Below are 144,179 nucleotides of genomic sequence, written 5' to 3'. Positions count from 1 at the left end.
CGCAGCCCGGGCTCAGAGAGGTTACTATTCAGAAATGATACCAGTAGTCATGATACAACCAATACAGGATGATATCTGTAGTAGACTTGCGATAGCATTTGAAGTTGAGTCCGAGAAATCTATCCAGATAGGTGGCATGGTTTTCAACACTATCAACGCTAATTCACAAGCCTGTAGCTTGTCAATAAACACCCGGCCACACCTAGTCCTGCTTACTGTTTTCTGGATCGACAGCACTGCCTTTGCTGCTGAAACCTTTCCACTGTGAGCCTCTTCAGTACATGTCAAATTATTACCTTCCATAAATATATATGACCTTTGGAAGCTTTTCAAAGCCAGCTTTTGGCCATGGGTTGTCATTGGTTATGTCCAGTATTGCTTCCATAAAATCATTTAATGTGTGAAAAGAGGTAAAAAAATCTGAATTGCAGGAAAAATTAATTCCTCTTTCCAAATTAAACGATTGGTAACAACAAAAATCTGAAAAAGCTGAATCTACCATTTTTGACTATTATATACGTCATTAAGACGTTCAAGGCCACAGGGAGAGTCGCTGCCATGCCAGAAAGAAGATACAGAGTCATTTTTCCACCACACGCTTTGAGGAAAATGGTTCCTGAGGAAACCACAAATCCAGTGCTAAAAGTTGAGATCACCAAGTCAGTCCTGTGTCATCAGAGCACATTTCCTTGAAAGCTTTAGCGCTTGAAAACAGGAGAAAATCATTTATAACAACTGCAGCAAATAAAACGTGACTATTGACTGTGCCAAGGTTGCCATGCTTTCTACAGTACAGGTTAGAGGATGAAAACAAATGGAGATTGATGTGCATGGCTAAGAGCACATTTTGTCTTCGCTTTTAAAAACCAGCGCAGTTACTTTGAATTTCCATGTATTACTGGAGGTAACAGGATAAATGTATGATGTCCTTGTTTAAAAATGTCAAAAAACCTCAAGACTCGAACATATATCGCCATTTATAATGAATATGACAAGGTGTACACCCAAAACAATGAGTTCGTCTAACACTGGGTTTCTCAACATTTTTACCTTGGAGGAACCCTTGGCCAAAAATGTGAGATCTCAGGAGAACCCCTGGAATAACGTTCACATCTACAGCTCATAGAACATTTGTGTGATCAACAAACTGTTAATATAAAAGCAATTATTTTTAGAAATAGCATTAAATAATATAATCAATATTAAAATGTATCCATTTAATGTGAAAATTGCTTTTGTTCTGCACAGATGCTCAATTCTGGGTTTAAATTGTGATAAGCATTGTACAGGAGGGAAGCAGGGCAGGTTTTAGGGGGTCCGCAGGGCAGAGCACAGGGGGTCAGGCATAATACACAGGGGCAGTAGGGCACACTACATGGGGGTCAGCAGGGAACATTGCATGGGGGTCAGCAAGGCACATTACATGGGGGTCATCAGGGCACAATACATGGGGGTCAGCAGGGAACATTACAAGGGGGCAGGGTATATTACCTTACAGGACGGCACATTACATGGGGGCAAGGCACATTAAATGGGAGCATAAAGGAAAAGTAGTAGCTGGCACAAAAAGTGCACTTCATGACATATACTAAATTTTTGGTGCTGCAGTTAATGTGATGTATCACCCTCATAGGTAGGTGCTGGGAAAACGCATTAAGTGGCTCTTTCTGCTTATCAGGAAAGCCAGATCTGTTAGTTTTGCCTGTCACATGTTTCCAGGTGTAATTTATTGGATCTAAGGGAGTCTCCCCACTGTATCCAATGAGGGAGCTTGTTGGACAGTGGAGGAAACCTAACCAGTAGCACACCAGGGTTTATGGCTGTCTCAGTGGGTGGGCATTCTCCCAATGCATCCTGGGATTGGCAATAAATCCTGAGGGAGCATGTGACAGGGCATCTTTTGGCGGGAGCAAAGTCCCAGGAGGAGGTGGACGGTGTGAGGAAGGTGGTTCAGGCGGTTGGCCTATTGAACCAGGTGTGGAGCTGGGCTGCAGAGGATCCAGAGAGCTAAAAAGTGGAGCTGCTGGCAGAAGTCTTTCGGAAAAACAGTATCATGAGTACCAAGGGGCCTGCTTAAGGGTCAGCATATGAGAGGGGACCAATCCAGAGAAGTCAGGGGATCAAGGAGCTAGCTCACACAGGAAGTTAACAGTAAAGGGGGTGCCGTGTAGTTGACCCTGAAGATTAGGAGAAAAGGGGGTGTCAGGAAGGACCCTGAAGTTGTTCTGCAGTACAGTACAGATTACCTCAGGATACACAGTATCCCACTCATTCCCTTCTCCTATCCAACTTCCAAATAAAAACACAAAAACCAAAGCTACTGGACTGTTTCCTGACTGAGCTAAAACACTTGGGAAAATGTCAAACTGTCATGTTGTTGCTAATGGTAACCCAGGGGAACCCGTAACCAATAGCTCCCAAGGGAGTAGTGCTACAGTAATTTTGTATTGTGAGTTCAGTTCTCTACCATTGGACCAAGAAACAATAGTTTTATGGCTCTTGCTGTGTTTATTGCAATAATTGCATGAATTAAGGGCACAACAAAAAGAACCATTCGTTTCCAGCCATGAATTTTGGTAAAATGATGATGGAAAAAGACTGGGTGACAATATGTGCCCAGAGTTTTAGCACGTCTAGTGGAAAATCTGCAGCCACTGGAGAGAACTGGGACAAGATCTTTATCTTCTAACACAAGAAGATTTTTGCTAATTATATTTCTAACTTGATTAAATTCTCTAGAAAATGTAGTGACAAAATTAATAGAATTATCTAAAGTGGATAAATCCCCCCGTGTGTGATGTCCATCTTGATTTCTATTTTTGTCTTTGCTTTTGTTTTTGGCAGTGCTCCTATGGCTGATAAGGCTCGGTTTCCACTAGTGCGGCTACGAAGTCGTGCTACTTCTAGCACGACTTCGTAGCGAAAGTAAACTGCGGCTTCAGTGAGACTTGTCCCTCATATATAGAGGGAAGTCGCACTGAAGGCGGCTCAAAAGTAGTGCACGATCTACTTTTGAAGTCGCCGCAACTGAAGCCGCGGCAGTGGAAACGGGCCCCATTGAAAACAATGGCTTTTGACTTGCTGTGCGACTTGACATGTGTCAAGTCGCACCGCAAGTCGCACTAGTGGAAACCGAGCCTAAAGGACAGTCTATAGTCTACCAGAAACTATATGACCTGCTCTATTAATATACCAATTCAAATAGCCATGGTTATTTAATCTGGAGGTGATTGTATTGCATTCCCTAGAGAAGCTGCCTGTATTAGAGCATTTTCTTCTAGCTCTGATGTATTCCCCCATGTGTATAGACATTCTTTATGGAAAGTGCAGGAATTAACATGACCAGAGGTGGGATCACCAGTAAGGGTAATGTCCAAATAGTTAATATTTCTGAAACCTATCTCGTGGGAAAATTCCAAACTCAATTGATTATTATTGAGGTAGGCAAGTCTTTGTTATTGACATCTAGTTGCCATGCTAAACATGCCATTCAGTCTATACCCATGGGGGAATATATCAGAACTATAAGAAAATGCTTTAATACAGGGAGCTTCTGTAGGGAATGCAACTATACTTAAAGATCAACTTTAGGAAACCTAAAATAAGGCCCCTTTCACAAAGGGTTTCTGATCAGGTCCACCTGTCAGTTTTTTCAGGCGGACCTGATGGGATGCTCCATGTAGCCATATGGAGCAGTGGATGTCAGCAGCGACATGTCCGCTGACACCCGCTGCTATCCGATCTGATGTGGTCCATGAAATCCAAATGGATGGAAACCCTATTTTTCATCCGTCTGGAGCAGGGATCCTCAAACTACGGCCCTCCAGCTGTTGCAGAACTACACATCCCATTAGGCATTGTAAAGCTCTGATATTCACAGACATGACTAGGCATGATGGGAATTGTAGTTCCTGAACAGCTGGAGGGCCATAGTTTGAAGACCCTTGGTCTGGAGGATTGGATCGGATGAAAATGGACAGGCGGTCCATTTTCATCTGATCTCCCATAGAAGAGAGCAGGGATCTGACAGCTCCATCTCTGCAAAGTAAGCAGAGATGGAGCTGTCATCCGCCTGCTCAGTGGGAATTGGCGGATCGATCCCCGCCGAGCAAAATGGAGTCTGCCGGGCGAAAAGCCCTTTTGAAAGGACCAATATCCTTTGCAGTGGGGCTGCACTCACACTGCAAGGGTGAATTGCTCTTTTAGGTCTAGGAACCCACAGTGTCTTTTTCCCCATACTCAAGTGGTCTAAGGTCCTGGAATCACCAAGACCAATGCAGAGGCTATAATCCAGCATTGGATGTGATGATGCAGAGGGATGGAGCTAGAAGAAATGCTTTAATACAGGCAGCTTTTTGGTAATATAGTGTTATGTAGACCTGCATATATTGTGATATATATGTAGCACTACCCCCGAAGGAGCGACTTGATAGTTTGGGTTCTCTGTTCTGCGCCTAAACTCCAAGAACAACCTCAGCCCCTTTGACACACCTGGTTAAATGAAAGTTACTGCAAACACTTTTAGGAACTCAAGTATAGATATCTTTAACTTGGTTGTGAATTAATACCAGGAAATGACACAAGGCCATTTAGTTGTAAATAAACTAATTTTATTGGTAAAGGTTTGAAAAAATGATGGATTGAGCATAAATGAACATTCAGAAGGTAGGTTCAGACACAGTCTACTAGACAGTATAATCACTATACCAAAGTAACTAAGTATAGATTTCTGTATTACTAGAATGGAATCAACACATAAGTTAGCAAAGCTAGCAAAAAACAGTGCGTATAAGCATTAACTGCATTGTGAATAATAATACTATTATTTGTCTAGAGTGCACTTTAGGAGAATAGATTGGATATGGTGCATTGTTCCCTAAGAGGTACCTCTTAGCATAGGCAATAGGCAAAGGACTCTGTGTAGTAGCTGTAAAGGGGCAGGCTTTAGTTCTAACTCTTCAGCCCAGTTGTACCACTGGTGCACATGAGAATAGTCCCTGTCAAGCGTCGGGCATCAATAAAGCTAATAGATGGCTGTATGGTTCATTTCTAAAGTGCTTAGTTTCTCTTGCAGCAGATAGTAAATCCCCACAGCAACAGCTTACCAATCTCAGTGATATTGCAGGCTACCATCTGGTCACACACAGAGATTAGTTTACCCAGGTGACTGCGGCTGTCAGCACACCTGGACTCAGCACTCCAAATCCCACTCAGGCCGCCATTATGTAGCAGTGGTGGTGTATACGAGACATCGATGTGCACTCTCAGGGCTCCCTCATGGCAAGAGGAAACTGTCCTGTACAGCTTGAGAAAATGAAACTCTTTCCTCTCCTCCTGCTAGAAGAGAGAGCAGCTGCAATTAATGTTTCTCTTACTCTGCACTCTTGGCCAAGCATCTGGTTACATATAGTATATAATATTGATGAATAAATCTGTTGGTTTAAAGTAGTCCATATTAATGCAAGGAAGGTTTTAGGTTATTCCTACTGACAATGCAAAAATTTTGTGAACAATAACTATACAGGGAAAAGCTTTTACTTTTCCTTTGCCACCTAAAGGCACTGGCCTACTGTGCCTTCTTTTAAATCCAGCCCTCGGCAGAGGGAGACATGCAGATGCACATGTGAGAAAAACTGCCTTGACTTATACTTTAGGTAACATTTTGGAAATTGCAACAGAAAGATTACAACTTATTGGCAGAGAGGAAACCCAACAGGGAGATCATACCACTGAAATGCCTTAGGCAATCTAACTTTCAACTCCACTAACATCTACATCAACATCATAACCAAACTAAAAGGCTTTTCTAGGCCCTGAAAGCTTATATTCCCAACAAGACGTGGGGTAATGTAATTTATATTACTGCCTTTTGGGCAGTGTTATTGGTACAGTCTAATTCATGCATGTCAAAATCAGAAAATTTTCAAATTGAGATGACTAAATGTCAAGGGGGGCATATTATTCATGAAATTAAACCTATCTAATTCCAGAAAAAGATTACGGCACTTTAGAAAATAACATGAACCTGTACCCAAACGATTCACAATTAGATATTTCCACATTCTTAACAAGCTGTAAAACAATTAAAAACAAGGGAGTTTACACTCTCTGGATGTACACTTGCTCTCTGCTCACCCACATGGAACTACCTGTCCACATAAGAATCTATATTGGATGGTTAGCTGAGGCTATGGGTATCCCTCCATGGAGATGGCACCTGTCTCATATCTCTATTTTTCTATCCTACACGCACATGGTATTGCTCCCTCAGTTCCCGGGTTTGAGGGCTTCAGAGGACCCTCCATTAGTAGCCCCATGTGGCAACAATTTTAACTAATTTATAACCGATTCTATCTGCTCCTGAAGAAGTGTAGAAACACGAAATGCATAGAGCACATTAGGATGCAATGTTCAAAGAAATCTGTTACATGATTTTAAATGTGTTTGTCTTCACAATTTTCCAATTTTATCTTGGAACCCTACTATCCAGGTGATTGTTATACTGTAAACCTTCTTTATGTCTCGGTCATATTGGACCATCCATGTATGCTATCTTTTTGTCTTAAAAAATGAAACAAAAAACTGCGCTTGAGTCTATTAAATAAAAAAACAGCTGCTGCACATATGCTGGATAAAGCATGAAAACAGTATAAAATTGAAAAGCAGCGCTATATAAAAAGTCCAGGTATAGGTAGGGTCCAGCTGATTGGTCTTCTTGAAGTGCCACCACCACCAGAGAGAGAGAGAGCAACCCCAATCACACTGCCGCTTACCGTAACACTAATAAAAGAAGGCTCAAAGGTTCCACCAAACTGCTCCTCCAGAAATCTTCAGTGATTCCAGGATCAAGCCAATTAGGTGCGACTCCATACAGATGGTACAAGGCAGACTGATCACTCATATATACCAGAAAAAAGCAAAAAAGAAAACCATAGTGCAACACCTAATGAACCACCATTTAATTTCCGTATGCCAAATAAATGCTTACAGGTAATAAGAGTAAAAAGAGCTTATCTGCCAGAAATGTTTGACCACCAATGAGATGACCGCTGCTTCACTCCGTAGTGACGTCCTGCGTCACAGGTCCTGCCCGACGTGGCGTTTCGTCCAATTATAGACTTCTTCCGGGGCGTGGTCAGCGGGTGCCACCATACTCATTATATAGTTGAGACAAGCGGTATGTCACTTCCGGCGGAAGGGTCACACCACACCAGAAGCAAAACAAAGAAATGCCATCTTTGACCAATAAAGGAGATGACGATCTGATATGGATCTAGTAGCGGTCTACAGTAGTCAAAAAACAAATCAGAAATCTTAAACAAAAAAGACCTCTGATAATATGGAAAAAAAGAGCAATTTCCCTATGCCTTTAAAAATTTGCATAATAGGCAAACCTATGTAAATACCCGATCTGTAGTGTTAATCACCATAGAAATCGGGAAACAGCGGCATCTTGTGGACAATCAAGCAAATAACACAGAGCAGCTCATAATACATATAAAATAACACATATAAAATGCAAATAAAACAACAATAAAAATGTACAGCTCACATGAAACATACATGCAGAAATGTGAACTTGACCGCTAAAAAGACAGGAAAAAAAAGGGAGGGGGAGGGGAATATGAATACCTATCCATTTGCTATAAAGGCATTCACATCCCACTCCACATTTAAACCATGTGGAGCATAAGGCTAAGCCCTATAAATCCCACGTACTTCTAGTCTGGAGATCTCCCTAAAGATATGGCTGCCACAGTCCCCTTGGGATCTTTATTGTGGCAGAGGGCATAATGCTTCGAAAGGCTATGGCCCGGAAAGCCCTCACAGATGTTAGCCACATGCTCGGTCAGTCTGGTCACCAACATCCTCTTGGTATGGCCGATACATTGTAAGCCACAAGGGCAAACAATAATATAAACCATGTACCTAGTTGAACAAGTAATGAACTGTTTGATCACAAATTGTTTATGTGTAGAGGAGGACTCAAAACTTTGAAATCTCCTAGGACAATGTGCATTAAGTAAACAGATAAAGCGCCTATGACATGGAACAAAACCTACCATATTTTGAAAGAAAAAGGAAGGTTTTTTGGGTGGATTGATGACATTTGGGGCTATTTGAAGCCTCAAAGGAGGCACTCCTTTATAAATGACCAAAGATTCTTTTTATTGCAAAATGCTGATTGGAGAAGGTGGTGGTTTTGTTTAAGATTTCTGATTTGTTTTTTGACTACTGTAGACCGCTACTAGATCCATATCAGATCGTCATCTCCTTTATTGGTCAAAGATGGCGTTTCTTTGTTTTGCTTCCGGTGTGGTGTGACGCTTCTGCCGGAAGTGACATACCGCTTGTCTCAACTATATAATGAGTATGGTGGCACCCGCTGACCACGCACCGGAAGAAGTCTAACATTGGACGAAACACCGCGTCAGGCGGGACCTGTGACGCGGGACGTCACTACGGAGTGAAGCAGCGGTCATCTCATTGGTGGTCAAACATTTCTGGCAGATAAGCTCTTTTTACTCTTATTACCTGTAAGCATTTATTTGGCATAAGGAAATTAAATGGTGGTTCATTAGGTGTTGCACTATGGTTTTCTTTTTTGCTTTTTTCTGGTATATATGAGTGATCAGTCTGGCTTGTACCATCTATATGGAGTCGCACCTAATTGGCTTGATCCTGGAATCGCTGAGGATTTCTGGAGGAGCAGTTTGGTGGAACCTTTGAGCCTTCTTTTATTAGTGGGACGGTAAGCGGCAGTGTGATTGGTTGCTCTCTCTCTCTCTGGTGGTGGCACTTCAAGGAGACCAATCAGCTGGACCCTACCTATACCTGGACTTTTTATATAGTGCTGATTTTCAATTTTATACTATCTTTTTGTCTTAACATGATTCAACATTGTTACCATCTATTATATTCAATAAAATTGATACCCATTTTATTCAATTTTTTATATTCATCAATTTTGCATATGTCATTTTTTACTCTTTCTGAGTTTCATAATCAGGTCTGGTCACATGCCTCACTCAAAGTCCCAAACCCCTTCCCATTGCTTATGTATAATGTAAAAGACAGCCTAAGTAACTATAACCAAAAATGTCTCTCTGCGCAATGTCACACAAAATAAAAAGATAAATGAACATCCAGGCATGCGGGGGCGGGGGGGGGGGGAGCTATGGGTGCCATAACAGTATAATAGCCAGAGAAGAAAGATAGAAAAGAGGAGAGGGGGAGAGGGGAATAGAGAGAAAAAAAGGTGGGGGGGGGGGCGATTTAGAAATGCCATGACGTGTAATGTGAACCAATCTAAGTTATAAGATTCCTGTACTCCCTCACAGGGCACAAATTCATGCCAGTAAACCACAGATCGAGAAACTGGTCCCTCCTGCCCTTTTGCGTGGCAACAAGATCTTCCATTTCATTGATGTAGGCTACCTTTTTCAGCCAGACAGCCATTGAGGGGGGCTGAGTCTGCTTCCAGAATAGGGGGACACAGCTCTTAGCCGCTGTAATCAGTATCGGCAAGATGGATTTCTTGTAGGACGCCCTCGGAAAGCGGTGATGATGCAGCAAAAAGAATGCAGGGTCCAAAGTGAGCTTATGGTCGGTAAATGTCTAAATGAGCTTTAATACCGCGGACCAATATGATTGCATAAGGCGGCATGACTAGAAGACGTGGAGGAGGGAACCAGGCTCCTCCCCACATCTCCAGCAAAGGTCTGAACAGAGTGGGAACATCTTACAAATCTTTGTCGGGGTATAATACCACCTAGTCAAGAGTTTGTATCCTGCTTCCTGGTGTTTAGAGCACATGGAGGTTTTGTAAGAGAAGAACCTGAGTCTCTCCACCTGTGAGTCCGTAAAGGACAATCCCAGATCTCGTTCCCAACGCGCGATATATGGGGGCCGGTACATACGTATGGGGTTTATCAGTATTGGTATAGCAATGAGACCGCATGTCGCAAAGGGGAGCGCTCTGTTCATAAGGTCTCGAAAGGCATGAGGCGCCTAACATAAGAAGCCACCGGGGGCAGCGGTCGCAAGAAATTTGCTACTTGCACCTTCTGCCAAAAGGAGATAGACTCAAAGACTTGGTCAGTATGAAGTTGTTGCCTGGAAATCCATTGGCCATTGACGATAAAGTGTCGAACTTGGTAAACCCCTTTAGATTTAAGTTCCCGAAAGCAAGGGTCTTTTACCCCTGGCATAAAGTCCGCCACCTGGAGGAGGGGGAATGGTGAAGGGGCAATCTGAAAATCCTGACACGCTTTCGGACATATACGCAGGGTGGTGCCAATCATAGGATGTGACGACACTGGCATGGGCGCCTGGGACTGGCACCACAGAAGCGATTCCAGAAGAGTGTCCTCCAAGGGCTGTGCAATCTGCACCCATTGTTTAAAGGCACCGTGTCTGCACCAATCCAGAGCTCTGGACAGGTGGCAGGCTACATGATAGAGCATAGCGTCAGGAAGGGCCATTCCGGCACTTAGCTTCGGCATTCTCAAGATGTTCAGCGCCAAGCGAGGGGGGCTTTGCGCCCAAAGGAACTCCCAAAAGGTCCTATTGATTTTTTTAAAATGGCGGGTGGGACAGAGATAGGATGAGCTTTAAACACATAAAGCAGGCGAGGCATAATGTTCATCTTAATTATGCTGCAGCGGCCAAACCAGGAGAATAGTCCCCACTGCCATTCCCCAAGATCCCTCTTGATCTGGGCAAGAAGATGGGGGAAGTTACAGTCGAAGATACCATCAACACTATTCGGGAGGTGAATACCCAGATATTTGATGTGGAATGCCAGGGCAAATTGCAGAGGTCTTAAAAAAGAAGGATCAACACTACAAATTTTGACTCTTTGCCACCTGCGCCACCATTGCCTCTAGATCTGCCTTAGCTGGAAGCATCCGCAGCAGGGCTTTTATGTCCAGGTCATCTGCAATGGTGTTGGTGAGAGAGCCCTGGGAGGCAGACGTGCATCCCATCGAGGCCATGGTGGCCAGAGTAGACTAGAGTAGAGGGAAGTCGAACTGCGTCCCGGGGAGGAGAAGGTTGAAGGCCCCAGCCTGCCACGTGGGGTCGGCAGCAGTCCCAACTGTTGATGGGTGTCGCAGCAGACACCTTAGATGAGCCTTTGGTTTTCCTCTGTTTATGAACACTCGTGGCAGCTAGGAGATCATGTAAAAAGGCCGATTGGGGTGGCTAGGAAGCAGGAGTACCTGAAGAAATCGTTTTTACACCGCCATGACCAAGCCACGCCCCCCTGTATTTTTTTTTACATTTCTTCAGTTACTTCCTGGTTTCTTGCCTAGGCAAATGATGTGATACATTCCAGGACTCTTCAGGAGGGGAGGAGAGAAGAAGAGGTGAGTTTTTTTCATCTAAACACAGTCTCCTGCATGCATACTTGAGCTTAGTGGAGATGGCTACTACATGAATAGTTTGCCCTTACTCAAGATGGCCACAGCCAGAAATATTAGGGGGTTGTTTTTCAAAGTGATTTAGAAACAAAATAAAGCATGGAGACATTGATGGAGGAGTTTTCTTTGACTATTATAAACAAATTAAATTGTGTTTTTAGTTTGTGGTGCACAGATGCAGTGAAGATTTGCTTTAACTGGAGAACGGCTAAGGATGCATTTGATGTTTTTCCCCAAAACTACTGATAATTTGTTAGTGCGTCACATGGCACCAGTTTGACATACCTGATTTATTTTCATTTTGTTATCAGTGGAGATGAGTAGAAAAGTGGTAAAATGCTTCAACCTTACAGACTAAATGTCCATGTGTCATTTACAGTGATACTGAGCCAAAGTTGTGGGACCATCTCATTTCTATGTACAGCCATGGCCAAAAGTTTTGAGAATGACAAAAATATTAATTTTAATAAAGTCTGCTGCCTCAATTTCTATGAAGGCAATTTGTATATATTCCAGAATGTCATGAAGAGTAATCAGATGAATTGCTATTAATTGCCAAGTTGCTCTTTCCCATGAAAATGAACTTAATCCCATAAAAATCAATTCCACTGCATTTGTGAAGAAGGCTTCAGGACGGCCAAGAAAGTCCAGCAAGCGCCAGGACCGTCTCCTACAGTTGATTCAGCTGTGGGATCAGGCAGCAACAGTGCAGAGCTTGCTCAGGAATGGTAGCAGGCAGGTGTGAGTGCATCTGCAACTACAGTGAGGAGAAGACTTTTGGAGGATGTCCTGGTGTCAAGAAGGGCAGTAAAGAAGCCACTTCTCTCCAAGAAAAATATCAGGGACAGACTGATATTCTGCAAAAGGACTGCTGAGTACTGGTGTAAAGTCATTTTCTCTGATAAATCCCCTTTCCGATTGTTTGGGGCATTCAGAGAAAACCTTGTCTGGAGAAGAAAAGGTGAGCGCTACCATCAGTCCTGTGTCAAGCCAACAGTAAATTATCCTGAGACTATTCATGTGTGGGGTTGCTTCTCAGCCAAGGGAGTGGGCTCACGCACAATTTTGCCTTAGAACACAGCCATGAAAAAAAAATGATACAAAAACATCCTCCAAGAGCAACTTCTCCCAACCATCCGAGAACAGTTTGGTGACAAGCAATGCCTTTTCCAGCATGATGGAGCACCTTGCCATAAGGCAAAAGTGATAATTAAGTGGCTTGGGTCCATGACCAGGAAACTCTACAGACCTTAATCTCATTAAGAACCTGTGGTCAATCCTCAAAAGGTGGGTGAAAAAAAAAAAAACACAAATTCTGACAAACTCTAAGCATTGATTATGCAAGAATGGGCTGCCATCAGTCAGGATGTGGCCGAGAAGTTGATTGACAGCATGCCAGGGCAAATTGCAGAGGTCTTAAAAAAGAAGGGTCAACACTGCAAATTTTGACTCTTTGCTAAACTTAAAGTGATTGTTAAGTCAGAAGGTTTTTTTTTTTTAATCTTAATGCATTCTATGCATTAAGATAAAAAGCTTTTTGTGTACAACAGCCCCCCCCCCCTTCAGCACCCCTCCAATACTTACCCTAGCCCCATCTCTATCCAGTGATGTCCATGACTGCCTTGGCCATCTGGGGCTCTCCCTCCTGAGTGGCTGAGACACAGCAGTGGTGCCATTGTTGTCAATCAAACTCAGTTAGCCAATCAGGAGAGGGAGGGACAGGGCAAAACTGCAACTTCTTTGTCTGAATGGATACACGGAGCTGCGGCTCGAGTGCCCCCATAGCAAGTTGCTTTCTGTGGGGGCACTCGACAGGAGGGAGGGGCCAAGAGCATCAGCCAGGGACCCGAGAAGAGGAGAATCCGGGCTGTCCTGTGCAAAACCAACTGCACAGAGGAGGTAAGTATAACATGTTTGTTATTTTAACCACTTCTGGACCGGAAGATTTTCCCCCTTAATGACCAGGCCATATTTTGCGATTCCGCTCTGCGTTACTTTAACAGACAATTGCGCGGTCATGCAACGCTGTACCTAAATAAAATTGATTTCCTTTTTTCCCACAAATACAGCTTTCTTTTGGTGGTATTTGATCATCTGTACGTTTTTTTTTTTTTTTATAAACAAAAAAGTACGACAATTCTGAAAAAAATATATATATTTTTCACATTCTGCTATATAACATTCTCAAAAAAAAAAATTAAAAATCTAAATTTTTAAACATTTTAGGCCAATTTGTTTTCTGCTACATATTTTTACCGGCGTAGGTCTACGTCAGTTCGCGCAGGAGAGCTACCCTGCCGCAGTAAAAAGGTGGCGGGTGGTCAAGAAGCGGTTAATAGAAAAGAAAATCTAGATTTTACAATCACTTGAATGTAATTGTCAATAAAAACCTTTGACACTTATGAAATGCTTGTAATTTTACTTCAGTATACCATAGTGACATCTGACAAAAAGATCTAAAACCACTGAGGCAGTGGAGAAAATTAATATTTGTGTCAATTTTAAAACTTTTAGCCACGGCTGTACATTTTGTCTCTACTTTAGTGCAGATGGATCTTACACAAATCAAAGCTCGCTATTACTGATCTATTGTTGTATTACAAGTTGAAAGAAGTATATAAAATATTTTGGATTATTGCTATTCAGTGGAAAATGGGAGAAAGTGGCAGAATACAATCCTTTGAACAAAGTACTGCATATTATATTTGTTACGACTATCTATTGTTTTCTAGAATAACCATAGCCTGGGGGTCCCACTAATGGGGCAGTAGGCAGGACTGTTCCCCTTAAAACTTACTAACTATAAGAAAAGAGACCACCCATTTGTATAATTTTGGAATGAAAGAGGCCGCGGCCGTTTATTATTTAAATAATCATAAAATCAGAAACACTTTAAACTTTAATAACATCGTAAAAACCACAAAAACAACCCGGTCAGCACGACCCAGGTTGTCATATCAGAATTCAATATTGAAATAAATCATCCAAACTCATAAACATAAACGTCCCCCTTCAGAAGAAGGGGACCCTAAAATAACAAACTGACCGCGACAATAACATGGGAGGGGGGGGGGGGAGTTGAGAAGTCTTCTTTTCTTCTTCTGTAGGTGAAGTGTGAAGATCTGTTCCTGAGGAGATTCCTTAAATGACCTGGCTGGAGACCCACGGCCAATCGAAATCCTGGCCTCCCGGCGGGAAAAACCGGTTTAGGCAAGTAAAAGAGTTATTCTCCCCAGATACAGTGACCTATAATGTTATGATAACAGCCAATCATTTTAAATTCATCTTTATTATTGAAACTGCCTGACAACAAGCTCCAGCTAGGAGCCATGACTGTTTTAACACTACGCCTGCCACAGCCCCATAAACAAAATGGGCTATTGAGCCCATTTTATTTTTATGGGGCAGTAGGCAGGACTGTTCCCCTTAAAACTTACTAACTATAAGAAAAGAGACCACCCATTTGTATAATTTTGGAATGAAAGAGGCCGCGGCCGTTTATTATTTAAATAATCATAAAATCAGAAACACTTTAAACTTTAATAACATCGTAAAAACCACAAAAACAACCCGGTCAGCACGACCCAGGTTGTCATATCAGAATTCAATATTGAAATAAATCATCCAAAAGGCAGGCGGCTCACGCCCGCCTGGCACAACCCCAACGCGCGGCCTCTTCCACACAGGTCCCCAGATTAACATTGAAAATGTCCAGACCAATGTCGGACAAATGGGTGTCATCAAAACGGTACAAACCGCTGGTACCACCTTCCAATTCTCTATGCCGAAAAGAGAGAACACCCGCCGATCGCAAGAGTTTCGCCAGAGCCCTGTTAACTCGTTTACGGATTCTTTCCAACGGTTTTAAAAAACAGTGCTTGAACCAGGCAAGCCTGGGAATTATTTCCGAAAAAACCACTATCATATTTGGATAGGATAACTTCAACAGCTGCAAATCGTCCCTAATCGCGAAAATGAGGTCGAGCGTTTTCGCCCTGCCCACATCGTTCCCCCCGAGATGGACGACTAGTACATCTGGGGGGGGAAGAAACTGCAACAACCTAAATACCTCTGGTCTGAACTCGGACCAGAGCATCCCTCTTTTGCTGAACCACTGGACACTAAAATGAGCAGGATTCAGGCCAACATGTTCGCCATAAGGTCTTCTCCTGGCGCGTGCACGAGCCCAGTGCACGAAGGAATGCCCGATGATCCAAGTGTCCAGTTTTCGCCCTAAAACATCAACAAACAAAATGAGGACGAATATAGGACTGGAAAGCCCCTGACTTCCACCTACCAATTCTTTTGAGCACCTGGTCATTCAAACCCAACCTCGCCGCTTCAGTAGCGGCGCCGATCCGAAATGAATGAGACGTAAACTTTTCATCAGCAAGGCCCAAACTAGACAGGCACTTTTTAAACACAGCAGTAAACTGATAGCCAGTCAATGGCCTACCATCGGTGTGAACAAACAAAAAATCGGAGCCAGCTGAGCGAATGGACAAGAAATCGTTCAACAGGCGAACTGGACAAACCGCCGAGCTCCGGAACCTGCATAAACGAAGACGCTTCCCTGCGCCCAACTGGTCCGTTTTAGAAAAACGAATCAGCACACTGCAGCTCTCAGCCGATAAAATGACGTCCGAAAAAAGTAAACCCGATGTCGACGATCTACTCGAGGGAACTAACTCGGAAATGCGCAACGCCGCAAAAAACATTAGCGAAAAAGCTGCTTGAAAAAGAACGGACTCGTAAACCGAAAAACAAACGGAAACTGTAATAGCACATAACCTGGTCAAAAGAGAAATCGTAATTGGTTTCCTTGAATCGGTGCGGAAGGTGGATTTTCGGTAGCCCTTCAAGGCTTGGCGTACCGCAAAAAATGACAGGCAGGAAGGGAAATTCTTTAATTTGACGAAAAAGGACACACCCGCCAGAATCTTATTTACGTGCGTCCAAGCATACCTCCTTTGAAATAAATAATTCAAAAAAGACAATACTAAATCTTCGGAAAAATTATCTGCATGTTCGTTCAAAAATCGCAAGTGTGCTAACCAAAGCGACCATGCCGATTGGTATCCTGCCATGGTCGAAGGAGCTAAAGAATTAACGATATTTCTCGCGACTAAGTCTAAGCAATGGTCCACAGATGGGCCGGATACGGCCAGCTCGACTCGTCTGCCTCCGGGAACAACGCGAAAAAGGGCTCCATCTGCAAGCGAGACAAAGCATCGGCCAATACATTATCTCTGCCAGGGACGAAAGACGCCTTTATCCAAATGTTCAGTGACAAACACTTAGACACTAAGTATCTCAGCAAAGCGATAACAGGGGGGGACTTTGACGACAGACAATTTATCGCAAAAAGCACCCCTTTGTTATCCGTTCTAACCATTAAACGCTTGTTCCGGAAGCAGTCCCCCCAGATCTCCAGAGCCAGAACTACGGGAAACAGTTCCAGCAACACGCTATTGCGCGTGTAGCCCAACTCCACCCAACGCTGGCACCAACGATCAGCACACCAATGTGTGCGCCAGATAGCTGCGAAGCCGACTGAACCAGCCGAATCCGTAAAAAGACAGAAATCCTTGTCCAGGATGAACTCCTCCTGCCAAATACTTTTCCCATTGAAATCAAGTAAGAATTGGTACCACACCAACATATCCTCCCTGATTTCGGCATTCAAACGGACATGGGAAGAGGGAGACTTAAGGCCTGAAATCGCTGCATACAGTTTCCTGGAAAATAACTTTCCCAGAGGTATGACCCTGGAAGCAAATGCCAGCAAACCCAGCAGCGATTGCATCTCCCGCAAGGTAACCTTACGTTTACGGATCAAGTTCAGAAGACATACCTTGAGCTTGACAATCTTCTCCAAGGGGAGCCTGAACTCCATTGCTGCAGAGTCAATCGTGATACCTAAAAATTGGACGCAAGTTGACGGAAAAACCGTCTTTTCTTGAGCTAAAGGGATACCAAACTCTTTGCACATCGTGAGAAAACTTTCCAAAAGGCGCAAACAGTTTGGAGAATTGGCCGTCCCTAGGAATAAAAAGTCGTCCAAATAATGGACAACGTCATGAGAGGCACAAAAATCGGAGATGACCCATTCTAAAAAAGTGGCAAAGCACTCAAAATAAAAACATGACAGAGAGCAGCCCATAGGGAGGCATCTGTCAAAGTAAAACTTACCTGCGAATACAAACCCGAGGGAATTGAAGGCGTCCGGATGCACTGGCAACAAACGGAAAGCAGATTTAATGTCCGTCTTGGCCATCAGGGCTCCTCTCCCGAGCTTCCGCAACTTACCCAAAGCATCATCGAACGACGAATACTGTACGGTGGCCAAATCGTGACTTATCTCATCATTCAGCGACTCCCCAAAAGGGAATGACAAATGATGGATGAGTCTATAAGTATTAGGCTCCCTCTTTTGGACAATGCCCAAAGGAGAGATCCTAAAATCCCAAAAAGGTGGAAAATCAAAAGGGCCTGCAAACCTTCCCAATTCCAACTCCTTACTTACCTTATCCGCCACAACCGATTCAAGGCCAGAAACCGATTTCAAATTATCAACCAATGTGCAACCCTGGCCGCCAAATCTAGGCAAGGGGAAGCCATCCCGAAAACCCTCAATTAGGAGGGTGGCCCTCCCCCTGTCTGGATAACGCTGGAGCCACGGGAGCATGGCGGTGAGCTTCACTGGGGTTACCGCTTTTTGGCACAGTACCCGCGGGCAAGTTCCCATGCCTTTTGAAGCATTTTGCAATGGGGTGAAACCCAGAGCAAAAGGCGCATTCGTGCCTGTACTTGCACGATCCAGGCCACCTACACACAGATTCGTTGTAGTTGAAACAGACGCCTTTGCGCAGTTGGAGGCCTGTGGCGGATGACTGTTGGGTCTGCTGATTTGTAAAGGGCTGTTTGGAGAATATCGACCTTTGAGGAAGAAAAAGATCCAACCAAAGGCCGACATCCTTTACTCCCCATTTTAACGCTGGCTGAACCGCCAGTTTCTGGCGGAAGGCCACGTCATATTGAAACCAAGCAGATCCCCCAAAGTTCTTATAAGCCTCCAGAATCATATCTGCATGTCTAAAAAGCCCGATGCTTCTCTCGGGGAATTTCTCACACAGCACAGAAGCAAAAATAAAGAATCCCTGAAGCCAATTGTTAATTGATCTGGAGATGGGGCGTTTCCTCTCATCCTCATCCTTTTTGTCTGACTTAGCCATAAAGTCTCTGGCAGATGGCAATAGCGACAATAGGTCAACAAAGTTGCCCTGCCAGATCCTCTCCTTGACGGACTCAGACAAATGAAACCCCAAAGGGGAGACTTCACAAGCAATTGCCTCCCGCAGAGAAGTTTCAGGCAGATTCTGCGACTTCGCCAACAGGTATGCATTGGACCCCTCAGAATGCAAGCTCTGAGGTCTAGTGGGGTTCTGAATTTCCAGAACATCTACAGAGGGGGCCCACACATCCCTTGGGGAAGGAGAAAGATGGATAGGAGTAGTGGGAACATCAGGAGGAGGAGCAGGCTGAGAGGAAACAGCATGTCTATCAAACAAGGATTTAAACTCATGAATGAAGCCATGGAGCAATCCAGCTAATGGCTGGAGTGCAGCCTCGGCGACAGCTGTAGCTAACATAGGGGGCTCAGTGGGTTGGGCAGTAAACAAAACATCCCCCCTTCGGGAGCTCCCAGCTGGCTGCCCACCCTCCAAATTTAAATCCCTGGCAAGAGGGGGGGCTCCCAGGGAGGGTACAGATGGTTGAAAGACAAATGAAGGGGCCGGGACAGGGTGACATACATCCCTCTCACCTGTCCCCTGGTCCCTCTGGTCCGGGATCCTTCGGTCACTCCGCTCGGTCGCCGCCTGCGACCCGGGTACTGCTGCAGATGCCGGCCTCCTGGCCGCACGATGTGTTGTGGGGGGAACCTGAGCACCCCCGGTGCGCCCGGTGTCAACCGGCGGGGAGTATCGATGGCGCGGAGTGCGCCTCCTCTTCGCCGGTCTCGCGTCCGTACCGGCTCTTCCGGGTATGGCGCGCGTGCGCACACCCCGTCCGCTGACGTTCTCCGGTCCCGCAGCCGATGACGAACTTCCTGCTGCAGCCGTTGCGTCACCCGATCCGCGTCCTCCGCTTCCGCCGGCTTCTTCGTGCGAAGAGATCCCGGTCCGGTCTCCGCCCGACGATCCTCCGTCCTCTGCGGCGAGCGGCAGCTCGAGGCACCTCCGGAGCCACTCATCGCTTCCCGCTTCCCCGGCGCGCTCGATTAATCTCCTGAGGAGGCTCATCTTCGCAGGTAAGGACTGCAGTCTTCCCAAGAACTCCGAGGCTTGACCGATGCCGCAGATCCCCCGACTCCAGTTGCCGGACCGATGACCCGATTCCAAAGGAGGCTTGACCGACACCGCTGACCCGACTGTGGGGACTAGATGGCTTGACCGACACCGCTGAACAGGATGGCTTGACCGATATCGTAGCAGCTGCAGACCGGGGTCCCTCAGTTTTGACCGCACCGACGTCCTCTCTGGGGAAGTTGAGAAGTCTTCTTTTCTTCTTCTGTAGGTGAAGTGTGAAGATCTGTTCCTGAGGAGATTCCTTAAATGACCTGGCTGGAGACCCACGGCCAATCGAAATCCTGGCCTCCCGGCGGGAAAAACCGGTTTAGGCAAGTAAAAGAGTTATTCTCCCCAGATACAGTGACCTATAATGTTATGATAACAGCCAATCATTTTAAATTCATCTTTATTATTGAAACTGCCTGACAACAAGCTCCAGCTAGGAGCCATGACTGTTTTAACACTACGCCTGCCACAGCCCCATAAACAACATGGGCTATTGAGCCCATTTTATTTTTATTCTTTTGAAGCCACATACATAACTGACATTCCAGACAGGCATATTCATGGTGGATCAGTAAAACATAACTGCTTTATATCCGCATGCTGTATTTGTGCATTGTTCCACATAAGAGCTTTATCTGTGCCAGTTATCAACCTCTTCACTGCTAATAATGAATAGAATCCGTAATTATTTCATGCATATAGATTGTAAACATTGAAGCAAATTTCACGAGGAGACTTTGGAAAGCTTAAAATACAATGGTTTAGTATCCATGGTTTCATAACACATTCTGTTTAGTGTAGTTCCTCAGTTATGGTTATCTAACTGCCATTACATAATGTAAAGCAGCGTTGTATTGCTAATCTGTCAAGATTATTTCACGGTGTTTGTGGTTACTGAGAAATTCACCTTGCATGTGATTACCATCAGTCTACTAAAACATCTTTTCATATCTGTGCTTTATATTCCAATGAGAATGGAATATATACGACCCATGTATTACAAATTGGACTGCATTAATAATAGCTTTAACCACTTCTCGCCCGTCATATAGCAAAATAACGGCCGCAACGTGGTTGCTCTATCCTGACTGGGCATCCTATGACGTCCAGCAGGATAGGCCACTCTGCGTGCAACGATCGTTGGTGTGGTGTGTCACTCTGACATAACTGCATCTCCAACCCTATGACGTAGGCTCTTTACCATGTGACCAGCTGTGTCCAATCACAGCTGGTCACATAGTAAATAGGAAGGGTCATTGATCAACTTTCCTCAGTTCGCACCTAACGGGCATGAGCAGAGGAGAGCCAATCGGCGGTTCTCCTGATGGGGGGGGGGGTCTATGCTGGTAATCAGAGCATTGATTACCAGTGCAGACCCTTGGGGGATGCCACTAGAGCCACCAGGGATTGCCCACCCATGGCCACCAGGGACGCCAACCCATGCCACCAGGGATGTCAATCAGTGCTCAGGGAGCCTGTCAGTGCCCTTCTCATCAGTGCTGCCCATCATTGCCATCTATCAGTGCCGCCCACCAGTGCCCATCATTGCCATCTATTAATGCCGCCCACCAGTGCCCATCATTGCCCATCAGTGCCGCCTATCAGTGTCCATCAGTGCTGCCTATCAGTGCCCCCTATCAGTGCCGCCAATCAGAGCCGCCTATCAGTGCGCATCAGTGCTTCATATGAGTGCCACCTATCAGTGCCACATATCAGTGCCCATCAGTGCTGCATATTAGTGCCTCATCATCAGTGTCACCCCATCAGTACCTCCCCATCAGTGCTTGTCAGTTTGGCCTCATCAGTGCTCGTCAGTGCAGGAAAAAACATATTTATATACAAAATTTTATAACAAAAACAAAAAACTTTTTTTTTTTCCATACTTTTCGGTCTTCTTTTATTTGTTTAGCAAAAAAGAAAAAACCTTGCGGTGATCAAATACCACCAAAAGAAAGCTCTATTTGTGGGAAAAAAATTACATAAATTTGGTTTAGGTACATTGTTGCAATTGTCATTCAAAATGCAAAAGCGCTAAAAGCTGAAAATTGGCCTGGGCAGGAAGGGGGTGAAAGTGCCCTGTATTGAAGTGGTTAAAGGGTAACTCCACTTTAGTGGGGAAAAAAATAGCAAATAAAGAAAAACAATATAGCGTATACACTTGTGACACAAATCATGTTGTAGTTGAATGTTATTAAAAATTACCTTTCCTTTTCAATCTGCAGCTGTTGTAATTTTCTGAAAATGCAATACAATACGGCTACCTGGGACTGTTCTGTACACAGAATGTATACTGACCACACCTCAGAAACATCATTTCCTGCTTGTGTGATTGTCTTACCAATTTTCCCAGAAGTATGCACTAAGATACAAGTCAGATTTCTGGAATCCCATGCAACAAAAAAAAAATCATTTTTGGTGAGATACTCCAAATAGAAACACGTCTAAAGGGATGCAGGCTCAGCTGTTTTCCTCATTAGAGCTCTGCAGCTGCCTCAGCTGATAGATAATTATGAAACCACTCCCATTTGACCCACTCAGCACAGAGGAACAAACAATGATTTCTTCAGAATAACAAAAGATAGGAATCTGCAAGAAAGATTGTTATAATCCTTGTAATGTACAGAGATCACCCAGAGGGAAATGTTTTTTTCTCAACAAAAGTGGAGTTACGCTTTAAATAAAACATTTTTTTCTTTGGAAACTGACCTAAAGTGTATCTAAACCTAAAAATTACATTTCTTATTTGTTCCCTTTTGGTTTGTTAAATATACAATTGAAATTGTTTTTTTTTTTAATTTGTTTATTAAGTAGAAAAACATTTAAGTACACTTGAAGGGGAAGTACAGCCGAAGTTTGGCTGTACTTCTCCTGTGGATCACAGGAGTGCAGTGCATTCTGCACTCCTGTGAACCGTTTTCAGCAGACAGTGGGCTGAAGCCCGCTGTCAGCTTTCGTCACAGAGCCAGTCTAGGCTCGGGAAAGTTTGGTCAGGATCCACCCACATGCCCGGGCCAGCACCTGGCTCAACCTCTCATTGAGCGGCTAAAAGCCTGACATTACCGTTCCCACCCCCTCCGGAGCTTGAACTCCAGTGAGCATGGACTGGCATAGAGCTGGAATGGAACCCATGCTGCATCCACCTAGGTAGATATGATTCTTAAAAAAAAACATATTTCTCTTTTAAGGCTGAGTTCATACTGCTGGAGCCCTTTATTGCTCTGGCAGCTCTCCATTGCCAGCTGCAGTAGGGGTCGATGTCGTGCATGATTCAGTGCATCACATAGCACCCTTTTTTGTACAAACTTTATTTGAAATGTACAAAACGTAGAATTCATTCATGACACTGTACATCAGAGCGATGCGCTGCGCTGCCGTAAAGTGCCATGCGATTCTGTACGGTATGCTGAAATAAAATGCAACATGTCTGCAATTTATTGCAGTACAGCCGTCAGCTGCATTGCAGTGTGAATGTGATACATAGTAAACAATTGTTTCCTCTGTATCCTTGCAGTGACAGATGTTTTACAATTCAGTAAAACCTCTGTCACCGCACACTGTGTGAATTAGCTTTTAAAGCAGCCCTGTTGCTACCAAAAAATACATTAGGTGCAGGCTATAATAGAAGAATTGTTACCTGTCTTCTACAGCTACAATCAACACTTCTGGGTGTGCAAAATGCTGTATCTCATATTAGGCATCATCCTGCCATCCCCTACACCCAGGGCTTCTTTTCTCAGAGAATCAGTGCAGGTACTCCTACCTTCCTAGTCACCCTTTTTCTCTACCCCTACCCAGCTCCCAGTACTACCCATTTTAGAGAATCAAGTATAATTTTTGCTGTGCTAAGTAATTTGTATGGGATTTGTTAATGTTAACAAGAAAGACAGTACAATAAATCCCACAGTTCTCCCCCCAGTAACAATAGTTCCCCCCCAGCAACACCCCCAGCAACAATAGATCTTCTCCAGCAACAATAGATCTTTCCCCCTTAGCAACAATGGACACCCCAGCAACAATAAATCTGCTTGCAGCCAGCATTAGTAGACTCTTCCTTCAGCAGTAGTTTCCTTACAGCAACAATCGAACCCCCAGAAACATCAGACCCCCCTGCAACAATAGATCTCCCCCAAGGGCAATAAATTCCCCAGCAGCCAGCATCAGTAGACCCTCCAGCACACCCCACCACCCCTTGCCATTACATACTGTACATTCAGTGCTGGAGGTGCAGGAAATGCATTCTCCCGTGTTCCTACTGAAAAAAAAGCCCTGTCTACTTCATTACTGCTTTCTGTAGGAGCTGTTAGGTGGAACTATGAGCACATGGCATCCAGCACACCTGGAAGTGTCAAGAAGTATTTAGGTCATTAGAAGGTTAGGTGGGGGAGCTTGTACAATCCCCAAAAGGTCAATAGTGGAAATAGCAAGGTGTCCCCGAACCTTCCACTAAGGGGGATAGGGATATATAGGGGATTTTCATGTCCCTAACAGAAAAATGTGTGGCGTGCATTTGTAGTCAGCCCCTCTGAGTCAATACTTTGTAGAACCACCTTTTGCTGCAATTACAGCTTCAAGTCTTTTTGGGTATATCTCTACAAGCTTTCCATATTTAAAGAGTGACATTTTTGCCTATTTTTCTTTGCAAAATAACTCGAGCTATGTCAGATTGGGTGGAGAGCGTCTGTGAACAGCAATTTTCAAGTCTTGCCACAGATTCTCAACTAGGTTTAGCTCTGGACTTTGACCAGGCCATTCTAACACATGAAAATGCTTTGATCTGAACTATTCCATTGTAGCTCTGGCTGGATGTTTAGGGGTGTTGTCCTGTTGGAAGATGCCAAGTCTTTTGCAGACTCTAACAGGTTTTCTTCTAAGATTGCCCTGTATTTGGCTCCATCCATCTTTCCATCAACTCTGACCAGGTTTCCTGTCCCTGCTGAAGAAAAGCATCTCCACAACATGATGCTGCCACCACCATGTTTTATGGTGGGGTTGGTGTGTTCAGCATGATGTCCAGTGTTACTTTTCTGACGCACATAAAATTTTGTTTTTGGGCTAAAAAGTTCAATTTTGGTCTCATCTGACCAGAGCACATACTTCCACATGTTTGCTGTGTCCCCCACATGGCTTCTCGCAAACTGCAAATGGGACTTCCTATGGCTATCTTTTAACAATGGCTTTCTTCTTGTCACTCTTCCATAAAGGCCAGATTTGTGGAGTGCACGACTAATAGTTGTCCTGTGGACAGATTCTCCCACCTGAGCTGTGGATCTCTGCAGCTACTCCAGTGTTACCATGGGCCTCTTGGCTGCTTCTCTGATTAATGCTCTCCTTGCCCAACCTGTCAGTTTAGGTAGACAGCCATGTCTTGGTAGGTTTGCAGTTATGCCATACTCTTTCCATTTTCAGATGATGAATTGAACAGCGCTCCCTGAGATGTTCGAAGCTTGGGATATTTTTATATAACCAAACCCTGCTTTAAACTTCTCCACGACTTTATCCCTGACCTGTCTGGTGTGTTCCATGGCCTTCATGATGCTGTTGGTTCGCGAAGGTTCTCGAACAAACCTCTGAGGGCCTCACAAAACAGCTGTATTTGTACTGAGATTAAATTACACACAGGTGGACTCTATTTACTGACTTCTGAAGGCAAATAGTTCCACTATATTTTAGCTAGGGTTATCAGAGTAAGGGGGGCTGAATACATGTGCATACCAGACTTTTCAGATATTAATTTGTTAAATATTTTGGAAACCATTTATCATTTTCCTTCCACTTCACAATTTTGTGCCACTGTTGAAATATCACATAAAATCCCAATAAAATACATTTACGCTTTTAGTTGTAACATGACAAAATGTGGAAAAATTCAAGGGGTATAAATACTTTTTCAAGGCACTGTATCCCCCCCTTTTTTTTCTGTTTTTTTGTTTTGTTTTGTTGTGGACCAATTCTGATCTTGGTATTTGGCTTGGTTGACTGTCTCCTATATTAGTTTGTTGATTTGTGTTTTTTTGGAGTTTCTGGTTTTCTCCCTGGGTGTGTGTGTATGTTGTGTCCCCATTTTGCTCTCTGCTGTTTTCATAGGCTGAGGGCTCTTTTGGCAGCATCATTGTTGTCATGCACCCACCACTTCCACCCACTTCTTCCCTTCTTAATCTCTAGGCTGGATGCTTTTATGTATAGGGACGCCACTTACGGTAAAGACTGGAAGTGCGTCATAAACATAGGGGAATGCCCAGCGCCATTTCAGCTGTGGCTTGTTGCAGAGCCACCTTATGGGACACATATATAACCCCATGTATGACGTTTTATTTAGTGGCACCATTTTTTTTAATTCAGGCGATCCGGCGATACTGGTTGCTAGTCTGACTACTTGCAGCAGTAAGTACTATAATGCACTGTATGCGTCTTACACTCTTTTGAGATTGCTAATATACACGATCCAGGTGGTTTGTACTTTACTTATACAATTTTAGATTCTGGTCAGTCTATTTTCTTCCTTTAATATAGCTGGTGGTTTTCTTTTGCTGACTCATGCTGATGGGAGGTGAGGCTTCGATCTAAGAACGTGACCTCTGTCTTTTTTCTTCGTACTATCCCAGTCAATGAGGCCTAAATTGGCTCATCCCCCTGTGCAAGGCAAATTGTTTTTTTTTTCCTGGTAAGTCGGTTTTTATGTATGCATAACCTTTTCCCTTTTGTTTGAGTTATTATATCATACATATTTTGTCCCTCCTATCATTTGGATATATATCATCTGGTTGGCATGACTTTTTGAACTAGCCCCCCATCTATTCCTTTGTATTATGTGCTATTTTGGGGGTGAATGTTTCATGAGAGTGTGAGCTCTGCTCTTTTCTGTGATTGCCCCCCCCAATCTGCTGATCCTGCTATTTTTATTTTTGTTTTTCATATGAAATGTAATCATTTCTATGGATATCATGTAAAAGAATGCACTGTTTGTATTATTTATCAGTTGATACATTGTGAATATCAAGTGGATCCTAAAGAAACCGGATTCTGGTGAAATGCGTAGATCCAGCCATCTGTTTGTGCGTTGTTGGTTGTACAAACAAACTTGGCAGCATTTTTTCACATTTTTAGATTGTACTTCCAGATTTCAAACTTTGTATAAGAAATGTGCTAGTTTTTAAATGTATTGTTTTTTTCTGTATACTATTTCCGTTAGGCACGTGAAAATACCCCATATATACCTGTATCTCCCCTAGTGGGAGATTCACGGACACCTTGCTATTTCCACTGTTTAAGCCATCAGGTTAACATGATAGCCAGGCAGCAAGCATCATTAGGAAAGGTACGTAAGCAAGAGTCTGTTTTTCTTTCAGTACAGGTGTTCTTTAATTCAATGCACTGTACCCAATCTTCAGTCTGCTATATTACTCAAAATCACTTTTTGCTGAAAGAATGTTATCATTCCAAAGAAAAGAAAAACTTCAAAATGCTACGAGTATGATCTATCTGTGCCATTAAAGTGATTGTAAATGATCACCTTGTAAAACAGCCCATTCAGTATAAAACTGAAATGAAAGGCAAAATATTTGTGTATAGATAAAAAAAAAAAAAAAAATATATATATATATATATATACACACAGTATCTCACAAAAGTGGGTACACCTCTCAAATTTTTGTAAATATTTTATTATATCTTTTCATGTGACAACACTAAAGAAATGACACTTTGCTACAATGTAAAGTAGTGAGTGTATAGCTTGTATAACAGTGTAAATTTGCTGTCCCCATTAATGTCTAAACCGCTGACAACAAAAGTGAATACACCCCTAGGTGGAAATGTCCAAATAGGACAAAAGTGTTAATATTTTTTGTGGCCACCAACCATTATTTTCCAGCACTGCCTTAATCCTCTTGGGCATGGAGCTCACCAGAGCTTCACAGGTTGCCACTGGAGTCCTCTTCCACTCCTCCATGACGACATCATGAAGCTGGTGGATGTTAGAGACCTTGTGCTTCTCCACCTTCTGTTTGAGGATGCCTCACAGATGCTCAATGGGTTTTAGGTCTGGAGACATGCTTGGCCAGTCAATCATCTTTACCCTCAGCTTCTTTAGCAAGGCAATGGTCGTCTTGGTGGTGAATTTGGGGTCGTTATCATGTTGGAATATTGTTCTGCGGTCCAGTCTCTGAAGGGAGGGGATCATGCTCTGCTTCAGTATGTCACAATACATGTTGGCATTCATGGTTCCCTCAATGAACTATAGCTCCCCAGTGTCTGCAGCACTCATGAAGCCCCAGACCACCACCATGCTTGACTGTAGGCAAGACACACTTGTCTTTGTACTCCTCTCCTGGTTGCTGCCACACACACTTGACACCATCTGAACCAAATAAGTTTATCTTGGTCTCATCAGACCCCAGGACATGGTTCCAGTAATCCATGCCCTTAGTCTGCTTGTCTTCAGCAAACTGTTTGCAGGCTTTCTTGTGCATCATATTTAGAAGAGGCTTCCTTCTGGGATGACAGCCATGCAGACCAATTTAATGCAGTGTGCGGTGTATGGTCTGAGAACTGACAGGCTGAACCCCCTACCCCTTCAACCTCTGCAGCAATGATGGCAGCACTGATACATCTATTTCCCAAAGACAACCTCTGGATATGATGCTGAGCACGTGCACTCAACTTCTTTGGTCGACCATGGTGAGGGCGGTTCTGAGTTTAACTCATCCTGTTAAATCGCTGTATGGTCTTGGCCACCATGCTGTAGCTCAGTTTCAGGGTCTTGGCAGTCTTCTTACAGCCTAGGCCATCTATATGTAGAGCAACAATTCTTTTTTTCAGATCCTCAGAGAGTTCTTTGCCATGTCACTTCATGTCACAATACTTTCATGCGTTTAATGGGGGATCGTAATCCCTTTACAAGGAGATTATCTTCATGTTAATAGACTGGTAAGTAGGAGACATGTTAGGGACGTAAGCACATCAGAACAAAGGGGATGACCGATGAATATCACATCAGTGAGAGTCCGTATCAGCAAGGTGTATGGGGTAATGACGTCAAAGTCAGCTGAGTGAAGAGAGAAAGAAAAGTTAGTAAGAAGTAGGGAGACAGGAATAGAGAAGGGGAAAAATTTAAATCAACAAAGAAACCACATCAATAACTTCACTTTTATCCGCATGGGGTCACTTCTGAGATAATCTCCCACTAAATGGCCCTCACAGTTACACAATAGCCACCCGCCCGCAGGTCTTACTGGGAGAGACAATAGGGGGACCATTGTAATTTCTGGAGGGAGGCGGAAGTATGAAGGCTGTGAACCCAGGGGGAAAAAGGAAGTGCAACAGAAGAAGAAAAGGTTTTGCCAGGGCAAACCATGCAGAAAACACATGACTACATAGCTATCAGAGAGCCTGTCAGTTAATTGGGCACCAAAATGTACGTGGATATGACTGGTGACAAGTAACGAAAGGCGCTACTCGAGCCACTAATTAGTGTCAAACACTAAGAGATTATGCATACCAAGATGACAAAAACAGAACAATTTGGAGGGTCGGAGAATCTCAGACGTTTGGGAGAGTCCTTGCGGGGGCTCCGTTAGTCCAAGGGTCTAGGCAGTGGAGGCGCCCTCACCAAGTTATTATGTGGGTGGCCTGAGTGAAGGGTGCGCAGATAAGATTCAGCCTCAGAAGGGTCTTGGAAGGAGAGTTGATCTCCATTAGGTGCTTTAAAAGGAGTGGCGGGGTATGCTAGAGTGAACTTGATTTGCTGCTGAAACAGCTGTGAGCACATCTGCTGGAATGCTTTCCGCTTCTTGGATGCCTCAATGGAAAAGTCAGCAAAAATTAGAACTTTAAACCCATCAATTTGTAAATATTTAGATTGCCTGTACTTCTGTAGAATCAGATTTTTGTCTGCATAGTTTAAGTATTTAGCGATGATAGGTCGAAGAGAGGTGCATTCGCTTGAATAGACAGACCCCTATGCTGTGGTCCCTTTCTACTACATAGGGCCAGGTAGGCCCAAGGCCTCTGGGATGCGCCAGGCGCAAAAGTCCGCCATGTCTGCCGCCTGTAGAGATTCTGGGACCACCACAAAACGTAAGTTAGTGCACCTGGAGCGGTTCTCCAGAACCTCAAGTTTTTGCAGAATAAACTGGTTGGTCCTGTTCTGTACTTGTTCTGAGGAATGCATCTGGTATATTTCATCTTCTATGCTAGAGATTCTCTGCTCGGCCTCATCCAGCCTCGTGGTGTGCTCTCCCAGCTCCCGTTTGATTTGCCTGCCTGCTTGCACAGCCTTCTTGACTGTGGCTTCGATGGTAGGGGAGAGGGGGGCAGCCACCGCTTGAGCGATTTGCTCCATAGCCCCTGGTTCTAACTGCTGGGGTGAAGAAACCTACCTCCATCGTGGGCTTCGAGGCCTCGGCGGCTGCCGGTGGAGAGGTTGCGGGTTCCAGAGTGGGCTGACCAATAGACTGCTGCGGGCTGCTTTTTTTCAAGAATCGATCCATGGGGGTCAGGAAGCACTGGGTGGAGGGATGGTCCCCGGAGAGGTGTCGGGCGGGTGAGAAGAGCAGATTTTAGGGCCGGGGCCCGGGAGCTAGAAAGGAGTGTGACTACTCCATGTGGCGCCGGAACCGAAAGTGTGCGCAAATTTTGAAACAAGACAATTTACTCAATTTACGCAATGCCCTCAGTTGAAGTCCGTGATGACGAAACGCGTCAGGGCGTGAGCACGCAGCTACCAAGGCAACCCTGCATAGCGTCCTACGTCACGCTGTCGATACGGCCGTAGAACCAGGAAGTCAGCTACAGAGGCACCCGGTCCTTGCGGCGCGGTGGAGGCAGCGTTCGTGGTGGGATAAGCAGGGGAAATTCCTTCGGTACACCTATATGCTTGAAACTTCTTATCCCATGTGAGTGTAAATCATTTTAATCAATAAATATTTTGTGTGGTACATGTTACGCTACGGGTCCCCTTGTTTTCATTGCATGTGATCATAATATGAGGATATGAGGAATCATTGATCCATATTGACAAGCTTATACCAGGACCTGGCGGTGGATCGCCATTTGATAGTGGAGGATCACTTGATTTGGTCAAAAAGCGCTTGATCCTTGTAATAAGGGTACGTTTTTAATACCTAGGGGAGCACGTCGGTGTGGTGAAGGCTCTTGGTGGTGTTTGGATGAATAGAGGAAGATTTGTCTTGGGACTATTCCACACTATTCTAATCATTCCATTGCTTTGAATAAGAGACTTGCATGACATATTGTTGCATGCCGATTTGCCAACAGGACGTTTATATTGATTGATTAAGAATATACCTGATCACATTCATTAATTTGAATTATTGACATATTCGCCTCTCTTGTCAGTAAGAGTATATCAGCGCTGCTAGTGCATATATGGGCTTGGTTTATATACGCACCTTTTGGATATTATTTGACGGTATAGCAGCAGCTATTTTTTAGTGATTAATCAACATTTTTGCTCATCCTCAATTGATAATTACCATTTGTGTGGGATTGCATAATACCTAAGTGCTGAGTGGGTGGGACAGGGATTAAGTCCTGATTTTGCTCCTTTATCTTATGACAATTTACTCGGCATAACATTATCTTTCACATTATAGAAAAGAATTAGGCTAACTTTACTGTTTTATTTATTTTTTTAATTCAAAGAAGTGTATTTTTTCCAAAAAAATTGCGTTTGTAAGACAGCTGAGCAAATACTGTGTGAGATAAAGTATTACAATGATCTCCATTTTATTTTCTAGGGTCCCTGCTAAAAAAAATATATATATATATAAAATGTTTGGGGGTTCTAAGTAATTTTCTAGCAAAAAATACTGATTTTAACTTAAACAACAAGTGTCAGAAAAAGACTTGGTCTTTAACCACATCAGCCCCGCCCACCGTACATTTACTGCGGCATGGTGCAGCTGGACATAGTCCAATCCCTCCATTTTTTAGGGGATTTTCACACAATGCAGTACAGGCAGCAACATTGCTCTGGTAAGTGTATGGTAGTAAATCACTGTTCCTGACTATCAGAAGTGCCAGCCTTTTTGTTTAAAGAGAGCTCAATTCAGAAGAGGATTTGTCAGGGGTGTATATGGACAGAGCCCTGTCCCACCCCGCCCAAAGGAGCCTCAACTATCTCCAGGGGATAAGCTTGTAGGTCACAGCCTTGCTCTGACCATTAAGTGCATTCATATCCCTTCTTCCAGGGGCAAAGATGTAGTCCTCACACTGGGGCGGATGATCCTCCCTGTAGCAACCCAGGTTGCTACCTGGAGGGATTGGACTATGTCCAGCTGCACCATACCTGAATTCCGTTATATGGTCTATACAGTATATACAGTGTCCTCTTCCTCATACTGGATTTTGGTGTGAAGAGTCAGTTTATCTTAGATCATCTCCCCGCCTCCACTTGTTTGTGAGCGTCGAGATCCCCTATCCACCGCTGCAGCTGCTTATTTGATGTTATTTTTGGATTATTTAATGTATCACGCAACTTATTGTTCATTGATTCTATGACCTATTATCATAATTAAACGACACTCCCCAGAAGAAGTGCTAGAGCGCGAAACATGTAGAGAATCTTGTCGTTTCTAAGTGAATACACCGCCACCACTGGAACTACACCACCAAAAGCCTGTATTACCATATGACTCTAATCAGAGCGAATGGTTTCTATTTGTTTTCAGCAAATTGATAATGTGTGGTATGGTGGGGTTCACTAATTATTCCATGAGTCAATACTGTTGCATAACATTTTTTTTAACAATGTTCATTTTTGTATGTGTTTGTGAACAAGAATTTTTAGATGTTTTGAAATAAAATGTATTTATTTTTTTACGACATAGTGTCATGATGTTGTGCCGATAAAGTCCATTTTTTAAAATGTTTTTTCTAGTCTCTCTATATGATAGGACGTGGCACGGGTATATCTGGGTGTCCATAATGCCATATTATGGTGACACCTAATAAATATTCTCCTCTCTATGTAACCCTGGAAACCATGAGCAACGAGGTCTGATCGGCTATATGGGTGGCCAAAGGAGAGATTTGGGGTCTAATAGACCCCAAATCTATCCATAAAGAGGACCTGGCATGGCCCATGTTGTCACAAGGGATGTTGTTCATCCCTTGTGATAGCAATAAAGTTAATACAAAAAAAAGGTGAAAAAAAACAAAACAAAACTTTTTTATATAAAATAATAAAAAAGAATTTAAAGCACCTCCGCACCACCTTGCTTACGTGCAAATGCGAATGCATACGTTACTCCCATACGCATATGTAAACTGTGATCGCACCTGACATGTGAGCTATTGTCACGAGCATCAGAGTGAGAGCAACAATTCTACCACCACACCTCCTGTGCAACTCTAAACTGGTAACCTGTAAAGGTGTTTAAAGCGTCAACTGGGCGGCACAGTGGTGTAGTGGTTAGCACTTTCACCTAGCAGCAAAAGGGTTGCTGGTTCAAATCCCAACCACAACACTACCTGCCTGGAGTTTGCATGTTTTCCCTGTGCCTGTGTGGGTTTCCTCCGGGTACTCCGATTTCCTCCCACACTCCAAAGACATGCTGGTAGGTTAATTGGATCCTGTATAAAAATTGGTCCTACTATGTATGTATGTATGAATGTGAGTTAGGGACCTTAGATTGTATGCTCCTTGAGGGCAGGGACTGATGTGAATGTGTAATGTATATGTAAAGCGCTGTGTAAATTGACAGCGCTATATAAGTACCTGAAATAAATAATAATAAATAAACTATGGAGAATTTTAAGCTCTATAGTTTGCTGCCATTCCACAGGCAGATGCAATTTTATTTTAACATATTTTATTGAGATTTTAGTAAACATACAGTCTATATCAAAGTTGAACAATGATTGTTAACAATAAGAAAGTTAAATAGCATTAACAAAATTAACGAGTATAAATATTTTATGTTACAATTACAAAGGTGAGCCATCTTTTAGGAGATCGTAAGTCGACCATAAGACTGTGCAAGACATCATAGTAACAGTTGAGTTGGGATGTATCATGGTGTACACTATCATCCCTCGGTTACTTGTGATGTGCTGAAAGGTGTTTGGACGACGTGTCTCCCTAACGGTCACCCCCATGGGATCTAACTGTGTTTGGAAACTGAGGTAGTCTATGCCCACCTCTACGGTGTTTAGGTCAGATGAGGGGTACATAACCTCTGCCTTATGTGTTATAGTGATTTGCAGGGTTTATCCACCATACTTTTATGAGGAACAATGAAGTAAAGTGATGTACGTATGGGTAGCGAGAAAAGAATAGAGAAAAAGAAAGAAAAAAAAAGAAAAAGGGAAAGATAATGTATGAATAAGAAGAGGTTTGTCTGGTATAAGCAGGAAGGGGGGAGGGGAATAAGGAAAAGGTGGGGTCTACCCTCTCCTCCGTCAAATGCTGGAAGTTAGGGGGTATGCTGAGTTAAATCATACTTCTGTTGTACTCATCTGTTGTGGCCCAAGTTAAGTTACATTTATGGGGAGTTTCTCTGGTTTGGTGAATGAGTTCTTCCATTTCAGCGATTCTTTTAATCTTGTTGAGTCATTCTTTTATAGATGGTGGGTGAGGTGATCGCCAATGACAGGGGATACAAAGCTTAGCCGCATACACCATATGCATGGGTAAGGATCTGAGATATGGTTGTCCTGGTGATGTTGAGAGGTGTAGAAGGAGTTGAGATGGTAAGTAGTCTAGGGAGTAGGTTGCGGTTTGTTGAATGAGGCAGTGTACCTCTTTCCAGAACGGTTGAATTTTATGGCAGGACCACCAGATGTGTAAGAGTGATCCTGCATGGTCATCACACCTCCAACATTTAGGAGGTGTGGAGGGAATCATTTTTGGAGTTTCAGAGGAGTCATTTGCTGGCAAAAAAAATTAGATTTTTACATATAGGAGCGAAGTGTCAGAATAGGCTTGGGAAGGAGGTGGTTTAAGAATATATATGTAGCGCTACCCTCTTAGGAGCAGCTTAAGTAAAATGGGACCTGCACTCTGCCTTTCAGCCCCAAGAACAAGCTCTGCCCCACTAGCACACCTGGTAATTTGAGAGTGTATACACCTTTAAGAACACAATGACACAATATAAATGAGTCTTACCCTTTTATTTAGTGAATAGACAGATATAATTATGTCAGTCAGCTGAATCCCACCTTAACCAGCAGGATTCAGCAGGACTGACGCAAGACAACAAAAACAATGAGTTGCAATATGAAAGTACAATGTTAAAGCAACAGAAAACAACCAAAAAAGTCCTGGCGCTGAACCTCTGGACAACCTCCTATAGGAGTACTGGAGCCATACCCTCAATAGTAAATTGATAGAGGTAATGAAAGAAATTGTAGTTAATGGTTGCCACACACAGCGCTGCCAAATCCCTTAGGATGGATTGCATAGGGTAAAGGAACTGGAAGGAGGGATGGTGCATAGCAGTGATGTGGGACTAATACTTCTGGATGGAGCACAACCAGTACATAATAATGATTAAAAAGTTTATTGAAAAAACCAACAAAATCCCCAAACCAGGCACCGATCTTATGGTCCTCGGCATCACATGAGGCTGCTGAGGGGGTCCTGCATGGTCTGTGGGGATAACACTTGGCCAAATCCTAGGAGGGATTGGGAGTGGAATCCAGATGGATACATAGACAGGGAAGGAGGTCCGCCCGGCGTGTGTGTCGGCTGGTATACACAGACACCGGACCTCGTGTCAATTCCGGGATCCTCATGCAGCGCTCGTCACAGGACACGGTGAGCAATGCGTGGAGCGGAGGGCGGGTCGGCGTGGAACTCCAAGCTTCTGGTTGCCAGAAGCTATTTTAAGCTAACGAGGAGGGCAGGGAGTGGCAGAGCAGAAAAAGAAAATCATGGAGACAAAAAGGGGCCAAAAAGAAAGGAAAAACAAAAGAAAGGAGCCGCACAATAACTTCACGGATGGTAAACCGCAAACAATAATGAGGCAATGCAATTGCAATTGTGAAATAGTACAGCTATTGCGTAATAGTAATACTGATAAATAGATATCATACATATAAAACATGAAAAAATGCACATATATAAATAAAAAAAAAAAAAAGACCAATGTATATTCAAAAGTAGAGCAATATAATATGCAAAATAATGGTGTCAAATGACTGTAAACTTGTGCTGAAAATTAAATGAGCACCCATGTATGTACTTGTAGAACACACAAAGATGCACATATGTAAAGAAAAATGTACAATATATATCCACACATATACTAATAAAAAAAAATATATATAGATATGCCCACAAAAAAATCCAATTAATTGAAACATACCCAGAATGTTATATATAAAAGACTGATTAAAAATTGAATCTTGACTAAAAATATTTACTACTAAAAAATACCAAAAACTTCATACTACATTATGTACCTCCAGGTCTTCATTCAAGCCATTTGGTGTTAATGAGCTAAATTTATAGATCCAAAAAACCTCCCACCTACAAAGGAGGGAGAAACGCTCATTATCTGTGAGTGTTCCTTTTGGTATTGTTTCAATCGCCATTACCTCAAGACACCTAAAATCTTTGTTATGTGCCTTGAGGAAGTGATGAGGAACACTGTGTTTGACACAGCCTTTGTGTATCAGCCTACGGTGCTCCCCTATGCCCTTGCACAATGTGCGCGTAGTCAGTCCAACATAAAGTAGGCCGCAAGGGCACCTCAAGATATAGATAACAAATTCTGTGGAGCAAGCGATGAATTGCCTGATGGTAAAAGTATCACCCCTATTGTCATCAATGATCATACGTGCACGTGGAATAGACTGACAGGTTAAAGAACCCCGTTTCTTGCACTGAAGGATGCCAGTCCTATTATCAAAATAGGATCTGATATCTAATAGAGAATAATTCTTATGGCTCAGGACCTTACTAGGAGCCAAAATATTTTTAATTGTACGGGCCCTCTTAAAAGTAACCTGTGGGATAGGAGGCAGAACTGGAGCCAATTTTTGATCCAACCGAAGGATGTTGAAATGCTTTTTTATGATGTGAGATATGGCTCTATACTGATCATTGAAATTGGTGGTAAATCTCACGATGTTGTTATTCCCTACTATTTCCTTCTTCCTAACGGAAACTGTATCTGTATGTTCTTTGAAGGCGCCTTCTACAAGGGATGAGGGATAACCCTTATCCATAAAACGCCTCATCATAAGGGGACCCTAGGTTAGATAATCGGTTTGTTTAGTGCAATTCCTACATAGTCTATGAAACTGACAACTGGGAATGTTCCGCTTCCAAGCTCGATGGTAACAGCTGGAGAAGTGAAGGTAGGAATTGCCACTGGTGGGTTTAATATGGTTCTTACTAATGATATGAGGACCATCATGGGACAGAACTAGATCCAAAAACACTATTTCCTCAGGATCAATCACATGGGTAAAAGAGAGACTCAGAGAATTGGAGTTGCAATGGATGACAAAAGCATTGACGGCCTCAAGGCCCCCCACTCCAAATAAAAGGGACATCATCTATGTAACGCCCATAAAAGACGATGTACAGGGCGAAGGGGTTGTTAGTCCATATTGACCTCTCTTCCCAAAAACCCATGATGAGGTTTGCATATGCAGGGGCAAAATTAGCCCCCATAGCAGGGCCTTCGACCTGCAAAAAGAACTGATCTAAGAAAGAAAAATAATTATGCAAATAAACAGAATTCTGTACCTTCCACTATAAAGATCTATTGTTCTGAATTGAAATTGCCCGATTGGATCAAAAAGTATTGGAGGGCGCTAGTCCTACCTCATGAGGTATGGACATATACAAACAGGAGACGTCCAATGAAGCCCACCTATAATCGTCCTCCCACGAATAAGACCCTAAGATGTCCAGAACATGGCCAGAATTTCTGATGTAGGAGGGTAATTGGCATACCAGCAGTTGAAGAAAGTGATCTATATATTTCGAAATACCGCTGGTAAAACTGTTGGTACTGACAACTATGGGCCTCCCGGGAGGGGTTTCCAAAGATTTGTGTACCTTGGGTAGATGGTAAAAATATAGGGTACTACATTCCACAGGAAGTAAACATTTTTTCTCTTTGTCACTAACCACACCACAGCGCCATGCTCTCTCTACCAAATTCTTCAAATCTAGTTGGAAACCCGGAAGTGGATCTGCAGCCAATTTCATATAGGTGTTTGTACCCCCTAAATATTATATTTTCATTTTTTTTAAGCAGAGGCCCTAGAGAATAATGTGGTGGATGCTGCAATTTTATGTCACACGGTATTTGCACAGCAGTTTTTCAAACACACTTAATAATTATTTTTTTATTTTTACACTGTTGCTTGAAATTTTTTTTGATCACTTTCATTGCTGTCACAAGGAATGTAAACATCCTTTGTGACATCCTTAGGCATGTGACAGGGACTCTTTATGGAGAGACCTGGGGTCTATAAGACCCCAGATCCCTTGAATTCCCATGAAAGCATTTGATCACACTAAGATTGGTGTGATCGGGACTTCCAGTGGGATGGGAGATCCCAGTGAAGCCGTGGAAGGCAGCAGGAGGGGGGGGTGCCCCCCCCTGCTGGTTGTAAAAGCACTCCATCAGCTACTTAGCTGCTAGGATTGCTTTTACAAGAAAGCCGACCGTCGGCTGTAAAAAATGATACTGTATTATCCCATAGGCATCATCCCGTTATATTAACTTGAAGTCCAGTGACGTACCAGGTACATGACTGGTCAGCAAGTGGGTAAGGAAAGAGAAACTGTGTTCACTTTACATAGTTACATAGTTAGTCAGGTTGAAAAAAGACACAGGTCCATCTAGTTAAACCAATAAAAAACAAAAAGAAAACACAACCATACAATCCCATTTGCACAATCCTATACCCACAGTTCCAGAGGAAGCAAAAAACCCCAGCAAAGCATGGTTCAGTTTGCTACAGCAGGGGGAAAAAATCTCTCCTGATCCCCTGAGAGGCAACTGATATTCCCTGGATCAACTTTGAAGAAGAAGAAGAAGAAAAAAAAATGAGATTTCTGCTTGCAAATAGTTGGATGACTGATATAAACATGGCTTCACCATTTTTACTAAGCTCAACAAATGGTGTTTTAGTTAACTGTCTCTACGTTTTTTAATAAATCACCCCCATTAAATCATTTAGCTCCCCACAGAATCTACTTTGTATTAATTTTAGATGACATTACCCTTTCATTTTTCTTTTCCAAAAAAATTACAGTATGTCCATTAAAAGCATCATTTGCCACATTTTAGCTCAATGTTATCCCGAAATATAGTTTCTTGTGACCAATCGTTGAAAGTAATGTATTTTACCCAAAGCCTAGCAAATAATGGAAGGAAAGCTTCCGCAATTTACTGCATCTGTTTCTCTTTGTTAATATTAATTTTTTCTTGGCATTTGTTAGCTAAGGATTAGTTGGTTTTATGAGGCTTATTAGTTCTAAGTTATGAATCAAGAAACCCAAGTCTGGTGAATCACGTTCTATGTAACATAGGAACACCTGAGCACAACATAAAAATAATAAAATAATGTAAAACTGGGTTATGTATTGAAGCTTTAATAGTCAGACATAAGGCTGACAGTCATTACCCCTACTGGATGTGGAAAGAGTTAAGCACATGACGTTGAATTTTCCCTTGCTACGCAAATACAAGTCTGGTTTGTGCTTGTCTGTAGTCCATTAGAGGAAGTGTTGACTATAGTATAAAGTCATCTTTGATGGTCATTTGCCCCTAAACCAATTTTCAGCCTTTGCATTTCCAAGTATCATGAAATTGAGAATTTGCGAACAAGGGAACAGAACATAACTTCTGCTATCTGTATCTACTCACAGAAGGCTGACCTTTCCTGCCCTCAGCAAATTCCTCTCTTTCAAATGCAAACAACCCAGTACATGTAGGTATGGAATGGTGTCTGTTTCCAGCCAATGAATTGTACTCCATCTGCAGGGAAACAATAGCATGTATACCTTGGACGTGATGTCAGTTCCACAAGGATTTACTTTAACTAAACATTGTGGCTTCTAGATTCCATTCATTTTTCCAGCTCCATTTACTCTTTTTCTTCTGCTTCTCCTAAAGGATAAGAGAGTTAAGAAATAATAACTATACCTATAATGACTACATTCTAGGAAGAGTGAATAGAGTTTACATAAAAAGATAACTTTAAAATAGATTTCCATTTACCAAGATGCCTATTGCAGTTATTTCCTACAGCGTAAAAGGTGTAACTCTTTTATTAGGTGTTAAATAGTTTGTCTTCATTCTAAATAATTAAAGAAGGCCGTTTTAGTGCAAGAAACTTATGTTGACTATTGCTATCATCCACTGGCATAATGGAATAAATTAATACACTTAGGGGAGCATCTATTTTTATTTGTAGTTTTTTCTCTATGGCCTGGTGATACCAAATGGTGGGCGTCGTGTTTTTCTGAAAATGTTCCCTCTTTGTAATGTTAAGGACTAAATATTTAAATGTTTAACTTATGTTAATGTTTTTTTAGTAGGATGAAATATATAGAATGATTAAACTTTATTAGGTTGATTTGCTTCTATGTTGTTAATGACCTTGGTGGATAATGTTGGGAATAGATCTGAATAGCAGGAGGTAAGAATACACACAGATACAGCTGTATTAGGAATCGACCGATATCGGTTTTCATTGCCGATACTGATACCAATATTTTGGCCATTGCATATCGGTATCGGCCGATATGGGCCGATATTTTGAACATTTAAAGTTTTGCAAAATAAACACAATTTTCAACACAAATCTGTTACTGAACCCTTTGGTGGGTGGCTGGCTGGTACCCTGTGGTGGGTGGCTGACTGGCACCCTTTGGTGGGTAGCTGGCTGGCACCTTGTGTGGTGGGTGGCTGGCTGGTACAGGCCCAGGGCCTGTGGCTGGATAGCTGGTACAGGCAGGGCCTGTGGCTTGCTGGCTGGTACAGGCCTGTAGGTGTGTGGGTGACTGGCTTGCACTGGGCAGCTGTGGATGGGTGTATGTATGTGGCAGGTGTGTTAAACACACTATGAGCACTGTACACTCACTGTCCCGAGACTCCCCAACTCTAGACGAAGCTGAGGGAGGCAGCCTAAGAAGGCAGAAGCTGTCCCAGTGGTGCAACATACACAATGACGTCACGACAATATTGGCAATATCGTTAACCTCTGGGGCCGATTCTGTTATAAAGGGGAAAGTGCATATCGGCCATCGATATATCGGCCTTGCCGATAATCAGTCGATTCCTAAGCTGTATAGCTCAGAGAAGGGAAACAACCCAATCCAATTCTCCAATCAGAATAGAGTGAAAATTAATTAAGTTGTTGCTCTAGCATCTCTTTCACAGGGACGTGTGAAAACAGGTGAAACACACTGACAGTCTAGTTTCTCCTGTTGTACTGCAGTGTCTGCATGGATATTAAATTGGAAAAGGAAAGATCGATTTTTCAGGTGTCAGGACACAATCAATAATTAAAAAAAAACATTTTATTGTAATCATCAAAAAGTTAAAAACAGTATAAAACTCGTATACAGGATATTCTATTTGACAATTCCTCCCTTAATGAGTTACCCACAAATTCAACAAACCCCCAAATTCAAAGTTTGTCAGTTGCACTGAGTCTGATGACTTCCATTATCTGCTTGGAGAGTCTTCAACATGGGTCGAAAGCCTCAACGTATTTCACAGGAGACCCCGCTTCTTCAGGAGGTGTAGGGGAGTACTAATAAAAACTAAAGCTCACAAAAAAGAAAAAAGTTTAATATGTATATGAAAAACCATAATCATCCAAACACAAATTGCTCATAACAAAGCTCACCAGACCATCTGAAGGTCCACAGACTCAGTGGGAGGATGAAGCAGCTGGAACATGCCATGTCTCCCCCTGAGGCAGGTGTGAGAGTGAGAAAGGGGGAACCTTAAAAATTATAGAATGCAATAGTAACATTTACACATGTGCTAAGGTATAACAATAGTACCCTCATAAAGTACACACAAGATACACTTACTATGCACCTGGGGCAGGCAGAGACTAGTCTATTGGGCCTATTCACATAAATGCACATCCGTGGGGCAGTAAGATGTATGAAAAACAGCTTGGGTGTTAGTATGTCTCAAGGCTTGCTAACCATACGTTGCTGACAAACAAGTGATACTATTAAATCAAGATATAAAAATATAAAAAAACTGACAAACATGGAACATATAACCTGTAGAAAGATACACCTCAACCCGCCATACACAGAGGCGCATTCAACAACTTGGTCTGTAATACCACACCAAAGCCACCAGGGTGACAAAGGGTGTCGAGCAGTAACAGTGTCACAATATTACTGGAAATATACAAAGCAAAAGTTCCATTTCAAAACCACCATGTGGACCAACCAACACCCCCTCCCCCCCAAACAGCAATACATCAGCAACCATCAGCACATACCTGCCATTAAGGACCAAAAATGCTTCCACACCATGTGGGTGCCACCAGCACTCTGGTGCACCCCAAACCTCTGCCTTAAATCACTACTCCCAGGGGCAAAAACCGTCCCAATGCTGGTCTCCATTCCGGCATGTGATGTCACCCCGGTTAGAGACTCTTGACAGTGAGGGTTAGTCGCTGTCATCCACTTTGCCATCGTTCAAGATGGTGGTCATGCGTTGTGTTGGCACCGCACAGGTGCGAGTGGTCATCTTCCATATGACTGGCTACCACGAGTCCCAGACCGGTTTGGAATTTGCACTTTTGTTTTGAAAATTCTCAGTAATTTTGTGGCATTGTTAGTGCTTGGGACCCATTGAGACCCTGGTGGCCTTGGAGTGGTATTACAGACCGTGAGTGATACGGGTGAGTGTGTTTCTGTGTATGTAGCCAATTTTTGCATTTCATTTGCAAAATAACAATTCTGCCTAAATGAATATTTCAGGCTTTGTACATCCCAAAACAAAAAATTGTTAACTGAATGATTTGAAGGAACCTGCAAATGGTTTGCGTAAAGAAAAAGCATGAATAGAAAAGCCTGTCCCTTACAGCTGCTGCAGAATGGGACCTTTCGCTCTGTGGGAAAGCAGTGCACTTTTTACAGTGGTCTAACATGCCTCTTGAAGAGTCAGACCCAGAGCTCTCCAATATACAGGAAGCATGAGCTTTGATTTTGAGCACAAGCTTTTCTGATTACAGAAATATTGGTCATGTCAGATGTCTGCAATGAGACAAAAGAGAGCAAGAGTCTGTGCTGTATTGAACTGTAAAAACCCTGAACACCTTTTTATGCTCTTGGAATGGATTTAGTTCATTTAAACTGAGGGTTATTTTGGGCTTTAAGTCAACAATGTCCACTCTGTACCTATAAATACATTTTTTTTTTTTTAGCAGTGCTAGTGTTATTTTCCACTTTTTGATTTTATAATTTTTATCATCTACAGTATATATGAATTTTTTCCACATATTTTTCAACAATTTTTGCATCTATTTTATTTTTAAACTGCTCACTTTTATTTGTGTATGAATTTGCCTAATTTCTTTATGGTTGTAAACAAATCTTTCTTTCTTCTTGTTATATTATTCATACTATCTCAATTAACTTTAACTCGTAGGTTGCCAAAACCATTTTTTTAATTTGTGCCCCCATACTAATATGTACATTTTATACATGAAAGCACACTTAAAGCCCCAAAACCTTATATATTTTAGGAAAACTGAGACCCTGTAGAATAGAATGGTGGTAGTAACTTTTTTTAATGTCACACAATATTTGGGATAAAGTTTATCAAATCTATATTTTCAGTAAAAAATACACACAAATTGTTTAATGTGCACAAACACGGTATACCAAAAGAGTGTTTTGGTAAAATATTAAAGATTAGGTTGTGCCAAGTAAATAGCTAGACCAAATATGTCAAGCATAAAAATTATGAATGTCCCTGAAACAGTGAAAAAATGTTGTACCCAAAATCATCCACAGACGACACTTTAAAAGCCATCAAGTTATGTGTTTAAAAATGAACTGTAAGCTATAGTCTTAGAATTATTGCTCTCAGTCTGGCATGCACAACAATACCTAATATGTGTGGGGCATATATCATTTTCATATGCATGTGAGTATGAACAAACGTAACATAACATAACGTGTGCGTAACAAACTCCCCGCCCGTAATTTGTTATTATGCTGTCACTGTAATAGTTACCTCGTGGTAACAAAGGGGTTACTGAATTATTATGCATTATTTTAAGTAACTTACTATACTTCCGCCTGGTCTACACAAGTTAGTCTCCAGATGTAAGGCTGAGGAAGAGAAGGTATGTTTCCCAAAACATGTACCATGTCCTCTCAATGCTTTGCAATGGACAGAGCTAGGGTTGCTAATACTTAACTTTTCATTTTCTTTTTTATTGCACAAATTTGTGGGGATTGACTTACTTACCGTGACAGCATCCCCCAGCTACGCAATGAAGAGTCAAGGTATCTGTAGATGCTCAGCTGAGTGGACTGCTTGTTCTTGCCTTGCTTCCCAAGCATTTATGAGTGAATTTCTGCTCTTTTTATTGAATAAATCAGAATGTATTTACTACGTTGATGTTGGCTGTACTGCTCTTCCACTTTTGTCTTGAGTTCCCTGTAATATGTAATTCCCTATGATAATGCATCATTTTCCTGTTGGGAATCCCCAGGACTAAATTCAATGGCAGTACATTCATCGGGAAACAAAATAAAACCTTTCCTAATTATTTTAGCGCCATAAATGCCCTAGAACAATATAAATACAAATAAAAAGAAATTAAAATGTCCTTAACACCTGCCTCAATAGGTTCCCCTTCCATACTAAAGACTAATCTCACATCTGATTTAAGTTTAACCCAGAGAAAAAGGGTTGATTTCTGCATTGAAGTTAATTTCCCTAATTTCCTTAAATAATATGACCTCATCAAGTCTCACATATTATATGTAGACTTGGGAATATGATTTCAAATCTCAGATAGCCCTTGACCCATGGAACAGAATCCTTTCCTTTAAAATAAAAAACTCACAGAAAAATCTATGTCATAGAACTGTGGTGTTAGTGGCTGATAAAATCTTGACATCATTATTATCTCTCTTGACAGCTTCATACAGTAACTCTACATATGCCTACAGCTTTACTTCACTTCCTATTAGATTCATATTGCTCTCTTCTGGTATCAGCTACCTTATGAACTGAAGGCTACATTACTTTTAGACCAGGTATTGGCAATTGTCAGTTGTCTTTATTAATGGAAAAATAGCATGTATTCTAAATTATTAAAATATTTTCTCAGCTTTAATTGAATAAAAATGTATAATGACCTGCTACACATATTGTATTACATTTGCTTTGCTTATTATCTTTCCTAATCTAATTTGAATTATCATATTCCTTCCATGTGTCAATGCTCATTCATTCAAACTTTATTACTGTGTGGGGATGAACGTATTCTTCTGAACAATGAATTAGAATATCAGAGATAATTCTACAATTGAATGACTTTAACTTGATTGTCAATTTGCTTTTAGCAGTTTGTTAGGTAAATGTATTACAGTATATTCATGTTTCAGCTTCGGTGTATGAGGATTCGACTTTAAGGGTAACTCCACTTTCGACGGGACAAAAAATCTGTAAATAAAGAAAAAACAATGTAGCATATACAATTTCCACACAAAATATATTGTGATTGAATGTTTTTAAAAATTACCTTTTCTTTTCAATTGGCAGCTGTTGTATTTCCTTTCCTTTTCAATCTGCAGCTGTTGTAATTTTCTAAAAATGCAATGCAATATGGCTGCCTGGAGCTGTTCTGTACACAGAATGTGTACTGACCACACTCCAGAAACATCATTTCCTGCTTGTGTGATTGGCTCACCAATTTTCCAAGAAGTCTGCCTAAGATACAAGTCAGATTTCAGGAATCCCCTGGTCCACAAAAATTTAATTTTTGGTGAGCTACTTCCAATAGGAACACGTCTAAAGGAATGCAGGCCTAGCAGCTTTCCTCATTGGAGCCCTGCAGCTGCCGCAGCTGATAGATAATTATGAAACCAGAGGAACAAACAATGATTTTTTCAGAGTAACAAAAGGTAGGAATCTGCAACAAAGTTTGTTACAATCCTTGTAATGTACAGAGATCACCCGGAGGGGAATGTTTTTTTCTCAACAAAAGTGGAGTTACGCTTTAAGTTTAAGCCAGCCATAGACGGTTTGAATCTCGGCCAGTTCAGCAGGGACTGGCTGAGATTCGAAACATGTATGGGCAGGCTGAATATACCCAAGTTTATCGATCTGTCATCTTGGGTACAGACAGCCTGTCAGATTTCTCATGCGATTATTGCAGCGGCTATAGCTACTAGCAATAATAACTGTGTGTTCTTCTGCCCAGGGTGGCTCCCTTTGCCCCCCACCAGGAGAACACAATAGCTCCATGGGAGGGGTTTCACTATCAACACTGACTGTGCTGATGGGGGAATTGAACCATTTTCTTTTCTGCAAACCGTGGTTATCTATGACATCTTTAACATGGTGTCTGTTACAATTATGTATATGTCTGGGAGCTGGGTGTGGCTGAAGTTAGTTGCATGCTGATGTGCAGTGAATAAAGAAGCAACCTGTACAGCTTGTCTGTGTTAATACACTACATTTTGGCGACGAGGATGGCTAGCTTTCTGGATTTACCGGCTATCGGACCGTTTGATGTGTCTGGAGACCACACTAGTCTCTCACAGCGCTGGGACAAGTGGAAGAAGGGATTTCAGCTCTATGTTATAGCCACAGGAGTGACTGCACCTGCTCAGAAGAGAGCCATGCTGCTGCATCTAGCTGGACCTCAAGTTCAGGACATTTTTGAAACCCTGGGAGCAACAGGGGAAGATTCAGACTATGAGACAGCCATGAATAGACTGAGTGAGTACTTTGAGCCAAAGAAAAATATTCCCTATGAAAGATATAAGTTTAGACAGGCTGTGCAAGAACTGGGAGAAACCACAGACAGTTATGTGACTAGGCTGAAATATCTGGCAAAGTCTTGTGATTTTGGGACTGTAACTGAGGAGATAATCAGAGATCAGGTCATAGAGAAATGCACATCTGTGCACCTCAGGAGGAGATTATTGAGAGAACCTAGTCTCACACTTACTAGTCTGCAGGAGATTGCAAGAGCCATTGAACTGTCTGAGCTCCAGGCTCTGCATATTGAAACCAAGAACACTGCATCTGTCAATACAGTCTCCAAACCTACCTATAATAATAGGAATATCTGGAGTAGGAAAGAGAGTTTTCCAAAGAGGACTTTACATATCACCTGCAATAAATGTGGCAGGGCGGGACACACAAGTCAGGACTGCACTGTGGTACAGAATAAAATGTGCTATGCTTGTGGAAAGACAGGTCATTTTGCAGCTGTGTGTAGAAGTACAACCAGAGATAACAAAACCAAAGGACAATCTGCACAAGTAAATGTTATAGCTGAGGATAAAGAGAGTGCTCCTGACTGTGAATTTATATTCTCCCTGTGTTCTCTGCAAGCTGGGACATTAACCATTAAGATTGGAAATACAGATGTGTCAGTGTTGATTGACTCTGGAGCTACATGCAATGTTATGGACTTGGCTTCTTGGCACAGTCTTAATGGCAGAGAAAATCACCTTAAATTGTGTAACACCACTAAACAGATTTATACTTATGGCTCCAGTACACCACTGCAACTTAAAGGCAAATTTTATACCTCTGTTCAAACACATGAGACTGGTCCTCCATTGCAGACCGAATTCTATGTTGTAGATGGCACAGGGTCGCCTCTGCTTGGTCGTCAAACCGCAATGGCACTAGGGGTGTTACAGATTGGCCGTGATGTAGGCAGCGCAAGAGTGAATATGGTGTCTCCTGCTATTTCTGCATTGAAAGAGGAATTTAAAGATTGCTTCTCTGGGTTTGGAAAATTAAAGGATTTTCAGTTGGAGCTTCACATTGATCCACATGTAAAGCCTATTGCACAGCCAGTACGCAGACTTCCTTATAGCCTGAGATCACCTGTTGAGCACAAACTGGCAGAGCTGCTAGACCTTGACATTATTGAACCTGTGGAAGGGCCCACTCCGTGGGTATCGCCGTTAATTGTTGTACCAAAGGGCACAGATATTCGGATTTGTGTGGACATGAGATGTGCTAACCAAGCTGTGCAGAGAGAGAGACATCCAATTCCCACTATTGAAGATGTTCTGCATGCAATGAATGGGGCAAGTGTCTTCAGTAAACTGGATTTGAAATGGGGTTATCATCAGATTGAATTGACCCCAGCATCTAGAGTCATCACTACATTTGCAAGCCATAAAGGTCTTTTTAGATACAAGAGGTTGATGTTTGGCGTATCGTCCGCACCGGAGGCCTATCAACATGTGATTCAGCAAGTGCTACATGGTTGTGAAGGCACGCATAACATTTCTGATGATATAATTGTGTGGGGAACAAACACACAGGAGCACGACGAACGTCTCCGTGCAGTGCTAAATCGCTTAAAGGAGAAAGGGTTAACATTAAATGAGAAGAAATGCACATTTCAAATGAATAAAATGACTTTTATGGGCCATGTGCTGTCTGACAGGGGCATTGGTCCGGGGGACTGTAAAATTAAAGCTGTGTCTGATGCCAGAAATCCTGAAAACCCTGCAGAAGTACGCAGTTTTCTTGGGCTAGTGAATTACTGTGCCAAGTTTATTCCAGATATGGCCACTGTCAGTGAACCTTTGAGAGTGTTGACTCGCAAAGCAGTCCCGTGGAAGTGGGGCTTTTTGGAACAAGGTGCATTTGATGAATTTAAGAGACGGCTGACTTGCGCCACAACTTTGGCTTATTTCAATCCTACTGCACACACCCAAGTTATTGTCGATGCTAGCCCTGTGGGGTTAGGCGCCATCTTGGTTCAGAGACAATGCAGAGGCGATTACAGGCCTATTCAGTATGCAAGCAGATCCCTCACTGATGTAGAGAGACGTTATTCTCAGACCGAGAAAGAAGCTTTGGCTGTTGTTTGGGGATGTGAAAGGTTTCACACCTATCTCTACGGCCTTGATTTTGAAATCATCACAGACCACAAGCCTCTGGAAGTGATATATTCGCCACGCTCAAAACCATCCGCCAGAATTGAGAGATGGGTTCTCAGATTGTTACCATATCGCTTTACAGTGCGGTACAGACCTGGACCGACTAATGCGGCAGATGCACTTTCCAGATTGCCTCAGTCTTCTGCACCTGTTCATAACCTGGCAGAAGAGTACATTTGTTTTGTGGCTACTAACGCCATGCCTCAGGCATTGACACCGCGGGAGGTTGAAGAATTGTCATCTGTGGATCCGGAAATTGCTCGGTTGAGAAAATGTGTAAGACAAGGGGTTTGGGTGGATTGTGACCCAAGCTATCACAGAATCAAACAAGAGCTGAGTATTGCAGGACAACTAGTTCTACGTGGCAATCGTATTGTGATGCCTAAAGATTTACGGAAACGTACATTACATTTAGCCCATGAGGGCCATCAAGGCATTGTACGCACCAAACAAAGATTACGTGAGAAAGTCTGGTGGCCAGGAATTGACAAGGATGTGGAACGTTTGGTTTCTTCATGTCGAGCATGTCAGTTGGTGGGCAGCAAACCTAAACCAGAACCAGTAACTCACACTGTTCTACCTGAGGGACCATGGGAAGATTTAGCCATTGATCTGTGCGACATTCCATCTGGACACCATCTTTTAGTTGTTGTGGACTATTATTCAAGGTGGCAAGAGGTGGTAGTTCTCACTAAAGCTACATCATCAACTGTAATTGAGGGGTTGGAGAGCATTTTTGCATCTCATGGGTTGCCTAAACGGATTGTGAGTGATAATGGTGCCCAATTTACTTCTCAGGAATTTCAGGATTATCTGAAATCAAATGCTATTGAACATCATCGTACAACTCCATACTGGCCACAGGCTAACGGGGAAGTGGAACGCCAGAATCGAACCTTGCTGAAAGCTTTGCGGATTGCTCATTTAGAGAGAAGAGACTGGAAAAAGGAACTGTGGCGTTTTCTTTTGGCTTATCGCACTACTCCGCATACTGTCACTGGCGTTAGTCCTGCGGAACTTCTTTGTGGTCGCAAATTCAGGACAAAATTGCCAGACATTGGGGGTCCTCCTACAAGTCAGAAACCTTTTCGGCATATTGATGAGGAAAGGAAGATCCGGGCTGAACAGTATGCAAACCACCGCCGCCATTGTCAACCTAGTGGCCTTCAACAGGGTGATAAGGTGTTGCTTCAAAGTGATCGGTTTAACAAACTGGCTCCGTCCTTTGAACCTGAGCCTTATGTTGTAAAGGAGAAAAGAGGTACTCAAGTGGTTTTAGAGGATTTAGATGGACACACAAAAGTGCGTAATTCCTCATTTGTGAAGAAATTTATTGAGTCAGAAGGTCAAGTATGGGAAGATGGTGAACAGGCAAAGAGTAGTGATGATACTGCCAGTGATCCAGACTTCAATCCACAACCATCCACATCGGAATGGCCAAGAGAAAAACGAGCAACAAATCCACCGGCCTACCTTAAGGACTATGTGTATAGTCAGGAGTTTATAGTTTAAATTTTTAGTTGTTCATCCATGCATTTTGTTAATCTTATTAATATGTTGTGCATGTTATGTTTTATTCAAAGAGAGGAGGGAATGTAGTATGGTAAGCAACGGGTTAAGTTGCTGTCTGCAAAATGTTACAATTATGTATATGTCTGGGAGCTGGGTGTGGCTGAAGTTAGTTGCATGCTGATGTGCAGTGAATAAAGAAGCAACCTGTACAGCTTGTCTGTGTTAATACACTACAGTGTCTATGGCTGGCTTTAGACTTATGTTGTACCGGGTGTTTGTAACTTACCCCAACCATACCAACAGTCTATAAAAATGATGCCAATTTGTGCATGCCCCTGATATTCATAAATGTCACTGCTATATCTTACACCAAAAAAACTTTAAATGGTGTGATAACAAGTTTCTCTATGAAAGGTTGCTTGACAAACACATACTCTTCCCTGTTTAAAACTAGTTATCCTAAAAAATGACCTAACTTTATATACATTTACTAGCATGGAGTAAAGAACTAATGGTACAGTTGGCTGCAGCAGGACCAGCCTACCACTTATGAGAGAAGATGGAAAACTGGAGGAAGCTGGAGTGATTCTTATTTCTCAACTCAAATAGAGCCATCTGATCTGAAGTTTTTCTGTGGCCCAACGTACTGTGCTAGTCTGCTTCATGAGTGTGGTGTATGACACAGGTTACTAAGCCATAGACATCTGGTGGCTTGCTTTATTGTCCAGCCAGGCAGGATTCTAGCTTCCACAAACAGGATGGGTCCAACAAGTGTAAGAATTTGTGCTGCTCACAGCTTCATTCTACAATTAGATGCAGTGATAAAATAAGGGAAAAGAATGAGCAAACTTATTATGACCAAACTGGAAGTGTGAGGGGAATTACCCTATCATCCTGCCTATATTATAAAATGCCTTCTATAATGGGGCTGCTGAGGGATAAGTATTAACTGTGTCAGGCTGAATTCACATAGCTTTTCTAAATATGGGAATAACACAGGAGTATGGTATGACAGAGGTTGACCACAGCTTTGTTAATTATTTTTAACCAAACACCAGAGGTGTAACTAGAAACTTCAGGGTCTTGGTGCAAGAAACCATGAAGGACGCCCTGACCCCCCCCCCCCGCTTCCATCCGAGCTCTGGGCTTCCAGTCCTGGGAGGGCGTCCATGAACATCTTCCCAAAATCCTGCCTTCCACGTGCCCCCTGGGGCGCGCATCCAGCATGCTCTGTGACTGCTGTGTTCTTTAGACAATCACAGTGGCCCTTTACCATGTGATCAGCTGATCACATGTAAACAGACTTGTCCATTATCAACACTCCTTTTTTCCCATGCTGTGTCTGTGTGAGGAAAGGAGAGCCATTAACCAGCAAGACTGTCAGTACATTGTTTACACTGATAATCAGGGCTCTGGTCATCAGTGTCCTGATTATCAGTGCAGCCCCATCAGTGCTCATGAATGCCGCCGATCAGTGCTCATCAATGCTGCCTATCAGTGCCCATCAGTGCTGCCTATCATTGCCACCAATCAATGCTCATCAATACCACCTATCAGTGCCCATCAATGCCGCCTATTAGTGCACATCAATGCCCATCAGTGCTCATCAATGAGACCTATCAGTGCTCCTCAATGCTGCCTATCAGTGCCACCTATCTGTGCTCATCAACACCGCCTTACAGTGTTCATCATTGCCGCCTATCAGTGCTCATCAATGCTGCCTATCAGTGCTCATCAATGCCGCCTATCAGTGCTCATCAAGGCTGCCTATTAGTGCTGCCTATTAGTGTCACTTAGTGCTCATCAATGCCACGTATCACTGCCTATCAGTGCCTCATCAGTGCTGCCTATCAGTGCCTATCACAGTACTCTGAGCTGAGAGTGTCCCTCTCATACAGCTCAGACTCAGAGCCTGCACTGACAGTTCCCCCTCCCTCCTACCTCACACGGATGGGATAGGAGACAGCTAATCAACTTCTTATCCTCCCGACCCTCTCCTGTGTGCACCGCGGGAAGTGTGAATGATCAAATTCAACTGCTTAGCTTTACACAGGAGAGGGGCGGGGGGAGAAGGAGCAGATTGGATGTCCCCTATCTGTGCGAGGGAGGAGGGACTGTCAGTACAGGCCCTGAGCCAGTGAGAGAAGGGGTGGGTGGTAGAATGGCGGATGGGCCCCCTCACAGTGGCAGAACGCCCCCCCCCCAAGGGACTCAAGGGCCCAGTCGCAAGTGTGACTGCTGCAACCCTGGTAGTTCCGCACTGCCAAACACTGTACCCTTGCCTTTATTATACAATACCGTAAGAATAAACTTTGCTGGTAAATACAAGGTACAGTACAAATCATATGCCATCGATTTTTTTGGGCATGTAATATGCCATGATTTTAAACCATAGTGAAAAACAAATATGAGAGAGTGCCACACAAATTTCAGCAGTCCATCATACAATTTATTCCACAAAGAAAGCCCCAAAACTTCCCACTTGATCCCTGAAACACATTGGTCATTTATGTGGAATACATTTTATGATAGACTGTTGACATTGCTGTGGTGCTCTCATTTCTTTTACACTTTAGTGATCCCCTTAATAGTATTCTCAGACATATCAGCCTGGACAAACATATACAAGTCACGCTAAATAAAATAAGGCAAATAAAGATATCCAATAGTGAAATTAGAGTCCATAAAGAATGTTCATAAATCCTTAAATGCAACTAAATCAACTGGATGATTGCACACAGGAATCCACATCTGATGAGTGTTCTGCTTACCAGAGATAAGTGAATAAGTGGCATATATCTCAATCCTCTTTGCATAGGATGTATATGTGAAGAATCAAGATGACAAGGAATCCGATCCCAATAAAAATAGCGTAGTGATGGCGTCAGAAATCACTCAGTTGAAGATATGTTGGTTATATTAGATAATGAAAATGAAATGAAAAAAGGGGGACACCATAGCATAAAACCCCAAAAATATTGGGAAAAAATTTAAATAAGTAATGGTCCCAGATGGTGTAAATAGTGAAATCCAACCACACCAAATGTGAAAAATTATAAACTTATATTAAAAATTCGGAGTGTGAATAAATTAGACACCACAGTGATTGAATGTAGATCTAAGTAAATACTTCTTACCAGAAATGGGAAGAAGTGTGCATATTAGGACCTCCAAAAGGGAAGTGAGGGAAAGGACAAAAAGTGGGGATCCTCATCCGATAGAAAAAAGGAGGAAAGGGAACTCCCCCCAATCTCACCACACCCAGTAAATAAGCTCCTTACCAAGAACACAGCAAGGAGATCGCTTGGAATTAGGGCAAATATGTTGATAGATGAATCAGAAAAACCCTGCGGTCATGAAGACTCTCCACAGATATGGCACATGTAGATCAATGAACTCCACAATCATAAATAAAGAAGGGAGAACGCCATAGCATAAAACCAAACAAAATATAATAAAAACCAAGGGTTACACTCACATGTATGAGGACAAATATGCGCCTAAAAAGATGAAGGAGCTGGAGCCGCCAGCTGGACGGCTTGCCACCCGCATTTCCTGGTAGCAGAGGGTGACATCAGCCTCACCGGTGCCCACCAATGCAGCCTCTTCAGTGCAGCCTTACCAGTGCCCATCATTGCAGCCTTACCAGTGCCCATCAGCGCAGCCTCACCAGTGCCCATCAATGCAGCCTCACTAGTGCCCATCAATGCAGCCTCGCCAATGCCAATCAATGCAGCCTCACCAGTCCCCATCAATGCAGCCTCATCAGTGCCCATCAATGCAGCCTCATCAGTGCCCATTAAGACAGCCTCCTCAGTGCCTATCAATGCAGCCTCATCAGTGCCTATCAATGCAGCTTCATCAGTGCAGCCTGATCAGTCCCCATCAATGCAACCCCACCAGTGCCAATCAATGCAGCCTGATCAGTGCCTATCAATGCAGCCTCACCAGTGTCTATCAATGCAGCCTGATTTGTGCCCAGAAATGCAGCCATACCAGTGCCCATAAGTGCAGCCTCACCAGTGCCCATCAGCGCAGCCTCACCAGTGCCTATGAGCACAGCCTCACCAGTGCGTATCAGTACAGCCTCACCAGTGCCCATCAGCACAGCCTCACCAGTGCCCATTAGTGCAGCCTCATCAGTGCCCATCAACACAGCCTCACCAGTGCCCATCAATGCAGCTTCACTAGTGCCCATTAATGCTGCCTCACCAGCGCTCATCAGCCTTGCCCCATAAGTGCCTTTCAATGCAGCCTGATTAGTGCTATCAGCATTTCCTCATAAATGCCCATCAATGCAGCCTCACCAGTGCCCATCAATGGGGGGCTGCAGGGGTGCCCCCTCAAATGTGTCACTCCAAATGTGCTTGGTATTACCCAAGAGTTCAAATGCAGCATTGTTAGTCCCCCCACCCCAGCACCTGGTCTGCGCAGCTTCTTCTACATGGGTCCCGGGTGCATTGCTTGTCCTGCAGGTGGTTCCGCTGGAGCTAGGAGCCCGGGACCAGCCGTGCACCACCGGTACATCTGGTCCTCTCCTGGGCACCACCAAGCTGGGCAACTAGGGCTGGAGAAAACTGGGGGGGGGGGGGCGAGGTGGAGTGGGCGGGGACTCCCAAATCCTGTCCACTAATAAGCTAATCCCCCGCTGTGCAGCTATTTAGAAAAAAAAACATCTCCGGGTCCTCTGTGTTCAGTGGGGGCCGGGGGACAGAAAGCAAACTATTTCACCACTTTCGGCTTTAGGCAGATTAATCCGAAGCAGCGCTCCCGGCTGGCCCCAGTGTACTGATACAGAAGAGGCCAGCCTTCAACTTACACTGCTGTGGATTAATCCGCCTAAAGCCGAAAGTGATGAAATAGTCTGCTTTCTGTCCCTGGGGCCCCACTAAACACAGGGGACCCTGAGACGTTTTTTTTCTAAGCAGCTGCACAGCGAGAGATTAGCTTATTGGTGGACAGGATTTTGGAGTCCTCGCCCACTCTACCTCCAGCCCCCCTGCTAAGATGGCAGTTCCACCGGGTGTGGGAGGGCTGGCGATCCCTCTGCTGACACCCCCCCCATGTGTGGTACCCGGGGAAACCCCCCCAGCCCCCTGTTGGTGTGCCACTGCAGCGCCCCTTTCATACTCTACCCTCTCATACAGCAAGCACACCTCTTGTACTCTTCCTTCTTCAGAACAGCTCCTGTCATCTATCCTCCTATCCTCTCACTACATCATTCTGCCCCTGTACAAATTATTAATAAGCCCCGGTTCACACTTGTGCGTGTGCGGGGTTCGCATGTAATATCGGAGCGCACTGCTCCGACATTACATGCGATCGGCTGTGCGGTGCGAGTTTAGCCATACAGTTTGTATGGCTAAATTCGCACCGCAGCTGCAGCAAACACGCACAGGGACCCTTTTTGGCAGCCGCATCAGAATCGGATCGCACAGCGGTTCACACTTGTGCGATCCGATCCTGTGCGAACTGCACGATCGCACTACGATATGCGATCAAACTGGGGGTGTCGTTAAGATTACATTGACACCCCCAGCGTATCGCATATGGCAGTGTGAACTGCCGGGGGTGCGTGTGCGATGCGGGAACAGGCTGCGGATTCGCAGCCTTCCCGCATCGCATAAATGTGAACCGAGGCTAAGACCTCATCTGGAATATGCATTTCAGTTTTGGGCACCAGTTCACAAAAAGCATATCCGGAAATTGGATATAGTGCAGAGAAGGGCAACCAAACTGATTATTGCCATGGAGGAGCTCAGCTATGAGAATAGATTAGAAGAACTTAATTTATTCTCTCTTGAGAAAAGGAGATTGAGGGGGGTAATGATCAACATGTATAAATACATAAGTGGTCCATATAGTGAGTTATTACTTTAAGGGCATCACAGAGGACAAGGAGGCACTCCTTATGTCTCTGGAGGAAAAGAGATTTCATCTCCACATATGGAAAGGTTTCTTCACAGTAAGAGCTGTGAAAATGTGGAATAGAATCCCTCAGGAGGTGGATAACTGGATACTATTTTTTTATAGGTAAAGTTGATTCAGGGAACATCTGATTGCCACTTGTGGGATCAGGAAGGAATGTTTTCCCCTGCTAGAGCAAATTGGATCATGCTTTATTGTTTTTTTTGCCTTCCTCTGGATCAACTATGGGTATAGGATTGTATACAGTAGGATTGTATAATTTTATTCCTATTTTATTGGTTGAATTGGATGGACTTTTTTCAACCAGACTTACAGTACTATGTAACTGCAGCAATCGTTTTTCACTCTATTCTTCCACTACAACACACATCCTGTACTCTACCCTACCACTATATTAGACGTCATGTTCTCTAAGCTATCACTACATCACACCTTCTATATTCTAGCCTCGTACTGCAGCACACTCCTGTACTCTACCTTCTCATACAGCAAGCACACCTTTTGTACTCTACCCTCTTCTTCAGAACACCTCCTGTCATCTATCTTCTCACTACAGCACATCTTCTGTACTCCACCACCTCACTACAGCACACCTCATGCACTCTGCCATCTAACTACATCACACTTACTCTACTGTACCCTCCTACTGCAGAACACCTCCTGCATTTCACAATCCCACTACAGCACACATTCTGTAATCCACCATCTCACTACAGCAGAGGTGTAACTACAACCTTCAGGGCCCCAGTGCAAGAAAACTTGAAGGACCCCCGGACCTCTGCCCAGGGCCCTTCCCTTCAAGCCTGGGGCTCTTCCCACTGATCCTGGGGCCCTTTTCTCTAGTTGCGGGGCCCTGTATTATGGTCCCGCAGTGGGACCCTTTAAAAAGTTCTGCAGTGGGCCCCCTTACTACCATCTTGGGGCCTCCCCACAGTGGTGGAATGCCAGGGCCCGGTTGCAAGTGTGACCTTTGCAATCCTGGAATTTCACCCACTGGTGTCAGTATTTTTTTTTTGGCATTTTAATTGTATTATTTTTTATCATTTTATTTCATTTTTTTACAATGTCACTGACTATGACTCTGTCCACTCAGAAAAGGAAGGAGCTGGTAAATTAGATATTTACTGACCCCTTCCTGGTTCTCTATTGTGACACATCCCCTGCAGCAGCTGGCAGCAGAGGGAAGGGAGCACAGTGGGGGGGGGGGGGGACCAGGGGAGCACACAGGGACCCAGAGACAGCAAAACAAAAGTAAACTGGATAGGAGGACTGGCGGGGGCAGCATACAGAGGAACTAATCTCCTCCATTTTCCTCCTGCAGCTACAGAAGAAAATAGGAGGACAGTGATTTCTCTACTTGCAGCCTCTGCCCCCCCCCCCTCCTATCCAGGTGTACAGGGGAGGTGCACAGGCCCCCTGGAGCATGGGGCCCTGTTGCAATTGCAACCCCTGCAACCCCTGTAGTTACGCCCCTGCACTACAGCACACTTCCTGTACTCTACCCTCTCACTGGAGCGCACCTCATGTATTCCACCCTATCACTACAGAACACCTCCGGTACTCTACCATCTAACTACTGTATACCTCCTGTACTCTACCCTTTCACTACAGCCTATCTGTGAGTACTCAACCCTTTTTGCCAGCTCATTCCTCTTGATAGCCTGTATGTTTTCAAATCTACGTAGTAGTTTTGTTGTGCAAACTTCTCCTGCATCTTGTTTCCATTACAGACTTTACATATGTTTTCCTTCAAAAAGCCACCACAATGCTCTTAATATGGTCCCAGGGCCTTCTCAGGACTCTTCTACTGCCGATCACATGCTGAAATAGAAATCTGGGCACAAGAAAAATCTCTACACCTGTAAGTGAACAGTAATGTATTTGGCAGGGTGACAAGGCACCACCAGTCCTTAAAATCAATTTATATAGACCAGCATGGGAAAAAATCAGCTAAAATGGGAATAATAAAATGTATGCATTATAGTGAGATTATATTTTATATATGTAATGTAAAAGCTTGATGTTGTATTAATGCAGAAACTGCACATCGTAGCTCTACAGTTGTTGATTTTTCTACCACAGTCTTCTAAGATGTCAAATCACCCACTAAGACAGTCACTGACTCACTTGCTGATTTGGCTAGAAAGACTGGGCAGAAAAGAAACCAGCAGACAAACTCTGTTAACTTCCAACCATATGAGTAGGCAAACACCCAGCTACAACAAGCTCAGCTGCCAGCTCTCCGTATATAGAACCTCATTCGTGGTGTACATTCTGTTTTGTTTTCAAAAATATAAGAGCATCCTCAACAGCTGTTCCTTTTTTTTGTTATCCCTCAAACTGGGAATGGCGAGAGTCTGACTTTTCCCTTCAAGTCTTTTTGGCCTCTTTGGTGAGTGACAGAATCCTGTAGTTACATCGCCCTACCACTAATTATATGGCTGCCATAAAATGAGGACCTTTCTCTCCAAGTCCCTGAGGCCCGCTTGGGATTCCTCTCTGCGCTCAAACAGTTTACATTATAGGTAGGAGGACAGTGGTTTCAAATATTTACAGATATACTTCTGCTGTTTGCATCTTCAAGGTAATTTATGCTAAGCTAAGCATATTTGTTTATGAAAACATATATGTTTTAGGAATTTCCCTGCTGAACATGTACAGGGAACTTTTAAACTATGTTGTGGCACCAAGAGTTTAAACTTCAGGGGCCTTTTGTAAGAAAAAAACAAACTAAAATCAATGTTAACGCTTTAATATACAGTATACATTTGGATGTACACTGCTCAAAAAAAAAATTTAAAGGACCAATTTTTAATCAGAGTATAGCTTTAGGTTAATTAAACTCCTGGGATATAAATCTGGTCAGTTAAGTAGCAGAGGGGGTTGTTAATTAGTTTCAGCTGCTTTGGTGTTAATGAAATTAACAACATGCGCACTAGATGGGCAACAATGAGATGACCTCCACAACAGCAATGGTTTTACAGGTGACATTTTTTTCCCTACTCATCTTTTCTGACTGTTTTTCACTAGTTTTTCATTTGGCTGGGGTCAGTGTCACTACTGGTTGCATGAGGCGATACCTGGACCATATAAAGTTTGCAAAGGCAAATCCAACTCTTCCAGGATGGCACATCAATACGTGCCATGGCCAGAAGGTGTGCTGTCTCCCAGCACAGTCTCAAGAGCATAGAGGAGATTCCAGGAAACAGGCAGTTACCCTAGGAGAGCTGGACAGGGCCGTAGAAGGTCCTTAACCCATCAGCAGGACCGGTATCTGCTCCTTTGTGTGAGGAACAGGATAAGCACTAACAGAGCCCTACAAAATGACCTTCAGAAAGCCACTGGTGTGAGACTTCTTAAGGGTGGCCTGAGGGGAAGACGTCCTTTAGTGTGCCCGGCACTCACTGCCCTGCACCATGGAGCTCAATTGGCATTTGCCATTGAACACCAGAACTGGCAGGTCCGCCACTGGCGCCCTGTGCTTTTTACAGATGGGAACAGGTTCAACCTGAGCACATGTGACAGACGTGAAAGGGTCTGGAGAAGCTGTGGAGAACATTATGTTGTCTGTGACATCGTTCAGCACCACCAGTTTGGTGGTGGGTCAGTGATGGTCTGGGGAGGCATATCTATGGAGGGACGCACAGACCTCTACAGGCTAGACAATGGCACCCTGACTGCCATTAGGTATTAGGATGAAATCCTTGAACCATTGTCAGACCCTACACTGATTGCTCCTGGTGCATGACAATGCCCAGCCTCATGTGAGGAGAGTATGCAGCTAGTTCCTGGAGGATGAAGGAATTGATATAATTGAATGGTCCCCATGCTCTCCTGACCAAAATCCAATAGAACACCTCTGGGACATTATGTTTCAGTCCATCAGATGCTGCCAGGTTGCATCTCAGTCTGTTCAGGAGCTTAGTGATGCCTTGGTCCAGATCTGAGAGGAAATACCCTTGGACACCATCCAATGTCTCATTAGGAGCATGCCCCGACTTTGTAATGCATGCATACAAGCACGTGGGGGCCATGCAAACTACTGAGTACCATTTTAAGTTGCTGAATTGAATATTCAACAAAATGGACTAGCCTGGTGCATCATTTTTTCACTTTGAATTCAGCACTCTGTAGGTTGATAATTTTAATTTCCATCAAACGATGTGGCAACCTTTCATTCTTAACACATTACCCAGTCCATATCAGTATAGAAATCCAGCATGATATTTTTCCCCATTGAGATTTGATGTGTTTTCAAAGTGTTCCTTTAATTTTTTTGAGCAGTGGTATATAAACATATTAATGTCTTAGGGGAAAAAAAAATGAATAAAGAAAAATGTCACCATACATCTGAACTTTTAAAATCACTTTAATTTAAAATCTTTTTTGGTGGGAAGGGTTTTAGCGCCAGGGCTCTGCAAAAGTGGGCGATGGTGACACAGTGCGATCAATTACCACATTAAAGAGCCTAAAAAATGAATTTAATTATAGGCTGCTTTATGCGAGAAGGATTTAATAACACTGCTGGTGCACATGTAAACATTTCATGACATTACTTAGAACATATTGTAAGTAAATTAAGTTAGAATTACATGAATAATGTGTTTGGAGGATATTTCTAAAGCACTAAGCTTCCTGTTGATTTTCTCTCTCTCTCCCTCTCCCTCTCTCTCTCTATCTCTCTCTCTCCACAAATAATTTGTGACACATACATCAAGTCCATATGCAGATCCAATACAGACTAAAAACGTTAAAGTCCCACTCATAAAGTGTTCACAAAGTATCCAATCTTGTGAACGCCCCAATGTGCCCAAAACTAATAAGGACATCATATTGTTCCCCCATGCTCATAAGCTCCTTACCAGATGGTATAGCTCTTATACAGAAGAGGTCAAATATGCCTGGCTGTCATACAGCTATGATATCCACAGACTACATGATACTCTAGCAATCCACAAAACATAAAGAGAACACAATAGCAAACCCCATAGTATACCAGTTTAGAAATATAATCACCTTTATTAAGAAAACCAAAAAATGAAAGACTGACAGGTACAATGAACAGCTTCGCTACGGGTCCACCGGCAGGCGTGATGATGTCACATAGCAAGACCCTATCCAATGCATTTCATCTCTACACAGACATCATCAGGGGATGTCTGCAATACATGTTATATACCGATTGGGATGTGAGTGTTGCAGTAGTGCACAGTGTTTTTAAAAGAACACAAAGTGGAAACAGTCACAAAATATTCAAGAATGCATTTCGATAATGACTCACAGATTATTTAATTGCAGAAACTAATTTAAAAAGATAAAAATGTATCTTCCTCATATACACAATAAAACTTCCAAGTGATCGCCATCTAGTGTACAAAAAAGAGATTTATGAGCAAGTCCACAATAATGGATTACCCTCATATTAAAAATCCCAAAAATAAAATGAAAAAATAAAAATAATTTAAATCAAATCTGGGGCACCAACATGTCCATGGTTTTAATCATTAGTCAACAAATTCTATTAAAAAAAAAAAAAACATGAAAAATAAAAAGTGAAAAAAACCTGTATAAGAAGTTAATGTATTAAACCTACATGTTATAAAAAAAAAAAAACAGCAGTAATGTACTGGATTTTAGCTATTGCTAATAAAACAAATAATATCCCAGTCAACATTCAGTTCCAAAGGACTGTATATTTTTAAATCAGAAATCGAATGTGTCTCACATTGTGATATTTCCCGTCGGGATGATCCCCACTAGCTGAAGGGAAGTACAATCTTTGTTATGGTGAAGAGAATAGTGTTTGGACAAGCTATCTCCTTTGAAACCCTAGAAACATGTTCACCAATCCCAACAGACAGTACCCATGTGGTCCTCCCTACCTATTGCAGACCATACGGGCACTGAAGGATAAACAAGGAGATAAACCTGTGACTGAAACAATTTAGTATGTACAGTTTTACAACACTTACATATCCCACACTTCCTACAGGGAAAAAAAACCTTGCAAACCTCTTGAGGACTGAGTATTAAATTAAGAGCAGTCAGGTCCTTAAAAATCAATGCTTTCTTGAAGAAGACACTGGGATGTTGTGATATAACCATTCCCATTACCTTGTCACTCTTAAGAACATTCCAATATCTATCTAGCAGTCGATGAATGACCATTCGTGATTTTTTTTGAGAATGTCTCTGTCTACCGTTTGGAAATTGTGTTAATCTCCTATTCCAAAAGCTCTTCTGGATGCCTTTTTTTGCAAAAACTCTTGTTTCAAAATAGTAGCCTGGGTTAAATAATGCTCTGAGTCCTTAGCAGTAAAATTCCTCCTAATCCTCTAGAACTGTCCCCTAGGAATAGCCCTCAACCGAGAGGGGTGCTTACAGTTCCCAATAGGAATGGGCCCACTGTTATCTGTTTTTTTTTTTTTTAAAAGGTTTTGGTGTAAAAAAATTATTATAATTTTAGATGCTTTTATATCTGGCAGAAAAATTTATATGAATTCTTCCTTGCCTGGCAGTCTGCGCTATATGTGTTTTCCGCTTAACAGTCAAGAAGTTCCAAACTCTGGCAAGAGAAGGAGGAGAAAGAGAGCAGCCAGCATGCCACATGACCACAAGGTAACATGTCTGCTAAGAGAGACCCTATGTCAGGGAACCTTGGCTGTTTGGTGAGCAGTTTGCAGCCAAGTAATTGCCTAGGCAGAGGAGACAGTAGTTGTGTTTCTTTTTCTGTTTTTAAGCTTACACATTTTTCTTGATGTACAGGACCTGGTTTCCTTTGCTAGCCTCTGTTGCTCTATGTCTTTTTTCACAAACACAATGGCTGGAAACCATTAGGAGACTTTGTAGTCTATCAGTTGCCACACACAGCATGATGGCAGGCGGGCCGCAGGAGTAACATGGGTAACCTTATAAATTCTATAAAGCTCTCATCCAAGTAGACACAAAAACTTACTGAATGACATTTAGGTGCTAAAGCTTTGTGTGTCATAATAAAATGACATAAAAAAATACTTGTTTTTAGTATTCCCTTTTCCTTGTTCAATCTTAGTGCTGCAAATCTTTGGAAAACTCTTTGCTGTCACCCCCTGTCTACATGCACTCCAGTTATGTCTGAATGGTATTCTCTGGATGGGTTTCCTGTTGGAGGACAGTGGACATGCCTGTGTAATGTGTGTAGAAAAAGTCACTAAAAGTGAGCACTAAAAAGTTTCCATCTTATTACATGACTAATTACAACTAATATAAAATACTTGCAATGGTTCTAGCTTTCACTGTTAGATATTCTCTTTTAGTTTTAGCGACACCAACTGTCCACTGTGCTGCCTTATACTGTATGTTGATACTTCTGTAACTTCTAGATAAGCTGTGTGTAACCGAATGATTCTTTTTCAATAAAAAATACTTGATTTAAATTGGTTGTAAATCTCAGGCATCAAATATGAACAAAGCATATCCTTCTATAGTGTGTACTTCTCTCAATTAAGAGCACTAAAGTCATCTCTGTCTGCTGCTTCCTTCCTTTGCTGCCTCCATGAGTCACTTTTGACAAGTTTTCCTGACACCAAGAGAAAAATGGTGACAGGGGAAGAAGCTCCAGCTGATTGACAGCCTCAGCTCTTTTTCAGCTTGCTGTGTGAAGGGAGGGAGGAGGGGGTGTCTCCTTCCCCCAATCAGTTCTGCAGAGTGTGATTTCAGTTCTCTTCCCCCTTTTTTCTGACAGCTCAGACCAGGTTCAAATATTCTAGACTTTGAATGGATGTAGAGAAGAGAAGATGCAGATAAACAGGTAAAACTTATGTAGGAGGATTTGTCTCTCTCTGTGTATCACATGCGACCAGTCACTTCACTGGGTACTGTATATGTACAGATAAACAGGTATAACTTATGTAGGAGGATTTGTCTCTCTCTGTGTATCACATGCGACCAGTCACTTCACTGGGTACTGTATATGTAAGGGTTTACAACCACTTTAAGTAAAATAAAAATAAGCACAATAGTAAGTAAGACGGGGACAGAGCGCTGTCACTCTAAAACAGGGAATGTCTGAAATATTTGAACATTGACTTTCATGGAAGGATCACTGGGCACAATGGCGGCTGGTCATATGGGGTGCAGGGGCGCCCCCCCCTATCCATGCGTCCGGCCCCCTAATCTACATGCGGGGGGCTGGACGCATGGAGTTCAATGGGGCTTTTTTTTTTTAACCATGTGATTAGAGCCATAGGCTCTCACAGGCTTATAAAAAGGGTGGCCTATGGAGTACCAGCCGCCACTGATCGGGTATTATTCTCATGAGAGCTGCAGATTTCAAATGAAAATGAAAATTACTTGCTTACATGGAATCTTATAATTGGATTTACATATATTTTAAGCACGAGCTCTACTAAACTTTTGTATTTAAAATGAGCACATTTATAAAAAAAAACTACAAATTCTGTAAAATAATGCTTATTAAGGTCAGTGGCGGCTGGGGGGGGGCAAACCAATGTTCCCCAGTCAGTCGGTCAGTCAGTCGGCAGGCAACACATCCCCCCCCCCCAAATGGTCTGCCTCCTTACCTCCTCCTTCCTCTTGTCCACGCCAGGGAGTGCTGGATGGCTGAGCTGCTGCGCTGCTCCTCCAGCCGTGTGTCTTCTCCCTCTTCCTGGCCACTGGCCAGTAAGATCGCTTCTTCTTTTGGCCAATTGGGAAAGGGGTCTCACAACCCTCTTCCTGATTGGCTGGGAGGAGAGTTAGTGTGACAATAGCAAATATTCATTTGCAATTGCCATACAACTGCTTGGGCTCAGGGCACAGTACTCTGCGCCCCGAGCCCACCCTTTTTTGAAGCCTATTAGAGCCTCTGGCTCTAATTTCCTGCTTCAAAAAAAAAATCCCCTATTAGAATCTATGCATCCGGCGCCCTGCATGTAGATTAGGGGGCCGGACGCATGGACGGGGGGCGGCGCCTCTGCGCCCCTAATGGACGGGCCACCACTGATTAAGGTAGAACCCCTTTAGCCACATTTCTCTCTAACATTACTGCAAATATAAAATATAAACCCCTTTCTTGGAAAGAAAATTAATGCTAGCCAAACCCGCAAAGATTTTTCCTGTTCAGCCCGCAGGCTAAATGAGAGAAATCTAACAGACTCCTCCACCCATGCTAAACAGTGTGAATGAAGGAATCTCCTCTGATGGCTACTATATTCAGCAGCCAGCAGCACCTGCAGCTGCTGAATACCCAAATGATGACTGCATCTGACTGGATGCAGGCTCTCGCTCTGTTCAGCTGACAATGTCCCACCTGGTTGCTTTGATAAAAGCCGTTTAAAAATTGACTACTGTTGAGCGGGGTGGTGCCGCTAGGGTCACCCACAGCTAAAATTTTGGCTGATTTAGCAGGAACGGGGTGAAATGCAAGCAATGTATGGACAGCATCAGGCTTTGTGGTACAGCCATGTTTTAGCTAACACATACATGTGAAAATATTTACGATTTATTTTCCCTAACCGTTTATTACTTAGTAAGTGCTCATTCGAAAGGGTGTACCAATCTGCACACCTTTTCGAAGGGCAGAAGGGCAGTTTCTTCATCAGCTGACAAACTGTGTTCTGTTCCATGCATCAGTTCTACATGGATGTACAGTCAGGAGTGAGATTAGAGATCCATCCAGGTCCATACATGGAACACCTGTGCATTCCCACCGCAGGTGAATATGGCCCTTTGCACAGTGTGAATGAGGGTAAGCCTAACCAAGGAAAAATGTTGTATGATGAATAGACCTCCTTGTAATGTGAGCAGAGTCATCAAACAATGATGAAACCGATACTCTTGGGTGTTGAATACTAAAGAGCTCAAAATGCCCACATAAATAACACTCCAACAATATGAAAAAAGGTAAAAATGCAAACCATTTTTCCAGCCACTCATTTTAAAGCAATATTTTGCATTTTATTTGGACAGCTGTTCTTCTTTATCATACTGTAGATGTAAACCCGAAGTCTATTTTCAGTATGTTTGGCATAATGCCTCACTCTACAGTTTTCTTAAGCAAATAGCATTTTGTTATTGGGCTTTAAAGTTTTGTACCTGCAGATCCTGCCAGCAGGGCTGCTGATAAGGCAATACAGCCAGCTCTCCTGTACTGGGCCCATCAGTTCAAAAGGGGGGCCCGGGCACCTGCTGAGCAGGATGGCTGGCTGTACTGTCTTATTGCAGACACGACCTTCTTCTGCCTCCCCCTGCAATGCTGGCAGCTTCTTCTTCTCTTTCTCCCTCCAGCTGCACTGGAGGGGGATTGGTTCTAGCACATGCGCTGCTTCCATCTGTTGTCCCCCTGTGTGCTCCTTTCCCCCGTATCGCTGCACGGTTGCCGGTTTCCCTCCTCCCCTCTCCCACTGGCTGCTGCTCCAGGCACACAGGGGGATGTTTCAGGATGGAGAGCAGGAGAAGGGGTTGTAAATATGTTATTTTCTGGACCCTTCCTTTCCTGAATGAACACAGTTAGTGATCTGTACCAATCACTCCTGTAACCATTCATCGCTGAAGCATAGTAAACCGTACTAGTTATCGTTATTCAGTTTGTGACTCAAAGTGCTTCCTAATCATTCATCTGTGCAGCTGAGGTTGCAGAGAAAGGGATTGAAAAATCTATGTCCTCGGTCACTTTTGGCCAGGGGGGTCCCTGTCAGGTAAGCTGTATGGGGCCCCTGTGATTTCTAACAACAGCCCTGCCTTCCAGTAACAGCATATCCTGTTGTAGGCTGACATCCCTTAGCCACTTACTTGCAATTAGCAGAAGCGTTGTTAGCCTGCCATGCGTGATCTTTTAGTTGGCTGTTGGGGGTTATCGATCTGATAATCTTGACAGGCAGTCCAACAGCCAACTGACGAAGAACATGCGGCAGGCTAACAACCCGACTGCTACATATAAGAAACTTCTCAATATATTAATGAAATATATTCATTAGGAAGCTAAAATGGTGCTTATGAGTCTGTTACAAAGATGTTATCATACTAATTCCAATACCATCGCGAATGCCAATGCCTCGTACCAATGCATTATTCTGTAAGTGTGTGTTGTGTGATAAGAAACCCTATAAAAAGGGAATCTGAAATTTATAAGACCAGAGCATACAGGGCGGCTTTATGGGGGTGTGCTCTCACGTAGCTACGTCTGATAATAAACTTTTTAATTTGGAACTCTCTCAGTCTGCAGGTCTCATTTCAGATCAAATTGCTTATTCCTATTCAATTATCACCTTAATAAAACTGTGTAAAATGAGGCAAACATACCAAAAAAGACATTTTGGTTTAAATACCTTTTAAGCTTTTATCAAAGTTTATTTCTTAACATGCAGGAACTCACATTGTGTTTTGTAGGTCTTCTTGAATTCTGCAAAAATACTGATTTTGTATGTCTTCGCTTTTTTACACTGTGTAAAAACTGAACATGGGAATGCCATATGTATAATTCCACTTGCTTCTACTACCAATGTGAGGTCTCCTAAGTATATTTTATTGGTGCTTGCGGAGTGCCATTGAGGTCTGAAAGCTCTGCCAAGGAGAATAATATTTTTATCCCGTTTATCTGTAGGCATTGGTAACAACTGTGGGATGAGGCTCTGTGATTATTATTTCTGCAGGAAACATGATCTGAAATTGGTCAGCTACGTAAATATCACAGAGCTGTTCAAGTGTTACAGATGCCTTCAAATACATGCTACAGCTGCAGTGAAATAATTAGTTTAATGTGCGCTAAGTAGCACAGCAGTGGTGTATTCCAAGGGCTTAAATTTATAACTTAAGTTTGAAAAATGTATGTTCTTTAGGTTTAAGATATGTAGTCTACCTCTGTGGTTCAGATGAACCTTTGGTTGTGAAATGTGGCTACAGTCCTGTGGTGAGACAAAGAGTACAATAACCATTACAGCTAATTAGAACTTGATTTACCAAAGGCAGATTACCGAATAACAAAGTCTGATCTGGATCCTGAACTTGACTTTTGTCTCTTTAAATAAGCCTGTGATGTCAGACTTGCCCAAAGTTGCAGAGATGCGTAGCACATACAGTAGAACACTGTGCTGAACCGGCGGTGATGTATTTCACACAGTGCAGAAAACAGGCAGTTATTCCATATGTCGTATAAGAAATCCCATCCCATAGTTATATTACCCACTTCCGCTCTGGGAAGGTTTACCCCTTTTCATGACCAGGCCATTTTTTGCTCCTTTAACTGACAGTTGCGCGATCGTGTGACACTGTACCCAAATAAAATTGATGTCCTTTTTTTCCCACAAATAAAGATTTATTTTGGTGGTATTTGATAACCTCTGTGGTTTTTATTTTTTGTGCTATAAACAAAAAACCCCCACAAGTTTAAAAAACAAAACAAAAACCCAATATTTTTTACTTTCTGCTGTAAAACACATCCAATAAAAAAATGTAAAAAATCAAATTTCTTCATCAATTTAGGCCAATATGTATTCTGCTATATGTTTTTGGTAAAAAAAATCCCAATAAGTGTATATTGATTGGGTTGCGCAAAAGGTATATCGTCTAAAAACTATGGGATAGATTTATGCAATTTTAATTTTTGTTAATGTTTTTTTACTAGAAATGGTGGCGATCAGCGATTTTTAGACTGCAATATTGCGGTGGACAAATATGACACCCTGTGACACTTCTTGCGGACCAGTGACACCAATACAGTGATCAGTGCTAAAAAAAAAAAATGCACTGTACTATTGATACTGACAGGGAAAAAGTTAATATCAGGGGTGGTCAAAGGATTAAATGTGTTCTCTGGGAGGGCTTTCTAACTGTGTGGGGGGTTCCTTGACTAGGGGGAAGACAGAGATTCGTGTTTCTTAGCAGAAACACAAGATCTCCATCTTCCCCTCTAACAGAACGGCGATCTGCCTTGTTTAGATAGGCAGACCGCTGTTTTGCCTCTCTCAGAAACGATTGCCGGGTGTGGACGAACATCAGGTCCGCAGACCCACAGTGGGAGTGGGTTGCCGGTGGTGCACATGCGCGCCCCCAGACCCGAAGAAAAAAAAAGACGTACAGGTACGCGATTTCGCGCTGATGGGCCGCCCTGTCACAGTATATATGCGTGGGGCGGTCCAGAAGCGGCTAAAGGAGAAACCCAGAAAGTGAGTAAGAGATAGACTAAGGGACCAGATTTTCAAAATGAAATTCGGGACACCCTACTTGTAGGCAGGTTGCCTGCAGTTTGTTATTTAGGCTGGGGAAGGGGTTACAGATAGTCACAAACAGAAAAACCTCCTGAGCTTAGGAGTGGGCCCACACAATGTAAGTAGGCTATACTTCCACCCTGTCTGGTATGGATATGACTCGTCTTGCTGCTCTCTTAAAACTGGGAGAGTCTGGAAAACTGGAACCACAAAAAGAAAGAGAGGGTATAAAGACCTAGTGCATTAGCCCAAAACCATTGCTTTATTATTAAAAATAGTAAGTATTATAATCACAAGATACCAAGCTTATCACGTGGTACAACGTCACCCAAATCCTCACTGCATAATGTCATGTGGTAAGAGAAAGTAAAAATCCAGTAGGCTGATGCGTTTCGAGGACCATCCTCTTCTTTAGAGCCCTGACATAATGCACTGAGGATTAGATGACGTTTAATGACCTTGATGAATTTGGTATCTTGTGAGTATAATACTTACCATTTTTATTATTAAAGCAATGATTAGGTCCATAGGATCACCACACAGGTGACTACCTACACATTGGAATTTTTGCCCGCCCAGTTCTTCCTGCACCATTCTCCTACCTCGCACACATCATACACGAAATCCCTTATGATACACATGATAAATGCGGCTAGGCAATGCATCCCTGTACTGTGGAATTCTACACAAGCACCCACGATTAAACAATGGTTACGCCGTATTGTTGTGATCGCAGAAATGGAAGAGCTTATTCATGTGGCAAATGATACCCCCACTAAATATTATAAGAAATGGGCGCGCTGGACCCAATAAATGACTACATCAGAATTCCCTAGTCTCTGCCGTTCGTGAATCTGGGCCTTACTAGTTTCCTTACGCCCTGGTACCCCTGATGACGTATACCTCTTCCCCTTAGGATTCACGACTTGCTTGATTTGTCTGTGCCTTTAGCTGCTCCCCACACCTTGATTACCTACCCACACCTACGTACGCTGGCATTAGATCTGATACTATGGGGCATATATCCCTAACCATGCTGGTTTAGGAGATATTATTTGTACCTACAGGTAAGCCTTATTATAGGCTCACCTGTAGGTAAAAGTGTCAAAAAGCGGGATACTACCGCTTTAAGTCATTCTAAAGGGGTGCATGATGGTTCCTGGCATATTCAAAGAACTAGGGTCAGTAAAGCACATACGGGACATAATGTAAAGCCATTACTGCAAGGCAAGACAAACGGGAGGAATAATGCAGTTGTTACAGGTAACCAAAACGAATGCAAGGCATATTGCAGCTGGTCATAAAGCGTGGTACCTGGCATGACGGGTCTTCTAGTAACAAGGGGGTTGGTGTTCTGGCTTCCAGCCCAGCTGTCGGTTTCCCACTCAACCGAGACTGAACCCACGTTACGGAGACCCCGTAGATCAGTGTTTGATATATATTAAGAGTCCATCAGAGTCCTCAAAGGTATAGTAGATATCCAGTGCAGGAAAGATGAGTAAGGCACCACTCAAAACGTGAATCCTTCACCATAGTGTGTTATAGCCCCTCACCTCCATTAATCGACCACTAGGGGTCACTACGCCTTAAGGTACAATGAAGACAGCCAGATCTCCACCGTCAGCACAAGGTCTCCAAAGCCATAGGTGGACTCAAATATGGTTGCTAGGAGATGGATACATATAGGAGCGGGTACGGTCTTTCTCTTTACCCCGCTGACGAAGTCACGCCCACTGACGTCACCCGCGGCGCTCTGATGCATCTGTTGTATGTTACAAGCTTTTACATGCCTGCATTGTGCACTATGATAGTGCCATTCATGTGAGTTCAACTATTTATGTTTTTAATAAAATTGGTGTTGAAATGGAGAGCATTAGATCTCTTTCTATATTTTATGGGATGATCGATATTTGAGTCCATCTGTGGCTTTGGAGACCTTGTGCTGACGGTGGTGATGTGGCTGTCTTCATTGTACCTTAAGGCGTAGTGACCCCTAGTGGTCGATTAATGGAGGTGAGAGGCTATAACACACTGGTGAAGGATTCACGTTTTGAGTGGTGCCTTACTCATCTTTCCTGCACTGGATATCTACTATACCTTTGAGGACTCTGATGGACTCTTAATATATATCCAACACTGCTATCCTACATATTGTATATGTGTGTTTATGATTTTAGCGCTGCACCATATTTCATTTTTTGTTTCTTGTAATTGGCCTATATTACAGTGCCAGTGTAAGCCAAGCACCCACGCATAGGGAGTATGGGTATAGGGCTGGATGGATTGGGTGGTTTTCTAGAAAGCAGAGCCTATCTGATTATTTAGCAAACCGCTATTGCAATTATATATAAAACAACCTTCCTGCCTCCAGCCTATGACTGAACAGTGAAAGTGCAGCAGCACCTTGAGCATGACTGCCCTCTTTTCTCTTCTTCTGTCAGCATGCTCCTTGTCACTTAAAGTGGTTGTAAAGTCACATTCTAGACTGAAATCCCCTCTGCTATATCAGGTTATATCGCTCAGTGTCTTTATTTTTTAAAATGATGCAGGGCAATACCTCATTTTGAAGCGCTGCTGTCAGTCCTGCCCTGCTCCGAGGACTGCAGAGGGAGGAGCTGAGGTTCCCTCTGACGTCATCGGGAGTAGAGGAGGAGAGCCTCAGGCGGTCATGTGACCGTTCAGCGGCGGTCTTCAATAAGGTATTGCGCCGCATAATTTTTATAAAACAAAGGCACAGAGCGATTTAACCTGATATAACAGATGGGATTCTAGTTAGTAGAGAAAGTTATTGTACATAGTATGGCAGCATAAGGGGAGGGGCGGGGAGGACAGGGCTCACACACAGGAGCTGACGTGCAGGGAGGGGGGGAAGGAAAGGACAGGGTTGCGGATCACAGAGGAATGTAAACTGACCATGATGTCAGGGCTCAACAGCCATAATATACCGTGGTCAGTTTATAGAGGGGAGTGCAGAGTCAGGCACGCTTTAAGGTGCAAACAGCACAACTAAATGGTTTGAGTGCTGCTGTACAAGGGATTATGGGAGACAGAATTAAAAACACACTTTTCTTTTTAATGAATACACTACTTCATTAATTGGTGTTTTATTGTTTTTATTATTATTTACTTAATTTTACTGTGTATGTTTGCAAATGTATGCATCTTTTTTGGAGAAGATATATTTTGCAATCAATGACTAAAGGTCCTGCCTTTTTGCCGTGTTAAGCAACCCATACAGTCATTTCCAGCTTTGTTCGGGTGGCAGTGGCTTTGTCATACTGGACAGGCTATTATTGTCTCTGGACAAGTGCAGTTAGACTAGACAATCTGTCACTGTTCCAGAGCCACTGTCCTCCTCAACACATACTTTCATTATTTCTCTGTATTACTATACTTTTGACTGGCTTGCTTAGCAATGGGGCCTGGAATCCCTCACGCGAAGCAGACAGCCAACATGATGACGGCATAGCGATATAGATAGATGAACCAGATATCCCCTCCCTGTGGCTTGCAGTGGCAGGGTGACAATTTTTCAGCAGCAGTCGAGGATTGCTGGCAGGACAATTGTTTCTTGGCCAGCCACATATCGGTCAGAGGGTGGTTGAGTGTGTCTGCTAGTAAGATGTCAGCCTACAAACTCTTGTCTGCTGGCTTTCATGTATATTCTCACATTTTGCTGATTTTATGCTGAATATGTATTTTTATTTTATGAAAGGCGTTTTCCATTCTCACCTCTCTCATGCCCATATTTTTTAAATTAATCATTTTATTTCAATTTGCAGAAAAGAAAAATGACTTGGTAGTGGTACATTACAAGCTGGGAATAACAGTGCACATCATTTTTCAGTAAATAATAAAATTCTCAGAGCAGTCATAATAAAGTCGAGATGGAAACCCAGAAGTGTGAACTGTATTTCTGCAAAGTCAGGGTCTAATTTGGCTATTTATACAAGTACATGGGCCAGTGGCTCGGTGGTTTGTGATTAGCTCCCAACTGTCCCTGATTTTGAGTAACTGTCCCTCATTCAGAACAAAGTCCATCTGTCCCTGTATCCTCCTCATTTGTCCCTCATTTTGGTCTGATCTATATAGTTATATCTAAAATGCACTACTTATCTATAAAATTCATCCAATTTCTAAATGGATGCATTTGTAAATTCCAAAAGCCAATATAAAGGAAAGTAGTGGTAAAAAAAAGCACTTGCGGGTTTAATCAATCATTTTTTTTTGCACAGTTCTCCATTCGGTGGGCATGGCAGGGGTGTATGTCCTATGCCTACATAGATTTGCTAATAGGTGTCCATCATTCCATCTCAGAAAGTTGGGAGATATGGTTAGTGTGTTTGTCATGAAGTCATGCAATGCATGAATCCCACCTGTGACACTATCTGAATGGAGTCTGTATGCTCTCTACTTGTTTGCATTGGTTTCCCCCAGGTATTTTGGTGTCTTTCACAAACTTATTGATAAGTTAACTGGTTCCCCCCTAATATGACTCACCTTTGTTATACTGTATACAGTTTGGCTTCGTAAAAAACTCTCTGCTAAAGTATGAGAAACAATGCAAATGTTAATATTTCAGGCATTTATTCAGTGCTTCTGAGACATCAATAATGCCAGAATCAGTTCTGGATTCATTTTTTGAAACATTGAATAAAGTACAATATACAAACATGATCATTCTTATGGGGGTTCGCCATATGGAGAGACCAGAAGCAGACTGATGGTCAGGGTAGTAATATAATGCACCACCAAAATTATTTGGGACTTTATTGACATTCACAACAGTGTAAACTGTTTAAAATCAAATCATTTTATTGTTAACAATGAATTAAACGTTTGTTACATAAAACATAGCATGTTGGCTGACAATAGACTTGTACATATACATGTCTGTTGATTTAACAAGTCTTTACTGTAACACCAATCCTCCAACATAATATGCTGTTGAACCTCATCAAATAGGTGTAGATGTGGAACAACCGAGACGCATTTATAAGTTCTTTTTCAAGGGTAAGAGATTGCCTCAAAAACAACCTTGCATCATATCAGCCATAAAAATATATGTTTTGGCAATAAGGAAAATTAGTCCAAAAAGGACATAATCCCTCCGGTAAGAGGGAGCCAATCAGGATATCTCTCAGGGACCACCTCGCAGCACCACAGACCGAACCCCCGGATGGGGATAAGCCACCATTATGGGGGGGGGTTCGATCTGTGGTGCTGCGAGGTGGTCCCTGAGAGATATCCTGATTGGCTCCCTCTTACCGGAGGGATTATGTCCTTTTCGGACTAATTTGCCTTAATATGGATTTAGCTATTTAGATATGTTCTGTGCCCTTGTGGTTACTGCCTTTTTGGCACAACATACAGACAATTTTTGTCTTGTCTCAAATCGACCAACAGCAACGTATCTTTCAGCTTCACCTCCACAGATCATCCCCCGTATTTGCTTTTGAATTTCTTTTTTCTACCTCGTTTTTGTTGATACCCTGGCCATTGTGAATCTCACAACTGCCTGTACAGGGAACGTGTATCCTACCAGATCCGGAAGAAGCTTGAATTTTTAGCGAAACATGTAGAGCATCTGGTTACATGTATCTTCCCTCATGTACAAGCTGTATCCACTTCAATAAAGGACGCTCTGCGTCGCAGTTGCCAGCGGCATCTGCCGCACGGCACGTAACGTATAGTGCCCTTACACACTATTTTGTGTTATCCTGTACATTGTGTATTATTATCTGTATGCTCAGGCCCTCCTGGCATGGTATATTCTGTGCTTCTTTATCTCTTGTTTGTACATATACTTTGATCCACCAATACTTTCCCCTATTGGGGGTTTTTTCCTCTGTTTTTATGATTATCATTAATAAAAGCGGTCTATTTTACGGTGCCTAGAAAGTCCATTTTCTTCTCTTTTCTCATCAGGCAGAGACACAGACAGGGGAGACAAGTGAGGGTTGGATAGATCAGGAAGAGACACAGACAGGGGAGACAAGTGAGGGTAGGATAGATCAGGGAGAGACACAGACAGGGGAGACAAGTGAGGGTAGGATAGATCAGGGAGAGACACAGACAGGGGAGACAAGTGAGGGTAGGATAGATCAGGCAGCGACACAGACAGGGGAGACAAGTGAGGGTAGGATAGATCAGGCAGTGACACACATAGGGGAGACAAGTGAGGGTAGGATAGATCAGGGAGAGACACAGACAGGGGAGACAGGTGAGGGTAGAATAGATCAGACAGAAACGCACACAGGTGAGGGTAGGATAGATCAGACAGAGACACATACAGGGGAGACAGGTGAGGGTAGGATAGATCAGACAGAGACACAGATAGGGGAGAAAGGTGAGGGTAGGATAGATCAGGCAGAGACACACACAGGAGAGACAGGTGAGAGTAGTAGAGATCACAGCTAGAGACAAGTGAGAGTAGGAGGATCAAAGTAGTGAGACAGACAGGAGAGACGGGTGAGGTAGCAAAAGGTGAGGTAATAGTTTGAGGGAAGTAATGGCAGCCTTCAGAGTTCTCTCCCAGTACAGATTTTCTCTAAGCAAAGAAGCATTGATGACTAATCTAGAAATCTCAAGATTAAATGCTAAAACAAAAACAACAGAGCAAGCGTGCAAGAAGCATGAAATATGGAAGCATATCAAATATTATTTTAAGATAAACCCTGCAATAATATCTCACTATACATATGCTATGGTTTCCCTTCAGCAGCTGAGATAAACAAAGGATAAACTAAAAGTATACTTTTCATTTTAATATATTAATGTTCCTGTGTCTGTCGGATTTCTGGTGTGTGCACTGTTGAGTCAAGCACCACACCTGCAGAACTGAAGTTTTTCTCACTACAAAGCTGTCAAAAACAGATTACTAAAACTGCCTTGTATTTAGTTTAAGTGGGTTATTATATCATGGGAGGAGGGAATGCACTTCCAGACTTCAAACCCCGAGGGTCGTGTAGTTTACTTTTTCCTTCTGATGTCTAGACTAAAATTAACATTGTTTTCATTCAACTCTGTGGAATGTACAGTACAGTTAACCTATACATTCAACCCTACATTCTTAAAAAGGCCATCGGCTTTAGAGGGCAGCTATTTATATAGATCCTGGTCAAGGAGTTTTTACCATGTTCTCACTTAAACATGCATGTTTATGCCAATGCAATGGGTGTGGCGAGCTGTTAGACAAAACAGATGAATGCTATTTCTCTCAAACTTGGCCAGCAAAGTAAGTCTATCCTTCTCTACTAGTACCTCGAAAGAGGATCATTTCATGTTTTTGGTCATGGTCTATTAGTATTTTGTTAAAATAGAGGAAGTTTAATGTTTTTTGTTATACAATGCAGGTTAGAAAACAACAGTTCAGGTCAGCCCCCTTAATTTTCCTTTTCTCTTTTTTTCAGCAAACAAGGAAAGTTTTGGTGAAAAGTACAGCATAGGCAAAAACGGTACACTGGACTCTGTTATACCAAAATAAATGCATTCTTCAAAATATGCAAAATTGTTCAACATGGAGGCATAGAACGTAATACACAATATCTCAGGTATGATCAGGGTTAATTATAGAAAAAATATGCAATGTAATCAGTACCCTCTCAATACTTGGTCTTCTTTTTCTTATTTAGAGAGGCCAAGCTGTGATTATTCTCATGCATAATAGCAGGATTTATGATATTTATGTTATATGCTAAGTTGCAATTTTCACTTTTTTTCTTGACCCTGACCTGTTATAAAATATTTTTAGGTAACAACTTGAGGTTCCTACAAGTACCTGTGCCCAGTCTTCTTATCACTCCTTATGTCCACGTGAAGACCTCTTGGAACCTACAGTAAGCTTTGGATATGCAGTAGTTTGGGCTTCATCTTCTGCCCAAGTCTATCTTCACCCACTTCAGACAGCCTCCTATTATTTAACCTTCTCCCACCCCTTATTATTCAGCTGTCAATTTCCTGCCACTTTTATTTCATGTTTTAGAGATATGTCTCTTTAAAAACACCAAATTCTTAATTTTCCAGAGGGAATGCTATCTTTACTTAACTTCTGTTGGTTGCACGTGCCTATATTTTGTATTGTCCTTGAGGTAATTGCTATTTTCTATGCATTATTAAATTGTCTTGACTCTTTGTAAAAAAGCAAGGCTGTTGCTAATTTTGAAATCAATTTCTTTCAAGTATTACACTGTGCTGTTTGCTATATCTTGTTCAGAAGTAGATAAAATTAGGCCAGGTTAAGTTCACGGTGATATTCTTATTTACATGAGAATTATGCTCCCTTGAAATGCATTAATTAGTGAGTGATAAACTTTTAAGATGCAATCAGCTGGGTTTCTGCACTTTCAAGAAGGCAACACAACATAAAAAATATATATCAGCTCTATATGGTGGTAATATTTATTTTAGTGTGTTTCACACAGCAGTGGGCTTGTTGGTCTTGCATTCGATGTAGAGTTCTGAAGTTATAGAAGTATCCTTTTGACAGGTAAATGCATCAGGAAGTTGTGGTTCAGTAAATTTCTGCTGTTTCCTTAGTGGATGTTATTACTGTCATTTATTACTAATGTGTCACCATATTCCATAGAGCTGTTTTGCCAGGTATACCTCAAGTGGCTCCTGTAATGTTTTCCTCAAAGAGCTTCCATTACTGAAACCGCTTTTTTTTTTTTCCCCCAGAAGTTGGCAGCTTTTATTATGACAGTACAGCAGTTCTTTAACTGCTAGAACTGCATGTATGCACTAATAGCTACTCTCCTGTCCCTGTGCAAGCTATATTGAAATATGTAACTACAGACACAACTATGTTAAGAAAAATGTCCCTATGAGATGGTCACCATGGACATATATAGGTATAACGGTGCCACGTCCTAATTAATGTAGATAAGGAAAAAGCTAAACAGCATGGACTTTACCAGCACTAGAGCTGCCTTACCCCCATCTACTACCATTTTTTAATTCGTCTTCCTGAATAATCACTAATATCTGCCAGTGGAATTTGTGAAGGAAAGTTACAGATTTACTCTTTTGGAATATTGAGTGGTCTTAGGCACCCATATGCTTAGTAATGTATATGTATTCAGTGCGGGTACACATTTTCTGGATATGAATTATACATACCTTTTTAAAATTAATACTTTAATAAATATTTGATTTTATCCTAATGGGTTATTTGTGACTATGTGGCGGTAAAGTCCATGCTGTTTAGCTTTTTCCTTGTCTACAGAAACAACTAGACCTTCTAAAATGTGTCTACATCCCTCCCAGCATTTCTATGTAAAGAGCCCAGGCAATGGTAAAAAACTTCACCTTGCACTATAAGCAGAGACTTAACTAGAAATCACAGGGCACCATAGCAAACATTTTAATGGGCACCCAGAAAAAAAAACAAGTACAAGGCCCTAATAACCGTCCATGACATGTGACAAAGAACTGAAAAGGGTTTGGTAGTGATAATGAGGTAAATACGGATCTGTCTACATCACAGTGCATGGAATGAGTCAGAGTGGAATATAAAATATACAGTACAGCGTATAGGATGAGGCAATGAAAATTAGGAATGTATAGCAAGCTGCACAGAATGAAAAAGTTCAGAAAAGGGAATATACAGTACAATGAACAGAATGAGATGGTATGGAATATAATATTTACAACAAAGGCTTGTACACACGATCAAAATATCGTATAAAAAATACTGCTTTTGAAGTGATCGTATGATAATCTGATCGTTATTACACAGCTTTTGTCCGAAATTATTAGAAGGGACAAACACGAAAAATGTTCCCGTACAATACCATATCGTACTATTTTTGTTTAATCAGTACAGTTTTACAATACAAATACATTACATCACTTCCGAATTTTTCTTCTGTTGTATGAGAATTTTTGTACTTTAGTAACCTTTTCGTTTTCGATATGGCAACTAGCATGCAAAAAAAAAGGGATGATCATTCGTCTGATAATCTCATGTACTAGGCTTAAAGCTTTTGTTCTCTTAAAGCATGAATAACAGCACAGTGCTTGTGCTTTGTCATTTGGCCCCCTGTATAACCTAAAAAACCTGTCTGATCCTGCCAGGTGCTGCCCTCCCCTCTGTAAACTGACCAAGGTTTATCATGGCTGCTGAACCCTGACACCAGTTTGGTCAGTTTATTTTTGAGCGCCGGGAGAAACTCTGATACAAGATAGAAATCAACATCTTTTTAATATAACACAGACACTGGGACACAAAATGTTATTAATCAGAGGGGAAGGTATGCTTATACTATGGTTATGGTTACTATGGGTATGATAGCTTTGTCATCCGCAGCTCTCCTCTCTGCAGCTCTCCTCTCTGCTCTCCCCTGTCTTCTCCCCCCTCCCCTGCCTTTCTGCTCCATCCACACCCCAGCCCTCCCCTCCTGCTGCTATCATACCCATAGTAACCATAACCATAGTATAAGCATACCTTCCCCTCTGATTAATAACATTTTGTGTCCCAGTGTCTGTGTTATATTAAAAAGATGTTGATTTCTATCTTGTATCAGAGTTTCTCCCGGCGCTCACCTGACCACTCGGCTCTCTCTTTTCTCTTCTCCTGGGCTGCTGTCAGCGGGAGTTCTCGGCCCCTTCCGATATAGCTGTCAGCCTGTGAGAGCACACGTGAGCACTGGGAGACGCTGATATAAGGTAGAAATCAGAATCTTTTTTATATAGCACAGACACTGGGACACATAATGTTATTTAACAGAGGGGATAATATGTTTATACTATGTCCCTCTTTCCTCCTCATTTGTCCCTCATTTTGGTCTGATATATATATAGTTGTATATGAATGCACTTTTCATCTTTCAAAAAGTTTCCCAAAGCTAAACCTTTCATCTATTTTTTAGATTGCTGCATCTGTAAATTTCAGAAGCCAGTATAAAGGAATAGTAGTGGTAAATAAAAAGCACTTGTGGGTTTAACTAATAATTTTTTTGTATAATTCTCCTTTAAGGGAGCGTGGTGGGGGTGCCTGCATACCTGCGGGGGCCTATCCTATGCCTACATATGTTTGCAAATAGTAGTCCCTTGTTTTCATCTCAAAATGTTGGGAGGTATGTATATGGAATAAGCATTGCTGAATAGGTACATACAGCATGGAATATGGAACGTGGTGGTGCAAATTAAGAAATGTACAGGATGTCATAGAGAATAATGCATTTTGGAATAGAGAATGTACAGCGCTGAATACTGTATGAGGCATTTCAAAATAGGGAATGTACAGCCTGGCATAAGAAATGAAGTGTTGTGGCATAGGGGATGCACAACATGGCATAAAAAATGGATGGTGAGGGACAGGTAATGTACAACATGAAATACATAAAAATGCTTGGTGGCATAGGGAAGGGCATATGGAAAAACCAGAACCCATCACAAAATGATTAAGAGCTATTGATAAAACTCAGAAGGCCTTGAAAGTTTTTGTGCAAACCTAATTGTTAATTAAATTAGCATGAGCTCCTGCTGTCTTTCTGACCAGTCTATTTGTTGACTATTATACATTATCCAGGTTTAATAATTTGAATGACCCATACATTTTACCATTTTAAAGCTGAAGTATAGCCAAAGTATTTTGTCTGCTTGCACAGTAAAAATATATTAGCTCAAATGAAGCATGTACAATCTCTGGCTGCTGCAGAGTTTGTTACATATTTTACTTTTACTTATGTTTCATGTAACATGTTCCAAAAGGTGGACTATGCTTTGAAATCGCAAACAACAAACATTTAAACAGCTTTTATGAAAATGTGAGGGATTAATGCAAGTATTCTCCATTAGCATTGTGTTAACATAATTTTTTTTCGTAGTATTGTTATATCACAGCCTACCAATCTTGTTTAGGCTTTTTCCCTTTATTTTCACCTGGTGATCTAGCCAGTAAATGTGATATTTTTCAGCTTTCATTAACAGGCTATGCTGTCCAGCAAAAGCGGTGGTTAGAGGGTTGGCACAAACCATTTACACCCACAGGGGTGCTTACAGTGGTCAGCCTATTTATCGCAAAAGAGAAAAACAGTTAGTGTAATTCCTAAATAGTGTTAGCTGTGCTTTCGTTTATTAGTCAAATTCATCTTAATCTGCTAGTGTATCCAACACTACCTTCTACCCAGTTTAACAATGCTGCTACAATGATGCTTCAGCAATGGAGTCACCCATGGATAGTGGAGTGGAAACCCCCAAGACAAGAAGATGTGTTACTGGCCAGATCACCAAGTGAAAATAAAGGAAAAAAAAAGAAGGCTTTAAGTTTTTTGTTTTGGGTTTAGATATGCTTTAATTCTCTTTCTGAAGTTAAAGTGTATCCGGTTAAAATGGCTATAACCTGCATTGGAATCCTGTAGGAGCACACACGATGTCAGTTTTCAACAGATCTGAGCCTCAAAATCAGATATAAATCTAGACAAATCTTTATTAAAGGAGAAGTAAAGCCAAAACTTGTTTGGCTGTACTTCTCCCGTGATTCACAGAAGTGCAGTTTGTTTTGCACTCCTGTGACCCTTTCTCAGCATATGGTCAGGATCCGCCCACATGCATGGACTGGCACCCAGCTCAGCCTCTCAGCGGGCCACTGAGAGCCTGGGTGAGCCACTCCTGCACCCTCTACAGCCCAGCACTCCAGTGAACATGGGGAGCAGAGTGGAGAGCCGGTGACTGACAGTTACCAGCTCTCTGCTCACAGAGCTCTGAGAACTGAACGATCGGCAGTGTTTGATCGCTCGGTTCTCAGTGTTAGAGCCAGCGGGGGACAGATTCAGCATTGGACCGATGCTGCCTCCACCTAGGTAAGTATGATTTAAAAAATGATTTAAAAAAACAAACAAACCCATACTTTTAAAGCAGAACTAAAGCTCCGCTGTGACAAACAGCAAGTAAGCAGGCTTTTTATTGCAGAAGAGACATGCACTGTCTCTTCTGCAATAAAACACAACTACCTACCTGCTCGCTGTCTTATCTGGTGATGTACACTGAGCTGGGCACATGCAGCTCAGCTTACATCGCTGGCACTGTCCTTGCATGCAGGATGATGGTCTACTGTACTTTTGCAGGAGTGATGTCATCCCATGCTGGCCAATAAAGATGGCCGAAGGCCAGCACCCAGGAGAAGATGCAGACACCAGCAAAGAACGGGAACCGTTGAAGGAAAGGTAAGTATAGCTCCCTTTTGTCCAGCTCTAATTTCATACTGGATTACATTTTAGGTAACACAATGTAAAACATATTTCAGGATAGTTTCAGGTTAAAACAAAAAACATATTTTCATAACTCCATTTGAACCTTCTACAACATGGGTGTCAAACTCAATTTCATTGCGGGCCACATCAGTATTATGGTTGCCTTCAAGGGGCCAGTTGTATCTTTAAGACTAGATGTCCAGAGCACTCCCCACATCAGATGTCAAGAGCCCCCCCACCCTCCTTTAAATTATAGTTCACCCCTCTTACCTTGTGCTTCTGCCGGGGAGAAGACAGGGAAGGGGCTGGGATGTAGAAAGTGCAGAGTCTGGAAGAGGACCAGAGGAGGGCTGCAGTCAACTGCCAGAATCTGCTGCATGTCAAGACCAGGGGATGCAGAGACAAAGGGGTGCTGCAGCTGTACACAGAGGAGTAGGATCTGCAGGAAGTTCTGTCCTCCTTTCAGCTGCCGACTCCTGAGATGGAAAGGAGGGTGGCAGAGACCGGTGTCTCCGCGACTGCATATAGAAGTGCAGGATCTGGTGGAGGAGTTCTGTCATCCTCTCTGCTGCCAACTGCTGAGACAACATGGGGCAAGACTAGGGGGGTGCCGTGGCAGGAGAGGTGTGAGGGCCACATGAAATGGCCTGACGGGCCGCATTCAGGCCCCCGGGCCTTGTGTTTGACACCTGTGTTCGAGAATGTTTTATGTTCTAGTTGTATGCAAATTTGGTTAATTCAGCTGTTTTAGAATGTTCAAAATTTACAGTCTATAAGATCCTACAATGAATTGCTTCAGTATCAGTAAATTGTGCACATACTCAGACAGCTAAAGTGTATTAATGGTCAAAAGATAAAATGTTATATTCTTTTCCACATTGTTTTTTCATTGTTTATCGCTTACTCCTATAGATCTAAATGATCTTAAAGTTTGTAAACTTTGTTAAGATTCCCACATATTTACTTCCTTGAGTTCTGTGAAACATATACTCTATGCCCTATGAGTAGGCACTGCTGTGTCACACATTTCACAAAGCTTGCCTTCTAAACTACACAGGTGCTGAGAGTAGGAGTTTTAGGATGCAGAGTCAGTATTGCTTGCAGGCAGCAAGGTACCAAGGGATATGTAGTCCTTAGAAATCGAAAGTAAACAGTAGAGGTGAAGCTGCAAAGTATGCAGGAAATCTTGGCAAGAGATGGCCAACAGACGGGTGGCAGATTTTCCAAGTAAGTTTATATTGGATTGTCAAATATAACTATTGTTTTATAAAAAGCGAGAGTGTATGTTGTGACAATAGATTTCCTTTAGTGACAAGCCATACTGTACAAGAGAAAGGAAAAGGGATGAGCTTCTTAAATGACCTAGCTTATAGGAATACTAAGAAAAGATATTGTTTTGAGCCCATCTGCAGTTTTTTCAAAATAACAAAGATTCTCAGCTGAAAAGTAATGCATGAAAAAGGGGGCAAATAGTAAACTCTACATGAGACAGATGAAAAGGGGCTAATGTAAAGAAAACTATTTTATTGGTGAAAGTATTTCTAATTTATTTATCCCCCAAATGTTAGTCATATGACATTTTCTGCACATATACCTTGGAATGCCCTCTAAGCCTCAGGATCTGTTTGCCCATGATGTCTGTGCCCTTTAATATGCAGGTGACTAACATCACTCTGTATGACTGATTTTCATTTGGCAGTCAGAACATGTTCAAAACCACACAGTACTCAACCCTGCCAAAGAGGGGTCACTGCTAAATTTGTATATAGCTTTCTATTTCAATGCATTTTCCCTTTCCTTATTATTGTTCGAAAGTTAAGAGACAGGGAGGGAAGACACACATCACGGTAGGAGAGAGTGAGAAGTCCGTGTGTGTCTGCTAACGTGACACACGAGGAGCCAGACCCGCCAGTCTAGCAGTCTAGTCTTGACATCCATTCAATGCCTACAACAAATTACACTGTCTGATTAGCTGTCGTATTTCCGTTTTGTGGTACTCAACTTTAACTATTTATTTTAGCTGACAGAGGGACATGGTCTCCAACTTTTAAACAATTCATGTGATGATACCAGTATAGTAATTTTTATAAAAAGTCTATTGATTGCACTCAGAAATATATATTTTTTTTTCACGTGCAATGTGTTTTTAAACTTGCTGGACAATGCAAATAACCCTGGAAGAGTCAATTCCAGCACAGGCACCTCCTTCCTTGCACAACATAGCCCATTCTTCTTCAGGGAGAATCTAATTACTGTCTATGCTGACCCAGCTACTAATCCCCTCCCCTTACCTCCTTACATAACCTTATATGTATCTGCCGTGGGAGGAGTTAAAGGGAAATATTACACGAGTGACAGCTCTGAGTCTGCTGGGGCTGCTGACAACACATCTAAGATGGTGGCATCCAGTAGCAGTCTCAGGGCTTCTGGATGTCTAAACAAGGGAGAATTTTACAGGTAAATAACATGTATAAAATACATGAAATGTTTATATAATCTTTTTGAAAGATTTCTGCCAAAATGAATGGTCTGGCTACAGGGTCTCTTTTAATTTTAGTATTTTTGTGAGCATTAAACTTAGCTGGTTAAAGCAAGAAGCACAAATGAGATCCATACAAGCAAAAGCAAATAAGAAAATGTAATTTATCTAAAGAAAACCAGCCATGCGAATACCGTACGCAAAAGAACAAACAAATGTTGTTTTGCTATAATTTGGGAAAAATATAACTGTCTGCACAACATAAGTACAGTAGAACCTATGGAAAAGTGTATACAGGGTCCAGCAACCTTTAACAATCAGGCATTAGTCAGAAACATTAAAAATTAGGACCCATTTGGAATATTTTACTTACATTGTGTATTGATTGGAGCATGGCTACAAAAAGATGACCTCTCTTGATGGAATTAGAGCTCCCACTAATGTGCTTCATTAAGATGATCTGTCTTTGTAAGGAAAGAAAATAAGTTATGTCCTTATTAAAAAAGAGTTTTCAGATTTTTTTTTTTCGTTAGATCTGAACTAATTTTAGTTAGATAATATTTGTGGAGCAAATTGTGCTTTAAAACTTTAAAAATTCAGACAGTATGATGGATAATGTAACAACACATTAATGTAATCGGTCTAATAATCATTATCACGTAAATATATTGCCTGCCTCATTTAAGCGTTTCCATGTTAGAGTAATTTTAAAGGTTGTTTTCGGCGTATTTAAAAATGCAGCATTTATTATAACATTATTATAAACAAGCTGCGCTTAGTGAATAAATCATATGTGATCAATCATAGATCCCAATATTAAACAAATATATGTGAATAAATGACATAAACCACAACTAATAAAATATTGTGATCAAAAATAGAAATGCAAGAAAGAAAATTATTTTGCACAATTAATAAATGTACATTAACAATAACATTTTGCATACATTAAAGTCTCTGGTATAATCCAAAAACTCAGGAAAGAGTGTGAATAAGATCCACTTAAGATATTCACACTCTTTCCTGAGTTTTTGGATTATACCAGAGACTTTAATTTATGCACACACATTTATTTTTATTGTTAATGTACATTTATTAATTGTGCAAAATAATTTTCTTTCCCGCATTTGTATTTTTGATCACAATATTTTATTAGTTGTGGTTTATGTCATTTATTCACATATATTTGTTTAATATTGGGGATCTATGATTGATCACATATGATTTATTCACTTAGTGCAGCTTGTTTATAATATTGTTTATTTGGTGATATCACACTGGAAGTTGCAGCTTTTTGATTTCACATTAGCGCGGTTATACTTTAGATTTTATTCATTATAACATACCTTCCAACGTTTTGAGATGGGAACGGGGGACACCAATTAACAAAAATATGTAGGCATAGCACACCCACCCTGTCATGCGCCACCTAAAATAGAATTAAACAAAAAAAAAAAAAAATTTGGTTAAACCCACAAGTCCTTTTTTTTAATACCACTACTATTACTTTATACTGGCTTTTGAAATTTACAAATGCAGCAATTTAGAAATTGGATGAAAGGTTTAGTATTGTGAAACCCTTTTTTAAAGATAAATAGTGCATTTTATATACAACTATAATAGTACAGACCTAAATGAGGAGGAAAGAGGGACTTTGTTCCAAATCAGGGACAGTCCCTTGAAATCAGGGACAGTTGAGAGCTATGATTATAAGAAGATCTGGTGATCCCACCATGAAGGCCTTTGTTCAGGCACTTCCTGTTATGGGGTGATATGCTCCACTGGCTAAAACTACAAACAGCTGTGTTGGTACACATTGGTTGGGCATGCTGCACCATTGTCACCATTATGAAGCCAGGCCACAGCAATAATGTAAAGTGTTGTGGAAATTGATGGCGCTAAATAAATATCTGTAATATATAAATTAATAAATTATGGGTGATCAGCTCTTGAGCAAGTACAACAAAAACATAGGTGGTCAATATATATAAGTTGTTTTTTGAAGCACTGTTAGGAATGTATTTAAATCAACCTTGAACTCCTATCATATTGTATAGTAGTGCCAGAATTATATAAACTCAAAAAATTATACAAGCTCAAAATATATAGAATTACACAAAATTCCAATTTTCAACATTGTCCATAACAACTTCAATTCTTCAGATCCCCCCATGTGATAAGTGCTCTGTATTCCTCTTAAATATAGGTGCTTCTTATTAGTGCTCCTCCACCTCTTTTCAAAAGGGCCACTCACCAGATAGCTGAGGTCCACTAGGACTCGTACCACTTTGAAGAGACTCCCTTTTCTCCAAAGCCGACTTAAATGCCCTTCAATGTAAATCAGCCATTATATTGCCTCCTAGGTTTAATGGCAGGATGGATGGGTGTCCAATCAGCATTTGAAGTTTATCCCCCAGATTTCCCAAAAATATAAAATAAATGGATAATTGCGCAGAACCGTTTTATTAAGATAATAATTAAAAACATTCACCTGGTCTATTTGAAATTGCCACTCCGGGCCAGCATGCGTTCCACCTGTGTCCACGAGCCAGACGAAACTGAAAGTGATGCCGCTGTACTGAACCTCAATGCATTTCACCAAATGGCATTATCAGGAAGTTGTACAGCACCATTTTCTCGAAGTCTATTATACCACTCTCTGTAATCCTATTGGTTAATGAATGGTGGGGTGCTCATGTCCAAATTTTTACTATTTTACTTCCATTTGCTGTACTAGTTAATGTGATTTCCATGTTTTCAATGGATTGGTAATATCATTCTAATTTCAGATTTTCCTTTTTATGCCTAAAGCTGGGCACCACTTCCTGTTTATCACTATCTGTTACACACGGTCCATTACATTCTAAGCTAACAATATATGTACATCAACTTGTAAAATATTTGTTTTCAATTATTTTACTCTATTAACCTTCATATGTTAATGACCTATCATTTATTCATTATTTATTTATCCCCTTTGTCAATATAAACAATATGTATTTTTTAGCCCCCTGGTGGGAAGATGGCATAATTACAATTATATTAAGTCATCAAGTGTTATACAATTTTTGTAAATTCATTATAAACAAGAGCCCTTAATTTATAATGGATTAATTAACCCTGTGAACATTGTCAATACTGTTTGCTAACTTTTGGCCCTCTATTGTGCAATATACAACATAGTGGCTATGTCAGATGATTTGATGTTAGGCAACTACCCCTTTTTCCCATTATGGCTATTTTTAGTCTGTCTGTCCCTCTAAAATATTTTATTTTTAAAGGATATATTTACAATCTCCTGGACATATAAAATAACTATATTAGGGTACATGGGACTAGCTATGGAACTATTATTATTGGCTGGATCTTCCTCAAAAGTCATTTATAAAACAATTTAAGTCTATATCTATATTTAGGCCCATGGGTCTAAGAGTGTTAAGCTGGTATATCCACTGAGTTTCATTTTTTTATATTTGTATGTCGCTTCCTCTCCAATATGGTTGTACTCTATCCCATAGAACCTCAGCTTGTGCGATTCTGAAATGTTTAGACACACTATGATTTTTGTATCCTCATTTTATATTATAAATATAAAATGTCACAAACCCTCCAAAAAAAGGAACTACATTCCTACAAAGGGATGGGTTCTTTAGATGTGGAAAATGCAAAGGACAACTTTAGATAAAACAAGGAAAACTGAAAAATTCACAGGAACTGACAGAAGAGAATACATGATAAGAAAGTTCATAAGTTGTAACACACAATATGTTACATCTCTACTGATATGTTCATGTGGCTTGAGATATGTGGGAAGAATCACAAGATGCCTATATAAAATAATAATTGAACATATTTATAACATAAAACGAGGATAAAAATACATAGTGTGTTTAAACATTTCAGAATCGCACATAATAGGGACCCATCCAAGCGGAGGTTCTATGGGATAGATAGAGTACAACCATATTGGAGAGGAAACGACATGCGTAAGCAAATATATAAAAATTCAACTCAGTGAATATACTGGCTTAACACTCTTAGACCCATGGGCCTAAATATAGCCTCAATTATTTTACAAATAACTTTTGAGGAAGATACAGCCTATAATATTAGTTCCATAGCTAGTCCCATGTACCCTAATATAGTTATTTTATATGTCCAGGAGATCGTAAATATATCCTTTAAAAATAAATTCTTTTAGAGGGACAGATGGACTAAAAATAGCAACCCATATCCATAATGGAAAAAGGGGTAATTGCATAACATCAAATCATCTGACATAGAAACAATGTTGTCTCTTGCACAATAGAGGGCCAAAAGTTAGCAAACAGTATTGACAATGTTCACTGGGTTAATTAATCCGTCATCACTTAAGGGCTCTTGTTTATAATGAATTTACAAAAATTGTATAACACTAGATGACATAATATAGGTGTAATAATGCCATCTTCCGACCAGGGGGCTAATAAATAAATATTGTTTATATTGACAAAGGGGATAAATAAATAATGAATAAATCATACAGTAGCTCATTAACATAAGAACGTTAATAGAGTAAAATAATTTTAAACAAATATTTTACAAGTTGATGTACATATATTGTTAGCTTAGAATGTAATGAACCGCGTGTGACGGACAGTGATAAACAGGAAGCGGTGCCTAGCTTTAGGCATAAAAAAGAAAATCTGAAATTTGAACCATATTACCAATCCCATGGAAGCAAAATAGAAAAAATTTGGACGTGAGCACCTCAGCATTCATTGACCAATAGGATTACAGAGGGGGGTATAATAGACTTCGAGAAAATGGCTGCTGTACAACTTCCTGATGACGCCATTTGGTTAACTGCATGGAGGTTCAGTACAGCGGCATCACTTCCGGTTTCGTCAGGTCCGGCTTGTGGAATGTAGGTGGAACGCACGCTGGCACAGAGCAGCCATTTAAAAAAAAGCCAGGCGAATTAAGTGGGTACCGCATGAAGGCACAAGTACGTGGGAGCTTTTAACTGAATGTTTTTAATTATTATCTTAATAAAACGGTATTGCGCAATTATCCATTTATTTTAAATTTTTGGGAAATCTGGGAGACAAACTTCTACTGATGATTAGACACCCATCCATCTTGCCATTAAACCTAGGAGGCAATATAATGGCTGATTTACATTGAAGGGCATTTAAGTCAGCTTAGGAGAAAAGGGAGTCTATTCAAAGTGGTACGGGTCCTGGTGGCCCTCAGTTATCTGGTGAGTGGCCCTTTTGAAAAGAGGGGCAGGAGCATCTACTGTATATCTAGGAGGAATACAGAGCACTCATCACACGGGGTGATCTAAAGAATTTAGGTTGTTATGGACAATGTTGAAAATTGGAATTTTGTGTAATACTATATATTTTGAGCTTGTATAATTTTTTGAGTTTATATAATTCTCATAGTACTATACAATATAACAGGAGTTCAAGGTTGATTTAAATACATTCCTAACAGCGCCTCAAAAATCTATTTATATATATATATATTAATTTTTGGTTTCACCAAAATTGAACCCAGCTGTATTAAGATCTTCAATCATAGGTGGCGCCCTTTCTAATACTATCTTATAAGAGCTCAATAGGCTGAGAAGTTCTGGTTGAAATGTCTATACAGTTCAAGCATGGGTTGATTGCTGGACAAAGGAGAGTTACTGAGTGTGGAAGGCTGCAGGCTATGATAAGAGCTAGAAGGAACTCTGTGGAATTTTTTTGTCATCATTTTAAGTCAATATTTTTTGTCACAATCTATTTTTCATTTTTTTTTTTATTTTTTCATTTTTTATGTACTACTTATTTTTTGTCATTATATTCTATTTTTGTCATAATTATCATTTATTCCCACTTTCTACTTTTAATTTCATTTTATTTTTTCATCATTACACATTTTTTTTGTCATCTTTTTCTCACTATTATTATCTGTTATCCACTGGCCACCTATTATCCACCTTTTTTCATAATTTTCTTGCCTTCTTCTTTGCTACTCATTAATCTGCTTGCCCACGATGTAACCAACGTTTTTATAAATACATTTTATTCAGGTACAATCCAATGTGCTTTAATATATGCCTAATGAAGGGTTATCAAACTCCTGCACTTGCTAGGTCTGTCCTTATCCCAATCAGCAGGTGTACAGTAGTTGTTAATTGTGAACCGGACACTTGGACTTCCTACTTATGCCTCCTCCCTGATGGCCGCACTCATTGCCTGAGGAAGAAGCACGCATGCTTCGAACACGTGCACCTCCCACTCCACCTTCTACCCAGAAGTGAAGTCAGCGGCTTTTGAGGGGGGGGGGGAAAAAGCGAGAGGAAAATTAGAAAATTAAGAAGACATAGAGAAAGAAACAAAACAAAGTCAAAAATAAAAGAAAGAATAAATTGCTGGAATGAAACCATCTTGGTTTCATGTTTGCATGGCGCTGGAAAGCGCTAATGCCAGACATTGGTTCCTAGGATACCACCCATAGTCCAATGAAAAAAAAGGGGGACATGGATCACCCCGGGCAGGTAGAGTCTATTGAGAAAAAAACAATAGTTAACTGTCATGGACAACCAATAGTGGTAAACGGTTTTAATGGAAAAATAACATTGCAGTTTCCAGCAGGGCATTCGTATACTGAAAGAGCATGGAGTCACCCATAAAGCAATGCAAATAGAACAATAATTGAAATGGTCTAGTATTCAAAAGGGTCTTCATACTAACTTTAAAATATTATTGTCTAACCCTCCAGCGACCAGCCAAAAAGGTACATAATCCAAGAAAAAGGTGGGGGAATGGGTATGTTATAGTGGTTGAGGGGATTCCACAAGGGAAATGGGAAGGGAGGGAGGGAGGGTAAAGGAAGGGGAGTAGGGGTGAGGGAAGGTGGGGAGGAGAGGGTGGAAAAGGGAAAGGTGAGTGATCAGATAAAGCAGGGGTACATTGGTTTCACAAAGAGTAGAGCTGGGTCTCTGAGCAAAACATAGTGATAACAGGAGTGTGAACGTTTATAACAGGAACATAAACTTATATTGCTAAACAATATTGACCATTATAGTGAAGAGCACAGGGTTCCAAAGGCATATTACCATTTATATATTAAAGGCTCTGGCTCCCGAGACCTCACAGGACCAATCCTCCATCGCGCCCAAAGTGGGGTCTATAACATCTCGGAGGTCCGACTAAGCCAGGAGGGAAAATGCCCCAGGCCAGGAGCAAGAGCCTTACAAAAAAATATGCAAAATTACACTGTTTTGATTCAATAAACTGAGTGGAGCAGTTTGGCTTGGAGGGTCAGGAATTTTAGTCTTATGGACTTAACACAGTCCCCAAGGGGGATCCTGTGTCACATAACACAACAGACCTCCAGGTTTGGTGAACAGAAAAGGGTACAAAAATAAATAAATAAATAAAACTTAAAAAAAATTATATATATATATATATATATATATATATTTATTTGTGTAACATAGTGTGGCAGGTAGTGTCGGCAGGTACACGCTTAGGTCTATCAGGACGGGGACCTGTAGCTGACAAGGAAAAGGGTGCAGCTCCAAGCCTGGAGGGCAGATGGTGAGGGGCCCTATAATGAGGCGCGTCCCATGCAGAGCAAGGTGAGACAAGACAAGTGCCCTGAGCTTGTCTACAAAGTGTGTTTTTTAATAAGGTAACAGTAATTAGCCCTCTGCTGGGGAATGGAATGCCTGGGAGTAAAGGAGCTGCAATGCTTGAGACTCCTGGAACTGGCCCAATTGGCACGTTAAGCTGGGCCAGTCGGTGATGGCTGTATGGCACGCTGTGCTGGCGTAGCAGGAGCTGCTTGGGAGCTTAAATCGGCGGAGACTTCCATGCCAATGGTTTGGAGGTGATGTAGGAGCTCTGAGAAGGAAGTGGCTTTGTAGTGATCCTTCTGGTAGTTGAATTGCAGCTTAAAGGGGAATCCCCACCAGTACTTGATATCTTGTGCTTGGAAGATTTGCAGGAGGGGTTTGAGTGCTCTGCGTTTCACAATGGTGGACTGTGCCAGATTGGAATAATTCTGATATGGGTGTCCTTGGAACGACAGAGAGCAGGAACCTCTGGAAGATCGCATCACTGCTTCTTTCGTGCGATAGAAGTGAAATTTAAAATTATATCTCTGGGAGGCTCTTCTGGAAGTTTGCGTGTTAGGGCTCTGTGGATGCAGTCCATCTCCAGCAGGGACGAGCTCTTGAAACAGGGTGAGAACTGAGCCTTGCAGATCTGTGACAGATTCCAGGAACCCATGAATCCTAATGTTACCACCTCTAGCCCAGGTTTTTCGCATCCTCCAACTGAGTGCAGAGCATGGCCACCTCACTCTGCAGATCCTCTAGGTCTGTCTCGTGGGCATCCAGAACAGGGGTGACCGCATCAAGTCTGTCTTCAGAGAGAGCAGAACGCTGGCCCAAATCTTTAAGCTCTTTTCTAAAGTCAGCTGAAAGTCTCTTTGGTACTCAAATGAGCACTTCTCTCACAATCCCCCTTATCTTATCTAGCCAGGAAGTGTCTGTTTTCTCAGAGGGACACAGGGCTGAGGGAAACTGCTGGAAACTGTCAAGAGAGCCCTCAGAGCCAGACATAGAGAGCCTCGTGGTTTCATTCTTAGGTGGACTCATCGCCATCTTGGCTCCAGTGCGCCGCTGGGGCTTCAGATCAAGTGGCGCTCGGGACTAACATTTATCTATTGGACCCATAGCTCGGGCTGTCAAACAGAAGAAGCGCCACCGCTGGAACTAAAAAATCGTGGATGTCCGGTCATGGATGTCGCTAGGAGACTCCGAATACCGCCTGGGGTGTGCAGAGCCATTCTAGATGGCGACTTCTGATCTTCTCCCTATTCATTTCTGTCACAGATGAAGGAAAGATAAGATACTTGGCCATATGGGGACTGAGATACATGGGCATTTTTTCCCTACCACCTTGCACAGTGTGTCGACCGACACAAGCAATGGTTACAAATGTAGCAGAACCCCTAGGCATCACTGATATTATCTGAAGTCTCGAAGAAGGGGAATTAGGAACCCCTGACTCTTATTGGTTACTTACCTCTTATTAAAATAAATTACATATTTAATTTTCTTTCAGATTCATCTTTCTGATTCTCTTACATCTTCTATATTTCAAATTTACCTTAAGGTCTCTTAGCAGATAAAGGATACCTGTGATTCGGGAGCAGTCTACAAAGTATTTTGGTGCCTTGAGGTTCACTATCTCTCTGTCACATCATCAAGACAGAAAAAAATCAAGATCTCAAAAAGAAAGACTTTTTGTATGCATGAACTAGACTGCCTATACTGGTGTTTGAATAAAACCAGCATTTATTTTTTAAAAAATAGGTGTTTTAAATAGCTTAGATTCTTTAGAGTAACTTGTTAATGTGCAATATGTCATGCAAGCAGCAAACTAACCTTTACATTTGCCCCTAAATTGTGACCTTCAGTTCCTTTAAATGCCTATCTACCCTCATGTGCTAACTAGTATTACATTTACCTTGCATTTTTCTTATGCATTAACAGCACATTTAAGCCCCGTACACACGTACCGATCGTCGACCGAACGATCGGCCGTCTTTTGTCCGAGGGCTGTCTTGTCTGTTGAAAAGTGCAAAAGACTGCACACAAATTTTTTCGGCCAACAACAGCCGACTGCAGAAGTGATGTCATGTGATGGTTAACTTTCCTTGTCTTTTTTCTTTTCTGAGCATGCTCAGTCTTGCAAATCTGCTGTCTGTCGGCCGAAATCTGTACTGACTGGCGAACAATCGGCCGTTATGGTGTCGGCATACAAAAATTTTAATGCTTGCACGACAGATTCTGTTCGGCCGAAAGTGCGCTGTCGGCTGTCGGAAGCATCATACTAACAAGCCGAAAATCGGCCGATCGTTCGGCGGCCGAACATTTTCGGCCGACAATCGGTACGTGTGTACAGGGCTTAAGCCAGAGGAATTATTGACAACTAGTACTGAGAATTGGCAATTAGCCAATAGGTTCTTTGGGACCATTAGGAATGATGGTGACTGACATTAGAGCACTGGGAGCATGCCCCGGTACTTAAGGACCAGTGTACCAATGCATCAGTACACTTAGAAGATGGTAACCTCTGTCCTCTGCATCGTATTTACTTGGAAGCAGTATCTGCTGACATAACCCAACCATATTTTATTCTACTGAACATCCCTAGTTTGAACCAAACTTTTTTGTTTTATACCCAAAAATATTTATACTTTACCTCATCGACTATTTCTGCATAATCTGGGTCAAAGATTAGTTTATGCAAATCTGCTTATTTTTATCTAGGTAAAATGTTTTCGCCTGCCTTGTATTCATTGCAATGTTTTTCTAGGAATAGTGTCAAACATGACAGAGGAGGTGAAAGAAGTAATCCTTCGTCTATGCTCAACAATGACTGAAAACCAGGCTGAAAACAAAGCTTTGTGATGTGTTATATTTACCTTGTGATTTTTGTTTTTGTCTTTATTTTATTTCACCAGACTTTCCATCTCTATTTTTTATCACCTCCTCCCAAATGAGCTCTGTTCTGGTCAGTATGAGGCTGAAGATTTTAATGATTCTTATGATCATGGGGATGAATGATGTCATGTGTGGAACAGTTTCTTACCACAGTGCGTCACCACATTGTTAGCATTCCATTCTCTGCAGACAACCACCTCTACGTAAAGGGGGGTCCCAGAGCTGTCCAGATCAAACAGACGAGGTGGGAGTGAGAGGAATGCATAATGGAGGAAGATCAAGGAAAATATTCTTGGAGTCTAATGGTTACTCTTGGATTATTCAGATACAATGGAAAAAAAGAGTTCAGGAATGGAAGACAGACACCGTGACAGAAACATGAGCACAATAGAAAAGTTCTTAAGAACCATCCGAATAGCAAAAGAGTAGATAGCATTCAGCATGTTGAATTGTATGTTGGTGATGCAATGTCTGCAGTGTGGGCTCTCCGATAATTGTTTTACACAACTCCACTGATGTGTGCAAGATTTTCTACAATGTGCATTTATATAGCCTGTTAATTGGTAATTGTGGTATCCTTGGCACAGAAGGATTTTATCACCAGCATCAAACTACAATAAAGCTTGCATTTTTTCTTTGCATGCGTATATCTAAATCAAGGATGAATTTTTAAAAGCCTCGTAAGGGTAGAAGGGCGAAACTTGCCATTTATCATCATCATTACTCCTCTCTGTCAATACCCCTATTGGCTTCTGCTCACCCAATGAATTAAATTCAAAATACTATCAACAACTTACAAAGTCATCCACAACTTAGCCTCTATCTACATCGCTAACCTAGTCTCAAAATACCAACCTTCTCTACTACTTCTCTTCATTCCACCCAAGATCTCCTGCTCTCTAGCTCCCTTGTCGCTTCCTCCCATGCTCGCCTCCAGGACTTTTTCAGAGCCTCTCCAATCCTATGGCTCTTTTATGCGTTTTTTTTTTTTTTATACATATATTTCATCATTGTTGTTGTTGTCCTTGCATCCGGTCATTTTTGTTTCTATTTTGCATTTATTTATTTATTTTTATTTATTTATTTTTTTTTATGCGTTTTTATTATGCATTTTTTTTCTTTGCGTTTTTTTTTATTCTTTCTCATATCTGCAGTTTTATGTTTGTACCAGTACTGAATGCATATGTCCACTAGCATTACCAACTGTTTATGCAGTAGCAATTGCTTTTTATCTATGTTCCTTTTTAAAAAAAATTTTAAAAAATCTTTTATAAGAGTGGATGTTGAGGGGTTAATGATGATATCGAGAAACTGGGTGCCCGCCCCCTCCTCCACCTTAAATGTTCAGGTTGCTGTTCCTCCCGTGACTTTGACAAAGCACAGCAGTGCGAAACATGTCGTCACGGCAACTCTGATGCTTTCCAGGCCAGGTCCCGACGCTTGCTGACGCCGCTTATGAGTAGCGGCCTCCGCTGTGGATACCTCTGGTTGGCGGCTCCGCGGCACATCTACACTGCTTCAGTGCGAGCAGCCACACTATCGGGTGGGAGGAAGCCACGCCACCTTACCGGCTGGTCCGGTCTGCTTTTGGCACATAAGATCCTTCTCCCTTATGCCTGGTTCCCTGCTGTGATCATCTACACAGTTCCGGCTCACCCAGCGGCTCGGTCATCCTGTGACCCCCAGCAACGCCACAGATCGGGTTTGGAATACATTCTATTATGTTTTAATCATCACTATATATAATTTTTATAAATAAACTTTTCAAGGTTTTCCATCAAGCCTGCCTGAGTTACATTGTAGACTATGTACCGTGGGATAGCGCTGTTGCCCCTCCCCCCCAATCCTATGGCTCTCCCTACCCCAATCTGTACGATTATCTCCTACTCTGTTTGCTTTTAGACGATCTCTGAAAACCCTCCTCTTCAAAGAAGCCTATCCTGCCCACACTTAACAACTGTATTTTTATTTTCTTCATCAGCTCTTCCCCTACAGTTATTACCTTTTTGTATCACTTGATCCTCCCTCCTAGGTTGTAAGTTCTAAAGAGCAGGGCCCTCTGATTCCTCCTGTATTGAATTGTATTGTAACTGTACTGTCTGCCCTCATATTGTAAAGTGCTGCACAAACTGTTGGTGCTATAATATCCTGTATAATAATAATATTAATCTGTAATCCTTCATATGTATATACTGTATCATAAACTACACGTCCAATGGTTGGCTACCTTTTCTTTGCTTTGCAGGTGACTAAAGAGAGGAAAGTGCACAGAATGTATAAAAACCACCAACCTAGCTGTAATATGTTATATCTAGACAAAGACATGATGCAAAAAGTGATCCATGAGGTCCACTGAGAGTTTGTAAGCCACGCAATAAAGGTAAGGTAGGAGGTATTGGATCACCACTCAGTTGCTGATTTATCAAGAGTTCTTTGTCAATGAGCACTAAGGTATAAAAAAGTGTTTATATCACAGACATACTATACATTGCTTTACAGAAACCATGAACCCATTCACATTGTTCCCAGGTTCAGTGGCTCTTTTCAATGTCTAGGGCCTATTTGTCACAAAAACAAAAGGGCATTTAAAGCAGATGACCACAAAACTACTGGTTCATTTTTGGACTGCTGGAGGAAAGCACAGTATTTAGAGAACCCTTCTCAAAGATAAAAAGAACATACATATTCCATGCAGATATTGGCTCTTGTAGGGTTTGAACCCCTAAGGTCCGCAAGACAGCACTAATCAAGCCATATATAAAAAAAACATCGTTCCACATTTTCCTTTTAATATGCAAGGTTAAATTGAGATTTAGATGTGGTGAATAGTAAATCTATATCCTTGACTAAAACTTTTTCTAATTGCACAAAATAGTTTTTCAGATAATATTCTCATGTTTAGTGTTGTGCTAACCCCTTATGTCCCACTGGCTTCCAAACAGAAGCTATGACTGAGAACTGTCAGTGGCAGCTCGACCAGTGTGCTGGGAGCATAGTGAGTACAATCTCAGTACACAACCTCAGCTGTGGATGTACATATGTGGCAGCTGGGCATTAAACTAAGGTTACAATACAGCTCTGTTGACTTTTTTAATATTATTTTACCATCATCTACCTGTATTTATAGTGTTTTTCTATATTTTGCATTACTGATTTCACTCTCTGCACCCCCATAGATGTTCCCTAGTTTATGCTGATATATACTGTACCAAGTGTTGTTTTTGCTTGATATGACATTTAAAAGACCTGTATAGTGATTTTGCACACAGTTGTGTACACACACACATATATATATATATACAGTATCTCACAAAAATGTGTAAATATGTAAAAAAAAAAATTGTAAATATTTTATTATATCTTTTCATGTGACAACACTGAAGAAATAACACTTTACATTGTAGAAAATTAGTGAGTGTACAGCATGTATAACAGTGTAAATTTGCTGTCCCCTCAAAATAGCTTAACACACAGCCATTAATGTCTAAACCGCTGGCAACAAAAGTGAGCACACCCCTAAGCGGAAATGTCCAAATTGGGCCCAAAGTGTCAATATTTTGTGTGGCCAGCATTATTTTCCAGCACTGCCTTAACCCTCCTGGGCATGGAGTTCACCAGAGCTTCACAGGTTGCCACTGGAGTCCTCTTCCACTCCTCCATGACCACATCACGGAGCTGGTGGATGTTACAGACCTTGCGCTCCTCCACCTTCTGTTTGAGAATGCCATATAGATGCTCAATAGGGTTTAGGTCTGGAGACATGCTTGGCCAGTCCATCATCTTTACCCTCAGCTTCTTTAGCAAGACAGTGGTCATCTTGGAGGTATGTTTGGGGTTGTTATTATGTTGGAATACTGCCCTGTGGCCCAGTCTATGAAGGTAGGGGATCATGCTCTGCTTCAGTATGTCACAGTACATGTTGGCATTCATGGTTTCCTCAATGAACTGTAGCTCCCCAGTGCCAGCAGCACTCATGCAGCCCGACCATGACACTCCCACCACCATGTTTGACTGTAGGCAAGACACACTTGTCTTTGTACTCCTCACCTGGTTGCCTCCACACACGCTTGACACCATCTGAACCAAATAAGTTTATCTTGGTCTCATCAGACCACCGGACATGGTTCCAGTAATCCATGTCCTTAGTCTGCTTGTCTTCAGCAAACTGTTTGCGGGCTTTCTTGTGCATGAGCTTTAGAAGAGGCTTCCTTCTGGGATGACAGCCATGGAGACCAATTTGATGCAGTGTGCGGTGTATGGTCTGAACACTGACAGGCTGACCCCCCATCCCTTCAACTTCTGCAGCAATGCTGGCAGCACTCATATGTCTATTTCCCAAAGACAACCTCTGGATATCATGCTGAGCATGTGCACTCAACTTCTTTGGTCGACCATTGTGAGGCCTATTCTGAGTGGAACTTGTCCTGTTAGACTACTGTATGGTCTTGGCCACCGTGTTGCAGCTCAGTTTCAGGGTTTTGGCAATCTTCTTATAGCCTAGGCCAGTGTTTCTCAACTCCAGTCCTCAGGGCACACTAACAGGCCAGGTTTGCAAGAAAACTGAAATACATCACAGGTGATATCATTTGCTGCTCAATGATTGCAGTATTCTAGTCTGCATCTCCCCAAGGTAATACTTAAAATCTGGCCTGTTAGTGTGCCCTGAGGACCGGAGTTGAGAAACACTGGCCTAGGCCATCTTTATGTAGAACAACAATTCTTTTTTTATATCCTCAGAAAGTTCTTTGCCATGAGGTGCCATGTTGAACTTCCAGTGACCACTATGAGAGAGTGAGACCGATAACACCAAATTTAACACACCTGCTCCCCATTCACACCTGAGACCTTGTAACACTAACAAGTCACATGACACAGGGGAGGGAAAATGGCTAAATGGGCCGAATTTGGACATTTCCACTTGGGGGTATACTCACTTTTGTTGCAAACGGTTTAGACATTAATGGCTGTGTGTTGAGTTATTTTGAGGGGACAGAAAATTTACACTGTTATACAAGCTGTACACTCACTACTTTACATTGTAGCAAAGTGTCATTTCTTCAGTGTTGTCACATGAAAAGATATAATAAAATATTTACAAAAATGTGAGGGGAGTACTCACTTTTTGAGATACTATATATATATATATATGTATATATATATACATATATATATATATATATTTATATATACTGTATATATAGACGAAAGTTGGTGAGTTGGTGTTATCAAAACTCCATCCAAAATAAATGAGTAGGCACTTTTGAGTGCCTACAATACCTGTTGCTATGCATATATTATTGGATTTATTTTTTTATTTTTATAAACAAAAAATAAATAAAACTTACCCAAAAAATATTTTACCTTTAATTGTGGAACAGGTCTTAATCACAAACATTTTATAGCCATAGTACCATTCCAGCAGTCTGAGTACAAATCTGTTTTCACTCAGTTAGTGGCATTGGTAAAGTGTTTGCAGACTGTAACATTGTACTAAATCTGGGTGCTGGATTATGTTGGATACCTCCTTTAAGTATGTCTCTGTTGTCATCAAGTTTTTGGAACTTGGGAGGTATGCGCTACCTGCTGTTTGCTTAAAAAGTGAAACTGAGAGTGCCCTACAACACTGCCAAACAAATGCCACGTGCCTGGTTTTCCTAAGGAAAGTAATATAACTTGGATTACTTTATGCAAATGGTACAATTACTACTTTGTGAACTATGCATAAAACTATTTAAATGTAAAATGACAAATGATAGAAAACGATGAGCGGAAACATTTCAAATTCTCCTAGAAGAAAAGTAATTGTTCTGCCCTGAAGTGTCTCCTCCTCCAAACATGCCGACATCTCTCTACTGTACTTTATTTTGGCCCAGCAGGGCCACCCAGAAAGTCTTTCATCAACCTACACTTCAAAGGAAATCACTAATAAATTCCACACTAGGGAGATCCTATTCCATTCTAGCTTCACTTACTTTTTCCCACATCCTTATAAAATGATGGACAATTTGTTGCTGTCTGAGAGTTGGAATCCTAACATTCCTTTGCTGTGAAAATACTTATATTTGGTATGCTGTGAGCTGCTAGGAAGGACATAAAACATTGGACTTTGTTGCACTTTGTTTATGGTATTGGTTATCAAATCAACATATTAGCCCTATTCAAAATGGATAATTATATAGGAATACAAAAATGTTCTCAAGAATCAGTGACTGTTGGGTTGCACTGAATTGTCAAGGCACAGGTTCAACTAAAATGGTTGTAAACATGAAAAATGAACACATTACATACTTCTATAGTGTGTGTTAGCCAGAATCCAAAGCACATAGTGTGGCACCGCTATCTGCATGAGTCCCTGAAAAGGCTCTAAGCCGACACCTCAGCCTCCTGGAAGAGAACCCGGCCTGCCCCCCTGCAGCACACAGCAGGTGACTCATAGCCTCAGCTTCTATTAACCTGTGTGCAAGGTGTGTGTCCTTTTCCTCTAATCAGCTGTCAAATATCAGGGAATTCTGTGCTTTAGCTCCCCAGTGTGTGTGTGTGGCATCAGATCCCGGCCCCTCGCTTCTTGAGGCTAAGAAAAATCCTTTGATCTTTGTGCATAGCCGTGTGCAGGGGGTGTGCCAGGTGTGCAAATTCCCCCTACTGCCTGGGCTTCCTCCCGTGTTGCACCCCCCAATACAGTGCTGCTGGCTTCCCTCCTTTCCTCTCCTCTCCCCCAGGCTGCTCCAGGGGATATTTAGGGATGGAGAGTGGGGGAAGGGCCAATCAATATGTCATTTAACAGCCACTTCCTTTTCTAAATGAACACAGTGAACACACTCACTCACTGTGTTAAATCATAACTGAAGCATAGTAATCTCAGGACAGAGCACTTCCTATTCGTTCACTGTCCAGTGAAGATGAGGCTGCAGAGAAAGGCATATGTGTGTTTGAGCTTTGGAGTGCACACCCTAAATCAATGGGCTGTGCACACCTATGTCTGTGTGTTTTGGAATGATCTACAGGACAAATTGCTGTAGATTAACAGGTACAACTTATGGAGGAGGATTTGTGTCATTTCTGTGTATACTCCGAAGCCAGTCACTTTACTGGGTATATGTAAGGGTGTACAACCACTTTAAGGGTTAAGTGCCAAGGGTTCATTTTAAGTGTTAAACTAAGGGTTCAGTTTAACAGTTATGCTAGCAGTTAATGTGAAACTTAAGTTAACAAATGTACAATTACATGCAGGCAAACTTCTTATTGCAGAAGAGGCATCCAGTGTCTCTCGTGCAATAAAGCAAATTGACCTGCTTTATGTGAAAACTTCACAGCTCAAAGCCTCCTGGGTATTGTCCTGATGGCCCACCTTCCCTTCTGCAGATGCTAGCAGTGGCGGGATAAGGTCATTTAGAGCCCAGGGCAAACATGCCAAACTGTGCCTCTCCCCCCCAAAGATATATGAATATTGTGTGTCAGCATAAATCACTCCACAAAAACACTGAGCATTAATCTGCATGCTTACCCCCTGAACATAAATTCCCCTCCTCCAAGTACAAATCCACCCCCCTGCTTAAATCCTCCCTCTCAGCACAAATCTTTGCCCCCTCATTCCTCAAATCCCCCCGAAAATAAATTCACCCCTCCTTGGCCAAATGCTCTACCCCTAAAATGTCCCCTAGTACACATCTTCTCCCGCACTTCAAATATCCCCCTCCCAGCACGAATTACCCTGAAATCCCCCCTCCTATTACAAATCTTCTACCCCCCATCCCCCTCCCAACACAAATCCCCCTAAATTACAATGCGTAGCACCCCCTCCCCTGAATTTCTCCTCCTAGAATAATACTTACCCTCTGCCGCCCCCTAAATTTCCCCTTCTAACACAAATCCCCTCCCCCCAATCTCCTTGTGGGCCCCCCCCACCTCACATGATACCACAGTGCCCAAGGCAGCCGTCCCTTCTGCCCACCCCTTGTCCCGTCCCTGGGAGCTAGTCTTTCAAGGAGCATGGCCTGCTCAGTCCATTCACAGTCATACAAAGCTTTGGGTTGCACTCCATGTAGGTCAACCACATCATATGATAGAAGTACAGCTTCAGTCACAATCAATAATGGGTGGGGACTGTGGCTGAAGCCCCTACTTTCAATACATGATGTGGTGGACATACAATAATAGTCTTTTTATTCAGCTTTTTTAACTTTTTTTTTTACTATTTTTTTTACATCCTGTCTTCAGAGCAGTTCAGTGTCCCCAGTGTGACCACAGAAACACTGTACTACTCTGGGGGTGTTATCAGGGAGTGTTTTTTTAAACTGTTATTGCTTATACAGTGAAGATCACATATAAGCAATAGTTAACCAATCATGAACAGCTTGTCTTTGGTTGTAATCTATGATTGGCTACAGCTAATCACATGGTACAGGTAGCCAGGTACCAGGTGATTGCTGTGGGCCAATCACAGGTCACAACAGTAAGCAAGCTATTTATGAATAGAAAACTATTCCTGACATGTTGTTTACATTATTATCATGTGATCGCTTTCACCAATGATAGTGATTAGGGATGGGCCGAACGACCCCTGCTCGGTTTGCACCAGATCTTTTGAACACTGCAAAAGTTTTGGAACCTGAATAACGAACCCCATTGAAGTCTATGAGCCCCGAACTGGAAAAACCAAAAGTGCCCATTTTGAAGGCTTATATGCAAGTAATTGGGCATACAATGGTTATGGGGTATGGGGTCCAGGTACTGCCCTGGGGACAAAACAAAATGAAAAAATAAGTTTGTAAAAAACGTCATTTTTAAATGAGCAGTGATTTACTGATGCTTAAAGTGAAAGCATCAAAATCAGAAATAACAATAAAAATGAAAAATTCCTTTAAACGTAGTGCCGGGGGGGGGGGGGGCCTTAGTCTACCTGTAAAGTGGCACATGTGTACTGTGTATAGAAGCTGCTGCAGAAAAAATTGCATTTCTAAAGCCGAAAAAATGAAATTTTCCCTGCATGCTTTCTTTATTTTGTAAACAACGGCTTGGGGAGCCAGTCTGTATGATGAGGCCACAATGTAGTGCACTGGGAACAAGATTAGAGATTTTTTTGAAAAGTTCTGGTGTCTCTTCTACAGACTTTGGATAGACATAACAGGTGTAAAATTGGTCACTGAAGACAACTTGGCAATACGCTGTGGCTGGGGGAACATGACTGCTAATTTATGTGCCAGTATTCTCCCCTCTCATGTTCCTACCTTCCTCAACCCCAGAACCAACATCTGAATCAAGTAATGGCTGTGCATCATCAAGGAGCAAGTAGCTGATGCTGTGTTCAAATAACTCAGCTGACTCCTCCATGACTGATGCTGGGGCTCTGACAGGAGTAGCTGGGGACAAGAAGGCAGATTTAGCCACTGTGGCAGCTGCAGTGGACTGCGCACTAATCTCTGCTTGGGTGACGGAGGATGAGGATGGTTTAGTAAGCCATTTCACCACATCCTCTGCATGCTGTGGCTGGATAGCACGGTCGACATCACTAAATAGAGGAAATGGTGCCCTGCCTGAGGACTGACCACATCCACCTTTGTCTGTGGACACATATGCTGCTGACCCCCTGACAGTGCCATGGGAAAGTCTGCCTCTCCTTGTTGGCCTCCCAGACATGATGGGGAGGTGCTCATTAACAAAATGTAATGAAGATGTGGAAATATGTACGCGGGTGCACTTTAATCAATAGAAAGTGGTGTTTGGTGCACTTTAACCTGAGTACTCACTACAAAGGCACACTCCACCGACACACTAAAACTGCATTAACGCATAGAAATATACTGCGTTAAATGTGCACTAATGCACAGAAATATACTGCGATAAATGGCATGTAATGCACAGAAATATACTGCGATAAATGGCATGTAATGCACTGAAATATACTGTGTTAAATGTGCACCAACGCACAGAAATATACTGAACTGAACTATAATACAGTAAACCTGCCCTGACAAAGCAAACTGACACCAAGTTAAAAATTAATGGTCAGGTCACTACACACTAAAGTAAAAATTAATGTTTACTACACTCACACTGACTGAACTATCACTAGATTCACACTAAACTTATATTCTACACTGACAATAGAATCAGAATAACACACTATAGCATTTTAACCCTCTAGTAGCACTGAACAGAGCCCTGTTCTATCTCTCTCCATGCTGATATCACAATACAAATGGCCGCTATTGAAAGAATACTTTTATAGTGTGGGGTGGGACTAAGAGCAATGAGCCATGATTGGATAGAGTCATCATTACTTTCTCCAATAATGGTTCTGACAGTGCTCTGTGCTCTGACTGGGCAAAGCTTTCATTGCTTCAGCAAATCAGGGCTTTCAATGCACTGTGCGGCTGTGCAGTGCATTGTGGTAATTCAGCAGGCAGAACAAACAGTCGAACGCCCTGATAATTCGGGTGTTCGTTGAACGGGCAAAGAGCCAATGTTCGGCCTGAACTCATGCTTGGGCTGAACTGTTCTCCCATCCCTTATAGGGATCGCATGATACCCGGTAACTGAAATTTGCTGTGTACGGTGGACCTGGAGCAGACACAATGACGTACATGTATTGTACGTGATTGGGCCTGCACATGCCGCCCCACCGCAGTATATTTACTGTTGCGGGTCGGCAAGTGGTTAAAGTGGAACTAAACCCGCCAGTTTGACTGTTTCACAAAAGAAAGCTCAAACTAGAAATGTTCAATAATGTTATTAACCACCTCAATACTGGGCACTTTCACCCCATTCCTGCCCAGGCCAATTTTCAGCTTTCAGTGCTGTCGCACTTTGAATGAGAGTTAGTCATGCAACACTGTACCCAAATTACATTTTTACAATTTTTTTTCACACAAATAGAGCTTTCTTTTGCTGGTATTAAATCACCAATGGGTTTTTTATTTTTTGTGTGCTACAAATAAAAAAAGACTGAACATTTTGAAACAAATTCATTTTTTTTCTTAGATTCTGTTATAAAATTTTACAAATAGGTACTTTTTCTTCATACATTTTGACTAAAATTTATGCTGCTACATTTCTTTGGTAAAAATAACCCAAATCAGTGTATATTATTTGGTCTTTGTGAAAGTTATAAAGTCTACAAGCTATGGTACCAATCACTGAAAATTTATTACGCCTGATGTACTGACGGCCTATCTCATTTCTTGAGGCCTTAATATGCCAGAATAGTACAAATATTTCCCAAATTAACCCTTTTTGAAAAGTAGACATTCCAAGGTATTTATAGTATTAAGAGACATGGCAAGTTTTTTTGAAGTTCATATTAACAAGATATTTCTGACACATGGTATAGGCATACTTGCAACTACACCCCAAAATACATTCCGCTACTTGTTCTGAGTTTGGCGATATAACATGTGTGAGACTTTTTCACAGCCTGGCCACACAGAAAGACGCAACATCCAAGGAGCACCTTCATGCATTATCCCTTTTAAGACCAGGCCTTCTTCTGACACTTTTTGTTTACAAGTACTTATCTGTATTTTTGCTAGAAAATTTCCTAGAACCCCAAACATAATACATTTTAGCAGAGGTCCTAAAGAATAAAATGTCACACGGTATTTGCGCAGCAGTTTTTCGAACACAATTTTACACATGTAGCAAGGTTTCCAGGCCTGTGGCCTGATGTGGGTCTGCCATCAGTACTCTCTCCAGCCCATGTGAGCTGTGACCCTTGGTGTGACAACTGAAGCATCGACAACTCCGGAATCTTTGTTTGTGGTTTTTATTTGGTTTAAAGGGGATGGGAGAAGGGAATGACTGGGATACTTCTTGAGGCTTGAACTAATTACATGTGGGACTTTACTCCTGAAAAATGCCAGTTGGCGCTTCCTCAACGCCAGCCAGCACCAGCCAATGCTCACTAACACTGTAAATATCCTGTAGAACACAGAAGTGCTGAATCATCGACTATTAGTCCAGAAGATCCAGGACTGAGAACTGTAGAACTCCTGACACTGTTGTGCTGTGGAAGTCACTGAATACTGTCCCCCACTTTGACTAGCTTGAGGTAGTCTGAAGTAGAACTCTGTATAGCTGTACTTGCAACTGGCACACTTTGTACAGTTCAGGGCCCAACCGCAGGTGCCCCCTTTAACTTGAACTCTTCAGGGTCCACTGACTATGTACCCCCTCTGTAGCTTCAGGGTCCTCAACCTAGGTACCCCCTTTACAACTAGCTGGCACTGGATCCTAGAACCTCTTTATGATTCGGGCAGAAGGATAGGCCAAGTGAGAGGACTTCTTTTTCTTCTTTGGTTAAAGTATGGTGTGAAAGGTTAATGATGGACATCCCGGATGCTTCTTCTTCGATATTTAATTGTCTGGTGGTTGTTTCTGAGGTGCTCTGCCTTTGCCTAAAAAAGGTTTACCTCTTGTTGAGGATTCTTGCTCTCTCCTTCTTAGTCTTGTGAAGATGTCGTGGTTTCTAACTGTGGTGCTGGTATCCTCGGCCTCTTCCTGGCTTGTGGCGTCTAAGGTGCCATCTTGCGGATTATCAGGATTCTGATCCTTACTCTTTTTGGGTTTATTTTGGACTGGTGGTTCTCTATTCTGTTGTTTCTGGAAGTGTCCTCGTCTTCTTGCGCCTGATTCCTCAGTGCCTGAGGCATTGGAGAAGGATGACGAATCGGATGAGTAAGGGTTGAAGTTTTTGTTGCCTTGATTTTGTTTAGGTCTTGTTTTCCTATTGCTGTTCCACCTGTACGCTCTGCCTTGTATGAAGGCATTTTTGTCTCTCCAGTATTTTTTCTCTTTGTTCCGTAGTATGTTGTTGCTGTATTCCTCCAAGTGTTGTTTTAGTTTTGTTTCTTGATTGCTGTAAAGTGGACCTGTTTTTAGTGGTGTTACTTTTCCAGACCCAACACGTCCAGGATCCAGTAGCAAACCTGGGGGCATTGGACCTCAAAACCCTCTCACCTGTACTATGGGGATAACTATCTCTGGAATCTAGGTACACAACCAGAAAAAACAATGTTACTTTTTTTTTATATAAATCTTGCACAATAAGTCACTAATTTTTGTATTTCTTCACGTTTCACCTTATAGAGTTTGGTGGTGATTTTTCCTTGATATAGGCTATAAATGCCGAAACGCGTCGGAACCCCAGTTCTACAACCGGGAATCACCACTCCGATTCAATAAGTAATATGGTTCATAGTTGATTGTTAAACCTTGCATATGACCTTGTATCATATCACCAGTACATTTATTTTTCTTCTGCTTTGCTTTATTTATGTGTAAAACCTTTTTAATAAAATTGATATAATTCACTATTGCCTACAAAATCCCAACTTTTTTCCTTCTTTGGCCTGAGGAACCAAACCCCTTTTCAAATTGATCATAGGGATGACGGCAACAAAACCAACCTTACTCTTTATATCTCTAAAAAACTACCCCTAGCCACAAAGGTTGCAGCTTCCCCAGCACCCTCCAACCCCCCCGTCCCCCCCCACAGTGAGCTCTCACTGAGATCAACAGGGAGAAATGTCACAGAGACATGTGTCTCTGTTTACGCTGTGAAGGCTGTGATTGGACGCAGACATCATGTGATCGGGAGGGCCAATCATATCGCTCATGTCCAGATCCCGTCTTGGCCCTGTCCTGTGATCACAGCCATCACAGGATTGTGCCACTGCGTGGCCTCGGGGCAGCACACGGGCACTCGTTCTAAATTGTGATATAGGGAATGCAGCGCTGCTTTTAAATATATGTATATTAAATATAGGTGATATTCTTCAAAAAAAAGGTAAATCATCAGATCATAAAATCATAAAATACGTAAACTTCCTAAAAACAAATGATTAAACACATTATGCTATAAATCAATGTCCATTAGTGCATCTTTCCAGGGTGCTGTGACTTTTTCCAATATTCAAAAAGTGCTTGGGAGCTGAGCTACAGATGAAGCTGTGTATCACAGCGAAACGCGTCTAGCGATAGGTAGAGCGAGTACCACGTGATTACCGGCCGGAGGATCGCATGCTGCGGGAGCAGCACAACGCCGAGCCGCTCTTTACAATTTTGCATGATATTTTGTGATGTTTGTGAGTATGAACGCCGTTGTGTACCCAATAAATGTGTTGTTTGAACGAACTTCACTATGAAAAGCTTCTTTTTTTGAGGACATGGGGGTAAAATCTTGATGTTCCAGCAATATTCCTTTCTGATTGATCGTTTGGAGTAACAGAGTGTAAAGCCTTTTTCCATGCCTGAATACATCCACTTGGTGGTAAGCAGATATTTTAAGGGGGGAACCCCGCTTATTGCACAGTTTGAGCACCCAAGCACTTTTTGAATATTGGAAAAAGTCACAGCACCCTGGAAAGATGCACTAATGGACATTGATTTATAGCATAATGTGTTTAATCATTTGTTTTTAGGAAGTTTACGTATTTTATGATTTTATGATCTGATGATTTACCTTTTTTTTGAAGAATATCACCTATATTTAATATACATATATTTAAAAGCAGCGCTGCATTCCCTATATCACATTTTAAAAGAGCACTAGCACTTTTCACTGCAGCTAGCAGCTTTATTTGCACACTATTTATTGATAATTGCACTTTATATCCATAAGCGCAGGGTCCCCCAGTCACACACTCGTTCTAAATTACATACGGGTACGTCGGCTCAAAACGGCAAAGTTCCCACCCCGCCGTTTATGTATAGTAGGCAGGTGGGAAGCAGTTAAATCATTAAAGCAGAACTAAAGTCCCAATTTAAAAAAACTGTGAGCAAGCAGGCTCTTTTTTTTGCAGAAGAGACATGCAATGTCTGTTCTGCAATAAAAGTAATCTACCTGTCTTTTCCCATCCATTTTGGGAATGGACACTTGGGCTGTGCCAGTGTAGTTCTGTTTACGTTCTTGCACTACGTCTGTGTGCCAGGATGACTGCGCTCCTGCCCAGGCATATGAGTGATATCATTCCGCGCCGATCAATGAAGAAGAAAATGGCAGAAGAAACTGGGTAGAACATGCTTGCACCAGTGAGGAAAGTCGAAGAATTGATGAATAGGTTAGTATCGAGAAGTTTATCTCTGCTTTAATCAAGCATATTATTGTTGTTTTCTGCAGTGTTTTCATTGACATTTTGCTTACAAACACAAGTACAGTGTACACTACATTCCCTCTGATGACAACTGTCGCAGTTGCCAGTGTGCTTATGTCAACTCCCAATCCAACTTTTAATCCCTTAAGCGGCTTGTGCTATAGCTGATCAAATGTGCAGCACCATGGCAACTGAAGATCTAAACAGCGGCTAAGATGGCCTCTTCAGCTGCAAAAATATAGATGAAATTAATTCTGCCTTAAATTAGAGGTTAGGTTGAATTTTAGAGCTCAGGTAAGAGTAGAATTAAATGTAAGAGCTGGGTTGGATTAAAGGGAGGAATTAGGTATATTTGTAAAAAAATAAAAAAATAAAAAAAAGGGACACACTTATGTCGTATTTTACATCAACAGTTAATGCTTCAAGGCAACCCATAGACTGCCAGTGCACCCCAGTGTGCCTAAAACGGCACCTAACCCCTTTGTGGCACAGTAGACATGGCAATGCACAGTAGTCAATTGCCGTGCTTTGTGGTACAATGCAGCTCAGTTGCCCTGGCTTAGCGTGTTGGGGTGTTTAAAGGGAATGGCACCGCAGCACATCAATGTGTGTAATGTATGTTCCTAATTTTTTTGAAAAAGTAGAGGGGAATAAAATAGAGAGAATTAGCAGAAAAGGAGACTATGGAAAGTGATAAGGGGAGAAAGTGACGGTCCATGCGAATCAGAGAAGGGGGATGTAATTACACTGTTGCAAATATCACGAAGCAGAACTACATGTCAACAGTTAGTACATATTAAAGTTAAATGGTCCATATAGAATAATTAAAATCTACTTAGTAATAGTATGAGATTCAGTTTTTTTTCTGTATTTTGCTATATAAACTTTGAGGATCTGTAATATAGTAACATATGCAGGGGTTATGTTATATTAAACCTACTAATGTATTTCATGTTTGTAGTTGTATTATTGACAATATTGTACAGAATGTTGTGAGAATGCAGTTTAGTTTGAACCTTCCTTAAAAACAAGTGGATTGCTCTGCTGTTGGATACAGTGTTGCTTAAATCCATTGTACCACAACATTAGAGATCGGACACTAGAAGACCACTGCACAGAGATCATTTACAGCCATGTTCCTGCAGATATGTTCTTTTACTAAGAGCTGGGCGCCACACTTGCTGTTGGATTTAGAGTATCCTCGGGTCAAGTGGTATGCATTCTAGTAACTAGGTCAAGTAGGGTGATGTAGCCAGCCTGCTGGACAGTTGTGTTGTGCATTAAGGACTTTGCAAAATGTTTCTTCAAGTTGTATATTGGAATTGTTTTCAACTGTTCAAGAACTGTTCTTGGCAGTAACTGCTCAGCTTTTTGTACCTAAGTACCTAATTGTTTCCTCATTCCACTACTTTTTATCAGATCTACCTGAAACGATTCATACTTCTGGGTGGTTTGTTGTCTGCTATGGTATATTCAGACATCTGAGGTACAGCTGGGCATAAGACAGCTGGTTAGGGTTTGGTCTTCCTCATTGTATAGTTCTTCTTCAAGCTTTTCTCCTGTCACTCCTGCTCTCCTTGGTTGTTGCCTCTTCAGCTATCCCGATCCTTGTGCTCCTCAGATCCTCCCTGAGCCCCAGTGTGTGCAAGATAATTTATTCAATAGAACGACCTGGTATATGGTGGAATTCCAGAAGTGGCAAAGACCAATCATTTTAAGGATAGACTACTATCTTTGCAAGGCTGTTACCTGATTCTAGTAGGTGTATAATCTACAGAAATGCAGTCTGAGTCTCCTAACCATAAAGGAATACTAGTGAGTGATTTGAAGACAAAGTCATCATACCTCTGTGTCTTTTTTCCCCAAGGCTCTATAAGTGAAACATCGCTTGGCAGTTCACTTTGCAAGTGATGTATGCAGGGGGGTGGTCTGCAGATGGGGATTTTGCTGTCTGGCACACAAGGAAGAAGTGGAAAAAGCTATGTCTCCTCCCTGAGTTCAATCTGGCCAGTCACAGTGGTTTACTACCTGTCTACTACCTGTCTATGTAGCACTGCCCCCTTGAGGACTGCTAGATTCCACACCTCCGGGTCCCCTTGGGTTACCATTAGCAATTTCAGCATGCACAGATTAACACTTTACTTCTTGGCTCAGTCAATGATCAGTCCAGGGTTATGTAGTTGTTTTTATTTAAATTAGGGATGGGAGAAGGGAATAGTGGGATACTCCAAATTAACGATTCACAATGTAGCGGACTCCTACTTCTGACGATGCAGCCAGACTGCGGTTTCACCCTGCTACTAGGTGAATTTGGATTAAATCTCTATACAGACGACTTGATGGATTATATTATCTTCAGGATACTCTCCAAGTATCCCCTTTCACTTGACACGTTGACACCTGTCCTCTGACTATACTACTCCAGGGTGGCCCCCCTCAGGTCAGGCCCCTAGACACAATCCCCTGTACTCACGATACTGTTTTTCTAGGGTCTCCAGTGTCTCTCCCCCTTTAGTCAGCTCTCCTGGACCTCTGGGTTCAGTTCCTTTCCTCTGGTCCCCAGGCCGACCGCCTTCTGGGACTCTGCTCACCAGCCACAGATCCTGCAGCACATGTGCTCCTGGCTTTTATACAGTATCCCAGAATGCACCGAGACAGCCTGTCTCTACCAATCACCAGGACTGTATCAAAGCCTATGTATCCATTGGTCAGGTTTTCTCCCACTGTCCAATATGCCTCCATATTGGACCAGTGTGAAACATTCTCTAGACCCAATGAATTACACACTGAGCACACTGAGCAGACCTAACTCACAGATCCTGCTCTCTGGTAGGCAGAAAGCAATATAAATTTGCCTGCTGCTCCTCTGATAGGCAGACAGAGCCAAAAACTATACTCTCTCACTAGCACCTACCTAGGAGGGTGCTACATCTATATATACACATACCGAATAAACTGCTGCCCACAATAAAAATGTGTACTGATTATGATAATTAATGTGTATATGCTGGTGCGCTGCTAAGGCTGGCTGATGGTAATGGAGCCAGAGATGAGAGATGATAGGGTTATGATCCAGATGACTGGAATTGCTGCTACCATCAGTGGGCTAAACCTAAAACCTTAATAAACAAGTAAAATAATGTGATGAAGGTGGTACTCTATTCTACATATAACGAGGAAAAATTGAAAGGTGGGTAAGATATGTGATCAAAAACAAAGCTAGTGAAAGGATAATTGCAAATAAAAATCCAAATGAAAGTGATGAATGCATAAATATTATGAATACCACAACATGCTCATCTTCATAAATACTGTAAGTTGGAATACTGGTGATCTGAATCAATCTAATAATAATAATAATATTAATTGGAAAAAAGGTCCCTGAATAGTTTGTGACATATGGTAATTCTAATGATAATTCTTCTGTGCTGTAGCGTGCTCAAAAAAGTCCCCTCCACCGTGTATCCCCCTGTGAGGTGCAATGCGCGCTCACCTTAAGCACATTAGATATGTGCAGAATGAAAACCACATGAGGGGGGAGGTCGATATCCTAGAATCTGCCCAAATTCTCTCAGTCCTTACGGGGAAGCTGTCACTTCACAGTGCAATGCTAGATAAAGAAGGCAGTCCAGCTTAAGGATTTTCCCTGGGGTCCTCCTCTCATTAGGTTAGGGTTTGTTCCTCGATTAGATATATGTGGACAAAAGCGATCTCATAGTGTGATACATTTAAAAACATTTATTATGGATAAAAGACTTTATAGAAACACACATTATGGCAGTAGCATTCAAGCATGTAAATGTGAAATCCTGTGCTTCACTGTGCAGCTGACAAATTCCCGACCTCCCAGCACGGATCGCAATGCAGCAAGCAAGGCTGACATCACTCGGCTCCTCCTACGCGTTACGTCACTGGTCGCGTGACTTCTTCAGAGTAAGAGTCAGAGTGACAGATGCAGATGTTAAACAGTATCCAGAATATGATAATGGCCACTATTTAACTCTGGCAGGGAGACAGATCTGAGTGCACAGAGAGAAATTTGGGTACTTACTAGAGAAGAATTAAAGGCTGTGTATTTTTCACCTTATCTTCCTCAATTATATCCAAATATATAAAAAAGCTTTACGAGGACTTCTTCAATGAATTTATTGTCAATGTCTTTATTTTTCTCTGAAATCAACTTGGGTAGGTACAACAAGATTTCCTCTTTTCTAGGTACTAGGCATTTCAAGACTTTGTTCTTTTAAAATATCTATTAAAATGAATGCTTCCCTGTCTCTAGAATAATTACTTGAAGCCAAAGTAAGCTTGAACAGCTAAAAGAAAATGCACTCCCTTTAATATCTCACCCCCTCATTGTTCATGTTTGAGTTTCACAGACCTAGAGTCTCACTTTTGATTACAGTTAAACCATTTTTGCTTAATATTAGAAACTTGACACTCTTTTTAAATCTCTTAAATGTTTTTCTAATAGATGCAGTAACATTTTGCAGATGTTATTTCTTGTCTTAAAACCAATAAATGCATCAGATTATGTTGTTCCAATTGGTAATAAACTGTGCATCATTAGAAGCAGATGTAGTCATTTTTTTCTATAGAAACCACATGGAATACAGAAAAAAGACACTGCTTACATTGTTGGAAAGTAAAGTTAGGCCTTCGAGCTAACTGGAGATCAGAGAACTGAATCAACTAAACCAAGGTTTGACCCCCAACTAAACATATTTCATCTCAGATAACATTTGTGAAATTATGGCAATCTACACCCATAAATTAGCACCTTTTCATTTTAAAGTGTGCTTCACTATAACTTTAACCACAATAATTATCCCATTTATTGGTTGATCGATTTATGTAGAACCAGAGCAGTCAAAGCAGAGACCTTCTTACCTGATTCAGATATAACACATTAGGGATAAATATTTTAATTTCTGTACATATACCACACACAAGGGCACAATATCATGTTTTTTTTTTTAGCTACAATGGTGTTGTTTAGAAACATATAGACCTCAGTGGAATTTCTACTCCACTGACAGTATATTCATTACCGTTACCACTGGCTGGCAGTAGAATGTGGCCAGCAGAGTGTTGGAGAGTGGTTGCTGCAGTCTGAGACTTTTCACACAGGTCACAGCAATGTCGCAGGTCACATGTCTATAATAATTCACATTGAAGGCACAAGTTTGGTTCCCAAATCTCAACAAAGCAATTATTTATTGTGATGGTTTGCTCAGTTATTTGTGCCAACTATGTCATGAATTTACGTATGCTCAAATAGAGTAATGATATGAAAAATGGGGACCTACAAAGGAATGATTATGGTAGGTCTTATTACAGTACTGTTTTCATTGACTACAATTCAATCCCTTGTAAAAAAAACAAAACAAGCAAAAAAAAAAAAAACATAAACATTGGAAGTAGGCCTTCAAAAATACAGATTTATCTTAGTTTAGTTCAGGTTCAGTGGTTGAGCATGGTATAGAAGCTATACTGCAGAAACAGTAATTAAATTATGACATCATCATCAGCCCTCTCCCCTTAGCTAACTTTTCTGCTAATGTGTTTTAGTTTCTATTATATATATATATACTGAACAAAGTTATAAATGCAACACTTTTGTTCTTGTCCCCATTTTTTTATGAGCTGAACTCAAACGTCTAAGACCTTTTCTATGTACACAAAAGGCCTATTTCTCTCAAATATTATTCACAAATCTGTCTAAATCTGTGTTAGTGAGCACTTCTCCTTTGCCAAGATAATCCATCCACCCCACAGGTGTGGCATATCAAGATGCTGATTAGACAGCATGGTTATTGCACAGGTGTGCCTTAGGTTGGCCACAATAAAAGGTAACACCGATTTAGACAGATTTGTGAACAATATTTGAGAGAAATAGGCCTTTTGTGTATATAGAAAAAGTCTTTGATCTTTGAGTTCAGCTCATAAAAAATGGGTGCAAAAACAAAAGTATTGCGTTTATAATTTTGTTCAGTGTATATATATATATATATATATATATATATATATATATATATATATATATACAGTACAGTATCTCACAAAAGTGAGTACACCCCTCACATTTTTGTAAATATTTTAGTATCTTTTCATGTGACAACACTTAAGAAATGAAACTTAGCTGCAATGTAAAGTAGTGAGTGTACAGCTTGTATGTATAACAGTGTAAATTTGATGTCCCCTCAAAATAACTCAGCCGACAGCCATTAATGTCTAAACCGCTAGCAACAAAAGTGAGTACACCTCTAAGTAAAAATGTCAAAACTAGGCCCAAAGTGTCAATATTTAGTGTGGCCACCATTATTTTTCAGCACTGCCTTAACCCTCTTGGGCATAGAGTTCACCAGAGCTTCACAGGTTGCCTCTGAAGTCCTCTTCCACTCCTCCATGAGGACATCACGGAGCTGGTGGATGTTGGAGACCTTACGCTCCTCCACCTTCCATTTGAGGATGCCCCACAGATGCTCAATAGGGTTTAGTCCATTACCTTTACCCCAGCTTCTTTAGCAAGGTAGTGGTCGACTTGGAGGTATTTTTGGGTCGTTATGTTGGAATATTGCCCTGCGGCCCAGTCTCCGAAGGGAGGGGATCATGCTCTGCTTCAGTATGTCACAGTAAATGTTGGCATTCATTGTTTCCTCAATGAACTGTAGCTCCCTAGTGCTGGCAACACTCATGCAGCCCCAGACCATGACACTCCCACCTGCACCTGCACTCAACTGCTTTGGTCAACCATGTCGAGGCCTGTTCTGAGTGGAACCTGTCCTGTAAAACAGCTATATGGTCTTGACCACTGTGCTGCAGCTCAGTTTCAGGGTCTTGGTAAACTTCTTATAGCCTAGGCCATCTTTATGTAGAGCAACAATTCTTTTTTTCAGATCCTCAGAGGGTTCTTTGCCATGAGCCCATGTTGGACTTCCAGTGACCAATATGAGAGAGTGAGAGCGATAACACCAAATTTCACACGCCGCTCCCCATTCACACCTGAGACCTTGTAACACTAATGAGTCACATGACACTGGGGAGGGAAAATGGCTAATTGAGTCCAATTTGAACATTTTCACTTAGGGGTATACTCACTTTTGTTGCCAGCGGTGTAGACATTAATGGCTGTGTGTTGAGTTATTTTGAGGGAACAGCAAATTTACACTGTTATAAAAGCTGTACACTCACTACTTTACATTGTAGAAAAGTGTCATTTCTCCAGAGTTGTAACATGAAAAGGTATAATAAAAAAAATTACAAAAATTGTGAGGGGTGTACTCACTTTTGTGAGATACTGTGTATATATATATATATATATATATATATATATATATATATATATATACTGTATATAAAATCATTTTGCAAGACAATATTGCCAAGAGGAGGTCTAAACTCCCCCCCCCCCCAAAAAAAAAATATAGATTACTTTGATATCTGTAATGATGTAAGTAATGTCAAAGTAATCGCTGAACAAAAAGGCCCATAGTGGAAAAGCTAAAGTGATTTCTTTATACATTTGTCCTATATAAAGGACATTTTATAATTCCATGAATCTTGCTACATTTGAGCAATAATAATACAACCACTTGAGCTGTTAAACATCACCAGTAATGGATTCTTAGTGCAAGAACCCCTTCCTTACCTTTTCCCAACTATGCTGTTCTTTGTGGTTCCAGGGATGATTCCTGTTATGAACATAATGAACCTATTATTGAGTGCTGTGTGCTCCTGATACGTTGATAATTAAAAGCCCATACAGTGCCTGCAAGTGTAGAGTGAATCATTCTACAAATGTTGAGACTAGACACAGCTACAGTGCCTTGCGAAAGTATTCGGCCCCCTTGAACTTTGCGACCTTTTGCCACATTTCAGGCTTCAAACATAAAGATATAAAATTTTAATTTTTTGTGAAGAATCAACAACATGTGTGACACAATAAAGAAGAGTAAATAAAATTATTGGATATTTCAAACTTTGTTAAATAAAAAACTGAAAAATTGGGCGTGCAAAATTATTCAGCCCCTTTACTTTCAGGGCAGCAAACTCTCTCCAGAAGTTCAGTGAGGATCTATGAATGATTAAAAGGTTGACCTAAATGACTAATGATGATAAATAGAATCCACCTGTGTGTAATCAAGTCTCTGTATAAATGCACCCGCACTGTGATAAGGTCCGTTTAAAGCACAGAGAGTATCATGAAGAACAAGGAACACACCAGGCAGGTCCGAGATACTGTTGTGGAGAAGTTTAAAGCTGGATTTGGATACAAAAAGATTTCCCAGGCTTTAAACATCACAAGGAGCACTGTGCAAGCGATAATATTGAAATGAAAGGAGTATCAGACCACTGCAAATCTACGAAGACCTGGCCTTCCCTCTAAACTTTCAGCTCATACAAGGAGAAGACTTATCAGAGTTGCAGCCAAGAGGCCCATGATCACTCTGGATGAACTGCAGAGATCTACAGCTGAGGTGGGAGACTCTGTCCATAGGACAACAATCAGTCGTATACTGCACAAATCTGGCCTTTATGGAAGAGTGGCAAGAAGAAAGCCATTTCTTAAAGATATCCATAAAAAGTGTCGTTTACAGTTTGCCACAAGCCACCTGGGAGACACACCAAACATGTGGAAGAAGGTGTTCTGGTCAGATGAAACCAAAATCAAACTTTTTGGCATCAATGCAAAACGTTATGTTTGGCGTAAAAGCAACACAGCTCATCACCCTGAACACACCATCCCCACTGTCAAACATGGTGGTGGCAGCATCATGGTTTGGGCCTGCTTTTCTTCAGCAGGGACAGGGAAGATGGTTAAAATTGATGGGAAGATGGATGGAGCCAAATACAGGACCATTCTGGAAGAAAACCTGATGGATTCTGCAAAAGACCTGAGACTGGGAAGGAGATTTGTCTTCCAACAAGACAATGATCCAAAACATAAAGCAAAATCTTCAATGGAATGGTTCACAAATAAACATATCCGGGTGTTGGAATGGCCAAGTCAAAGTCAAGACCTGAATCCAATCGAGAATATGTGGAAAGAACTGAAAACTGCTGTTCACAAACGCTCTCCATCCAACCTCACTGAGCTTGAGCTGTTTTGCAAGGAGGAATAGGCAATGTGTGCAAAACTGATAGAGACATACCCCAAGCGACTTACAGCTGTAATCGCAGCAAAAGGTGGCGCTACAAAGTATTAACTTAAGGGGGCTGAATAATTTTGCACGCCAAATTTTTCAGTTTTTTATTTGTTAAAAAAGGTTGAAATATCCAATAAATTTCGTTCCACTTCATGATTGTGTCCCACTTGTTGTTGATTCTTCACAAAAAATTACAGTTTTATATCTTTATGTTTGAAGCCTGAAATGTGGCAAAAGGTCGCAAAGTTCAAGGAGGCCGAATACTTTCGCAAGGCACTGTAAGTCTAATCTAAAAGGCCCAAGTCATAGCATGTGAAAATTACAAGTACTTTATGCCAATATTTAGACCAATGGCTTTTTAATTTACATATCTTTTTTTGTGTTTCTCTCCAAAGGTTCCAGAGGTTATGTTGGTATATCAGTGGCTAGAGGGCTATGAGTGTGTTGTTCTGCATTCATGTTAATACCACTCTATTAGGGATAAGATTTTGGTTCTCTGGATTTGAGGCAAGTCATTTGTGTTAGAGGTTTGTGGTGGACTTATTAAGGTGCAATTCAGCGCTTCCGATATATGAGAAACGTATAATCATCCCCAAAAAGAGTATTATCCCAGTTACTAGAATCCTCCTTTCCCCAAAAGGGTCTCAAATTTATAGTCCTATTTCCAGTGCTAGAATATCCCCATATGCAAAGTTTTTAAATCAACAATCCTCTTCAAGTGTTCCTCTGACCAATATCTTAAATGCTCACCAAATATTGAACCTTTCTTGAAAAATGTGTTAAGTCACACTTGTGCTCAGCAACAATTCAGTGTCACTCTCTCCTCTTCACTCCACTGTTTGTCACGCCTTCTGTTCAATAATTCCTGGACATATAAAAACAAAAATCATCATAGTGTGATACTATCAAACCAAAACTGTGCTCCCCACACTTTATTTATTTTTCTTGCATAAACATGTAGTGATCTCACACTATACCACAAAAAATCTTCAACTACCAGGTGTCCCCTCATGCAATGGAGCCTCACCAGAGCCTTATGACCATAATCGGTCTAGAATGCACCCAATCTCCATTTCCATATTTCCAATAGTGTAGTATTTTTAGGTAAAAACCATATATTCATTTTCCAATATTCTGACATGTACAAAGAAAAGATCATACATCCGTTCAAAAATGGCCGCACCAAAACTTCCTATTCCTGTGATGTACTTCCGGTTCCATTGATCAAAAGGTGACCTGGGTGTCAAACTTACCGCTGATTACGCTTCATTATTCTTAGTGAACTATTACCTCCTCTTTCGTGTCTGCTTTTTTCCTACATCTGCTGTAGAATTTGATTATTTCCTTTATTTGGGCCTACAAGTACACTCGAGTCACACACCTTACCTTTTATACCCACAGACTACAGGGTGGTTTAAGGGTTCATAATATTGACTGATACTATAAAGCAGCACAAATCTCTCAACTCTCTCTTCTACATTGGATGTTCCTTTGTGGGTGCTCCTGGAAATACCGAACTGTGGTTCTGTTTCTATTGCAGCCTTGTTGTGGCTCCCCCCACCACACTCATATGCCTCCACTTAGTTCGCTAAAGCTCCATTACATAAAACTGTGGGCTTTTGTCTGGCAAATGAATAGCCACCATTTTTATTTTTACTGCCTAGACTCAATGTTTCTCTTTTTTTTCCCCCCTGGTAAGGAACAAAAAGGGTTAAGTGGGGTCCAATGTATGGTTTTAAACATGTCCATCTCTTTTTGACTTCTCATATCTTCCCCACCTAGGCTTCCATCCAGGAACACCAATAGAGTACTTCTGTTACCTACAATTAAGCCATTGGATAATGACCCCACAGTTGACTGACTTTCTTTACACTACAACACCCTTTGAACATATTTTATCTCACTTGTCCCACAGACTTATTACTTTATTATACTCTACACTTGGCACACACTGGGCCCTCCCTCCTCTCTTTCATATGTTGCTCTATGGGAGCTAGATTTCATGACCTCAAAGGATTTGGAAGACTGGCGCAAAGCTTGCACAGGTATAGCCAAATGTTTCTTTAACCACTTGACGACCGCTCACTGCAGATTTACTGCTCCTGGGCAAACCAACGTAGTACTATGTCGCTCGCTCAGAAAACTCTAGGGGGCGAGCGCGCGGCGCCGGCGGCGCGCTCCCACCCCCGCTCGTCAGCCAGGGAGCAAGTGAGTGTGACAGGCGCTGACAGAGAAGGACAGATGGCTGATGTAAACACAGCCGTCCGTCATTCTCCCTGAAGTGATCACAGAGGCTATGTGATCCTGCTATATAGAATCACATGTCTCTGTGATGATCTTACAAGCCTACCCCCCCCCCCCCACAGTTAGAATCACTCACCTAGGCTTACATTTAACCCCTTGATTACTAATAGTATTAACCCCCTCCCTGCCAATGGCATTATTACAGTAACAGTGCATATTTTTAGCACTGATTACTGTAGTAATGTCACTGGTACCCCCAAAAGTGTCAAAAATGTCAGTTAGGGGTAGTTAGTGGTCATTAAACAGCAAAATCTTCCAGTCCTTAAGTGGTTAATATGATCATTTTGGAAACTGCTTACAAGGTTTTCTTCAGGTGGTATTGTGGTCCAGCCTGGATTGCTCGAGCCAACCTTTTATTATAACAACAGATGCTTCAGGGGAAGTGGCCAACATGGAGATGTGGTCCACACTTGGTGGTCCTTCCCAAAATGAACTGTGTTCTGGTCCAGATTTTTTGGACTCCTTCAAATTTTATTCCATCTAATAGGCCAGGGGTGGGGAACCTTTTTTCTGCCAAGGGCCATTTGGGTATTTATAAAATCCTTTGGGGGCCGTACAAAATTATAAACTTAAAAATGTGCCTGTTATATTTGGTCAAACATTTAATTAACTCACCCCTAAAGTGATGGCTGCAACTGCTTCTGTTTGGTGAGGTGTGTGATGTTAGCTGGTATTGATGATGTTGCTACTTGCAACTGGTTTTCCAGGTTTGCGTCAGTCAGTCTGGAGCGCAGTCGACTCTTTGTGGTGGTAAGTTTTGAAAAGAACTGCTGATGGGTACTGCTGGTTTGTACTGCGGGTGGGTATAGCTGGCTGGTACTGCTGGTGTGTACAGCTGGCTGGCACTGCTGGCTGGTACTGCTGGCTCAGGCTGGTACTGCTGGCTTGTACTGTGCTGTGGGTACTGCTGGCTGGTACTGCTGTGGGTACTGCTGGCTGGTACTGCTGTGGGGACTGCTGGCTCAGGCTGGTCCTGCCCTGGGTTCTCCTGACTCAGGCTGGTACTGTGCTGTAGGTACTGCTGGCTGGTACTGTGCTGTGGGTACTGCTGGCTGGTACTGCTGGCTCAGGCTGGTACTACTGGCTAGTACTGATGGCTGGTACTGCTGGCTCAGGCTGGTACTACTGACTATTACTGATGGCTGGTACTGCTGTGGGTACTGCTGGCTCAGGCAGGTACTGCTGTGGGTACTGCTGGCTCAGGCTGGTACTGCTGGCTGGTATTGCTGTGGGTACTGCTGGCTCAGGCTGGTACTGTGCTGTAGGTACTGCTGGCTGGTACTGCTGTGGGTACTGCTGACTCTGGCTGGTACTGCTGTGGGTACTGCTGGTTCTTCTGTGGGTACTGCTGGCTATGGCTTGTACTGCTGTGGGTAATGCTGGTTCTGATGTGAGTATTGCTGGCTTTGGCTAGTACTGCTGGCTCTGGCTGGTACTGCTGGCTCTGGCTGGTACTGCTGTGGGTACTGCTGGTTCTGCTGTGGGTACTGCTGGCTCTGGCTGGTACTGCTGTGGGTACTGCTGGCTCTGGCTGGTACTGCTGTGAGTACTGCTGGCTCTGGCTGGTACTGCTGGTTCTGCCAAAAGGTTGCTCGAGCCAACCTTTTATTATAACAACAGATGCTCTACTGGCACCGTCCATTACTCTACTGACTGTACAAAAAAGTGGCAACCACCTCAATCTATAACTAGCCTTTGCAGTAGGGTGCACATGGAAGGGCAATGTACATCACAAACAAAGTTTTCCCAGCACACTTACCTGCTAGCCTGCAAAACAACCAAATTGACCTTGTCTAACAATTCACAATAAAAACAAAAGGTTTTTGTTTGTACACATTTGCAAATATATGCATAATGCACAGTGCCTACATAAAGGCTCCTCTGTGTACTGGGCCCAAACTCTATAATTTTTAGTAGATGACCAGGGAGTCAAAAAGGAAATGGCCAGGGAGTGAACTTTGTGGTGTGTTTGGTTAGGAAGGGGCGTGTTTTGGAGATGTTAGGAAGGTTTAGGCGGCAAGATTTGGAGAGTGATTGGACGTGGGGTCGAAAGGAGAGTTCAGAGTCCAGGATTAAACCTAGAACCTTGGCATGTGGGGTCTGGCTGATAGTAGCACTATCGATCTCGACAGAGAAATCAAAAGAGGGAAGAGGCATGTGTGGGAGGACAAATCATGGACTCAGTCTTGGATAGATTGAGTTTTAGGAAGTGGTGTGACATCCAGAATGATATGTCTGTTCGTAAATAGTGATACGTGAGGAGACTAAAGGAGTGAGCTGAGGGATAGCGAGATAGATTTGGGTGTCATTTACATATATATATATATATATATATATATATATATGTAGAGTATATATATCTACACACATATACATATATATGTATATACTGTATATATTAACACACACACATGCATGTGCACACCCTAATGCAATAGACTGCACTCACCTATGAGTGGAGCGCAAGGGCTGGCAGTGAAAGAGTTAGAGTGATTGTAAACTTTTACCTTATAAAACAACTTATTCAGTTAAAAATTTAAATAAAAGGGAAATTGTTTGTGTATAGTTATATATATATATATATATATATGTATAAATATCTTTTTTTCCCTCTTTTTTTTTTTATAAGTGATCACGTTCCCTTTGTTCCCTCTGTTCTCAGCTGCATAACAGCTGGGGGAGGAGTAGCAACAGCACACTGATCTTCCCAGTGAAAGGCTGTGCCAGGGGTGGGGGTGGGGGGGTGGTTATGTAAGGACAAGTCTGATCATTGGAGGAGAGCAGCCTAAGCCTAAGCCTAAGCACAGATAAGCACAGATAGGGAGCTGATGACAGTGAGCTTTACTGCCAAATGTGGTCAGTTTTTATTAGGAAAGTAGAAAGGCTTCACCCAAAGGAAGCAATACAAAGAGAACAGGATACTTTTTCATACAAGTACAAAGTACAGCGGACACATCTCAGGAATTTGAAATGCTGGGGTAACAAACACTTTAAGGATATCACTCATGCATGTAATTTAAATGATTGGTGTCTTTCCAATTTTTCTTCAACATTTAATTAAAATTTCCCTCTCTCTGCTGTACAGTATTTTTAAAAAAACTTTTTAAACTTTTAATTTGCTTGGCAGTGCTTCTGTGCTTGGCTATTAGCCTGAATTTAGTATCCATGTTCAGCCTCCATAGACTTCAAATGAGTTTGATGCTATGTTCAGGTTTTGTAGATCTCAAGGTTTCAACAAACTTGGGTAAATTCTCTCATCCCTACACTCTATATGCCCATAAGCATTGGGCACTTTAAAAAAATGCGCAGGCCTTCCAAAACACCAGCCTGCTACTGAAACACACACTGAACCCTTATGCACCACCAAGTGGATCCTTTTTGGAGGTAAGGTGTTTATGTGTCCAATTACAGCCCACATTCTCTTTGTAATTGTTGATGGTGTGTGGATTGTGTCCTCACTTGGGAAATTTCTCTTTATTTCTATCTATGTGACATGTGTTAGACAGAACAGGATGTAGGAGGAACCACACCCAGCGAAGACGCAGGAAACAATCAAAATACACTTTGTATTATGGTGAGGAAGGTTTTAAACCTCCATCAAGATTTTTTTGGCTGTGTTTGCCCAATGAGGGTAATTCTCCTTCACCTCCAGTCCAGGTGATAGGTGGCAATAAAAAAAATAAACTAAAGAGAAATCTCCTTTGTGAAGATACAGTTGGAATTTAATATTTGACAGACGCATTGACCCTCTCATGTAGTCTTATGTCAACCTCTCTTAAAAATCCTGCTTATAAGAGTCGGTTCACACTGGGGCGACGCAACTCTGCACGACTTGGGGAGGCGACTTGTCAGTCCCGTGCACCACGACTTCGGAGCGACTTGCAGGGACTTCACATAATGGAAGTCTATGCAAGTCCCTCCGAGGTCGCCCCAAAGTAGTACAGGACCCTTTTTCTAAGTCGGAGTGACTTGTGTCGCTCCTATTAGAACGGGTCCTGTACTACACAATGGACTGCGACCGAGTGCGACTTGTCAGGCTGACAAGTCGCCTGACAAGTCGCGCTAGTCTGTATGGGCTCTAAAAGTAAACTGAATGTATCATTCTGAATTTTAAATAAACGGCATTAAATTATATATTTGAATTATTTGTTATAAGTCACTATTACTGAAATAATTGTAGGGTCCTTTTACATTGGGGTGCCATGCTCGGTACCATAAATTCTTTACTTATTCTGCAGTAGCCACCCTGCAGTAGAATGATTCTTTATTAGGAGTGGCAGCAGTAGTTTACAAGCTGATATCAACATGGCAGGGTTGCTATCTTTGGCAGAAGACTGCACATTCATTTCTGTAATGGTTAGTGTTAAAAAAGAGAAAGGCTTGGAGTATTTATCTGCAGATTAGGACCTGGCAAATCATCCATAGAGGGATTTTTTTTTTCATTCTTTCATTTCTGGTTTCTGTATGTTTTGTTTTGTTAATGGATCATCAGCAAGAAGAGCCAGCTGTACAAGGATTTCTACACGCACTACTTTCTTCACGGCTACAGTTGCTGTGGGATTAGGCATGGATACTTACTTCTTGGATGTCCAAGAAGTATTTAAAAAAAAAAAAATATGATTCCTATCAAGTTAAATTTATGTCAGAATAACAGTTTAAAGTTTTCGGAAATAATAATGGTGTTGTTTTTTCCCCCCTTAATAACAGTTTCTAAGTTATTAAGAGAAGAAGTAAATTTTCTTTTGAGTTGGATAATGTGGGGAAGGAAGGGAACTTCCTTTTTTTAAGGATTTTTAGTATTGTGCATTGCCAATAAAGAATGCCTTTAACTCAACAGGAAATTAGGGGAATTTGTCCACTAGGGATACAGAGAACATTTAAATCTAATTTTAAAGAGTGAAATTGCTAGTAAATCTGTCATGTTTTTACTGCTGTCTGTTCCCCTGGTGGGAGATGTCCTTTAATTTCTTGTTATGTCACCAGGACAGGAAGTGTAGAAAAATCTCAACAGTAAATGAAATGATATCAGTATAAAATGATGGTATAGAAATAGGAGTCAAAACAATTTGGGAGAAACCAGCCCTGTGTGTATATATATCAAAAGGAGAGGAGGGGAAGTGGAAATTGTCTTACCCCACCAAAAAAAAATGAACCTTTAAATGATAACCCCTAAATGGTAAATAAAAGCAATACAAATATTTAAAAAAACATTTTTTTTGGGGTAAGTGGTGGTAACATAGGAAGTAAGGGGAGGACCAAATAGCGTAATACTGTAAAACTATTTTATTCAGAAATCAAAGGAATAGGGTACTCACAGATTCCAAATAAGTAAAAGCAATGACCATGTATCCGGAACGCTATGTGTTTCACCGAGATCCGGAACCGGAAGAGATGTGACGGCGCCGTATGCGTTTCGTCATTCAAAGTCCTCAGCAGCCACACACCAACCTAAATGGTTCCTTCAGTCACCTGGTTTGCTCTGGCAGCGCTTCTACTCTGGCCTCATGCTCCAAGCCTCTGTCTGGACCTCCAAACTGTCACAGCAAAGTCAGACTATCTTTTTCATCTTTCTCAGCCCTCTCTCAGCTCCCTGTTGCTCTGGTCTACACTCAGGCCTCTGGGCAAGAGAACCTCCTGTCTACCAGCTGAAGCCCAGAAATACAGAAAGCCCTCGATTATAAAGGCTGTGCTTGTCTTCTGTAAGATATGGACATAGGGTTAGAGGCTTCATTCCTCACAAGACTCTTTGAAGCCTTCAGCCTCAAGAACTCAAGTTGGGAGTTACCAATCCTGGAGAAAACTGAAAAAACTATTTTCTCCACTCAGAACAGACAATCTGGAGTTCATCAACCTGCATTCGTGACAAACCTGTGTTACCTTTACCTCTTCTAAAACAGGGACAGGACATAGCAGAGTCACACCACACAAAAACAAAAGTTTTAGATTTTACAAAAACAGACTTTTCAAAAATGAAATTAGTCATAAATGAGTCCTTATCAGACTGGAACGGATTACATGGAGTCCAGGAGAAATGGGACTACTTAAAAGGTGCATTATTGAAGGCAACAGAAAATTGCATTAGACTTGTCAGTAAAAGCAAAAAAAGGAAGAGACCACTGTGGTACTCAGCAGAAGTGGCCCAAATCATTAAAAATAAAAAGCTAGCATTTTGTAATTATAAAAAAAACCCAGAGCAATGAAGATAAGGAAATCTACAAGATTAGGCAGAAAGAGGCCAAGCAAGTTATAAGAACTTCTAAAGCGCAGGTAGAAGAAAAACTAGCTCAGTCTATGAAAAAGGGGGATAAGACATTCTTCAGATATATAAATGAAAAAAGGAAATTAAAACAAGGAATAACTAAATTAAAAACAAAGGACGGAAGGTATGTAGAAGAGAATAAAGGGCTAGCCGACTGCCTTAATGAATACTTCTGTTCAGTTTTTACAGAAGAAAAAGAAGGAGAAGGACCTCCACTAGAAAGGATGACTAATGAATCATTTGATGCATGTGTCTTTACAGAGGAAGACGTTCTAAGATTGCTGTCTAAAGTGAAGACAAATAAGTCACAGGGTCCTGATGAGATACACCCAAAATTATTAAAAGAGCTTAGTGGTGAGCTGGCAAAACCATTAACAGATTTATTTAACCAATCATTAGTAACAGGAGTCGTCCTGGAAGATTGGAAATTGGCAAATGTCGTGCCCATTCACAAGAAAGGTAGTAGGGAGGAATCGAGCAACTATAGACCAGTGAGTCTGACATCAATAGTAGGCAAATTTAATGGAAACCCTATTAAAGGATAGGATTGTGGAACATCTTAAATCCCATGGATTGCAAGATGAAAAACAACATGGGTTTACTTCAGGGAGATCATGTCAAACAAATCTTATAGATTTTTTTGACTGGGTGACTAAAATAATAGACGGTGGAGGTGCAGTAGACATTGCATATCTAGATTTTAGTAAGGCTTTTGACACTGTCCCACGTAGAAGACTTATCAATAAACTGCAGTCATTGAGCATGGACTCCCATATTGTTGAGTGGATTAGGCAGTGGCTGAGTGACAGACAACAAAGGGTTGTAGTCAATGGAGAACATTCAGAACAAGGTCATGTTACCAGTGGGGTACCTCAGGGATCTGTACTGGGACCAATTTTGTTTAATATCTTCATAAGTGATATTGCAAAAGGCCTCGATGGTAAGGTTTGTCTTTTTGCTGATGACACAAAGATATGTAACAGGGTTGATGTTCCTGGAGGGAAACGCCAAATGGAAAAGGATTTAGGAAAACTAGAAGAATGGTCAGAACTCTGGCAACTGAAATTTAATGTGGATAAGTGCAAGATAATGCACCTGGGGCGTAAAAACCCAAGGGCAGAATATAGAATATTTGACACAGTCCTGACCTCAGTATCTGAGGAAAGGGATTTAGGAGTAATTATTTCAGAAGACTTAAAGGTGGGAAGACAATGTAATAGAGCAGCACGAAATGCCAGCAGAATGCTTGGATGTATAGGGAGAGGTATAAGCAGTAGAAAGAGAGAAGTGCTTATGCCGCTGTACAGAACACTGGTGAGACCTCACTTGGAGTATTGTGCGCAGTACTGGAGGCCATATCTCCAGAAGGATATAGATACTCTAGAGAGAGTTCAGAGAAGAGCTACTAAACTAGTACATGGATTGCAGGAAAAAACTTACCAGGAAAGGTTAAAGGACCTTAACATGTATAGCTTGGAAGAAAGAAGAGACAGAGGGGATATGATAGAAACTTTTAAATACATAAAGGGAATCAACTCGGTAAAGGAGGAGAGCATATTTAAAAGAAGAAAAACTACCACAAGAGGACACAGTTTTAAATTAGAGGGGCAAAGGTTTAAAAGTAATATGAGGAAGTATTACTTTACTGAGAGAGTAGTGGATGCATGGAATAACCTTCCTGCAGAAGTGGTAACTGCAAATACAGTGAAGGAGTTTAAGCATGCATGGGATAGGCATAAGGCTATCCTTCATACAAGATAGGGCCAGGGACTATTCATAGGATTCAGATATATTGGGCAGACTAGATGGGCCAAATGGTTCTTATCTGCCGACACATTCTATGTTTCTATGTTTCTATAGCACTGTCACACAATATAATACATTTTAGTATTTGGTTTAAATACTGGTTTAAGATGATCTCTTCCTACCCAGTGGACAACAGGCAATCTGCTTAGTTGACACCAGGTCCAAAGTGACCACCATGGGCTATACTTTCTACCAGCATTAGTTTGAACAAGCCTCAATGTTATACCCATCTTGTCTAACCTTGAAGGCAGCTAACAGTCTTCCTATTCCTGTAAAAGGGATCACCTAAATGTCCATCTAAGTTTTTGATCGAACAGTTGATCAGATTGGAGTAGTGGAGACCCATGGCTGAGCCTTAGTGGAAGTCTTGGTAGTCCTGAGTATGAATGCCCTGCAGGAATTGGATTTAGGACTACTAAGGGAAGCTTCAGTACATTCAGTAATGAACCCAAGGGATTGAAGGGAACAGACTAATTTCCAAAATCTGCTCAACGTTTATCAGACCCAACAGATGCAGAATACCTGACAGACAAAGAAGCAAAGAAGGTGGTGCAGTTGCCAGCCAAAGGGTGAAGATATTACTGTGACAGTAGATAGTTTGTCCACTCTTTGAAAGGGCTCAGAGAAAAATTACAAGTGTGACCTGGAGATAAGGGGAAAATGGCAGATAGCCAAGACTTTTTCTGTAGTGCATTGTGGTAGGGTGCTCGTACAAATAGTTGACTGCTCCTGTACAACTGCCTGCTTTGCTGGTTATTGCTGATGTGTGCAAAGTCAAAAAAATAAATGTTGCAACACCCTGTTCAGGGGTAGAAGCCACTTGATAGCCACTATTTCAGCATTGGATAATTCCATGTACCAAAAGTTGGTGAAATAAATGTGTTTTCCATTGCATGAGTTATAGTCTAATCAACAAACTCTGCCACATTAGTTACTGGTGAAACTCCTGTGTTTGCTGGAGTTACAGGAGATTATGCCATACTGCTGCCTTGGACCATCCTATACATACTGGGGGCACTGCTGCCATTAGAGAAAGTTACCAAGATATTCCCCTAGCTCTTTGTCAAGAAGTTAAAAATCTGTTGCATAATAGGTTACAGAGTGGGGTTCAATTGGAAAAGCAGGAGTCCTTAGGCTGTTTCTGTAGTCCTTGTGAGAAATACAATGGAAATTTACACTTCTGTGTATATTACAGAAAGTTAGATGCCTGCACCCACTGCAATGCTGAGAGTGCAGGAGTCTCCAATGACCTTTTACTTTTCTAAGTTGGATTTGGCAAGTGACTGCTGGCAAGTGTCAGAAGAAGAGCGTGAAAAGACAAACTTTATCATCAAGCTGGGTTATACAAACCGCATGCTTTTTGGGCTAACCAAAGCCTCCAACACTTTTCAGAGGCTTATGAAATGGTGCTTGGAGGACCTCAACTTAGATACAGTTTTGATTTACCTGGAAGATCATCTTCTCTAAGACTTTTGATGAGCCTCTCAGACGTCTTCACAAGTTTGAATTATATGGACTTGAACACATGTTCTCCCTGTGCCTGCATGGGTTTTCGTCCAGAAACTCCAGTTTTCTCTCCTACTCCAAAGAAATGCTGATTAGGGATGATCGAACTTTTGAAAAGTTCGGTTCGACCAGAACACCCGAATTTCCCAAAAGTTCGGCCCGGATTTTAGAACCCCATTGAAATCAATGGGACCCGAACTTCGGTAATCAAAAAACACAATTTTTAAGCCCTAAAACCCAATAAATGCCCATAAAAAGTGCCTAGGGTTCTGGGTCATGCCCCATTAACTATTAATCACACAAAAAAAAGTTCTTAAAAATTGTCATTTTTGATAAAAAAGCCAATTATTGAAAAAAAAAAAAATAGAGAGATTTCTTTGGATTTAGTATCTGGGGGGTCTAAAAAGCGTACATGTGAAGTTTCAGCTCTGTAGCATGTCCAGAACCATGAAAAAAAAAAAGATAATTTTTCAGTAGAACAGGGATGTGGGACCCTCCTTTAACACCTATATGATCTTTTTTTCTGGTTCTGGACATGCTACAGAGCTTTCAGCTCAGGGGGTTGGCTTCGCTGCTGTAACACCGTGCCGGTTTAATAGAAGGCATTTTTTTGGGTTCTTTGCAGTCAGGAAAAACATCTGAACTTGTGTATAGTGGCGCTGTGCACAAGTTCTGATGTTTTGCCTGCCTCCAAAAACCCCCAAAAAATGCCAGCAAAAACACACCTGGGCATTTTTTTTTTTTGACGCTAGCGTTTTTTTGGCATTTTTTGGGGTTCTTTTGAGGCAGGCAAAACATCTGAACTTGTGTATAGTGGTGTATATACACACATACATATATTTATATACACACCTAGACATATATAGGTGTGATAGTAGCAGAAATATATGCTTGCGCTAATGAAATCATTTACAGTAATATATTTCTGCTACTATCACACCTATATATGGCTAGGTGTCTATATACATATAATTATGTGTGTATATACACCACTATACACAAGTTCAGATGTTTTGCCTGTCTCAAAAGAACCCCAAAAAATACCAAAAAAAACGCTAGCGTCAAAAAAAAAATGCCCAGGTGTGTTTTTGCTGGCATTTTTGGGGGGTTTTTGGAGGCAGGCAAAACATCAGAACTTGTGCACAGTACCACTATACACAAGTTCAGATGTTTTTCCTGACTGCAAAAAACCCAACAAAAATGCCTTCTATTAAACCGGCAAGGTGTTACAGCAGCGAAGCCAACCCCCTGAGCTGAAAGTTTTCTAATACAAACAATCTTTTTTTTTATGGTTCTGGACATGCTACAGAGCTGAAACTTCACATGTACACCTTTTAGACCCCCCAGATACTAAATCCAAAGTAAAAATCAAAAAATCTCTTTTTTTTTAAATTTTTTCAATAATTGGCTTTTTTTATCAAAAATGACAATTTTTAAGAACTTTTTTTGTGTGATTTTGTGTCTGGGGGGTCTAAAAGGTGTACCTGTGAAGTTTCAGCTCTGTAGCATGTCCAGAACCAGAAAAAAAAAGGATTGTATGTATTAGAAAACTTTCAGCTCAGGGGGTTAGCTTCTCTCCTCGGTTTTCACACCTTGCCGGTTTCAAAGCAGGCATTTTTTTGGGTTCTTTGCAGTCAGGAAAAACATCTGAACTTGTGTATAGTGGTACTGTGCACAAGTTCAGATGTTTTCCCTGCCTCCAAAACCCCCCAAAAAATGCCAGCAAAAACACACCTGGGCATTTATTTTTTGACGCTAGCGTTTTTTTGGCATTTTTTTGGGTTCTTTTGAGGCAGGCAAAACATCTGAACTTGTGTATAGTGCTATATATACACACATACATATTTTTATATACACACCTAGACATATATAGGTGTGATAGTAGCAGAAATATATTACTGTAAATGATTTCATTAGCGCAAGCATGTATTTCTGCTACTATCACACCTATATATGTCTAGGTGTGTATATAAATATATGGATGTGTGTATATACACCACTATACACAAGTTCAGATGTTTTTCCTGCCTCCAAAACCCCCCAAAAAATGCCAGCAAAAACACACCTGGGCATTTTTTTTTTGACGCTAGCGTTTTTTTGGGTTCTTTTGAGGCAGGCAAAACATCTGAACATTAGAGGTGTACCGAACTGTTCGCCGGCGGACAGTTGCTGGCGAACTTAGCATGTTCGCGTTCGCCGCTGCGGGCGAACATATGCGATGTTCGGTCCGCCCCCTATAATACATCATTGAGGCAAACTTTGACCCTGAACTTCACAGTCAGCAGGCAAATTTCCAGCCAATCAGCATACCTCCCTCCCACACCCTCCCACCTCCTATAAATAAGCAAGGGCAGCATCCATCTTAGATCATTCTGAAGCAGTGTGTGTTAGTGAGAGCAGGGAGAGCTGCTGCTGCTGCTGCTGTTAAGCTAGGGACAGTTGTTAGTCAGTGTTCCTGGTCTTGCTAGTCAGTGTTCTTGGTCCACTACTGCTGTAAGGACAGCATCCTGACAGCACCCCAAAAAGCCCTTCTAAGGGCTGGTATTTGTGTAATTTTATATTAATATATATATATATATATATATATATATATCTAGTGTCCCCAAAAGCCCTTTTAAGGGCTGGTAATTGAGGATTTTTTTTATTTATATTATATATATATATATAGTCCCCAAAAGCCCTTTTAAGGGCTGGTAATTGAGTTTTTTCTTTTTATATATATATATATATATATATATCTATCTATCTATCTAGTGTCCCCAAAAGCCCTCTTAAGGGCTGGTAATTGAGGATTTTTTTTATTTATATATATATATATATATATATATAGTCCCCAAAAGCCCTTTTAAGGGCTGGTAATTGAGTTTTTTCTTTTTATATATATATATATATATATATATATATATCTATCTATCTAGTGTCCCCAAAAGCCCTCTTAAGGGCTGGTAATTGAGGATTTTTTTTATTTATATATATATATATATATATATATATATATATATATATATTTATATATATATATATACAGTGGGTACAGAAAGTATTCAGACCCCCTTAAATTTTTCACTCTTTGTTATATTGCAGCCATTTGCTAAAATCATATAGGTTCATTCTTCTTCCTCATGAATGTACACATAGCACCCCATACTGACAGAAAAACACAGAATTGTTGACATTGTTGCAGATTTATTAAAAAAGAAAAACTGAAATATCACATGGTCCTAAGTATTCAGACCCTTTGCTCAGTATTTAGTAGAAGCCCCCTTTTGATCTAATACAGCCAGGAGTCTTTTTGGGAAAGATGCAACAAGTCTTTCACACCTGGATTTGGGGATCCTCTGCCATTCCTCCTTGCAGATCCTCTCCAGTGCTGTCAGGTTGGATGGTAAACGTTGGTGGACAGCCATTTTTAGGTCTCTCCAGAGATGCTCAATTGGGTTTAAGTCAGGGCTCTGGCTGGGCCATTCAAGAACAGTCACGGAGTTGTTGTGAAGCCACTCCTTCGTTATTTTAGCTGTGTGTTTAGGGTCATTGTCTTGTTGGAAGGTAAACCTTCGGCCCAGTCTGAGGTCCAGAGCACTCTGGAGAAGGTTTTTGTCCAGGATATCCCTGTACTTGGCCGCATTCATCTTTCCCTCGATTGCAACCAGTCGTCCTGTCCCTGCAGCTGAAAAACACCCCCACAGCATGATGCTGCCACCACCATGCTTCACTGTTGGGACTGTATTGGACAGGTGATGAGCAGTGCCTGGTTTTCTGCACACATACCGCTTAGAATTAAGGCCAAAAAGTTCTATTTTGGTCTCATCAGACCAGAGAACCTTATTTCTCACCATCTTGGAGTCCTTCAGGTGTTTTTTAGCAAACTCCATGCGGGCTTTCATGTGTCTTACACTGAGGAGAGGCTTCCGTCGGGCCACTCTGCCATAAAGCCCCGACTGGTGGAGGGCTGCAGTGATGGTTGACTTTCTACAACTTTCTCCCATCTCCTGACTGCATCTCTGGAGCTCAGCCACAGTGATCTTTGGGTTCTTCTTTACCTCTCTCACCATGGCTCTTCTCCCCCGATAGCTAAGTTTGGCCGGACGGCCAGCTCTAGGAAGGCTTCTGGTCGTCCCAAACGTCTTCCATTTGAGGATTATGGAGGCCACTGTGCTCTTAGGAACCTTAAGTGCAGCAGAAATCTTTTTGTAACCTTGGCCAGATCTGTGCCTTGCCACAATTCTGTCTCTGAGCTCTTCAGGCAGTTCCTTTGACCTCATGATTCTCATTTGCTCTGACATGCATTGTGATCTGGAAGGTCTTATATAGACAGGTGTGTGGCTTTCCTAATCAAGTCCAATCAGTATAATCAAACACAGCTGGACTCAAATGAAGGTGTAGAACCATCTCAAGGATGATCAGAAGAAATGGAAAGCACCTGAGTTAAATATATGAGTGTCACAGCAAAGGGTCTGAATACTTAGGACCATGTGATATTTCAGTTTTTCTTTTTTAATAAATCTGCAACAATGTCAACAATTCTGTGTTTTTCTGTCAGTATGGGGTGCTATGTGTACATTCATGAGGAAGAAGAATGAACCTAAATGATTTTAGCAAATGGCTGCAATATAACAAAGAGTGAAAAATTTAAGGGGGTCTGAATACTTTCCGTACCCACTGTATATATATATATATATATATATATATATATATATATATATATATATCTAGTGTCCCCAAAAGCCCTTTTAAGGGCTGGTAATTGAGTTTTTTCTTTATATATATATATATATATATATATATATCTATTGTACACTGCAGTTGCCTGCCCGCTGTGTGTGAGAGGCCACAGACCCACCACAGACTGTACTGTGTGCACACCACACTAATTTCGGGTGGCACAGGCACAGTACCTTGCATTTTAAAAAATATTTTTTTTTTCCTCTGTCATAATTGCAGTGAGTGCTGTGTCAGGTCCACAGAGTGCACTGCACCCACTGCAGTGCACTGCCCACCACTGATATATATACGGTGGCACAGCATCTTGTTGCAAATTGAAAAAAAAAAAACAAAATGTATTATTGCAGTTGCCTGGGCTGCCAGTGACTGTCAGGTCCACAGAGTGTACTGTGCCCACTGCAGTGCCACTGCGTGCCCACCCACCACTGATATATACGGTGGCACAGCAGCTTGCAAAGTAAAAATATATATATTTTTTTTATAATTGCAGTTGCCTGGGTGCCAGTGACTGTCAGGTCCACAGAGAGTGTACTGTGCCACTGCCCACCCACCACTGATATATAAGGTGGCACAGCAGCTTGCAAAGTAAAAAAATATATATTTTTTTATAATTGCAGTTGCCTGGGTGCCAGTGACTGTCAGGTCCACAGAGAGTGTACTGTGCCACTGCCCACCCACCACTGATATATAAGGTGGCACAGCAGCTTGCAAAGTAAAAAAAAATATATATTTTTTTATAATTGCAGTTGCCTGGGTGCCAGTGACCGTCAGGTCCACAGAGAGTGTACTGTGCCACTGCCCACCCACCACTGATATACAGTGGGTACGGAAAGTATTCAGACCCCCTTAAATTTTTCACTCTTTGTTATATTGCAGCCATTGGCTAAAATCATTTAAGTTCATTCTTCTTCCTCATGAATGTACACATAGCACCCCATACTGACAGAAAAACACAGAATTGTTGACATTGTTGCAGATTTATTAAAAAAGAAAAACTGAAATATCACATGGTCCTAAGTATTCAGACCCTTTGCTCAGTATTTAGTAGAAGCCCCCTTTTGATCTAATACAGCCAGGAGTCTTTTTGGGAAAGATGCAACAAGTCTTTCACACCTGGATTTGGGGATCCTCTGCCATTCCTCCTTGCAGATCCTCTCCAGTTCTGTCAGGTTGGATGGTAAACGTTGGTGGACAGCCATTTTTAGGTCTCTCCAGAGATGCTCAATTGGGTTTAAGTCAGGGCTCTGGCTGGGCCATTCAAGAACAGTCACGGAGTTGTTGTGAAGCCACTCCTTCGTTATTTTAGCTGTGTGCTTAGGGTCATTGTCTTGTTGGAAGGTAAACCTTCGGCCCAGTCTGAGGTCCAGAGCACTCTGGAGAAGGTTTTTGTCCAGGATATCCCTGTACTTGGCCGCATTCATCTTTCCCTTGATTGCAACCAGTCGTCCTGTCCCTGCAGCTGAAAAACACCCCCACAGCATGATGCTGCCACCACCATGCTTCACTGTTGGGACTGTATTGGACAGGTGATGAGCAGTGCCTGGTTTTCTCCACACATACCGCTTAGAATTAAGGCCAAAAAGTTCTATTTTGGTCTCATCAGACCAGAGAATCTTATTTCTCACCATCTTGGAGTCCTTCAGGTGTTTTTTAGCAAACACCATGCTGGCTTTCATGTGTCTTACACTGAGGAGAGGCTTCTGTTGGGCCACTCTGCCATAAAGCCCCAACTGGTGGAGGGCTGCAGTGATGTTTGACTTTCTACAACTTTCTCCCATCTCCTGACTGCATCTCTGGAGCTCAGCCACAGTGATCTTTGGGTTCTTCTTTACCTCTCTCACCAAGGCTCTTCTCCCCCGATAGCTCAGTTTGGCCGGACGGCCAGCTCTAGGAAGGGTTCTGGTCGTCCCAAACGTCTTCCATTTGAGGATTATGGAGGCCACTGTGCTCTTAGGAACCTTAAGTGCAGCAGAAATCTTTTTGTAACCTTGGCCAGATCTGTGCCTTGCCACAATTCTGTCTCTGAGCTCTTCAGGCAGTTCCTTTGACCTCATGATTCTCATTTGCTCTGACATGCATTGTGATCTGGAAGGTCTTATATAGACAGGTGTGTGGCTTTCCTAATCAAGTCCAATCAGTATAATCAAACACAGCTGGACTCAAATTAAGGTGTAGAACCATCTCAAGGATGATCAGAAGAAATTTACATAGTTACATAGTTACATAGTTAGTGAGGTTGAAAAAAGACATCAGTCCATCCAGTTCAACCTATGATGTGTGTGTGTGTTTGCTTTTAACCGTACATTGTATACCCCTGTATGTTGTGGTCTTTAAGGTGTCCATCTAATAGTTTTTTGAAACTATCAATGCTCCCTGCTGATATGACTGCTTGTGGAAGAGAATTCCACATCCTTACCGTTCTTACAGTGAAGAACCCCTTACGCACTTTAAGGTTAAACCGCTTTTCCTCTAGTTTTAGTGAGTGGCCACGTGTCTTATTGTATTCCCTTTCTCTGAAAAGTTTGTTCCTTATGCTAGGGTCACCAGTACAGTATTTGTACATTGATATCATATCCCCCCTCAATCGTCTTTTCTCCAGAGAGAAAAGGTTCAGGGCTTGTAGTCTTTCCTCATAGCTGATGTCCTCCATTCCCCTAATTATTTTTGTTGCCCTTCTCTGGACTTTCTCCAGTTCCAGCACATCCTTCCTGAGGACCGGTGCCCAGAACTGGACAGCATACTCCAGATGTGGCCGGACCAGAGTCTTGTAGAGTGGGAGAATAATCTCTTTATTTCTGGAGTGAATCCCCTTTTTTATACATCCCAGTATTCTGTTGGCTTTGCTTGCGGCGGCTTGGCATTGCATGCCACTGCCAAGCTTGTTGTCTACCAGTAACCCCAAGTCCTTTTCCATCCTAGACTCACCCAGAGGTTCCCCCCCTAGTGAGTAGCTTGCTTTCTGGTTTCTGGCCCCCAAGTGCATTACTTTACATTTATCAACATTAAACCTCATCTGCCATGTAGTTGCCCACCCCGTTATTTTGTTCAGGTCTGCTTGCAAGGTTTCCACATCCTGCATAGAAGATATTGGCATGCCTAGTTTAGTATCATCTGCAAATACTGAGATTGTGCTAGATATCCCCTCCTCTAGATCATTTATGAACAAATTAAACAGGATTGGTCCCAGGACAGAACCCTGGGGGACCCCACTTTCCACACCCGCCCAATCCGAGTACTCCCCATTAATCACCACCCTCTGTACTCTCCCCTGGAGCCAGTTCTCTATCCAGTTACTCACCTTCTGATCCATACCTACCTTCCTTAGTTTGTACAGTAATCGTTTGTGGGGAACGGTGTCAAAGGCCTTTGCAAAGTCCAGATACACCACATCCACAGGCTTACCTTTATCTAGGTGGCTGCTCACTTCATCGTAGAAGGTTAATAGATTGGTTTGGCAAGAACGATTTTTCATGAATCCATGCTGATTAGTACTTATAATACCGTTTTCATTACTAAAGTCTTGTATGTGGTCCCTTAACATCCCCTCCAAAATTTTGCAGACTACAGATGTTAGGCTGACCGGCCTATAGTTACCCGGGATATATCTCGGCCCCTTCTTAAATATTGGTACCACGTTGGCTTTTTTCCAATCAGCTGGCACCATACCCGTCTGTAAACTATCCTTAAAGATCAAGAATAATGGTCTGGCGATCACCTGGCTGAGCTCATTAAGAACCCTCGGGTGCAAGCCATCCGGTCCCGGGGATTTATTTATGTTAAGTTTCTCTAGTTTGGCTCTAAGTCTATCTTCTGTTAGCCATGGTGGCACTTCCTGAGGTGTATTATTTAGTTCGGCCTTACAAGCTGGGTTTGTGTAGCCCCCCGATTCTTTTGTGAAGACTGAAGAGAAGAAATGATTTAACACTTCCGCCTTTTCTCTGTCCTCAGTGGCCATATTTCCTTTATCATCTTTTATGGGGCCAATGTGTTCTGGCCTCGCTTTCTTACTGTTTATATACTTAAAAAACTTCTTGGGGTTCTTTTTGCTCTCCTCCGCTATATGTCTCTCGTGTTCTATTTTAGCCGCCCTGATTTCGTCTTTACATTTCTTATTACACTCTTTGTAGTGCTTAAATGCTGCCAATGAGCCCTCAGTCTTGTATTTTTTGAAGGCCTTTTCCTTAGCACTAATATGCATTTTTATGTTGGAGTTTAGCCATCCAGGGTTTATTTTTGCTCTTTTAAATTTATTTCCCTTTGGAATGCACTGGTCAATCCCCCTGTTTAGTATACTCTTGAAGCACTCCCATTTTTCCTCCGTGTTCTTTGTTCCCAGGGTTCTATCCCAATTGATATTTTCTAGCAGTGAGCGCAGTTTAGGGAAATTGGCTCTTTTGAAATTCAGTGTCCTTATATTACCCCTCTGCTTCCTATTACTGTAATTAATACTGAAACTTATTGACCTATGGTCACTGTTTCCCAAGTTGTCCCGTATTTCTATATCCGTGATCAGGTCTGTATCGTTGGTAATCAGTAGGTCAAGTACCGCATTGTTTCTTGTCGGTGCATTCACCATCTGACCCATGAAATTGTCCTGCAAAACATTTAGGAACTGCCTAGCCTTGGCTGAGTGCGCGGTTCCTTCTGCCCAGTCTATATCTGGATAATTAAAGTCCCCCATTATAATGACATTTCCCATCCTTGCTGCCAATCCTATCTGTAAAAGGAGGTCCGCCTCACCCTCCTCCCTCTGGTTGGGGGGCCTATAGCATACGCCCAATATTACCTTCCCCGCCGTGCCATCCCTTTGAAGCTCTACCCATAGGGATTCTGCCTCGTCCATAGCTCCATTATTAATATCATCCCTCATATTTACCTGTATACTGTTCTTAATATACAAACATACCCCTCCCCCTTTTTTACCCTCTCTATCTCTGCGATAAAGGGAATACCCCTGAATGGTCGCCATCCAGTCATGAGAGCTGTCAAACCAAGTCTCAGTTATCCCCACAAAATCTAAGTCCTCCTCAAACATCAGTAGCTCCAGCTCTCCCATCTTGTTGGCCAGGCTTCTGGCATTGGTATACAAACCTCTTAATTTTGATCGGTTACAAATATCCTCATTTGATGTTTTTAGGCTGCTCTCTTGAATTTTCCCCATACCCACCCTGGGTATAGGAGCTCCGAACACCCTACCGCTAATGCCCCCATTTCTGCCCTCTGAAACTTGCTTTCCACTGGCTAATTCTACATCTGTACCCTCCCCCCCATTCCCTAGTTTAAAAGCCCCTCTAACTTTTTGGCCATCCTCTCACCCAGTACGGCTGCACCCACCCCATTTAGGTGCAATCCGTCCCTACCAAAGAGCCGGTGACCGACTGAGAAGTCGGCCCAGTTCTCCAGGAACCCGAAACCCTCCTTACTACACCAGCTCCTCAGCCACTCGTTAACTTCCCTAATCTCCCTCTGCCTCTCTGGTGTGGCTCGAGGTACAGGTAGTATTTCGGAAAATACTACCTTGGAGGTCCTAGTCCTCAACTTAGCGCCTAAGTCCCTGAAATCGTTTAGGACTCTCCGTCTTCCTCTGCCTATGTCATTGGTACCCACGTGTACCATGACAGCTGGGTCTTCCCCAGCCCCACCCAATAATCTGTCCATCCGATCCGCAATGTGCCGAACCCGAGCGCCCGGCAAACAACAGACTGTTCGGCACACACGGTCTTTGTCACAGATTACACTGTCTGCCCTTCTAATAATTGAGTCCCCTACCACCAGCACCTGTCTTTCCTTTCCCTTTCTCCCGGCCTCACTGGAGGAGTTCTTCCCCTGGCTGCTAGGGGCGTCACTCTGCTCCAGCAATGCTGGTCCCTGACTGGTTTCCCCAACATCACACAACGGGGGTATCTATTGGGGTGCTCCAGCCCAGGATCAGCCTCCTTGCCTTGTTCCCTTCTACCCCTCCTAACTGTCACCCCTCTAAACTGCTCTGATGCCTGCACCTCCAATACTCCGCCCACCTCTGTGCAGACCCCTGCCTGCACCTGACTGGTACGATCCTGGCTCTCCTCCGGTATGGACATTCGTCTCAGTGTTGCCAGCTGCTTCCCTAGATTCAGGACCTGAGCTTCCAGGGAAGCAACTTGCTTACATTTTGCGCATTCGTATTCGCCCTCGATCACATGTCCGAGGAACGCATACATATCACAAGATGTACACCGAGTCGCATCTCCACACCCGCCGGGCATTGTACCTACTATCTAATCTAATGGGGATTCAGCGATTTAAGTCTATCCTATGTGGCTATTTCCTGGCTTCCTAACGCTACCTTCTCACCCTCTGGTACTCCGCTTCACTCACTTGACACTCAGTTGCACAACACTCACAATCTCACAGCCCGGTCAGTCTCACGACACTCCCAGTCGCACCACCCGGTCAGTTGCACAACTCTCCTGTCGCACACACTCACAGTCTCACAGCCCGATTTAGTTGCACCACACTCACAATCGCACAGCCGGTCAGTCGCACATCACTCTCAGTTGCCCAACACTCAGTTGCACAGCCCAGTCAGTCGCACCACACTCAGTCGCAAGGACACTCACCAGTCGCACGGACACTCACCAGTCGCACGGACACTCACCAGTCGCAAGGACACTCACCAGTCGCACGGACACTCACCAGTCGCACGGACACTCACCAGTCGCAAGATGCTCACCAGTCGCAAGATGCTCACCAGTCACAAGATGCTCACCAGTCACAAGGACACTCACCAGTCTCAAAGATGCTCACCAGTCGCAAGGATACTCACCAGTCGCACGGACACTCACCAGTCGCACGGACACTCACCAGTCGCACGGACACTCACCAGTCGCAAGGACGCTCACCAGTCTCAAAGACGCTCACCAGTCGCAAGGATACTCACCAGTCGCACGGACACTCACCAGTCGCAAGGACACTCACCAGTCGCACGGACACTCACCAGTCGCACGGACACTCACCAGTCGCACGGACACTCACCAGTCGCAAGATGCTCACCAGTCGCAAGGATACTCACCAGTCACACGGACACTCACCAGTCGCAAGGACACTCCCAGTCGCACGGACACTCACCAGTCGCACGGACACTCACCAGTCGCAAGATGCTCACCAGTCGCAAGATGCTCACCAGTCACAAGGACACTCACCAGTCTCAAAGATGCTCACCTGTCTCATGGAAAGCACCTGAGTTAAATATATGAGTGTCACAGCAAAGGGTCTGAATACTTAGGACCATGTGATATTTCAGTTTTTCTTTTTTAATAAATCTGCAACAATGTCAACAATTCTGTGTTTTTCTGTCAGTATGAGGTGCTATGTGTACATTCATGAGGAAGAAGAATGAACTTAAATGATTTTAGCAAATGGCTGCAATATAACAAAGAGTGAAAAATTTAAGGGGGTCTGAATACTTTCCGTACCCACTGTATAAGGTGGCACAGCAGCTTGCAAAGTAAAAAAATATATATTTTTTTTATAATTGCAGTTGCCTGGGTGCCAGTGACTGTCAGGTCCACAGAGAGTGTACTGTGCCACTGCCCACCCACCACTGATATATAAGGTGGCACAGCAGCTTGCAAAGTAAAAAAATATATATTTTTTTTATAAT

This window comes from Pelophylax lessonae, assembly GCF_965119305.1.
Source record: "Pelophylax lessonae genome assembly, chromosome: 12".
NCBI classification, from domain to species: Eukaryota; Metazoa; Chordata; class Amphibia; order Anura; family Ranidae; genus Pelophylax; species Pelophylax lessonae.
The sequence above is the reverse complement of the archived record's forward strand: the minus strand, read 5'-3'. Positions refer to the sequence as shown.